The sequence below is a fragment of the Sorex fumeus genome, unplaced genomic scaffold (genome assembly GCF_029834395.1).
Source record: "Sorex fumeus unplaced genomic scaffold, SorFum_2.1 ptg000105l, whole genome shotgun sequence".
NCBI classification, from domain to species: domain Eukaryota; kingdom Metazoa; phylum Chordata; class Mammalia; order Eulipotyphla; family Soricidae; genus Sorex; species Sorex fumeus.
In genome coordinates this window covers 694,693-795,655 of record NW_026606162.1, presented here as the reverse complement: position 1 = coordinate 795,655, position 100,963 = coordinate 694,693, and the positions used below count along the sequence as shown (strand labels likewise).

General features: G+C 46.7%; 1 protein-coding gene across 1 annotated transcript; it reads right to left on the bottom strand.

The window, feature by feature from the left end:
* Nucleotides 1-5,305: 5,305 nt before the first annotated feature.
* LOC130042585 (tensin-3-like) lies at nt 5,306-69,813 on the bottom strand. The gene is made up of 5 exons (XM_056134749.1): nt 69,803-69,813; nt 13,379-13,431; nt 11,779-11,950; nt 10,350-10,400; nt 5,306-5,458 (listed from the first exon to the last, which is right to left on the bottom strand). The coding sequence occupies exons 3-5, from the start codon at nt 11,926-11,928 to the stop codon at nt 5,414-5,416; spliced, it is 246 nt and encodes an 81-aa protein (XP_055990724.1). The 5' UTR covers nt 11,929-11,950; nt 13,379-13,431; nt 69,803-69,813; the 3' UTR covers nt 5,306-5,413.
* Nucleotides 69,814-100,963: the final 31,150 nt, after the last annotated feature.

Sequence of the window (100,963 nt, the reverse complement as noted above, 5' to 3'; positions counted from 1 at the left end):
GGCAGAGCCTAGCAAGCTCCCCGTGTCATATTCAATATGCCAAACACAGTAACAACAAAGTCTCCAATGGAGACGTTACTGGGCCCGCTCGAGCAAATCGATGAACAACGGGAGGGCCTTACTTACTTTTTAAAAAATATACTATCAAGTTACACTATATGCAGAGATTCAAGATAGGAGATTTAGTCTTTTTTTAAGTGAATTTTCATAAAGTATCTTCTTTAACAGGGAAGCTGCTGGGTTACTCTGGATTCAGCATCCCACGCAGACAGCCATTCAAAGCTACAGAAAAATCTGGAATAAACTCTGAAATATATTTTTAAAATACATTTTAAAATATTTTAAAACTTCGGGGCCAGACAGATAGCACAGCAGGTTAGGCACTTGCCTTGCACACAGTTGATTAGGGTTTGATCCCTGACACCCCATATGGTCCCTAAAACCCAACAGGGGTGATCCTTGAGCACAGAGATAGGAGCAAGCCCTGAGCACAGCTGGGTGTGGCTCCAACCCTCACCCCTGCTAAATATGTATTTTTTAAAGGATCGATTCCAGAGTAACACCTGAATATCTCTGGGTGTGCTCCTACTCCCCCAAACTAAAGAAACAAGCGATAGAGAGTTTTAAAACAAAAGCCTTCTGATATTTAAAAATCAATTAAAAAACTGAATTAAAAATATTAAAATCCTAGAGCTAAGAAAATAGCTCAAATAAAAGTACATGCCTAACATGTCAGATCCTGTACCATGAATACCACTGAAAGGATCCCCAACACCACAAGATTTTGGCCTTATTTTAAAATATATACACATATAACATATATAAAAAACCAAAGCTCAAGATTGGGAGAATGCAAGCAGCAATTTAATAGTTTCTAAATCCAAAAGTTTGTAGCACTCATTTTACAAAAACACTTTCAGTTCTAGAATTACAAATTACTGATTCCATGCAACTTTTATAATTCAATTCACCATTAGGAAGGAAATGTTTTCCATGGCTAAATATTTTTTGAGATATAAATAACAAAGTATTTGTTTTAGGTGTTCAACATGACTTGATATACATATACATATATATATAAACTGTAAAATGCTAATCACAGCAAGTTAACATTCATCATCACAGTTTTCATTTTTTTCTTATAAGAATGTTTAAGATGTACAAGTTTTAGCAACTGAAAGTAAAACTTAAATAAGAATGCTTTCATATCATGATATGATAAAAAATGTAAAACCAACAGAATCTATCACTAACGTCTTAATAATGGCACCCAGTTTTTGATACAGAACTGTTAGTTAAAGGAGTAAAGGATGTACTTCAGTGGGAGAGTCCATACTTCACATGTATGTGGTCCTGGGATCAATTCCCTGCATCCCCTGCACCAGAAGACTTGAAATTTAAAATTTAAAAACTTACCCATACTGTGGTGCTCCCGTTTTAATGTTTCCGATAGTGACATGAACATCATCCTCATCATCATCACTGTCACTGTCACTATCATATTCATTTTCAGTCACTTTCTATACCAACATAAACAGTAATAAAATACATTCAATAATCCACCTTCAACGTCTAGTATCTGAAAAAGTAACCAATTTGTTTCATCTATGGCTTTAGAGTTATGAAACCAATGTTTCCATTTCTTCTTTGTAACTTTAGTGTTTTAAAACCTAAAAAAGTGAAAAAAGACGCTTTCAAGAAGTTTTTTTATGACTGCCTAATATATCTTTATATTTAAAGGTTTCTCTCTTGCAAAAAAGATCTAAGGGAATGTGCTAAGATATCCAGCGGATAGAACCATAAAAAGTAGGTATTTGAAGAACTTTTGGCAAAAGGAATGTGAAGATAAGAGTGAAAAATTAATTATGGAGCTGGAGCGATAGCATCGCAGGGAGGGCATTTGCCTTGAGCACGGCTGACCCTGGATTCGATTACCAGCATCCCATATGGTCCCCTGAGCACTGCCAGGATCAATTCCTGAGTGCAGAGCTACTGAATCACCAGGTGTGACCCGAAAAGAAAAAAAAAATCATACTGGGCACAGTGTTAGGTTGAAAAGCAACAAAATGTTACCAAAGAGTTCACCAGTCATGGCATTCATTTATAGCTAGAAGAGGTCTTGCCACATAATGACTGGGAATATATTTTATCTGAAAAACTAAAAAACATCAGCATACTTAGGAAAGTGTTATTCTGGCTCTAAACAGCTATTTTGTCCATACTATCCTATTAGTTAACTTCAAAAAAGCACCATTTAAACCAGTATTTATCAATAAGAGACAGTATGAGACCAGGATGTTCCAAGGGGCAACGGGCAGAATTCCCATGGGTGGGAGAAAGTAGGAGACTAGAGGACCATTAGCAGGAGAGGGCAGGCCACCAGGCCACATGTGGAACAAAAGGCTGGAAGGGGCCAGAGTCTGAAAAAGACGGAAAAACATGAACCTAGGAAAAACATTTTTACCAGGACAAGTTTAATCCTGCAGAGTACCAATCTCCTTGTTTCATAGAAATAAAGTAAAAAAAGTAAAGGCCCTCCCGTTGATCGTCGATTTGCTCGAGCGGGCCCAGTAACGTCTCCATTGGAGACTTTGTTGTTACTGTGTCTGGCATATCAAATACTCTCGGTAGCTTGCCAGGCTCTCCGAGAGGGGCGGAGGAATCGAACTCGGGTCGACCATGTTGGCCGCTTGTAAGGCGAACGCCCTACCCGCTGTGCTATCGCTCCATAATTGAATATATTAAAATCTCCAAAAGACCATGGTAAATTAATCCTGCAAAACATCACTTTGAAGGTGAATGAGGTCAGAGACCAACATATAAATAACATCTTGCTTAAAAACAAAACCAAAAAAACCAATTATTTTTTAAAAGAACTGTGATAATCTAACAGAACTCAAATGAAAGCAATAAACCTCCGCACACACTCTATTTCATCTGAATACCTTCCCACTATTTCTTTTCACTGTGCATCAAATAAAAATACCTGACAACCAGATTGTGCAGGATACTCCAAAGTCTAGCTAAATTTAGACTTTCTTCTTAACTAGAAATCTACAGATTTTAAATACGGAAGCGACTGAATTCCAAAGCCTTATGTTACCGGTTTAGGTACACCATTTTCAGCAGCTTCCTCTTCACTTCCAGATGGAGGACTGGCACTACAAATAAAAACAAGTATACGTGTCTGTGGTTACTTTTCAGAAGAGACAGAGTATACTACCTAGTTGTGATAGTTTCCGAAAATTCTCCACACTGAGAGGGGAAAAACAAGTAAGAGCCGCCTGTTTCTTCTTCTATTCCTATGCCTTGCTTTAAATAAACATTAAACACTGAAGGTGACATAAAATTGCCTCCAAAATGTGTTAAGTACAGCAATTTTAAAACTTGGCAGAGGTATAATTAAAGGTTTTTAACACTTTTAAAATATGCATCATAATCAATTGTACTTATTCTAAACCATTTGAATACTACCTAAGGGCTATATCAGATAGCTTTTCTTAGATAGCTAAATCTTTCACTATTCAGTGAACATACAGGCATCTATTTTTTGTTGCATCAATCTTATCAGAAGTGTTCTCAGTTGTAAAGGAAGAAAAATTTAAATTAAAAAAATCATTTTTGTTTAGGACTTCCAATTTTATATTATCAAGAAATATCAAGACAAAACTCTAATCTAAAAAATTAACTGGTGGGAACGGTAGTACAGCGGATAGGGCATATACCTTGCACACGGCGATCCTCAGCATCCCATAGAGTCCCCTGAGCACCAGGAGTAATTCTTTAATGCAGAATCAGGAGTAGCCACTGAGCATCGCTGGGTGTGACCCAAGAAAAAGCAAAATATATATAACTAAAAGAGAATGAATACCGCAATCTGTCCGCTTACAACAAAATAGAGAACAATCAAGTTCTCGTTTCCAAGTAAGGCAAGTACATAGCCAATGGACCACCCAATAAAACTGATATGACTATAGAGCATAGCTTCTTAAAACAGATCATCGTCCCATATGGTCATGACACAGTATGGGGTTGCATAACCAAATGTAAATGTAGCAAAACGAGTTTCACAATAAATTTGTAATTATTACTAAATGTTTACTGTTACTGTGTTTGGCATATTGAATACATCACGGGTAGCTTGCCAGGCTCTGCCGTGCTGGCAAGATACTCTCGGTAGCTTGCCGGGCTCTGAGAGGGGCGGAGGAATCGAACTCGGGTCGGCCATGTTGGCTGCTTGTAAGGCAAATGCCCTACCTGCGCTATTGCTCCAGCCCACGAAGTTACTATGGAGATGGAGATGTTACTGGGCCCGCTCGAAAAAACTGATGAACAACGGGAGGACCGTGACCATCACCGTGATACTAAATGTTTGATATGCCTGGATTGTGCATAAGTGCCTTGGGTGAAATGAGGTCACATGTAGAAAAAAGTGTAAGATATCCGGCTACAATATGATTTTGTTTTAAATTATAATTCTGGGACAAAGAAAAACCCCAATAGCACTTTGGGTAGGGCACTTGCCGTGCACATGGCGACCCCAGGTTGGAGCCCCATCACCCCACATGGTCCCCAACGCCCGCCAAGAGTGGTTCCACGCAGGCGGAGTGTGGCCCCAAAACTAAAATTCGTAAAGCAATTCTGGGGGGCCGGAGTGAGAGCACAGTGGGGAGGGCGTTTGCCTTGCACGTGGCTGACCCGGGTTCGATTCCCAGCATCCCACAGGGTCCCCCGAGCACCGCCGGGGTAATTCCCGAGCGCAGAGCCGGGAGGAAGCCCTGAGCGTCGCCGGGTGTGACCCCCCAAAAAGCAAAATAAACTAAGTAATTCTGATAGTGCGGATTAACCGGACCGTCCGGAAAGGAGCCGTTGGCGGGGTGGGGGCGGCGCCGTTCCGGGGGCGCTGGGCGAAGCGCTGAGGACGGGAGGGCGGTGCGGCAGCTAGGAGGCCGGGGAGGGCGTCCCGCAGCCGGGGGACAAGAGGACAGAGCGAGGCGCTGCGAGAGGAGCGCCGGGGAGCATCAGCGGCAGGTACCGGCGGCGGCAGCGGGGGCGGCGGCGGCAGCGGGGACCTGGTTCGGCGCGCGCGGCGCAGTTTCTGCGCACGCGCAGCGGCGACCCAGTGGCGCGGAGGCGGCGACCTGAGCCTGACTGCGCCTGCGCCTGCGCGCGGCCGAGGCCCCGCCCCCAAGAGATCCCGCCCCGCCTCGCAGCGAGGCTTTCTCGCCCGCGTCCCCGTCAGCTGTGCCTCCCCCCCACCCGCCCTCTGCCTCCCCCCCACCCGCCCTCTGCAAATCCCTCTTGCTTTGCCCATGGGGGCTTCCTTTTTACCTTTTCTTTCTTTTCTTTTGTTTTCCTTTCTTCTCTTTTCCTTTCTTAAGAAAGAAAAAGAAGTACATTTCCCTGGTCACATTCAGAAGGGCTTCAGAAAGGCCCTGCAGGGACAGGTGTCAGCACTCTGGGGGTGCAAGATTAGGGAAGGGGCTAGGAGTTTGCATACAGAGGACCCTTCTTCCATCAGGCTCACGCAGCCTCCCCCGTTCTGACACGGTCCAGCAGCCGCTCCACCAGAACGTTCTTCATGTACCTCCTGCTCCATGTCCCATGGAGCAATTCCACTCCTCTGTCCATTCTCACTAGTCAGGGCACCTTCTACTCCCTCTCTGGCAGAGAGTCACAGCTGCTCCCCTTTGCCTCCTTCTCCTGCTTTATCTCCTTTCCATGGAAGCAAACAACTGAATGCTTGAGAAAGGGTCCCTGGGCCTCACAGCTCCACTGCCCAGCCCTGCCTGACTGCACTACCGCCCGCAGCCACAGGGGGCGCCACACAGAGAGCAGGGGGACTCTGGGCCAGGATCTGAGCTCCAGGTATAGGGTCATGGGGTGTAAGAGACTCAAGCCCATCGCCCTGTGGACTGGGGTGTCATTGCATGTGTCTCTGAGGTGGATCCTGGAGACCCTCTGCCTCCGGGGCTCTGAGTGAGAGAGAGCCTGAGGGGTCCTCCAGAGCATTTCTGCATCGGGGACTCTGCTGTTTCCTGGGACCTGGGCACTCTCTGTTGCTTCTCTCAGGTGTGTATGAACCACAGGACTCAGGGGCATCGCACGAGTCCTTTCAGATTGGCGATGACCTCTCTCTGAGATGCAGGCTTGAGTGTGAGGCTCCAGGCGCCCGGCCTCCCCTTGCTCAGCTGCCCAGTCCCCAGGTCAGAGGCCACGAATCCTCCATTTCCGAGTGTAGTCTCTCGCTCTGTGAGGATCAGGGTTCAGATGGAACCAGCCCTTTGGCCTGTGGGGCATATAAGGATGGTGACTGACTGTCAGGAACCCTAGGGGACTCCAGGAACCCTACCCTCCAGGCCCCTGACTCCCAGCCAAATTCTTGGCCATAGTTGCTGCCAAATTCCTCTTAAAAGACGCAATCACAGTTTGGAGAAATGCAGAAGGCATGCCCAGGAAGCATCTGGGAGCAGCCAGAGGGCACGTGTCTAGAACAAACATCTTCTGGGAGAACCTTCAACACTGATCACAGCACATCACAGAGAGAATTCTGTGCTGTGCTGAAGAGCTCACAGATCTGACATGAGTCATGTGGGAGAGGAGCTCAGTGGGTCTGATGAGTCATAGCACATGTGAGGAGCTCAGTGGGTCTGATGAATCATGTGTGAGAGGGCTCACTGAGTCCGACATGAGTTCCATATAGAGGACCTCAGTGGGTCTGACATGAGTCATGTGAGAGGAGCTCAGTGGGTCTGACATGAGTCATGTGTGAGAAGACCTCAATGGCTCTGAAATGAGTCAGGTGTGACATGAGCTCTGTGGGTCTGACATGAGTCGTGTGTGTGATAGGAGCTTATTGTGTCAGATATGAGTCAGGCATGTTAGAGGATTCAGTGTGTCTGACATGAGTCATGTGTGAGCGAGCTCAGTGGGTCTGAAATGAGTCATGTGTGACTGACATGAGTCATGTGTGAGAGAAGCTCAGTGTGACTGACATAAGTCATGTGAGTGGAGCTCAGTGTGTCTGACATGAGTCACGTGTGAGAGAAGCTCAGTGTGACTGAAACAAGTCATGTGAGTGGAGCTCAGTGTGTCTGACATAAGTCACGTGTGAGAGAAGCTCAGTGTGACTGACATGAATCATGTGAGGAGTTCAGTGGGTCTGACATGAGTCATGTTAGAGAAGCTCAGTGTGACTGACATGAGTCATGTGAGAGAAGCTCAGTGTGACTGACATCGTCATGTCTGAGAGAAGCTCAATGTGTCTGACATGAGTCATGTGAGAGGAGCTCAGAGTGACTGACACAAGTCATGTGAGAGGAGCTCAGTGTGTCTGACATGAGTCGTGTGAGAGGAGCTCACTGTGACTGACACAAGTCATGTGAGAGGAGCTCAGTGTGACTGACATAGTCATGTCTGAGAGAAGCTCAATGTGTCTGACATGAGTCATGTGAGAGGAGGTCAATGTGACTGACATGAGTCATGTGAGAGGAGCTCAGTGTGACTGACATGAGTCATGTGAGAGGAGCTCAGTGTGACTGACATAGTCATGTCTGAGAGAAGCTCAATGTGTCTGACATGAGTCACGTGAGAGGAGGTCAGTGTGACTGACATGAGTCATGTGAGAGAAGCTCAGTGTGACTGACATAGTCATGTCTGAGAGAAGCTCAATGTGTCTGACATGAGTCATGTGAGAGGAGGTCAGTGTGACTGACATGAGTCATGTGAGAGGAGCTCAGTGTGACTGACATGAATCATGTGAGAGGAGCTCAGTGTGACTGACATAGTCATGTCTGAGAGAAGCTCAATGTGTCTGACATAAGTCACGTGAGAGGAGGTCAGTGTGTCTGACATGAGTCATGTGAGAGGAGCTCAGTGTGACTGACACAAGTCATGTGAGAGGAGTTCAGTGTGTCTGACATGAGTCATGTGAGAGGAGCTCAGTGTGACTGACATGAGTCATGTGAGAGGAGCTCAGTGTGACTGACATAGTCATGTCTGAGAGAAGCTCAATGTGTCTGACATGAGTCACGTGAGAGGAGGTCAGTGTGACTGACATGAGTCAGTGAGAGAAGCTCAGTGTGACTGACATAGTCATGTCTGAGAGAAGCTCAATGTGTCTGACATGAGTCATGTGAGAGGAGCTCCGTGTGACTGACACGAGTCATGTGAGAGGAGCTCAGTGTGACTGACACAAGTCATGTTAGAGAAGCTCAGTGTGACTGACATGAGTCACATGAGAGAAGCTCAGTGTGACTGACATAGTCATGTCTGAGAGAAGCTCAATGTGTCTGACATGAGTCATGTGAGAGGAGCTCAGTGTGACTGACACGAGTCATGTGAGAGGAGCTCAGTGTGTCTGGCATGAGTCGTGTGAGAGGAGCTCAGTGTGACTGACATGAGTCACATGAGAGAAGCTCAGTGTGACTGACATGAGTCATGTGAGAGAAGCTCAGTGTGACTGACATAGTCATGTCTGAGAGAAGCTCAATGTGTCTGACATGAGTCAATGGAGAGGAGCTCAGTGGGTCTGACATGAGTCATGTGAGAGGAGCTCAGTGTGACTGACATGAGTCAAGTGTGAGAGAAGCTCACTGTGGCTGACATAAGTCATGTGAGGAACTCAGTGTGACTGACATGAGTCATATGTGAGAGGAGTTCAGTGGGTCTGACATGACTCATGTGAGAAGAGCTCAGTGTGACTGACATGAGTCATGTGTGAGAGAAGCTCAGTGTACCTTCATGAGTCATATATGAGAGAAGCTCAGTGGATCTGACATGAGTCATGTGTGAGAGGAGTTCAGTGGGTCTGACATGAGTTATGTGAGAAGAGTTCAGTGGATCTGCCATGAGACTAGCAGTTCTAAGCATCCGGACCTGCACATGCAGATCCTAGGACACTTTTTGATCACTACTCCCTTTCCTGTCCCCTCTAATTAAAGGGTTCAGAGGAACCTTAACATAAAGGCAACAGAAATAGCATAAATTCACAGAAAACACAGAAAACTGCCAGAAAGCAGGAAAATTCATAACCCCCTTGCACTTCCTTGAGGTCATAGTTGTTAACATTGTTGAATCCCTTTGGACTACTTCTAAGTCAAAATTTGGCACAGTTGAAGCACATGAAGCATAAATCCTGCGTTCAGCTAGCATTAAAACAGGCCACTAACTGCTTGTTTGTTTTTGGTGAATATTGTGTTTGGGGGGCCAGAGTCTTCTCCTGGCTTGGTGCTCAGGGTCCCTCCTGGTATAGTCAGGCGACCATAATTCCAAGTGCTGGAGACCCAGCCTTAGTTGGCCACATGCAAGGCTACCCGCTGTACTCTCTCTAGCCCCTGTTTTCTTACTTGCTTTATCATAATGGTTGGAAAATATTTCAACATATGAAATATAGTTATACTATATTATTGTATTATTATAGTATTATTATTCTATACTATAAATATAATCTTGAACAACTAAGTCTTGCCAACTAAAAGCTAAAGACAAGTATTTTTGCATTGTAATACAAGATTATTGTACTCATGGAATAATGTAAGCTAGAGAAAAGAAAGCATTATCAAGAAAATCATAAAGAGGGTCCACAGTGACAGCACAACAGGTAGCACTTGCATGTGGATGACCCGGGTTTAATCCCTGGCACCCCATATTGTCCCCTAAGCCTGCCAGGAGTGAGTAGTGATCCCTGAGCACTGCTGGGTGTGTCCCCCAACCCCAAAAGAGGGAGAGAGAAATCATTAAAAAACGTACATTTGCAGTTTTGTCCTTTATTTATCAATACCTTAAGTTTATGATATCTGCTTATAAGATCCCCATAAACATAGGCCTACACAGTTCAAACACTTGAAGTACATGGGTCAACTGTGTGCGAACAGAGATACCATAGCTTGCCCAATGGTCTTCTCTCTCTCTCTCCCTCTCTCTCTCTCTCTCTCTCTCTCTCTCTCTCTCTCTCTCCCTCCTCCCCAACCCCCTACCCCCATAAAACTCCCATGGCTGAATGCAATTCGTGGCTTTTGCACTCGTACAATGGGTAGGTTGCTTGCAAACAACATAGGCTCAACTCTCTGGCACTCCAGATGTTGCTATGTTACTGTTGAACATGCAAGGTGTGACCATGGGGATACCTAGTCAAGAATATAGGGAAATCTCTATGTTCATTTTGCAAATTCCTGTGAATTTATAATTATTTCAAACCAAAAAAGCAGTATTTCATTTAAACAAGAATCCCTACCAGGACCAACCCTTAACCTACTACTGAGTCACATCACACAAAGTTTGAAGCTTTTGCAGCAGAAACAATGTCCATGGATAGTTTATGAAACAGAACAAAACTGCCACGTCCATACCTTTGGGTTAAGCTTTGTCAGGTCATACTTCTTCTCTGAAAGGTTTAATACCTGCAAAAAATTGAAACGTATAGAAATGTAATTATCGTGAAATAAACACAAAATAGAACAGGCATTTCCAGGTGGCAAGAGAAGTCTAGCTTGCCCAGGAGCAACCCGGCACAAGCAGGGGCACAGAGCACAGCCTGCTGAGTCACCAACACGCACAGCCGAGCAGGGCGCACGCGCCAAGCCCGGACGAAGCACATCCTGAGCGAGCTAAAGAGAAACTCATGGGAGCATGAGGGGGGTAGAAATCCAGCTCCAGGCCCCCGTCACTTCAGAGCCAGATGCTGATCAGAGTGGAGAGAAGCCCCAGCCATGGCGCCACTAAACAAGGGCCCCAGCTTCCCTTCTGAGCGGGCCTCATCCTCTTAGCCATGGTCTGAGGGGGATTCACTCTCACAGGCTTCGCAGCTCAGGAGATGCACAACCCAGTTTCAGCCTTTCTTTCAAAACAGACCATGATTCTCCCTCACAGGACGGTGCAAGGGCACTCTGGCCCCAAGGAGGCCCTGAATGGTCTGGAAAGAACTTTGGCCGACCCTAGCCCAGTACATGGCAGCCCTGGGCCCTGCCAGGGTCTCTGTGGACTGTGGGTGATCAGAGTTCTGTGGACTGGAGTAGGTGACTACCCAGGAAGGCATGGGGGTGGGGCAAAGTTCTAAGAAACAGACAGTGGAGACTCAGAACAGGGCCGGGTGGGCCTTCACACACGTCCTCCTCCCAGAGGAACCCAGGGCCACAGCTCTTCCAGCCGGCCATGGTCACCAGCTCAGGCCCAACAGAGGCTGCAGAAGTCTGACAGGGCCATGCAGTCCTCTGGGACGAACATGTGGACAGAGGGGGAAGACGAGCTGCGTCTCACAGGGAGGTCAGGGCGGACCGAAGGCTGACTCACCCCACAGGGATCACCACACGAGAAAGTGAGCAGGACAGTGCCACCGCCACCAGATACCAGGTCTTCCGGGGCACACGTGGCAGATCCTGGCATGAGACAGCGCCCTCCACACTGCTCCTCAGACCCATGCACTAGCCACCGGGTTCTGGGACACTCACATGACCCTCCAGTTACAGGAGGGAGGTGGCACTTTGCCTGCCAGCCAGGGGGACAGTCTGAGGCCGTGTGCTGGAGCTGGGGAAGCAAGACAGGGTGGGGGTCCCCCACATGGTGATGGTGGGGCAGCCACATTGCAGAACAGTGACGCTTCCCTGTCACGTCCAAGGGGACAGGAGTCCCTGCACAATTCTTGGTGCACGCCAAAACCCTGCAAACGCTGCTGGACTCAGAGGTCAGAGGTGGGTGGGCTGCAGTCACCCCCACACGGTGCCTGGGGCGAGGGCAGCTAATACCTGCTCAACCACCGTCTCGGCCACGGCCCCCACTCACCAGGTAGTTGTCCCCATGTTTGGACCTCAGCATGCGCGTGACCTCCTGCAGGTTATGCAGGTAGGACTCCTCCGAGCAGCCCGCAGGGAAGGACACGGCAATGATGCGCTCAGTGATGTAAGTGAGGTCCAGCTCGTGGCTGTTTTCCATGGTGCAACTCAGAGCTGGCAACCTGGAGAGAGGGACTCTGTGAGACGGGGCCAGGAGCCACACAGGACGTGCAGGTCACCATCTCTGGGCACAGGGCAGGGGACACGCATCAAGGCCTGAAATTTCCTCTCTCAACTGTTCCTCCCTCTAGAGGGAAGAAGTCTTCATTTCCTTCAAGGCTCAGCTGGGACAAGGCAAGCCAGCAGTCAGGAAAACTAAGAAGAGGCTGGCCAGCAAGCTGCGTGCGGACTCTGGGCCAGCCTGGCCAGGAGGAAGGTCAGAGCAGTAGCCACAGAGCACCTGTCCCAGCTTTGAGTGTCAGTCAACAGCTGCAAGAAGCACCTTGGGGAGAGGAAATATGCCAGCAGAGACAGACCAGCTTGTCCACCTGCAGCTTGAGGGGTGAGTGTTGAAGCAACCACAGGAAATGAGACCCCCTGAGGCAAGCGGAGCAGGCAGTGGAAGGACCCTCACTTCCCTGGGAGAGACACTTACTGACGAGCTCCGGGCCCAGAAAGGAGTAAGAGGAGGACGGATACCGCTGTCAAGAGCAGAGGAGTCCCAGGGTCTGGGAAACCATGGCTACGCCCTGCAGGGCTTCCCGTCCTGCCGCCCTCAGCACAGGGACCACAGGTTCACTACTCAGGCCCATATCTGCAATGCTCCAGGTGGTGGCAGGACAAAAGGAAAATGTCCAACCCATGACAATCACAGCCACCATTAAATCAGAGGGATGCATGAACTTTTCTCCAATGCACCCCTGCATCTGAGTTTTCTCTCCCAATGAGCCAGACATGGAAGGAAGCCGGTTCTGATGACATTAAAAATCAGATCAAGGGCCCAAGCAATAGTCCAGTAGGTAATGCACTTGCCTTGCACGTGGCCAACCTGGATTCGATTCCTGTCATCCCATTTGAGCACCATCAGGAGTAATCCCTGAGTGTAGAGTCAGAAAGAAGTTCTGACCACCATTGGGTGTGCCCCACCAAAAAAAAATTTTTTTTTAATCTGAATTTTTGCACAATGAGCTAAAAAAAAATGGATAATGTCCCTGATGGCAGCCCTTCAGGGACACATTCTTCAATTAAGAATCTAGTAGAACCTCCTCCCAGAATTTTCTTCTTCACAATCGAGCCATGGCAGTATAGCTGCTGACTGAAAGACAAGATTTACCCACTACATGGGGCATATAAGAGCAGGAGGATGCATCCGCCAGGAAAAGCAGCATGAATATAGTGTGTGATGCCTCCCAGTTACTTTTTATTTGGGGTATTTAATTCAGGGCCTTATACATGCAAAGCAAGTGCCCTACTGCTGAACTACACCCCAATTAATTTTTGAGATGAAAAGAGAACTAGATTATCAAATAGTAGTACCTAACTCTAGGGGTAAATTCAAAGTCAGAGACCGGAGAAGAAACTGGGACAAAGAAACAGACACACAGACTCACCTGAGCGGTTTGTGACAAATGAGAGTTGCAGGTGGCAGGGGAAGCCGCAGAACCTGCAAACAGCAAACACGATCATTCAGATGTCCCCATCGCCGGCCAGTCACACACAGCAGGTCCCATTGAGAGGGAACAAAGGCAGCTGCTGCCGGTTTAATCATAAATGGGAACTCAAACACTCTGGCTACTGCCGTGGTTATCACCTGCTAGTGTCCAGAGCGAATGAGGATATTCAGCCCCGAGAACCGAGGACCTCAAGTGACCCAATGCTATTAACTAGCAGCTGCAGAACAGACTTCTGTGGTGACACAGTGAGGACAGTTAGTCACTGAGCACAGGCAACTGTCTGTCAGACCCGGGAGATCTCTGTCAGTGCTGGCACCATCAGCATGGCTATCGATCGAGTTCACCTGCAAGAGGATTCTTGATTATATCTACTCATTCTGTTTCAAACCTTAACCAACAAGGAGGCTGAAATGAGAGATTACATGTCTCTTCTGCTCTCACACCGCTGTGCATGCACGTGTCTCCATGTCTAAATGGGCTACATCATGCGTAAAGTCCCATCCTGGCATTCAGATGATACCGAAGAGTGGTTCTGGTCACTGTCTCAGGAGCTGCACCAGCAACTGTGTGAGTCAGAGTCAACTCCCACATTTCAGGAGGAAGGGTGAGGGCCTGTGGAAGCAGGCAGGGCAGGAGGACCCCAGAGAACCTCCACAGGCCTTGATGCCCTTCCGCCCACCTGCCTCCTTCCTCTCCATTCTCTGGGAATTCCCTCTAGGCCACTGTGTCTGTGGACCCTGCGTCTGGACCATCCTGAGTCCACACCCAGTGAGTGATCTGAGTTAAAAGTGCAGCAGGACCTGGGGACGCTGGCTCTCCATCCCCCACCCCCATTCCAACCTGGACCTCAGGACCCTTCTCAGACATAACCTCGCAGTCCTGACTTCACTTGGAGTCCCCAGGACTTCAAGAATATGAAACAAGGGAACAAGACAGGAAACCCAATGCCGAATGGAGAGCGACGGTTTTCCTGATGCCAACACAGTCCACACTTGGCCAGACCATGTCTGAACCAGTGACCTGAGACAGTACTACACAGAAGGGCTGGCGGGAGCATCCTCCACTCACAGACTGGCTCAGCGCCTCCTCACACCATGGACACAGCCGGCCGTCTTCCACATGCCCAGCAGGACCTCCCAGGGCCTGTCACAGTGGCACTGGGGCTGTGCAGCTCAGTCCTGCGGTGTGGACCTCACCTACCACAGCTCCCTGCCCCCAGACAATAGGAGCAGGTGCTGCCCTCCAAGGGTGCGGGTCCCCCAAACTCCCATGGCCACAGTCCCTAGCAAGCCCGTAGTACTGAGGGCTGCCTCACAGATTCCGCTGACCTTCTCAGAGTTCAGCTCCAAACCTTTATGTCTCAGAGCAGAAAGACAATGAACAATGAGATCTGGCTGCAGCTACTGGAAAAGCAAAGATAAAATATAAAAAGGTTTGCTGTTGGTTGGTTTTTGGGTTTTTTTAAGAGTTTGTAAGGGCGTTCTGGCTATGACATCTGTCACCCCATCAGTCGCTAGGGTGGACTCGGCTGCTGTCTCCCTCCTCCCTGACCACTCCAGGTGCTCTTTCCCCAGCTGTGCACTCGGCCAAAGAGCTCTGAGCACCTTCTCCAAGAATGACTTGGAATAATAACCTGAGACATGCACCAATCTAATATCTTAAGGACAGCCTGACAAAACAGATGAAAAGCATTTAAAACACGGGAAGCAGGTGACTTGGCAATGCAAGCATCATTTTCTGGGAAAATCACTCACAAAATTCATCTATATTATTGGACAACTCCAACTCCTCTCCCTGGAGCTCTGGAACAATCAAGATGCCTTCTGCGACCTTGTTCAAAGAGGTAGTTTCCAGGGCCAGATACAACTGCACCAAGAAGATGCTTGCCATGCTCTTGGCCAGCCTGGGTTTGAGTCCCCATTGGCACCGCATATAGCCCTGAAGCACCGCCGGAAATGATCCCTGAGCACAGAGCCAGGAGCAAGCCCTGAGCAAAATGGGGGTGGCCAAAAAAACCCAAAATGAAACAAAAAATAAATAAAAGAAGGTGGATTTTCAAGGAGCTTCAGAATGATTTTTAATTGATTTTTAATGAGGGAACAGTAAGTCAAATAAGTTGTGAGCCTCTGGTCTATATGAACAACCCTATACACTGGACAATTGTTTATGGAACAGCCTCAGATTTCCATCACATGCCTGGATTAAATGAGTTGAAGGGATCCAACAGGAAATGTCACAGCTCTGCAGATAATGGTGGTTGTTACCAAAACCGAGTGCCAATACTAACCAAAGGCCCAATTATTTCAGAGACAAGAGTTGATAAAGAATTCAGCCAAGTGCTAGCCCTGAAGAAACCAGAGGCAGAGAACACTGGACATCGAAACTAGCCTGTCTCTGGCCCTCTGAGGGCAGCCATGGACAGCTGGCAGCAGTGGCTCAGAGGGGCCCCCGTGCTCCTCAGGGGAAGGGTCAGGGTCTTGGCCACTGCAGGGCTGCAGGCCACCCTTCTCAAAATGACTGTACTTCCTCCTTGACCAACACAGTGACCATCCAAAGCCCCGATGTGCCTGTTCATTGCACTCAGTCTAGCCCAGTGTTTCAGAACCAGTGTCTCTGGCACAGACCCAATAATGAGTTCGATTGGCCCCCTGCGCCTAGCTCCTGATTTCCATCCACACCACTGTGAATGCAAGATGCCCCAAGCACATAATCTGTAAGGAGATGAGCACACAGCATGAAACGGCACATACCACTACATTTCAAGCAGACAATGACCCCCAGAGCCACCCTTAACTATTAACTAGCTCCAAGGGACTTGATTCCATAATTGAGAATTTTCCAAATCCTCTGGCCTGTTCAAGAAGAAAATGCAGACTCAGACCCACCAAGATGTGCAAGTATTAAGTGCCAACGCCAAGCAGGAGAGAAGCCAGCCACACCTCAGAGTGTGAAGGGCCTCCAGGCCCAGACCCAGCACCAGTGATATCCAAGGGTTTCCCAGTCACTCCTGACACCGCCGCAGGTGAGCTGCAAGGAGAGAGTGGAGTCACCTCCCAAAGGCTCCTCCACGTGCCCTCTCCTCTCTCTGCCTGAAGGCTCACCCGAGCCATTTTTGTTTTCCTAGTGTCCCCATCATTATCTCACAGATACACAACTCTGCCTGCCTTCAAGACAAAGCACTGGGTAGCCTCCAGGTTCCCAGAAACGCCAGCACCCAGGAGAGCAGTGAAGAGGCTTTCTCAGGGCAGTGTCTGTCCTGCAGCTGTCCCAGAGCCCTGAATCTTCCCTGGAGATCCCTGACTGTCCCTTGCCCCAAGAAGCCTTGTTCAGTGTGCCCAGCATGGATGGACATCAGCTAGATGAACGGAGATAATGAAGCAAATCCATGCACGCAAATCCCTACCCATGCTCGCATGCACTAGACGCACTCAGAAAGCCAGGCTGAAACTCCCGCTCCCACTTCGTTTCCTCTGCAGTCACACAACTGTACCCTAGGTCAATTCCCACCATACAAACAAGCCCTGGTTCCAAATGAATGCACATGAACCATGCACAGTAGGAGTGATTCTTCAGCCCATCACACCTCTCAGCCCCATTCCCCTGCCCCAGTGACAAGAGCTGGAACTGCCAGCACCCACTGCCTGATACTCATGTTGGCAAGGCCTCACATGGTCCCTCTGTTGGGGCATGCGCCCCTATCGTGGAAGGAAGAGCAAAGGGGCTTATGTGCTGAGAGGGCATTGCAGGCAGGGTTTGTGCGAAGGCCCTAAAGTGGGACTGGCTGCTTCTCGAAAACAACCTGTGTGCAGGAGGGACCACTGTCGTCAGGACAGGCCCAGGAAGAGTAAGACTAAGGGAGTCAAAAGGGGCCAGCCCACCCACCTTCTCAGCAGGAACCCCACAGGACGGAGAGAAAAGCAGTCCTGCACCCTTTTCCTGCCCTCTGGCTCCTCATTCCATAGCAACGGGCAGATTCCTCAAGCCAAAGGGCCTAGGTCCCTCCAGCTACCCAGTTGCATACCAGGGTTCCCTCTGGACTCCCTCTGCAAGGTGATCCCCACCCCACCCCCATACTGCTGCTAATAGGTGAAGGTCAGCAAAGAGTGCCCCACCTGGTTCCACGGAACACCCTGGAGAAAAGCACCTCTGCTGAACCCCAGTTGAAGGAAGTATCCTTCAGAAAGACTAAGTTGTCTCAATCACACAGGAAAGGCACTGCGGCAACTTCTGACACCAAACTATGGACACTTTTCACACCAGCCTAGCCAGTCCTGCCTGGTCTGTGCCAGGGTCAAACCAAATTGTAACGTTAGACACCCAAACTTAAGGGGAGCAGTGCGGCCGAGTCAGGGGACGGAGCAGCCCCTGCCCCTTCGGAGTCAATTTCTGACTGAAATCCCCTCACAGGAAACAATTTTCATCAGGGGATTCATCTGGAAACCGGAACAGTGTACAGGAGCCAGAGCTGCCTGGCTGAAGCCCACAGCTGTCCAGAAAGCTCTGTATGCCCTCAAATAACAAGAGACACCGCAGGGCCAGGAGGAAGAGTGGGGCCTTTGCACAGCCCTCTGCAGAGCAGGAAGGTAACAGGGGCCTGATGTCTCTGCTCACCTTTCCAAGCACCGCCGCTCTGGGACAGCCCCTGATACACATGTTTTACTGAAACATGTGCCAACTGACTCGCAGTGATGAGAAGCTTACACCCAACTTCATGGAAGACGTCTAAGAAAGTCGCTATACTGAGAGCCCAGAGCGGCAGGTGTATAAGAAGGGCTTACGCATCCAACCCAGGGCCCACTTCTCTGCAGTGACCACCCCAACTAGAAGCACCACACTGTCCTCTCGCCTGATCTCCAGATGGGGTGCACTGCCCACGTCTGCCTAGCTGAGCCTCCCTCCCCCTGTGTTCTTTTTGGTACCTGCTTATCACACCTGTAGCCTCTGAAGGTGCCCAGAGGAAAAAAGAAAGGATAGAGGAGAGAGCAATTGCATCCAGACCTGCACCAGGGAAACCAAGATGGCACTGTGGCTCCATGCGCTTCATTCGGGCGCCAGCAGCAGTGGTCACAGCAACGACAGGCCTCCTGTGTCCTCTCAGGTCCAGCCCCAGGCACCAGCCTCCTCTGATGTAAAACATCTCTGCTCCAAGCCTCTACCTGGGAATAGTGACTAGCCCAAGGACTGACACAGCTTTGAAATCCTTTGTTCCTTTTGAGGGCTGGAGTGATAGCACAGCTGTAGGGCGTTTGCCTTGCACACAGCCAACATGGCTGACCCGAGTTCGATTCTTCCACCCCTCTCAGAGAGCACGGCAAGCTACCGAGAGTATCTTGGCCACACGGCAGAGCCTGGCAAGCTACCCGTGATGTATTCGATATGCCAAACACAGTAACAACAAAGTCTCCAATAGAGACGTTACTGGGCCCGCTCAAGCAAATCAATGAACAACGGGAGGACAGTGACAGTGACAGTTTTCCTTTTGAGGTACAAAGTGATCTTTTTGTTAGAAAAAGACCACCTAGGTTTTTAATACAATCTGCTTTCATTCACTGGTTAAGGTAGGTGAAACACACACCCTTGAATGATACAACTCTCTGTCACTGGCAAAGGTTTGCCCATCACACATACTCTGGAAAGATTCTGTGGGTGCAACACCCAAGAGGAGAGAGAGAACAAAAGGGAATGCCCTGGCTGGAGCAATAGTATAGCGGGTAGGGCGTTTGCCTTGCACGCGGCCGACCCAGGTTCGATTCCCAGCATCCCATATGGTCCCCCGAGCACCGCCAGGAGTGATTCCTGAGTGCAAAGCCAGGAGTAACCCCTGAGCATTGCTGGGTGTGACCCAAAAAGCAAAAAAAAAAAAAAAAGGAATGCCCTGCCACAGAGGCAGGGTGGGATGGGGAGGATGGGGGGTGGGAGGGATACTGGGATCCGTGGTGGTGGGAAATGGGCACTGGTGGAGGGATGGGTATTGGATCATTGTAAAATTGAAACCCAAGCACAAAAATTTGTAAGTCTACAACTGTACCGCATGGTCTCACAAAAACAAAAATGAAAAAGATTCTGTGGGTGTCCCGGGTCAAAGGACAGTTCTACAGTGATAGCCCTTCCCATAGTAGGTCTTCATTAACCCTTAGAAAGGTACATGGAAACAACACAAGGTGTAGCAGGGGCTCCTGATGAGAATCTGAGTTTCAGGGTGAACCCAAAGCCTCTGTAGGAGGTACAGCACCCTATATTCACTGAGCAACCTCTTAAAGAGCACCATGCAAAGCTCTTTAAGGAGTTGAACTCATCTTTCAGACCACCCATGTTTATCTTCCAAAACCACTCCTTCCACTTTTACCTTTCTCTCTACCAAATAACGGATCCCGAAGCATTAAAGTCAACTGACAGAGTGAGTTGAAGATCCTCTTTCCTCCCCTAATCAAGATACTTGGAATTTTGAGTGAAAGTATATGGGGAAAGGGTGATGAAGGACAGGTTTAAAATTCTCAATGTGCATTTCTCTTGATATTGGAGCGGCTTTTATACCAGAGGCAGGACCAGCATCAGAATTCTGCAGCAACAGCTGCCCCGTAATTCACAATTTTGCAGTCCTGGAACACAGGCCCTTCCAGAGCAATATTTCAAGAAAAGACTGCAACCACCAGGAGATTCTGTATGTTGACAACACACATTTCTCTTAAGAGAGCTGAGGCAGGGGGAGGGTTGTACAACAGGTAAGGCACTTTTATGCAACCAACCAAGCTTAACCCCCAGCACCACAAATGGTCCCCCAAGCACCTCTAGGCATGATCCCTGGATTCCTGAGGACCCTCAGGAGTAAGCCTTGAACACTGTTAGTTGTCCGGATTCCCACCCCCACCCCACCCCCAACAAACAAAATGCATGCTTAGCTGGGTGTAGATGAAAGACTGCCTTCGAAACGGGGATCCAGTGTCACAGGGGATCCAATTATGTATGAACATCTGGCCAATCCTGCCCAGGCCATGCTGCACAGACACAGGTCGGGAATCAGCACAGAGAGTCTCAGGCCTGGATCTACAGGTGGACTCTCACTGACATATCACTCACAGGTATCTGGGTAGATTATTTTTGTCATTTTTATTTTTTTATTTTTATTTTTTTGCTTTTTGGGTCACACCCGGCAATGCACAGGGGTTACTCCTGGCTCTTCACTCAGGAGTTACTCCTGGCAGTGCTCAGGGGACCATATGGGATGCCGGGAATCAAACCCGGGTCAGTCACGTGCAAGGCAAACGCCTTACCCACTGTGCTATCTCTCCAGCCCCTATTTTTGTCATTTTTAATGATAATTCAATTTTTTTCTTGATAGCACAGCGGTAGGGCGTTTGCCTTGCACGCAGCCAACATGGCCGACCCGAGTTCGATTCCTCAACCCCTCTCGGAGAGCCCGGCAAGCTACCGAGAGTATCTCGCCCGCACGGCAGAGCCTGGCAAGCTCCCCGTGACGTATTCGATATGCCAGGCACAGTAACAACAAAGTCTCCAATGGAGACGTTACTGGGCCCGCTCGAGCAAATCGATGATCAACGGGAGGGCCTTTACCTTTTTACCTTTTTAAATTTTATTTTAGGCGCTTCAAAGCCTGGCAAGCCACCTGTGATATATTCAATATGCCAAAAACAGTAACAACAAGTCTCACAATGGAGACGTTACTGCTGCCCGCTCAAGCGAATCGATGAACAAAAGAAGGACAGTGCTACAGTGCTATTTTAGGTGCTGAGGTTTGCCATGCTGCTAATGGGAGGGCACTTCCCCGCCCCCACCGCCCCCCACGCTTTCTCCTGCAGACCAGGTCTCTGGTTTTGCTGCCTGTGGGCAGCTGTTGCCCTACCATACTTCTCCATATCTCATGAGTCTCCTGCCCCCACGCCTGGCTGTCCTCACCGGGGCCTCTTGGAGGGGGGAGGGTTGAGTTTCTCTCCCCCCCCCCACCCCAAGCAGAGTTCCAGCAGCTGAGGACCTCTGGAGCCAGCCACGGCCATGCTGGGACCACTCTCCACATGTCCGGACAGGCCTCATGCATGAAAGAACTGGCAGAGGAACCCAGGCATGCGGGTTCCGGGGCAGAGATCTCCAAGTCTGCTCGGATTGGGACTGGGCCTTCTCCACCCAGACCCCCATCTTCCAGTAGGTAGGCATCACACCCACCAGCTGCCACCAGCGCCAGGTTGGTTCCATCAACGGCCAAGATGCAGAGACTATAAAACCCAGCTCCTGGAAGCACGTGGCCGCATCTGCGGCCGCGCGACATCTTATTATTTTATTTTTCCTTTGGAGAACCTGGCAGGCTACCAAAAGTATCCTGCCCGCACGGCAGAGTCTGGCAAACTTCCCATGTCATACTCAATATGCCAAATACCAGTAACAATGATGGGTCTCCTTCTCCTAACCCTGAAAGAGCATTGAAATGGCTCTTTTAAAATCTCAGGGCTAGGAAGAAGGAGACGTTACTGGTGCCTGCTCGAGGCAATCAAAGAACAACAGGATGATTGTGATCATGATCGTGATCTCGTGTGTGAGATCTCTGCATCTCTTCCTCTCCTTCTGACTCACTCCTCTCGGTATGATATTCTCCAGATCCATCCACACAGCGTCAAATTGCATGACTTCATCTTGTCTGCTATCTGAGTAATATTCCATCGAATAGATAGACCAGTTTCTTGGTCCACTCGTCTGTTCTTGGACACAGGGGTTGTTTCCACATTGTGGCTTCTGGGAACAGTGCTGCAGCGAAGACTGATGACTCTTGTAAGTAAAATATTTCCACAGAATTTGGCTGAGGGATGAGCTGGTAGGATGAGAGTTCCACTTTCAGCTACAGAATGTTGGATCAAGATATCCAACTTCAGTGAGGTCATCAGCATTAAACTGTCTCCACTGTAAGGTTGCGAGTAGGTCAGGGAGAGAATCCACAGGCCTACAGGGCAGCTCTCCTTCCAACGTCTGCCTGCCACAAAGTACTCACCTCTTCCCAGGGAGGTCGCCCAAGCATCAGACCCAGGGGCAGAATGGGAGACAGCACAGGCTCCATGAGCTTGGAGTGCTGAGCAATGCCCTCAGAGGCAGCAGAAAGCCAGAGAACACACAGGCCCGTGAGTCTGCTTTAGAATGACAGCAAGAGGCAGAGCAAGCTCACTGCCCGCGGAGGTCCCTCTGGGTCTCTGATAGTGGCACTTCTCCTGAGCTGGCCCACTGCCTCCTCCTGTGACAAGCAGTCCAAATGTCCTCGAGTGCTCAGACGCAGTCCCTGATGTACCTGAAACTCTGGGGCTTCTCTGTGCCATTTTCAGCCCATCCTACTTCCACCTTTCAGATCTCTGGCTTTGTCTCCTGACAGATAGCTGCTGTGTGGCCAAGAACTGATCTTGCCTTTGGTTTGGTCAGCAGGAAAGCAGAGAAGCCCTGCCAGGCAGGATCAGACTCTGAGTGCCTCTACCTCGCACGCCCGTCACCCCTTCTTGTCATCGCTGCAGTGGCAGGTTTGCCCCCCTCCCAGTGTCTGCAGACAGCTCAGGGCCATTTCCAGAGACAGACAGAAGAGACAGGCAGAGCTGGAAGAAGGCCACAATGGCTCCAACTTCTCTCCTGCAAACATCCTACATCGATAATCCAGATCCACATTGCCGTTTCCTTCACAGACAACAACTCTAACTTGTGGCCACTATATATAACCAACTTTCCAAAGAATGAGGCAGTGACAGCAAAGACCTTAGAGATGCAAAAGGTGATGGTGGCAGGAAAAGTGGTGTGGCACTCACTTTAGGAAGAGAGAAACTGCCCCTACTGCAGTCTCAGGGACCAACAGCCAGGGCTCAGCCTCAACTGACATCAGCATTTCCAGTGAGCACTGAGGGGCTGATGACTCCCTGCCTACAGGCTCCTACTAGATAACTCAGCTCCCAAGTACAGCCTGAAGGACCCCCTGGAGGTCTCAAAACTAAGTCAGGACAGGCTGGGGTGGTGATAATAGCAAACACACACACACACACACACACACACACACACACACACACAATGACTCCACAGTACCTTTCATCCCTTTATTGTTCAGCAGCAGGGAAAGCCAAAGGGAAGACAAAGCCAGGAGTAGTGGCCCTGATTATGCCACGTCACCAGGCCCTGTCCAGCTAGGTGACCTTGGACAATGAACCCACTTGCTCTGTGGCTCCTACCAAACATCGGGAGGTAAGTCCATCCTTCCCTGCACGGTTCCTGTGGAAAACACTGGCCAAGGTGTCCTGCATACCAGCCAGAATAAGGCCAACAAGAGCAGATGCTTTACTATTCACTCACTGTGACCTATGAGGGCAGTCTCTCCTGTTCTCTGGTAAACCACAAAATGGAAAGAAAGAAACGGGAGGAGGAGGGAAAAGGCGTCTGAATGAGAACCACTCAGTAAGCTGTGTTCTCGTGTCACCTGGGGAGGGAACAGGTACTCTCACACATGCAGAGTCTGGTCTGGCCTGAGGCCATTAGTCAGCTAACCGTTAGTTAGTCAGCTAACCGTTCGTCTTCCAGCCCTCCACCTCTCAGAAAGCCTCTAGCATGGGTTCCCTTCTGCCCTGCACCCAACTCACTCACCTCCTCCGTACCCTAGCACGTGTAGCTCGGATATCACCTCCCCACGCAAGTGTTCCTTCAATAGGTCCCATCTACCCCACCACTCTTGATGACTGCACAGAAATACCTAGTGTGTGAGTTCTTACCTAAGCTCTACATCTTCCTGGAAGGCATGGCAGAAATGCCAAGCTGTGAGCAGCACCCTGCAAGCAAGCCCCAGAGAGGTCAACAGCCCACCTCTCTGAAAGCCTGAGTGACGGCCCCGTCATTTTAAAAGGCACAGGGTACCATTTACTAACACTTACATTTAGTTCATTTGAAGAAAGTCTCTGTGTGTCTAAACAGACATACCATCCAGAAGAGGAGCAGGAAGCAAAGAAGCGGCTCTCTGGGTCTTGGCAAGGCCCCGTGGAAGCCATGAAACTGGCTCAGGAGAAGTCAGTCCGCTTCAGACAAGCAGGCACACTGAGGCCATGACTCGGCTCCACACGGCTGGCTGTACAAGTGGCTTTCACACCCCATGCTCTGTCTGCCCAAGCATGATCGACACCCATGTTCCTAATGCGTTCTGTTGCACCGCATGCCAAGAATTTCATGGACACCCCACGCTGCTCCCCCAACAGGGAGGGGGAACTTGGAGCAGCAGGGGTGTCCTGTGCTTCTCTCCTCTGTTCCGGGCAATCACTGAGCACTGGACACAACCCACTGTAGCCTGGCTTGCCTTTACATCTGGCCCCTGCTCTCCACCTCTCTCCCTGCCCTTTCGGGCTTTAGGATTAAGTGCAGAGAAATGAGAATTTACTTTCTTTCTTTTTTTTGGGGGGGGGGTGTGGTGGTGGTGGTACTTGGGGGGGGGGGGAGTGCCACACCAGGAATCTTGAAAGGGTTGAAATACAGAGAGAACAATCAGCTTCCCCAGTCACCAGGCCATGTCTGCTCTGGCTGTACTAACCAGACCTGACACCCATGCAGGGACTAGTTCTGCAAACAGGAACAAAAGGAATATTTGCATAAGGAGGAGGAGGAGGAGGAGGAGGAGGAGGAGGAGGAGGAGGAGGAGGAGGAGGAGAGGAGGAGGAGGGGGAAGAACAGCAACACCACCACCAACAATAATGCCTGGTGAGGGGCACAGTTCATAGCTACCAGGCGGAGGACTCCGGGACGAATCAACTAGACCAACCAAAACACCCCTGCGTGTGTGATTTTATTTCCCTAAAAAATAATCAAGAAAAAAAAAACATAAACAAACCTTTTTGAAAAGGCAGTAACCAGGGGCCAGAGAAGACAGTACAGTAATAAAGCATCTGTGGGCCACAGGTGGTCCCCACACCCGACATGGTCTCCAAACCTGCCAGGAGGGATCCCTGAATGCAGAGCCAGGAGGAACCCCTGAGCACCTTTGGTCAGTGTGAGCCAAAACCGCAACAAGAAAAAGTTCAAGTAAAATTAAGCAACAACTGGGGCTGGAGCAATAGCACAGCGGGTAGGGCATTTGCCTAGCAAGCAGCTGACCTGGGTTTGATTCCCAGCATCCCATATGGTCCCCCAAGCACCGCCAGGAGTGGTTCCTGAGTACAGAACCGGGAGTAACCCCGGAGCATCGCCGGGCGTGACCCAAAAAGCAAAAAAAAAAAAAAATTAAGCAACAATCTTGCACATTCGACTGACAAGCCGAGAGGCTTTTCTATGCTTATCCTTTCACACTTCTGCTACCTCCTGGCATGGACACAGGGTCCAGTGCGCAGGCTATGGAGCCCACAGAGCTGGGCCCTTGGAGAACTTATCCAACCACTTTGGGACTCAGTTTCCCCGTCCGGGAAGCGGAGGTATTGGGACTGAGTAGGAAAACGGATCATGAGACACGTGGGAAGTACTGAGAACAGTGAGAAGTTATCATCCACGCAGTAAATATTAGGTGCCGGGCAGAGATCAGGCCCCCAGGCACACGCTGGAACAGAGCCAGCTGGGGCTGCAGTGCTAACAGCACGTGAGAAAAGACTCAGAGAAAGCAAGCAAGTCCCCAGCTAGCAGACCGTTCCCTTCTAGAACGAGAAGGCAGACATAAATTCATTATCAGAACAGTCCACAGTGAATTTTCTAAATGTACTTAAAGGTGAGCTGTCACGTGAACTGCTAGAACAAATATGCCTGCTAGAATTGAACACGGGGCCCCCATGTTCAACTATGAGAAGCAAGGGCTCTGGAAAGAAGGAGGGAGGGAGGGAGGGAGGGAGAGAGAAAGGGAGGGAGGGAGGGAGGGAGTCAGGGAAGGAAGGAAGGAAAGCCCGCCTGTCTGCCAGAGGGGAGAAGGCTGCATGAACCATATGGGAAAAGGAGGGTGCTGAAGGCTTGCAGATCAGCAGGGTTGAAGACAGGAAGTTCCAGAAAGGCAGGATGGGAGCTTTGACAATCAAGAACCCCCTGCCCTCAGAAGAGGCTGGCAGACCTGCAGTTCCAGAAAGTCAGCAGTCCCCAGGGCAGGTGACTGAACAGGCAGCCTCCGGGCTGGAGCCGAGTCCAGCTCCTTCCTGCCGAGCCACACCAGAGCCAAGTGTGGGGCAGTCCTGGGAGCACAGCAGAGTGTTCGGGGAACTCACAGTCCAGCCCAGCGCTTTTCTGTCCAGAGGCAGCTTCCTCCGACCACGTGCTCTGTCCGGCTTCGCTCAGGCGTGCCTCTCCAGGCACCAGGGAGTGTGGCAGCAGAGCAGGAAGCCAGGCAAACTGACTCAGGGCTGTGTGTGGCACCAGAGCACGCAGCGCGGCCAGCCCGGCTAAGCAGAGGCCCCGGTGCAGCACGCATGCCTGCGCCAGGACAGGACACTGCTGGCCTCGGGCTGAGGGCAGCCCTGCCAAAGCCTGCGGGAACCCGGGGAGACCAGTTGGGGCTGCACAGAGCAGGAGACTGCTCGGGCTGTGGCCTCACAGGGAGGAAGTACCAGCACCCCCAGACGCCTGGGGACAGACGCCCACGGTGGGTTCCAGAAAGGGCAGTCTAGAACTGTGTCCCTCTTCTGCATCTGTGTACAGCGACTGCCTCCCCCTCCCCCCCAGCTCATCTGCCTATACCCCTCCTCCATCCCCCTCAGTGCCTCTCCACTTCCTTCCTTCTACCTCATTCCAAACAGAATTCGTGGAAGCTGATTTTAGGTCAAAACTAAAGAAATGCAATTACAGAGGACTCAGCCAATAAATTTAACACTTAAACTGATGCAAAACCCAGAACCAAACACAAACGCCAGCTCAAAACAGACAGAATGGGCACCTTGGAATGTCAGTGGGCGCCTAAAGATACCTGCTCTGCTGTGCCTGAGGCCCACAGCAAAAGGGGCTTGCTGGACATCCGGGGGCCCTGGGCAAGGGCGGCTTCAGCCCCAGGCCCGGTCCCCTCCCGTCTGCTGAGGCTGGACGCTCATCCCAGGAGGAAAAGGAAGAGCAGTCCATCAAGACAGGGAGGACGCACATTTGCATATATTTATTACATAAATAGAGTATTTTATTAAATACATCTGTCAGTTATGTCCCCAAATTAAGAAGAAGTTTCACGGGGGCTCATGTCATAGATGCACCTTGCACATACGTGTTTATTTGTATCACTTAATCTGTAGAACTGCAGCACTGTCCTCCCGATATTCATCGATTTGCTTGAGTGGACCCAGTAATGTCTCCATTGTGAGACTTGTTACTGTGTCTGGCATATCGAATACATCACGGGTAGCTTGCCAGGCTTTGCTGTTTGAGCAAGATACTCTCAGTAGCTTACCGGGCTCTCGGAGAGGGGTGGAGGAATCGAACTCGGGTCGGCCGCGTGGGCCACGTGCAAGGCAAATCCCTACCCGCTGTGCTATCGCTCCAACGAGCATATTTCTCCCCACGGGGACCCACAGGAGGAGATGGGGAGGCAGCTTGCCCTCAGTCCTTGCCAGCAGTCTTCTCCCAAGCAGATCTAATGGGAGACGGCAGTGTCCTGAGAGACTTCCTGGGGGAAGGGCATTCAGCAGCGGCTGTGTGCCTGCAGGTGGTTGGCCAGACAGATGTCAGCATGGCCCAGGTCCAGGCTGTTACTCCTAGGAAGCACCTGGGAGGGCTGGGGGGAAGGGGGGAAGAACAGTGGGAAAGAGGGTTCCTGGGCTCACACAGGGTGATCCTATACCTACTCCTAAGCCTACTCCATCACTTGCCTGTCTGCAAGGAGAAGGTTCTAGTTCACCTCATACACCCCACAAGATGACAGTAGGAAGACAACCACACACAGGCTGAGGGACAGACCAGACTCCTGTGCTACCCAGAAGTTCTCGCGCCCCACTGGTACACAGCATACCGAGCCTGGAGACCCAGAGCACTGGGAAATGGCACTGAATGGCCAGCAGGGCCACTGCCAGCAGGAACGAAGGAGGTGCCATCCCAGAGGACACCAGTAGCCCCACAGCAGGGCAAGCTCTTCTGAGGAAGAAGCTTCTGGATGTTGCCCGCAGAAGGCTGACCACTGAAGGTTCTCTGCAAAGAGGGCTTCGGCAGCAGGAAGGCGATTCTACTCCAGGGGTGCTTACTGCCCTGCCCTGGCGCCGAGCCCTCTCAACGACAGCCCCAGGAGAGCCGAGTGTACAGAAGGCCTCCGAGACAGCACTGGCACTGGGGACTCTGAAAGGCTTGCGGCGAGCTCCCTGAGTGCCGTTCACATCCCAGGGAAGATAGCGCTGTGCCGCTGGGACTACCTACACCTTCCTGACGATACCAAGAAGGGTAGGGCAGAGCCCAGGCTTCAAGGTAAATCACGAAGGAGCTTGGCTTGGAACCATTATGGCCCAGAGATGGCCTGAAGAGGTCCCTGCCAGCCGAGTGCCCTTGACCGCAGGACTGTCTCAGCCAACTCACCAATGTCTGTCAACAGCTGTTGTGCCCTGCACCAGAGGTTGTTCAAATCAAAACCAGGCATGCTAGACTGTGATGCTGCATTGCAGGCATCCAACTGTGCCTCGCAAGCAGTACCCAGCATCTCTGACAAGGGGAGGCCGGAGCCAACGATGTGGGGTATACACTGAAGCAAGCAGCGAGACTCCACTCCAAGCCCTGCCCCGGGGCCTGTCCCGAGGAGGGAAGAAGGCCACAGTAGGCACTGCTCAGGAAGGTACAACCAGGCCAGAGGGAAAGGCAGGGTCTCTTCCTGGAAATACACGTGCAACCGCATCTCTCCACCTCAGGGAAGTGGGGGACAAGGGACAGGCAGGTCTGCTGGGCGGAGTCTCCAGTCCCTTGTCCTATAGTCTCAAACCCATCACTGTTTTTCTCAGTTTTAATTCATCTCACAAGCCAAACAGCAAAAAGGTGTTTTTCAGAACAGAATCAGTTACCCCAGCACAATACATTGAATGCAGGTACGATGACAACTCAAATTGAATTAAACATGAACCAGTCCTAGAAATGCTGCACACACAAGGAGTTAAGATCCAATTTATTTTTTAAAAAAGCAAAATCACTGTGTGTACCTATAATGGACTCGCAGAAAGGAAACAGTTCACCTCCTGCTGCAAAATCTGGGACAGTCTGCAGGGTACACGAGGTGGGAAGCATCTGCCAGAAAAGGGGCTGCGGGGAAGAGAAGGCGCAGAACAGCAGCTCCCAAAGGGACCTGGGTAGTGTGGAGAAGGTCATGTGGAGAAGCCCAGTGTAAGCAAAGTCCAGGGTGCAAGGAAGATGCTTCCAGAACACGCACAGGGCAGCACAAAGGGAGAAGGAGATGTTCAGCCTGACCTCAAGGAGAATAAAACCCAGGAAGGTGATCAGATCACACCCTGAGGATGAAAAAGCTGCACTACGGGGAGTGGAGGATGTTTCATAGTAGTGGCAGCAAAATTTCTCGGAGGATCACAACACAGCAGACAACTTAGTGGGGCCACTCAGTGGACCAGCTGCATACCCTGGAATATGTCTGTGGGTAAGTCTGAGTCTTCCTGCAGGGAGTACACACCCCTCCCACTGCCAGCCTCCAAAGTCATGTGGGTAGGATGAGAAGAACATCCAGAAACATGACCAGTACCTGAGAGATAGTACAGGGTTAAGGATGAGCACCGAAGGAAGTGGAGAGAGTCTAGGGGTTAAGTCCACTTAACCATGTGGCCCATCCCAGTTTGATCCCCAGGATCTTATATGGTCTTCTGAGCACCAATGGAAGTGATCCCTGAGCACAAAGGTAAGAGGAAGCCCTGAGCAGCATCAGGCCTGCTTCCCTAGGAAGGAAAGAAGGAGGGAGGGAGGGAGGTAGGAAAGGAGGGAAGGAGGGGGGAAGGAAGGAAGGAAGGAAGGAAGGAAGGAAGGAAGGAAGGAAGGAAGGTAGTTTACATAACATAAACCTATCTAAGACTACAAAGAAGGGGGCCGGAGCGATAACACAGCAGGCAGGGCGTTTTGTCTTATACACGGACGACACAGGTTCAATCTCCAGCGTCCCATATGGTCCCCAGAGCACCTCCTGAGAGCAGACCCAGGAATAACCCCTGACCATCACTAGGTATGACCCAAAAAGCCAAAAGGAAAAAAGAAAAAAGAGACTATAAGAAAGGTTTCTTTCTTTTGTTTTTTTCAGAACACCTTTGTCAAATATCCAAAGGATCCTGATGAACCAAGGAGACAGTCTTCTTGGATCAACTATGCAAGCAGCCATCTACACACTGATTCTCACCCCAAAATAACGACAATCTTCCACGTACGTAATAGGATACTGTAGGATAACATAGGTTTATCCTTTCTCCTTGGCTGCAGGGAGTTTAAATTTTCTGGGTTATACCCATCACAGTGCTCCCAAGGAACTCCTATTCCTCTATGTTTATCTGTAACCTCTTCTCTGTGCTCTGCTTCCCCAACCGGTCAATGACCTTTATCCCCAAATCAGACTCTGTTGACTTGTAACGCTTCTAAGGATTCTCGGTTTTTATTTGTAAGTGAAATATTGCTTTTCTCTTTCCCTTATGTCCTTTTGCATAGTTTACTTTAGAGCAATGTCCTTCATGTATAGACACAGGAAGACAGCTAATGCTGTGTTTTTGTAACTTGGGAGTTAATTGACTCAGAATAATATTTACTCCTGGACATCTGTTTACTTGACTTAAGCCTCAGTTGCCCTCAGTTCTTAGCATGACAAAAGCAGGGTCCGAACAAGGGACTGGATGGACCCAGGGTAAGCTGTGAGCTACCCTGGCATCGAAATGGGCTTGGCCAAAGCGCCATAATACTTAAATATAAGAGCATGGTCAGGGACAAATTCTGTCATGATCCAAAGAGTAACAATTGGATTAGGACCCTGCTAGGGTTAGGAAAGACTAATCTGGCATGAGCAGCACTGTATTCTGGGATCTATAGTCAAATGTCCCCAGGAGAGCCACCCTACAAGCTTAATGTATCTCCTACTGTGTCCATACAAAATGATAAGTATTATTGCTCGAGCGGGCCCAGTAACGTCTCCATTGGAGACTTTGTTGTTACTGTGTCTGGCATATCGAATACTCTCGGTAGCTTGCCGGGCTCTCCGAGAGGGGCGGAGGAATCGAACTCGGGTCGGCCATGTTGGCTGCATGCAAGGCAAATGCCCTACCCGCTGTGCTATCGCTGTGCTATCCAGCGATAGTATTATTAAGAAGTAGAATTAGAATGAATGTTTAAATGGTTGTTGAACTAAGGAAAGGAGAAACACATCCCTAGGTGGTATTTTGCCCTTAGGCAGGTCATTTTGCTGGATGAGAATTTGTCCTAGAAGAAGTTTCTTCTGAAGGAAGGATTTTCCATCTGTTGATCATACCTATGTGTAATTGCTACCCCCACCCCTCATGATTTGGGAATATAACTTAAGGCTGTAAGAGAGGAAGAGGAGGAGGAGGAGGAGGAGGAGGAGGAGGAGGAGGAGAATCAAGGGGGACAGAGGAGGAACACAGGAGTGGGTGAGACTGGAAGGAGGCAGAGGGAGACCAGATTTGAACAAACTGCAACTGATCACAAACCAGCCTGTCCCTCGTTTCCTCCGTCTGCCCATTGCCACTGGCTATCCAGGGTGTGGGAAGCAGCCCAAGACCACCAACCACAGGCAGCGAGACAGTACCGCAGTTCCATATTCATTTTTTAATTACACAGGATATAATGGACAAAAATCACTTGTATGAGATTTCTCAAATCCTCACTCAAAGAGTTTCCTCTTCACAGGTGAAGGAAACCAACTTTATGGCACTGAACTGACCTCTCCAAGGTAGCAGTCTCCAGTCTCACCACTAGAACCCAAGTCACAGTGTACAAGGTCAGAGTCCAGGTACTCTGGCGCAAGGTCCGACTGCCCCCACACATGGGTGAAAAGATCTGAAGTCCACCTGGTGTCTATCAAAGGGCAGACCTGGAAACATTGCACACATAGAGGCATCCTTTCAAAGCTTCCGCTCAGCCTGGAGGTTACCAACAGCCATGGTGGTGGCTCCCTAGCCCACTCGTGCCAGACACACTGGCAGCTGTCCCTGCGGAGCTTAACTAATCATCGTACAAATCATAAAATGTGAGCCTGAACATAGCGGTCTCGTGTTGCTTCTATGGCATTCCCTAGACAGGGAATGGCAAAATCACCAGAGGCCTGATTTAACTGCGGTGTGGAAGGCAGTTCCAAGACCCAGGGCAACAGTACCTCAGGAGAAGCTTTAAGCTTCATTGCACTTCATGGAAACCCCAATAGGTAGTTTTAGGGAATTCATTTTAAGTTAACATCATGCAAACAAGGTGGGGAAACCACAGTCCCTTCACTCAACTTAAAAGAAAGGGCAGATCAGAACATAAAATACAGACAGCCACTTCTGTCTATTTTCAGACATGATTAAATCCAAAGAAAAATAAACAGGATTCCACGATCTGCTGCTGTTTCATTCAATAACCACCTACAAATACTGCTCACCTTAAATGACATATGGAAGTAAATAGCACGTGACTTGCAAGTGATTGTCATCATATTGACATATGAAGAAATACTAACAGTAGAACAACATCGCCCAGACTGATGAACGTCTAAATGATGCTTCTAGCTCATCAAGCTGCTTCTGTGCGTTCTCTCGGCTAGCTCTTACAGCAGCTTCCTCAGTTGGGAACTCTCAGCCCTCTGCACTGCCAATGGGAAAAAGAGCCAAGGGAACACCTGGAAAACAGAAGCTCAAAATTGAAGCTCATCACAACTAGAATGGCAGAGCTAGGCTCTACACTGAGTTCTCGCCTCATCAGCAACTTCATGATTTCTCTAGCACCCAAAAAGTCACCCCATGGATTTTTCCCATTGTGATCTCTTGAACTAATACAAGAATCGCTCAGAATAGGCTCTAAAAAGACAAAAAGCGCCCGAGTGTCTTTCTGATACGCACATCAGAAAAAGGAGGAAAGACTGGCTCACTGGGACCCTGTCAGACACATGGACACCTCAGAACATTGTATCTCTGAAACGCTATTAGAAATAACATTCACAGTGACTGAATAAGAAAACTTTCAATCATCTTCAAGACTTTTTCTAATTCAAATAATAAATCTGTCATAGTAACATTATTAAAAGCATAATGACTGTAGTCAAATCTAGCCATAGTATTCGTATGTGACTCCGTTTCTTTATATAGAATAGGGGAGAGGGGTTGTGAGCATGCACTCATGTTTGTGTGCCAGGAGTCAAAACACACGTACCAAAGATACGATCTTTAACCAAAGCTCACCCCAAGTCCAGAGAATGTCTTTTTTTCTTTTTTATTTTAGCCACTGTGGTTCACAATTTTACAATACTGACAATGGCAGGGTTTCATGCATATAACATTCCAACACCAGACCTTCTACCACATTCTCCATGCATCATGTCCCTGGTAAGCTCCATTCTGTAGACCAGTTCTCAAATTCTGTTGCTTTGGGTCATTTGTTGTTCTCTTCCTATGGGTGTTTATATTCCATATATAAGACCTGTCATTCTGTATCTGTCTCTCTTCTGGCTGACTTTTCTCAACATGATACCCTCCAGTTCCATCCACATCTGGCAAATTGCATTATCTTGTCTTTTCTTATAGCCAAGTAGTATTCCATTTTGTGTGTGTGTGTGTGTGTGTGTGTGTGTGTGTGTGTGTGTAATTTCTTTATCCAGCCTTGGATGTTAGGTTTGTTTCCAGATTTTAGCTAATGTGAGCAATGCTGCAATAAACACATGTGCACAAGTGCATTTTATAAAATACAAATCCTTAAAGAACTTTCTCCCTTCAAGTCTAAGGAAAAATAAATTCTGCAACACTCAAAAATAGTCCAGAAACACCCAAGGCTGGGGACTGTGATGAGTAAGGTACTGCTGTGACTGTGTTTAGTTCTGTCTCATTGAAAAACGGTCTGAACATTTGTCAAAAATTAAAATCATAAATTTCAGATGACCCAGCGATTTTACTCTTTGGCATGTAATTCAAGAACACAGATGCATTTTCAAAAAGATATATGCAGCCCTTGTGTTAATTTCAGTACTACATACAATAACCAAGACTGGAAACCTAAGTGCCCAACAATCCATGAGTGAGTAAAGGAATCATGGCATACATGCACAGTGGAGTGTTACTTGGCTACAAAAAGAAAAGCCATATTTCATCATAACTTTGATGAAGCTAGTGGGTATGATGTTAATAAGTTAGAGGGGAAATGCTGGATAATCTCACTGAAATGTGGAGTATATAGAAACAAAGTAAGGGAATAGGAAATGACCAAGTAAAAGAAACAGTGTAAGAGGTTTGCGGCCCCCAACAAGAATTCAGAATCACAGGGGCAGGCTGTGGCCAGAGAACATTCTTCAGCTTCTCAAGTTTTTATTGCTGATTCTGCTCCAGGATCATTCTTTGGGAAATACTGGTCTGGGCTATTAGTGTATTGCTTAGTTGATATTAAAAACTTTTCCTCCCCATAGGGGGCTGCCTTTATTCAAGAATTCCTGGTTTTCACCATCACTTAGTGTCTCACCAATCACCCTGGGAACAACCACAACAGCAAAAGTGCCAGGAAGCTCAGTATCTCATACAAATCTAAGTTCAATTTTAATTCTTAAGCATCCACAGTTCTTCATTACACACCCAAGGTCTTACCCAAGCTTTGCCTGATTTCTCTCCATTAGCAAATCACATTAAAAGGTAACCCCTTTAGGGAGTTTTCCCAGAAAAAAGAGTGAGATGCACTTTGGCTACTTTGAAACAAACCATGCACGGAATGATTGTTTAAAAGCAGATTTTTCTATGAAACTCTCCTTCAGGCAGGCACAATATCTCTCTAGATATCATCAGTCTCCAGTAAGGAAGGTCAGACAGTCTCATGCGTCTTAAGCCACCAGATAGGAAAGATGCAATCTGCTTAATAATAAAAATAATAATAATAATAATGATGATAAATTAGTAGGCAATCTGCCTAATAATAAAAACAACTACAGTCACTATTGTCACAGCCATGCCTGGTAACATCAACTGCCCCTGACACAACAGTGCCATGCTATGGGGCCTGGGAGTCCTGGTTATCAGAATCTTGTAGGCTCTTTAGCCATCATTCCCAAGAGAATGGCACCCACAGTTTTAAATAGCACCCTCACCACCCACAAGAACGTCACTGCGTGTGTGAGTGTGTGTGTGTATGTGTTCCACAAACATAATTTATGAAGCAACTTGCCCAAGTTCACATTACAGTAAGTTGCAAAGCTAAGATTCATACCATCAAGAGTCTATCTATAACACAATGAAATATAACCAAGCAAATATTACTAAATAGCTAGCCCAAATTCCCATTATGGGAAATGGCTCTAAATACTCCAACCTGCTATAGATTTATAATGCAATTATAGCACAGAAATGAATCTGTGGTCCAAAGAGCTGAAACCTTAGACGTGGGTGAGTTAGTCCAAGAAAGTCATTTAAAGTCAACCCCAGACACCACCTCACCTGGTCCATAAATACTTAAGTATGCACTTTGATAGAATGCACTTTTATTTTTTATTTATTTTTTTAATTTTTTAAATTTTAGTGTAGGAGTATTGCTATTTATTCAGCCATTGATTAGGCCGAGAGAATATATTTTTAATAGAACAAAAGACCAATACTGTTGATACTGATCCCTTGCCATCACCCAGGGAAGCCAGCAATCCCCCTCACCCACTGCTGTGCCTTCCCAGCCTGTCCACCTGCACCCTGGGCTGTCAGTGTCTCTACAGTCCCATGCCAGGGAACCCTCACTTACTTGATTTTCATCTGCGTCCCTCTGGATCATGATCCCCAACCGGAAAACACTGATCTATACATGTTCAGATGTATCTCTTGAAGGTTTTCTTTCTTTGTTTTGATATGGATCTTTTATTTTTGTCTGGTGTTTTGGATCAGAATCCACACATTACAAGTTTGTTAAAACTCGTTTTAACGTGTTAATGATACTGTATCTAGTTCTGCCTCTATGGTAAACAGTATAAATACTTGTCAAAAAATTTTAAAAAACAGAAATTTCAGATGATCCAGCAATTTTACTCTTTGGTATGTACCTCAAAAACACAAAAGATATATGTTTCTCCTTTAATGTGTGTCTACAATTTCTTTGCAATATAAGTTCTTAGTTCTACTGCAATTAATTTTAAAACTATAGTAGAGGTTCTCTGCGCTTATTAGAATTTCCATTCTGGGTTTCACTGACCCTGCTGGAATCACATTGCAGACTTTCTAGCCCTGTGTTTCCATCAAGGGCAGGTCTGAGCTTTCCATGGTTCTGGTTGGATTTCTGGCAGGGACTCAGCACAGGTGCAGTCTGTCCTTTCATTGGTGGCACATGACCGGACCAGCTTCCTCTTTAAGACCATGAAGGTTACTGAGGGTCATTGTTGTTGCCTACAGTGATTAGCTGTCTATAACCTGGCACTATTCTATCACTTTCTTAATATCTGTCAACCAGAATTCCTTGCTACATGAACTGTGCCCCCCTTTAAGCTGTGTATTTGGAAATCCTGAGATACAGGTCATGAAAGAAGAGGTTAAATGCTTGATTGCTTTTCTTTGTGAATTTTCTGTATGAGTTGGCTCCGGGCATTCCCCTAAGAAAGCTAAGCTTTACTTTCATTTTCTGAAAGGAGTTTTTAAAGTCTATGATATGTATAAGGAAAGACATCTCAGTTCGATGTCATATGATTACATGTTGCTTAAACTAGATCCAAGGTAACTTTTAAAAGCTCCCCAGCTCTTTGCAGAAACAGAACACCACATGCTCCTACCACTGGACCAGGTGGGACATATTCAACACTGCTGGAAAACAAAAGTACCAGCTAAGTGAGAGTCTTTTCACTAATGCAAAAGAAGCCCAAACAACTATGTATAATTTTCTATTTTTGGAGTCTTCAAATGAAAAATAGTTTTCAGTAAGGGCAAAATTACTATTCATTATTTTTACAGACATTATCTTCTGATTCTCTAGGGCAAGTACATACTGTCAACAAACCTGTTATTTCGTTTGAATGAGAATTAGGGGATGAGATCGTGATAAGGTCATGAACTACTGGTACTTCTGGTTTTCAGAATGAGCAGCCCTGTGGCCCACAGGCTCAGACCCTGAGAGACAAATGGGGACATTCCTAGAAGCTCATGGTATGCCCAGAAGCTGAGGGAAGAAACTGCCCTAGGCCACTGGTTCCCTGAATGACTTTTTGAGGTACAGGATGACACTGTACATACATCCCTACATTTAGGGAGGGAAAAGAAAACACTGAAAACCGAGGTCACCTAGGCACTAGCACGAACCTAAATCTAGAAACTTGGACTCCAAAACAGAAAGCAAGTGCCACTCCCACCCCACATCTTTGTTCCCAATCAGAAATTCGGCCGTTCCTGCGAGAAGGAGTTTCTAATGCATGCATTCTTTTGTGGGCATCCTCTTGAAAGTAAAATATACTCACGTGATTAAATGTTGTGCCAATACACTGCATCTGCTGATTGGAGATCTGAACTGCCACATTTTCATATAGTCTGCCCCAATTCAAGACATTAAAGAAAAATTCAGCATTTCATTTTTCCTTTTTACTAATTGTTACTATCAACACACATGATCACTGCCATGTGTTAAGTGTCTTTAACACGTGTGACTGCTAAAGAAGCAAAGAGAGAAACCTGACCCAGGTTTTTATCCTTTGGCCCTGGGGTCAGACATTCACTGAAACCATCTTTCTAAGGACCTTGGATGGAGCTACTGTGTACCAGTGTGTTCCATGTGGAATCAACGGTTATCTCCAGAACTGGTGCCATCACACCAAAGCACCCAGGCATAAGTGGGACTCCAAGACAGGGTTAGGCCACAATGAGAAGCACCCGAACCCACAATAGTTAGTAAGCAGATCCTTAGGAACTCAGCTCTGATTCCTACACTCATGGAAACCACACTCATGGTCATGGAGATGGTAGGAATGCCAGTAACCGGCAAACAATGCAAGGACAGGCATATGTTGCTGCTAAGAGCTGGGTGGGTTTGGCTCATTGGCAAGGTTCTGTGCTCATCATCAGGTGAGAAGCCAATGTATGTTCATTGCTGAGCTGTCTTCACTGTTCCTCTACCTGCAGAAAGTCTTCGACAAAAGGTTTACTATGAAGCTGAGTGGTTTTATTTTCCTTAATTTGTGAAGAGATTTCCCTCTTAAACTTAAAGAAAGCAGAACAGCCAAATTCTGGAAATAGCCCAAATTTCCAAGAATATATGACTGGATAAAGAAACTATGACACATATACACAGTGGAATATTACTCGGCTGTAAAAAAAAAAGATAAATGCATGAAATCTGCCGATACAAAGTGGAACTTAGAGAGTCTCAGGCTGAGTGAAGTTAGTCAGAGAGACTTAAAGAGAATTATCTCTCTCATATGCAGGATATAAAAAAACCATACTGGTGAATGCATCTTCCTTACAAGGCTCTCACCCAATGATTGCCAGATAGAAAGAAGTCTTGAAATATATGCTTGACAGGTAGAAGGCTTGAAATATGTTACTGCTATCTAATTATACAACAGAATTAAAAGGAATTGCATTAAAGGAGATTCCTTTTCATTCATCTCAAACTTCCAATTATTTAACTTAATAAGCATTTTTTTCTGAAATGATTTAATACCTTTGAGACAATCTGTCATAAAACATGAGTGAGAAATGCAACGTGAACAACATTTGCTCATGTGCTGTGCCCTAAAGAATCATAGCTTGGGACTGGAGAAATAATATAGCAAAGTGAGTGCATGGCTCACACAGGCAACCTGGGTTCAATCCCGGCATCCCATATGGTCACCTAAGCACCATCAGGAGTGATTCCTGAGTGCAGAGCCAGGAGTAACCCTGACACTGCTACGTGTGGTCCAAAACCAAAACAAAGTCACAACGGCCCTTGGGTTAACCTCACAAATCAATCAATTCTTCCACCTTTGTGAATTTAAGAAAAGGATATTAAAGTTGCATTCCAAGACACACATATACATATGTGCACTGTTAATGCACATATAGATATGCACATATACCATGGAGACTTGGACATGTGTGCAACCTACATATATGGAAATACACTAAGGAAAGCAGTCAAACACACACCTGACCACATTATACACACCTGTTCAAAGTGCAAATGTGCACACATAAACATACACCACAAATACTTATGACACACACAGATACAAAGGTGTAGGTCAGTGAACCCAGGGTGAAAATCCCAGCATCAGCCTGTATAATCTGACTCCAAATGTGACCTCTGGCAGGTTTCAAACCAGCCACTGCCTACACTTTTATTAAACCAGGAGAAAGGACCAGTTCAGTGACTCAGATTTCAGAAAAATATTCTTCTGCAACTTCTCCTGCACTGGCTTGGCTGAGCACAAGGCACCCATGACTGAGTGAGGACTGGAAGCCAGGTGAGGGCTTACCCTGGCACCCTGAAGACCTCCCAAGAAACAGCCCTTATCAAGGACAGTGACCAGTATGAGAAGAACAGCTGCTCCAGGCCCGCCAGGAGCAGAAACCACTGCGCTGCCACAAACCTGGCAGTCTTAATAATGTGCGATCAACAGTGACCCAGCAAAAGGCACACATGCACCTGCAAACTCCCTTGGATGGCGTCTGAAAGGCCCTACAAGGCAGAGAAAACAAATACTCTGCCTCAAATAGCAATAGAAGACCAAAGTCATAACAAAGACCCTGCAACGCACCGGCTACCAACCAGAGACGCTCAAGCTCCACTCCTCAGCCCCGACCTCCTCTATAAGGCGCTGGGCGTCCTCTGAGGTCTGGCATGGTTACCAGAATGACGATCTGGTAAGGAGCTGCTGCACAGCCCCATGGGCATGCAGCAGATGGCACAATCTGTAACCAACCAAACTGGTTCTCTCCCACCACATGTCAAAAGAACAAAGATCAAGAACAAAAAGAGCCAGCAAGGTGCAGGAACTGAAAGGCCAGTATTGTCTGCCCTCTTGGATTCAATGAACAATGCCTTCCCCATTCTGAACTATGTGCCGTGGCCAGTGCTAAGAACTTTCATGTATTTCTTTTCATCTCTACCTGGAAAGAAAAAGGGAGCACTCACACTTTACAGGAAGAGCCAAGTGCAGCCCAGAGAAAGAGGCTTTGGTTCAAGGTCACACAGCTGTCTGGTAGCCTGAATGTGACCTTGAACTCTACCTGCATGGATGCAGGAGCACTGGTGGCTGATGTCCACATGCAGGGCTACAAAAATAGTTGGAGGGGCTGGAGCGATAGCACAGCGGGTAGGGTGTTTGCCTTGCACGCAGCCAACCCGGGTTCAATTCCCAGCATCCCATATGGTTCCCCGAGCACCGCCAGGAGTAATTCCTGAGTGCATGAGCCAAGAGTAACCCCTGTGCATCGCCGGGTGTGACCCAAAAAGCAAAATAAATAAATAAATAAATAAATAAACATTTAAAAAAAAAGCAGTTGGAACATAAGCACAACTCAGTGGTAAAGAGCCTGACCACCTCACTGATCTCAAGGACCATAATTTCTAAAACAATAGTGATGCATCCAACCTATGAAATAACAAACCCTGTTCTAAGAAGAAGTGCAGGTGAGGTGCGGCTGCAACTTGTCCAGGTCACTGCCACCCAAATCTCCAGATGCCTCACATACACGGCAGCACCCACTGGTGCAGCTCACACACCGAAGTTTCGTGGGGGCCCACCCATCACAGGAACACCTGCTGGGTTGTGTGGTTCAGGACACTTCCCAGGCATACGCCGGCATAGCATCCCACAGGGCACACTCTCCACCAATTATTTTTCTCTCCTTGCTAATAAGTTCCAGCCAAAAGCTGTGGTTTCCCATCATACAGGCACTCGGGAATGGCAGAGTTTTCTTGCATGTTCCCTGAGCTAAGTTATTAATCTTCACAAAGGCAGTCTGTCTCCCCATCCCCACTACCTGCCATTTCTGTATAATTGGGCATTCAAACGAACTTCATGCCACACTTGTGAATGCCATTGCAATGAACAAGACGCACACGTCACCAGGAAAGTCATGCAAGAGCAGCTCCCAGAAATCCACCCGAAGATAAAAACAACTGCAGGACTCTCATGGGTCCCAAATACCCTGGACGGTTCGGAAGTCATCCTGCCTGGCAAAGGCCTGTGCAGAGCAGAGCACCACCAGATGCTCTGGGAACTGATCAAATCCTACGGAAGTCATGACTGGGACCTGGAAATTATACTCCACTCCTCCGAGAAACACATGCCCTGGAAGGCAGATCTGCAGTTCCCAGAAAGGTGCTGTGACAGACCTTTGCCAGAACATCCTGGAAGTCCTAGGGCAGACGAACACCACGTGCGGGAGGGGCCTCTGGTGTAGGCCAGAGCAACACACAACCAGAAGGCAGGCACAGAGGTGGCCGCCACACTGACCACAGTCTCAGGTGTAGCATGAGAAGGAAACAGGGATCTGTTCCCGAGCCTGGAAAGCGGGTGAGCTGCCCTGGACACAGAGTACACACAGGCAGGGATGGGAGGGACGGGAACAGAGCTGCTTTATGGATCCCTGTGCGTGCCCACCGACTTCACAGCCTGCTCAGTGCCCCCACCCCACCCCACCCCAACCACTGGGTATCTCCTTGGAGAAGCCACTTACCTACTCATGCTCCGATGTCTGTATCACATCCCCTTCTGAGAACACCTGAGGGACAGACACTCAGAAATACCAACGCGGGGTCTAAAAGCCCACACACTACATTGCAACAGGTTTCCTCTAGAGCTGGGAGAACGACGTTTTCCTTGACTCTAAAATGGGGCACTTTAAACTTGAAGCAGCGTCAACAAAGCTGTCTAAGGCTCCAGGAAGTATGCAGTTGTGGGCAGGTCGGTGGGGGCTGAACTGCCAGCTGCCAGCCTCTTGGTGTCTTGGGATCTTGGCACATAACCTTGAAAGCTCCTTCACTTTCTCAGCCCCAAGTTTCTCAAGTCTCAAGGAGGCGAGTTACAGTGACCTCCAAGGATTGAACAGACACATCTCAGAGGAAGACAGACAGATGGCCAGTGGGCCATGAAAAAGTGCTCAGTGTCACTTTAACCTTAGGGAAATCCAGATCACAGTGATGATGAGAGAGCCATTTCTGCACTATCTGTCACCCTGAGCTGGATCTCCTGGACCCAAGACGCCTCTCCCAGGCCCTCTGGGACCCTATGCAGTCTCCCAGAAAGCTGACGCATGTCTTTTTTGTCATCCAAGTATATCCAGGGTGCCAACCTGCATTCCAGTCCATCATTTCTGCCACGCCAGGTTAGGTCACCTGGACCTACAAGGTTCCTCCAAGAGCCCTCTGGATCCGATCAGAAAGTATAAAGTACACTGAGGAATATGAAGACAGACATTTCAAGTTTTGGATCTCAAAGTTGCCTTCAATGATCTGATACCAATGGCAAAGACAACAAAATAAAAAATAAATAATTGGAACTACATAAAGTTAAAGAGCTTCTGCATGGCAAAAATAAATAAATAAATAAATAAATAAATAAATAAAACCCAAGGGCTAAAACTAAAAGATGGGTAACTGAATAGAAAAAAAATATTTGCAGTTAACACATCAGATAAAGGTTTGTTATCCAGGATATATTAAATACTCACAAAGATCAATAAAAAGAAATTCAAGAACCCTATCAACAAATGGGGAGGGGAAACGAATAGACACTTCCCAGAGGAAGATGGGGATGGCCAGTAAGCATAAGAAAAAATGCTCAACGTCACTTATCATCAGAGAAATCCAAATCAAAACAACAACAGGACACCATCTCACACCAGTGACAACATATATGAAAAAGAGTAGGAAAAATCTGAGTGGGTGGGGATGTGGTGAAAAAGAAACTCTCATCCACTGCTGGTGGGATTGTTGTCTGGTTCATCCCCTGTAGAAAACAGTAGGGAGAGTTTTCAGTAAACAAAGAATTGAGTTGCCATATGACCAAGCAATTCCACTTTGGGACATTTCCCCATTTCCCCCAACAAAAAAAACAAAACAAAACCTTCATTCAAAAGGGCATATGCACACCATTATTCATTGCTGCACTCAGTAGATAAGACATGGAATCAACCTAAGTGTTCAATGGCAGATGAACAGATTATGAAGATGTGATATATATCCACAATGGAATACTACGCTGCTGCAAGAAAGGATGAAACCATGCACTGTGCTGCAACCTTGTTGGAACTGGAAAATATACTGAATGAAGTCAGAAGAAGAACAAACACAGGATGATCTCACTTGCCTGTGGTATGCAGAATAACTGGATGTAAAACGCAATATAGGAAAGGGGAAGGGGTACCTAAGGCAGAGAAGGAAAGAAATTAAGGGGGAGAGGAAATACCTAAGAGAGGGAAGTAATGGAAGAACAGGGGCCGAGGCATGGGGGAGACCCAGGTGATGTACAGGTGATGAGGAGAGTTGTAGAGCAGTACATCCAAAGCACAGACTCAACGACACTGAAAACATGAGATCCGAAGTATAACCACCAAATATGCTCGCCAAGGCAATGAGACTAGTTAGTGTTGAAATAGTCAACCTAACACTCAGCTATCAGTAACTGAAAGGTGCCCATCAAGAGGGCAGACTGGAAGAGAAGAGAGGATGGGAAGAAACCTGGGGACTTTGGTGGGAGGAAGTTGACACTGGTGGTGGGATCAGTGCTGCAATATTGTCATGTCTAAAACTCAATTGCATATGGTCATTAATGAAATTTTTAAAAATCTTTAAACAAAAGAATATAGTCTTCCCCCAGCAATAGCTAAGCAATTAGCTCTTTGATTCTCTAGGTAACAATAATATCTGCCAAGTCTAACACACAGAGGTTTAGAATACAACACTGACAATGTTCAATTGTAAATTTTGCTTATTTTATTATTATGCTAAGCCTCACATTCACGATCACGATCACGATCATCCTGTTGTTCATCGATTGCCTCGAGCAGGCACCAGTAACATCTCCTTCGCCTTAGCCCTGAGATTTTAAAGTGCCATATTCAAGGCTCTTTCAGGGCTAGGAGAATGAGACCCATCATTGTTACTGGTATTTGGCATATTGGGTACGCCACGGGGAGTTTGCCAGACTAAATAAGCCTCACATTTCAATAAAAATGAATTATTTAATCTCTCAAAATAAATAAAACAGTAATTTCTTTTTAATTTTAAAAGGTGATCTTCGCGTAAATGTCCAATTGAGCATCAGACAGAGATTTAGGTACTCAATTTAGGTAACCAAGAAAGAACTAGAAACAGGCTCAAATGGCCAAGACAAGACCTACAACGGCCCAAGTAATTCCCAAGGGGATGTCTGAGCTATGTTACCTAGAGGCAGGTCCAGGCCAAGCCAAAATGTTGGAACTGTATGCTGCTAGAAAGTTAACAGCCAATGCAGAGCCTGCAGAGAAAGTCTGTGCTTCCTGCTCTGGGGAGTAACAATGGTAAAAGCTCTTCATCACATCTCCCTAATTGAGACAGGACCCTTGACATCGTGCCACCCTGCCCATGGAAGCTCAAAGGAGGCAAGCTGGGCTGCCCGTACTAGCCCACGTCCCATTTCAGGAAGAAAGTCACAGGTAGGACAGCCATCAGAGCAAGCCCCTCATCCCCTGCTGCAACGGGGAAGGGCTTAGTGCTGGGCTTAGAGGCCACCGTTGCTCTGCCATCAGACACACTGGGAGAAAGAAGGCACGAAACTTCCTAGCAGAACTCTGGAACCTTTGCACAGCACCGCCACGGGCACAGTGTGCACTGTGTGTGGAGGGGATGCACACCTGCCTCCTCTCACAGGTGAGGCTGGAGAGGTGTCTGCTAGATCTCCAGGAGTCACTTTCTTAAAAATTTAGTTCTACTAAAGAACTGTGATTTACAAAGTTATTGGTAGATGAATCTTAGGCATATATCCCACCTTAGGCATACTAATCCCATCATCAGCGTCAGCTTCCCTCCACCAGGGTTCTCTTATTCCCTCCCACCCCAACCGTCACCCCATCCCGGCTTGTCAATTTGACAGTCACTTTACAAAGTTCCAGTCGTTTAAGAGCTCATGTTTTGAGTTCTGTTGAGTTTGTGTTTGGGGTATATGGTATATCCCTTACTCATATCACTGGGATAACTGAAGCCCTGAAGCCTGTTCACCCATTACTTCCCATTCTCTTCTTGACCCCGTTGATTTTTTTTTTCTTCTCTGCCCTTCTCCTCTTTAAACATTGGAGTCAACCGTGGTCGCAGTATTCTATATACCACTGATAAGTGAGGTAGACCGTCCTGTGTTGCCTTTCTTCTTCTGGCTTAGTACACTCAACATGGTATCTTCACATTCCAACCACATCACAGTCAACTGCATGATTTCATTGGTCCTTGCAGGTGCATAGTATTAAACTGTGTATATATACTACATCTTCAAAATCCATTCATCTGTCATTGGACACCTAGTTTGATTTCATATCTTAGCTATTGTACCAAGTGCAGCAATGAATCCCACAATGAGTCACTTTTGATTTGTGATAAGAAGGTCCTCTGGGCCAGAGGTCCTCTAGGCAATGCTCTGCCCTTGGGAGTCTGGCTTGATCCCTGGAGCTACACGGTCTCCCAAGCACCACCAAAAGTGAGCCCAAAGCACAGAACTGGGCAGAGCCCTCCAGCACTATCGGGTGTTCCCCACACCTGCAAGAAAAAAAAATAAGTAGAAGAAGGTACTCAGGACCCTCTTATCTTGGAAGTGCACTGAGAAGGCAGACACGTAGCAATCAGAAAGTCATCAGAATCAAAGCTGAACAACTCACCTGCAGCCTGCAATGGTGAGTGGCAGCTGGGTCACTAGGAAATTTCATTCACAAAGCAGATAGAAACTTATATTTGCAAATCAAGGTAAAGAAAACAGGCTCTCAGAGAACAAAAGGGAATGCCCTGCCACAGAGTCAGGGTGGGATGGGGGGGATGGGGGGGAGGGAGAGATACTGGGATCAGTGGTGGTGGAGAATGGGCACTGGTGGAGGGATGGGTATTCGATCATTGTATAACTGAAATCCAAGCACAAAAATTTACAAGTCTACAACTGTACTTCATGGTGTTTCACTAATAAAAAATTTTTTTAAAAAAAAAGAGAGAGAAAAAAATAAATGGTGGTTCACAGAAACAAGAAAAAAAAGAAAAAAAAAGAAAACACGCTCTCATTATGTTTACCTTTAAAGTGAAACAAAGCATTTATCTGAGTTTTTGGTACCTAGAGCCACTGCATTGTGTGTTCCAAATAGAGACCATGCCACGACCACTTTCCCACATGTTTATCACTAGAATACATGGACTTTAAAGCAAAGCAAACCTGGAGTCCAGGAAATGAATCCCTGCTGGTAGCTAATCAAAAGGAAGTTCTTACAACCTAGTGCAAGTCACTCCTGATAAGGAAAGCAGGTAAAGGACTGGCACAAAGAAGCCATGGCTCCCCCAAAGAGCTCTGTGAGTCGAAGCTACTGCTCTGACAGAGGGAGCAAACCCTCAAGGGAGCTGAAAGTATCCCAAAGAGGTCGCAGCCAAAGGAAAGAAACTGAGTACGACAGGACAGGAGAGTGGCTCCAACGAAATGCCAAGGAGTTCTGTTCTTCACAGCCATGGACACAGAGGTGAGTCACCACCTCACAAGACCTGCAATGGTGCCAGAGTGGGGAGCACAGCAGAGAGGACACTAGAACCCTGACATCCCCTATGGTCCCCTGAACCTGTCAAAAGTGATCCCTAAGCCAAGAGTCAGCCCTGAGCATGGCCAGGTGTGCCCACATTTTTATATCAAGCTGTCAGTGCAAGGGAGGATCAAACCTGCGTCATGAGCAGGCCAGTACCTTGTGTCTGCCAATGCTTAGTTCCCTTCACTTGCCTTGTGTTGTTCCTGTCTGGAAATGCAGAGAAAGGAGAAATCTCGGGACATCTGACTAATTCCCTGTAATCTGGCATGGATAGCTGGTGACCTTGGTCTCTGTCCTGGTGACCAATTATATGTCTCTCACTTCTCTTAGTAAAAAGTTCCATGATACACAGCCTTTCACTTGTCTAGGACATGTAAATCATCGGGTCTGACTCATGACCCCGTCTGGACAGGGGCCCTCTCTCCTGACACCCCATCTCTCCCACTGAGCTACCCCATCCAACACATATAATAGCCCTCTTAGCCCAGAACCACCGGTTTGATGGTTGACTGCCTCTACCCCGAAGAATCCTGGAAAGTAGAAACACAATCTTTTACCTCCTCTTGAACATAAATAGATATGTATTTATATCTATGTGGTCATATTTGATGAATGACGAAGGAATAAGTGAACAAACACATGTAAAACCAACATGCACCAATTTTGAATGAGTTAGAAATTACAATGGCGGCAACCAAAGAAATCTGTGACATTCTTGCAGACCACTGGGCACACACATGACTCCTGGGGCAGCATTAAGTTTGACACACTAATAGAAAAAGTGCCAGAAATCCAAGCTCCTGTCCTTGAAAACTATGAAGCATTACCAAGCTCATAAAGGGAAATGAGCCATCAGGCCATGAAAAGACATGGAAGAACCTACATCTTACAGATAAAAAGCACGTCCCTAAGTGGGAAAGATCACTGGATGCCAGAGCTTGCTTTGTCGTTATTGTCGTTATTGTTGGTGGTGTGTGTGTGTGTGTGTGTGTGTGTGTGTGTGTGTGTGTTGAGGGGGTAAGGAATGATGAGTTGGTGGAACACAGATGTTTAAGGCAGGGAAAAATTTTTTTTTGCTTTTTGGGTCACACCCGGCCATGCACAGGGGTTACTCTTGGCTCTGCACTCAGGAGTTACTCAGGAGTTAGTGCTCAGGGGACCATATGGAATGCTGGAAATCAAACCCCCGGGGTTGGTTGCATGTAAGGCAAACACCCTACCCACTGTGCTATCTCTCCAGTCCCAAGGCAGTGAAAATTTTGATGTGATACTGTAATGGCAGATACATGCCATTATATATTGCCATATATATCCCCAGAGTAACACTGGGAATGAATGCTGATGTACACTATGAGCCTCACTTCAATCTTATCAAATTGAGATATAATATTACATAGCTGATGTGATGTATCAAGAATGCATCGATATTCCCTTATAACTGTAGCAAAAGTACAGTACCAAACCAAGATGGTCCTAAACTCCAAAAGAAAAGACAGTGGATACAGGGAATCCTCTGTGCCGTCTGTTTAAATTCTTTGTAAACGCAGTAATGTCCTAAAACATAAAATATGTTCATGGTTTCTTAAACAAGCATTGTCTAGAAGCATGCACACTCCACGAGAGGACTAAGAAGAGGCCCCCATGACAAAGAAACACCAGCCATAGAGGGCTCTAGTCAGAAGCTAAAGACGCTCACACCTCCTGCAGCCCAGAATACAGAGAGACCACCCTACCCCACCTGGCCCAGGGGTAGGTACCTCCAGGAAAGCAGAGGACATGCCACAGACTGGACTCCCGGCAGCAAGCCCCCTTCAGAGACAGCAATACAAAGCTTACAACTTGCACTCAGGATCTTGCCTAACAGTTGGCACTCTATCCCGTCGGCACTGGGTCTATTCTCCAAAGTGATACACTTAGTAAACACAACAGATATGTCCACAGAATGGTCCTTCTCCTGAAAAAGTGAGCCGGGGTACGGTCATCTGAGCAAGACACCTCAGTCTGCAAATTCATCTCTGCTCTAGCCTGCCCTCAGAGAGTCTACTGGATTCCCACAGTCAGAGTGTTACTGAATGCAGTAAATATCTGACAAAAGATGACCTCTAATAAACCCTAGTAGAATCTGCAATGGAAAACGCACAAACACCAACTTAGAAAATCGAGAGAAAAGTCTCCCATGGGTAAGAAAAAATTCATATTTCCATTAACCCTGACTATAAAAAAAAAAAAAACACCGTCATCAAGTGGCAAGTGACTTTTCCAAGAGGCTTCCAAGAGACGCCTGTCAGATCAAAGGACAGGACAGCTTCCTCGGACATTGGGGCCCACGCAGCAGTTCCACTTCCACCTGGCTTCACACCCCATCCATCACACACCCCTGCTCTCGGCCAGCGCATCTGTGGCGCATCCCCGCTCTGCAGGTGGCTATCCAGGGATTCAGTCAGTCAGTAACAATAGGGCATGCTCACCTGCTTTGTCCCATCTCCAGGGCCACGTGGACACTCATGGCCATCTGCTTCTCCCACTACTTTCATTTGACAGGAGGAAATGCGAGGCTCCTGGTCATTCCCTGGGGCGCCCGGCTTTCCTAACCAGGAAGAAGCTGACACAGCCTTCGTTTCCCAGTTCTCTAGGCCCCAGTCCTGCCCTCCGATGAAACTGAAAATCACAGGCACACGAACTACAGTGTGGGCTGTGGGCGGGTCCCGTGCTTCTCCTGCCCAACACAGCCCTGACTCAGAACCTTCAAGAACCCGACCAGGTATGAGAGAGAAGCAGTGTCCTGTGGTCTGGGCAGCCACCACTCTCAACAAAAATCTTCTTCGCTCCAGGAAGTGGCCCAAGAATGTTCAGAAATGATGCCCAGCTCATAGCCATCCAAGTCACAGCAGAGTCAAGCACTGTTTCCCTAAATCTGGCCCCGGAAAACTAGTGGGAAGCCCATGGCTACATGAAGCTCTGTGTTTCGGAATCCCAGAAATGTGGAGATTCCTACAGAGAAAGGCACACTTTCTCCAAAAGAAGCTCTCTCTCTCACTTGGGAGCACTGGGAAGGTTGAAGCACAAAGAACAGGGAAAGGAGTTAGTGCCCACTCGTGGCCAACAAAAGCTCCAAGAGGCCCAAAGAAGCACAATCCAGAAATACTTTCTGGCTTTGTCATGGCTCACAGCCAAATCACTGTTACCAGGACAACCACAAACAAACAGTGCTGCACCCAGTCATACCTGGCTACGTGGCACTGCAGCGGGCTGGTTCTAACAACTTGTTTGAGCCAACAGGTGGACAGATGAATAGACAGAGGGAGAACGGAAGTGGGGCAGAGGTCAACTCCACCTGAGGTGATCACACCCCAGAAGAGTGAGTGTGACTACGAATGTTGTCCTGGGTAAGCGGATGAGAACATGAGTATGTGACACTGACACTGGGGAGTGTGAGGGTGCGAGAGTGATTGTGTTGGGGTGGGCATGAGTACATATGAATGTGTAAAAACAGGTAAATGTGACATGTGACAACTGTGTGAGTGGTGAGAGCATATGTGCATGAGTGAGTGCACAAGTGTGCGTATGTGAGTGTAGCGTGCATGTGGATAAGAGCAGGTATGCGTGAGTGGGTTGTACAAATATAAGAGTGTGGCATGAGTCTAAGAGTGTGTCCGTGTTTTACGTTATGTGACTGCCGAGCATGTCTGTGTCTGGCTGTGTAACTGAACTGTGAATATCCAAGAGTCTGTGCAGGTAGGCACAGGACTGTGAATTCATGTGTAAGTGGTTGTGAGAAAAAATATGAGTAAATACACAAGCATGTGTACAAACATGAGTTGTGTGTCTGTGTCTGTGTGTGTGTGTGTGCGCACGCACGAGAATGAGTGAGGGGAGGTGGATCTGAACAAGTGGCTGCAACTTAATGCACAAGTGTGTCTGAGTTAGTGGGAGCAGGAGTGAGTACGTGTACGTATATGCAAGTACAAACACACACACACACACACACACACACAATAAGCCCACCCTAAAGCTTTATGCACTAATGTAAACTAGGGTGTTTCACTTCCATCTGGAAAGGTATTTGCACCAACTGTCAAGACCCCAGACGGCAACACCCCAGTACTGAATAGGGCTTTTTCTCCAGGAAGAAAAGTGATTTCTTTAGAAGTGTCTAAAGCTGAGGGTCCTCTTTTACTGGAGATGGAAGCTTGATTAAAAGTGACTACAAATGAAAGCACAACTCTAACTTAGTTCTCCAGTAGTACTACATAGCCTGTTTCACACTGTTCCCCCAACAATAAACTCGTTTCTTACGAAGTTTTACTTTGAACAAAGCACATTTTCCCACAGTTCCCACAATCATCTCGTAAAAATAGTGTAAAACTGTCTGAACATGACTGCCATCTTACAGTGAAAATTAAGTTCTGGTTTGGACATTTCTTAGTAGCCACAAATCCTCACCATGAATGAACTCCAAGGAATCCCACAGAAATCACCCCTGGCAGACATGGCATGTTCAGACACAATGACAACTGGGAGCTCCATCCCTGTACCTGCCCTTTCTTTTTTTCTTATTATTTCCCAGGTGTACACAAGTGAATCCTCCCATTTTGGCATCAAGACTCTTGTTCATTGAATCACCGTGAGAGCAGTTACAAAGCTTTTGGGGTTAAGTCTCGGTCATACAATAAAAAAAAAAATAAGATGGAGCTCATGCCCAATTCAACCAGCCTAATCAGTGGCTGAATAATTAGCAATACTCCTACATTTAAAAAAAAAAGACTCTTGTTCACAGCAGAATCTTGGAAGGGTGGTTTACCTCATCAGTGCCAATCACCAGTGATTAAAACACATTAAAAAAGTATACACAAGCCAGAAATAAGCCCACCCACCATCACACAGATGCAAAATAAGCACAAACATGGGAGAGAAGAAAGGTGAGTCACACAACTACACAGTGAGGTCAAAAGAGAATTTGCTGAGTTAAGTCCAATAAACAGATCGCTTTATACGCACTAAGGAAACTGATAACAGAGTCAAGATTCTAGCACTCATTTTCCCAAATAATAACCACAATCACAACTATGATGCTCTCCCTCTCATGCTTAGATCAGGGTACTGAAGAAGCAGATAAACTGTAAAGCACCCAGGCTTTGGGCTGTATAAGGAGGGAGGGTGTGGGTAACTGGGCCATTGTCTGCTAGGAGCAGCAATTCACTGCAGGGAATTTCTCCAGGGCACTCTTCTGATGCACACCGAACTTACAGCACTGTCAACATTAATGACAGGGTTTCAAGTACACCACATTCTGATACCAGTCCTCTGAAGAGTGTGGGCTTCCCCGCCCCATTATCTCGGAGTGCTTAAGGCGCACTTCCGTCATTTCAGAGCTTTCACTTCTTTTACATTACTGAACAATAAAATGGGAAGATATCTGGGATGTTTTTTTGGGGGGGGATCATTTTTGTTTGGCTGGTTGGTTGTGACATACCCAGTGATGCTCAGGGAGGGCATACTCCTGGCTCTGCACTTAGAATACATTCCTGGTGGTGCTCACAGAATACGGGATGCTGGGATTGAACCCAAGTTGGCTGCATGCCAGGCAAGTGCCCTACCCTCAGTACTATCACCCCAGCCCGGAAGATGTCTGCATCTGCCCTTTATTGAGAAAGATAACCTGTCCAACTATCTATATTGCCATTATTATAATTTATTATAATTATGAGAAAAATGTCCCTGAGTGCAGAGTGAAAAGTCTACCATGAACACTTCCAGGTTCAGCCCCAAAACAAAATGCCACAGACCTTGCCAAACTCAACAAGAATATACTTTCTCAGTGTTACAGATATAGCACAGCAGGTAGGGCGTTCGCCTTACAAGCAGCCAACATGGCCGACCCGAGTTCGATTCCTCCGCCCCTCTCGGAGAGCCCGGCAAGCTACCGAGAGTATTCGATATGCCAGACACAGTAACAACAAAGTCTCCAATGGAAACGTTACTGGGCCTGCTCGAGCAAATCGATGATCAATGGGAGGGCCTTTACCTTTACCTTACCTTTACAGATATCAAGTCCCAGATAAAGAACATTAGCTGCAGGCATGCAGATTTTGTAACTGAATCTCCAGGATCTCACAAAAAGATGGGTGACCTCCCCCGTCTCCCTATTCTTCCGGGTGCCTGGCATCAAGCCCATGAACTGCCTCTGGTGCTAAATAAACTCAATAAACTAACCATGATACAGAGACTCATAAATAAATCTCAAAAGAGATCAGCAAGCTGCAGAGATGCCTCCAGACCCTAAAGCCACTGACCCAGCAATACCACTATACAAAATGCAGACATTGAAGACTTCACTTGATCACTTGATCACTTGACATTCCGTTACTCATTGATTTGCTCAAGCGGGCACCAATAACATCTCCATTCATCCCTGTTGCGTGCTAGTGTACTCCAATGGCATCTGCTCGTTCTAGGAACACGAAGATCCTCAAACCAATCGTTTAGGGTCTTGACAAAGAAGTCTGATCATCTTGTAGGTGGGCGGCCACGTGATCTTTTGACATCCCGTGGAATCCAGTCGGTAATGGCTCTAGTCCAGTAGTCGTCTCCAAATCTCATTACGTATCCAGCCCATCTGATTTTCAACGCCTTGGCAAATGAGACAGCATCCCTGAGTCTTGACCATGGACGGAGGTTGGAACTCCAGATTCTTTCTCTCATTTGAATGAAGCGTGATACTCCAAGCATAGTTCTTTCGATTCCACTTTGGGAGACCCAAATAGCATTCTCATCCTGTTTTCGTAGGGCCCAGGTCTTTGAGGCCCCGGTCATCAACATTCTATGTTAATGCAAGAAGAACAGTGGAATCAAAGAAATGTGCCCGGAGCAGGAAGTTCTTCATCCTCTTAGCTATTTCTTCGACACTCTTGAAGGCGATCCAAACAGCTCTCTTCCTCCTGGGCAACTCAGATGCCAGGTCATTCGTCATGTGGACTTCTTGACCTAGGTACACATTACACATAACTGTTGCATTCGGAGATGGTCATTCCATTGAGAGTGAATGGAGCATCAGGAGCGAGACCGTTTCTCATAAACACTGTCTTCATGAGATTCAGCTGTAGTCCGACCTTTCCACACTCACGGTCGAAGTTGACCAGTATTTGTGCTGCTTGGCTAATGTTTGGTGTTATTAGAATGATATCATCAGCAAAGCAGAGGTGGTGTAGTTGCCAACCGTCTATCTTCACTACCATTCTTCCCATTCCAGTTGTCGCAGGATGTTCTCGAGGGTGGCACTGAAGAGTTTCAGTGAAATGGTATCACCCTGTCGTACCCCTCTCTTGACATGGATGATCACTTCTTTGTAGAATGGTGAGATCCTGGTAGTGAATCCATAATACAGCTCACAAAGGATCTTGATATATTGAGTTTGAATGCTCTGTTCGGCTAGAGCTTCGATGACCACTACCGTCTCAACAGAAACAAAGGCCTTCTTTAAATCAATGAACATTAGGCAGAGCAGCATCTTGAACTCCCGAAAAACCTCAATGAGCTTGGTTATCGTGGTGGATATGGTCAATCGTGCTGAATCCTTTTCGGAACCTGTCTTGCTTGCATGGTTGTCCTTCATCTAGTGTTCTGCCAATCCTATTCAGGATGACTCGAGTGAACAGCTTGTAGATGACAGACAAAGGCAGCTCAATAGTTGCCAAAGTCGTGGATGTCTCCCTTCTTGTACAGTAGAACAGTCCAGCTGGTTTTCCATTGGGACGGAACCTTACATTCAGACAGGTAACATGTGAAGAGCCAAGCCAGTGTATTGATGAGTACTGATGGCAGGTTCTTCAGGTGTTCGGGTCTGACCTTGTCTGGGTCGGGTGCTGTTCGATTCTTTACCGATGAAATGGCATGTTGGATTTTGGAAGGGAGAACATTGAGAATGACATATCCATCATGCGGAATTTGGTATGTGGGCAGGTGGACGTGGCTATCAAAGAGATCTGAGTAGAAGTCGTGGATAATCTTCTTCATTGCCCTTCTGGAAGATGTGATAGATCCATCAGGACATTGGAGGGCAGTCATCTTGGTCTTGTAGTTGGTGAAGGACAGGCAGGGGTTGCGAATGCTTTTCCCAGCTTCTGCCACATCTGCCAGCACTGCTGCTCTTCTCTCTTTGAGGTCTTCCTTTATCGCATCTCAGCACTGCTTTGTGAGCTCAGACGTTCGCTTGCGGGTGCCTGAGACTTGCGCCAAGCCACGTTGGCAAATAAACTCAAGAATTTTCGAAGACAGGGTTTTTTTTGTGGCTATCTCTCTGTTGGTGTTCCTCGCATAATCATGGAGGTGCTGAACCAGTCGGTCATATTTCTCGTCAATGTTGTCAACAAAATTTAATTAATTGAAGACTTAATTAAATAATTTTCTTCCTGCCAGAGTTTTACTTTAATATTTCTTCTGAGTGCTCTATATCAGGCTTGACCCTGGAATCCCAAATTAGGTTCACATTCTCCAGGAAATTCCATTCTCTCACTGAACTCTGAAAACAATTAAGTCTCTCTGATTACCCGGAGAAAATACAGTACTCTGCAAAGCCTGGCAAGCTACCCATGACGTATTCGATATGCCAAATACAGTAACAACAAGTCTCACAATTTGTTGTGAGACGTTACTAGTCCCACTCAAGCAACTTGATGAACAACTGGATGACAGTGCTACAGTGCTACAAAGAAATCACACTTTCTGGCTCCAGCCTGCCGTGATTAATGTAAGGAAGGGGAGAGAGAAAGAGGGAGAGAGACAGAGACAGAAACACAGAGAGAGACGTAATAGCCAACAGCAAGAGGAACAATCTCCAAATCATAAAAATTCCAAGAGAGTAAAGAGAAAACAGAATAATGTCTTCCTGAGAGAGTAATAGCTAAGAACTGCTCCAGTCTGAGGAATATTCTTCCAATGATCTAGGAGAACCAGAATGCCAACAAAATCAACTCTAACAGAATACCACCAAGACACACTGTAATCAAAATGACAAGAAGCAAAGAGAAATACAGATTACTCAAAGTGACAATAGAGGCAAAGCCTTTAACATAAAATTCACATTAGGTCTATCAAATGAAAGTTTATAAGCAAGAAGGAAATGGAATAACAGATTCAAAGTAGAGAAACTTTTCAACCAAAAGTTCCTCTACTCTGCAAAGCTGTCACTCAGATTAAAGGGCCATATAAAACGTTACCTGGTAATTAACAGATGATGGCATTTGTTAGATCCAAGGCAGCTCTGCAAAGAGAATACTGAGTGGCTTCCTATTCAAGAAACAAAACATTCAATGCAAACAGCAAAATGCTAAATCCTCTTAGAAAAATGACAGCAAATTCCTTCATATCAATAATCTAAGTGTCAGTGAGCTAAATTCCTCTATCAAGAGGCACAGAGTAACTGGATAGATCAGAAAACAAAATCCACCTTTCTGCTGTTTCCAATAGATAACCTTAAACAAGCCACAAAATAACACAGGCTCAGAATGAAAGGATGGAAAATACACAAGCCAGTAGTAAATTGAAAAAAGACAGGGCCACCCATAATTTGTATCAGACCGATAATATTCAACCTAAAGAGAGTAATAAGAGATAGGGGTGGGCATTGGTTAAGGGGCCAACAGATCAACAGGATTCAACTTTGATTAACATATATGTACAAAATGCAGGGAAGAAAGTGTATCAAAGCATACAGGGCAACTCAATAGAGGAGGACATTAACGTCACATGGGGTCACTGGGTAAATTAACCAGACACAACATTGGTAAAGAAACAAGAGCCCTACATGAGGAACTAGATGAACTGGAATTGATAGACAGGTATAGGGCCCTCCACACTCACCAGCTGAACCCTCATTCCTCTCCATGCACATGGAATATTCTCAAGATCGACCACATGGAAGAGAACTAAAATCAGGAAACTAAATATCATAGCAGTTATCAAAGCAGTTATCAAATATCATAGCAGTTATCAAAGTCAGGAAACTAAATATCATGGCAGTTATCTTTTCATAACAGGATGAAGATAGGCATTAACCATATAAAGCAAAACTAGGGAAAGTTCAAACACTTGCAAACTGTAACAACGTACTGTTAAACATTTGGCCAAAAAGTGAGAAGAAATAAAAAAGATTCCTCTGAAGAAGGAAGATACAAAGTATCAGAACCTATGAGACACAGCAAGCACTGTGAAGGGAAAAGTGTACAGCCTTCACCAGGAAATAGGAAGATGTTCAAATGCTCAAAACCTCACTCTTTTAGAAACTAGAAGAATAAGAAAGACTGAATACAAATCAAGTAGAAGGAAGAAATAGTACAAGGTTAACATTAATCAATGACAAAGAAGAAAATGCAAAAGTCAAACCAGGATCTGATATTTTTTGAAGACTGACAGGCCCTTAGCTAGACTCATAAGAAAAATGATAAAATTCAAATAAATCAGATTGAAGATGAAAAAGCAGGAATTACAGGAAATACATCAAAAATATAAAGCATCATAGGTTATTATGAATAACTCTATTCAGAATAACTCAGGAACCTCGAAGAAATGGATGAATTTTTACAATCATATGATCTCCAAATCAAATGATCTCCAAAGATTGAAATCAGGATGGGTTAGAAAACCTAAAGAAACCAATCACAAGTAAGGAAACTGGAAAAGTAATTTAAAATCTCCCCAAGAACAAAGGCCTAGATCCACACAGTTCATTAGCGAGTTCTACTAATCCTTCTTCTCCCAAGAAAGATTTTACTGTCTATATTCGAGCTTTCCCAAACGTTTTATAATGAAAACCCTTCCTAAAAGCAGAAAGGATTAACAACTTAAAATGAAAATTACAGAAAGGTATCTCTGATAAACATCAATACAACCATTCTTAGTAAGATCTTAGCAAAACAAATCCAAGAATATAAAAAATGATGACATAGCAAGGTAGAGAGAATCATTCCTGACATGCAAAGATGGTTCAATATATGAAAATCAGTAAATGTAATACACCACATCAACAAAAGGAAAGACAAAACTCACAGGGATGATTCAGACAGACAGAGACACTATGCTCATGAGCCAGAAACACTACACGTGTTATAGGCCTTTGCTTGCATATGGTCTACCTTCAATCAATTTCCAGCACTGCATAATGTCCTCTGAACACAGACCAGAACGATCCCTGAGAACAAAACCAGGAGGAAGCCCTAGACACAGCTAGAATACCACAAACCAGGGAGAAATATTATATAATCATGCCAACTGATACAGAACACTTTTGCTTTGTTCCACGGCTGTACATTTCTTCACCACTCCAAAACTCATCATAAACAAAGACATTCTACCATAGGCTCCTAAACACACAAGCACCAACTCCATGCTGCAAAGGTCACTATGGTAAAGCAATGGAGAAACTCATGAGGCTCAGTTAGAGAAGAAGCTTGCCCAGTTGACCCAACCAGTAATAACAAATAGCCATCAATAATGGGCTATAAAGACATTATTAATGAGAAAAATTCTCAAAATAGTAATAAAAGGATCATGCCTCAAAGTAGCAATGACCATTTACAACAAACTCTCAATGGCAGAGAGAGAGAGAGAGAGAGAGAGAGAGAGAGAGAGAGAGAGAGAGATCTTTCCTCTTAGATCACATACCAAGCAAGAATGTCCACTTCAAACTTAAGATAGTTTTGGAAATTATTGCCATAATAATTGGGCAAGAAAAAAATTGTAGATGCCATAACAATTGGGCAAGAAAAAAATTTGTAGATGCCATAATTTTACATACAGTAGGCCTCAGAACTCCACTGAAAATCTCATAGAAAATAAACTAGTACAGCAAAGTAACAAGCTACAAAATCATCGTCACTGGACCCCTAGGTTGATCTTAGCTACTGTACTAGGTACTTCAGTGAATAATGACAGGCATATGTCCCTTGGAATGACTGTTTTTTTCTTGGGGGAAATGCCCAAAAGTGGAATTGCTGCCAGGGGTATGGTGCTGCCAGCAGGCCAATCTGTACCTGTAAGGCGAGTGCATCAGCAGCCTGATGGTGCCTTCAGACTTCTAGATACCCCAAAATTGACACTGTGCCTTTGGCCAGACCCCAACAATTTGGTGCCAAGTGTACCAAGAAAGTAAATGGCCAAAAGTTAGGTATATGGGAGACACACCCACAAACCACCTCCGGCTCTGCTATATAATTGGAAAGCCTTTCTGGTTCCTGATCAAACTGCTTAATGGCAATGATCCTAGAGACTCAGAACCCAGCAGCTTTTGGCAGAAATATATCTGGTCCCCGCAGTAGGTTAATGGTGCCAGGCCATCCCAGGTGGGAATAGATTTTGTGCCCTGGGCTATTGCCCATGGCGGCTCGGTGTCAACCATCCTCCAGAGGCCATCGAACAGTCAAGTTTGGGCCCACAGTGATGAGACACACTGGGACTCACAGGATGGGGGTGGAGCCAGCCCTTTCCTCCCCGCCCTAATGAGACCCTGAGATGCTGCCCACAAACGGCCTCTCTGGCTCCTGATCAAGCTGCTTAACAGTCATGATCCAAGAGACTCAGAAACAAATCTCGGAACCCAGTGGCTTTTGGCAGAAATGTGTCTGGTCCTCGCAGTAGGTTACCGGCTCTGGGCCACCTCATGTGGGAATAGGTTTTGTGCTTCAGCCTGTTCCCCCTGGCAGCTCAGTGGCCGCCATCCTCCAGAGGCCATTGGACAGTCAGGTTTGGGCCCACAGTGACGAGACATGCGGGGCCTCATGGGATAGGGGTGGAACCAGTCCTTTCCTCCCTGCCCCAATGAGACCCCGAGTTACCACCCACAAACGGCCTCTCTGGCTCCTGATCAAGCTGCTTAATGGCCATGATCTCAGAGACTCAGGAACAAATCTCGGAACCCAGCAGGTTTTAGCAGAAATCCCTCCAGATTTAATTGTTAAAATTTCGGAATTCCAAAATCATGTGGCCACTACTGCGGCTGTGTGACATCATATGTTATTCATAATCAGCAATTGAAAACAAATTGTCTACTGTTGCCTTTTCGGCAGATCTGAGTTTGGGGTAAAATCTCAAATAACAATAGTGGGTCTGGTGTTGAAATACTGAATGTAATCAAAGTAGAGAGAGCGTAATGTGGAAATCATCTGCCCCACAGGTAGGGGGAGGGTGCGGGATGGGGGGTATACTGGGGTTTATGGTGGTGGAAAATGGGCACTGGTGAAGGGACAGGCGTTTCATCATTGTATGACTGAGACTTAAACCCGAAAGCTTTGTAACTGCTCTCATGGTGATTCAATAAATAAATTTATAAAAGTAAGGTGGAGTTCATGTCCAATTCAATCAGCCTAACCAATGGCTGAATAAAAAGCAATACTCCTAAGTTTAAAAAAAAAGTGTAATTGATGGGTCATATGGCAACTCAATTCTACTCCATCCTGTTTTCCACAGAAGCTAAGTCAGACAGCATTTCCACCAGCAGTGGATGAGAGCTCCTTTTTCACCACATCCCCACCAACACAGACTGTCCCCACTAATTCTGACACATGCTATTCTCAGTGTGTGAGATGGGATCTTATTGTCATCTCAATCTAGATTTCCCAAAGGATACAGTGACACTGAGTACTTTCTCACGACCCAAGTGGCCACCTGCCTGTCTTCCTCTGAGACATGTCTGTTCACTTCTTAGAGGTCACATTAACTCGCCTCCTTGATACACGAGAAGCACAGCTTTGCTCCACAGTTGCACATTTCTTCATCGCCCCATAACTTAGCATAAACATACATACATAAACAAACATAAACATTAGAACATAATCACACAAAAACATGCAAGAAACAACAACAAACTACAAAGGTCATAAAGGTCACAGAAACCCATAAGGTTTAGTTAGTGAAGAGCTTGCCCTGTTGACCAGAGCAGTAATATTGACCGTCTCAGACAACGAATTTAGAAAGGAACCGATAAGGATGCATAAGGAGCTCAAAGAAACAATGGAATATACCACCAGTGAAAGTGAAGGAGCTCCCAAGGTCATGTGCCAAGATCCCAAGACACCAAGTGGCTGGCAGCTGGCAGTTCTGCCCCCACCGGTCTGCCAACAAGCTGCACACTTCCTAGAGCCTTAGACAGCTTCCTTCTCACACTGCACCTGAGGCTGGGGTCAGTGTGGCAGCCACCTCTGTGTCTGCCATCTGGTTGTGTGTTGCTCTGGCCTACACCAGAGGCCCCTCCCGCATGTGGTGTTCGTCTGCCCTGCAACTTCCAGGATGTTCTGGCAAAGGTCTGTCACAGCATCTCTCTGGGAACTGCAGATCTGCCTTCCTTCCAGGGCATGTGTCTCTCGGAGGAGTGGAGTATAACCATTCCTCCAGTCCCATGTTCTATGAATGTGGGAACATGGAGCATCTGCCACGTAAGCCTCTCAGAATATGGTCAAGCAACACCAGCTATTCTTAAAGAATAATGCACACATTTAAGTAACTGAAACACTTCAAAAGTGTTACTTTATAGTGTCAAAGAGATAGCACAATGGGTAAGGGACTTGCCTCCCAAGCAGCTGACTAAATTCAAGCCCCCACACTACATAGGTTCCCTTCAGCCCCACAAGGATGATTCCTGAGCAAAGAATCAGGAGTAAGCCCTGAGCACAGACAGATGTGAACTCCCCAAAACATCATTTTATAATACTAAGAAGCACACACGCCAATTATTTTTGCCACTAATGAAAACAAAATCATTTTGAGCTGTTGTCGGTTCTGATTCAGCCTGGCGAAGAGACCATGCTGTAAACCAGGCACTGCATGCATGGCCGAGATGATCCTTGCCACTCACAAACCCGAGAAATCTCCAAGAACCACAACCAATGCCCTCATTCACAGTCAAGACCATTGGGGCATTTCCTGTTCAAGGAAAGCACCAGGCTTACATCAAACAGTCACTGCCACTGTCATCCCACTGTTCATCAATTTCCTTGAGCAGTCACCAATAACGTCTCCATTCGTCTTAGCCCTGATATTTTGGCAAGCGCCACACTGGAGGCTCTTTCAGGGTCATGGGAATGAGACCCATCATTGTTAATGGGTTTTGGCACATCTAATACACCACAGGGAGCTTGCCAAACTCTGCCATGCAGGCAGGATACTCTCGGTAGCCTGCCGGGTTCTCCGAGAGCAAAAACTAGACAATAAGGTCAGGAGCTTGATTTTATAGTCTTTGGGTCTTGGCCGTTGATGGGATTACATGGCGCGGGGGGGGGGGGGGGGGAGGGAGGGGAGGGGCAGGTGGTGGGTGTAACTGCCTAGCTACTGGAAGATGGGGGATCTGGGTGGAGGAAGCCCAGTCCTGATCCAAGCAGGCTTGGAGATCTCAGCCCCAGGTCCCACACACCTGGGTTCCTCTGCCGGTTCCTTCATGCGTGAGGCGCATCCGAGCATGTGGAGAGTGGTCTTAAGCATGGCTGTGGTTGGGTTTCGAAGGTCTTCAGCTGCCAGATGCCCATGTAATCCCAACAGCCAAGACCCAGAGACTATAAAACCAAGCACCCAAAAGAGAACAACGCAAAGTCTCCTACCCCCGTGCCTGGCTGTCCCCCCTCCCGGGGCTCCTTGGAGGGGGGGGCGGGTTGAGTTTCCCTCCTCGCCCCAAGCAGAGCCCCGGCAGCTGAAGACCTCCGAAACCCAGTCACATCCAATAGTAATACCTTTAATAGCACTCCAGAACAATGCTTGCTGACAAGAGCACCCCCAGAGCCAGACAGGGCTTCCCTATATGAGGCTTATCCCCAAATTCTGGCCACAGTAGCTCCCAGAAAGTAAAAACCATGACGGGGTGGGAGGGCCACATCCGGCAGTGCCTGGGGTTACTCCTGGCTCTGCACTTAGGAGTCACTTCTGGACCTGAGTCAGCCACATGCAAGGTAAGTTCTTTACCCTCTGTTTTCTCTCTCCAACCCTAAAACAGACCTTAAAGTAAGAAGGGTGGAAAGTGGCTTTTCTTCTGATTGCAATGAGTCTGAAAGATATTGGTAAGGACAGTCTACCAGGAAAGGAACTTTAGGGAAACAGGGATTGGAAGAATGCCCCCAAAAAACTGAACTGCAAAATGCCTACTAGTTTTTTTCAATTCATGAAAAGCATGGAAACCCCCCAGTTGCTCTTTAGTTAGCAGACAACCAAGCTTCTCTGTCAAGACAGTTGAATTATATCATCACTAAAAGGCTTTTGGGTCATGAAAAGACAGAGATTCCTATTACTAAGTAAAACAAATGAATCTAAAGGTCTATCCAGCATAGGATTCTAATTCTCTCTCATTCTAGAAAATCAAATCTATGGAGACAGAGATTGCCAGGTGGGGCTGGAGTGGGATGGTGTCCACAATGGGATAGAGAGGTGGAATTGAGAATTTTCAGGGCAGAAACACACTCTGTATGATAGTGTAACAGTAGCCACAATTCAAATCCACAGGATGTACGTGAAAGTGAGCCATCATGTATCCTATGGACTTTAGCCAGTATCTATCAGTACTGGTTCAACTGTAGCAAATGCAGCATCTTTGCAGATGCAGAGAGTTGATGTTAAAAGGGGTTCTCTATATCTGTACCTGCGAATTTTCTCAATTTTGCTATGACCTAAGACTGCTCTACTGGGTTTTAAAAACAAACAAGCAGCAGTCAACACTATGGCACAAGCAAGCATCTGGCAGGAGAGCAAACAGATCCCCAGGAAGACTTAACTCTCTGCTGGTCCCTGAGAAGCCGCACTCTAGACAGAAGGGAATTACACTCAGGGAGTTATATACCTGGGCCCCACGATTCAGTGCTACGCTAGATAAACTAAGATATGTTTCAACCTAAAATGTAATTGGTTCCTCAGTGCAAGGAGGCATAAGGTGCCTCCCCTGCCACTGTCTGGGGTGGAGAAGATCTCACCCCTTCCACCCACAGGCCCCCTGCAGGCACCGCCCCTCAGAATAGAAGCCAGCAAAGGGCGTCTGCAGCATCAGGAACACAAGGTTGGAAACTGCATCTGTTCTTTCACCAGAGCCGTTCCCCAGGGGGCTGGAACAACAGGGTGCTGCACCCCACAGAGGAACACCAGCCACAATGCTCCTAGGAGTGTAAATCTGGGGACCTTGGGGAATAGTAAAAGAAAGACACGAAGAAAAGCCAGCACAGAATTCTCATATTGTTCAGGCTGGGGGGCACCCAGCCACCTCCATTTCACAACACTGTAGCTAGAGTCTGGGGGTGAAGCCAGTACTCATGACTAAACCTGCACAGGAGACAGCTCATGCTCATAAGGGGAAAGGACTCAGGGGAGAAGTGTCCCTGCCCACGAGAAGGGCTGGGGTCTCAGAGGAGATGTGCCTGCTTCACACACAGCCTATAGGAGTTTCATCCCCATACCTGACATGGTCCCGAAGCAACGCCACAACTGATCTCCAAGTGCAGAACCAGGAGTCAGCTCTGAGCATTGCTGAGTGTTCCCGCCCCCAAAAATATCAGAGACATGAGCAACAAACAAAGAGTGCACTCTGGGTGTGAATAGGACCTGAACAAAGCTTGGGGGGACTGGTGGACAGTGAACTTGTGGGGAGACATGGAGCAGGGTGGGGGCCCTAGAAGCAGACGTTTTTGTGAGGGCACCCTCTTCATGTCCTTGTACCAGATGCACTATCAGGGCTAGAGGTCACCGGAGGGTCCACGGACAGTGGCACCAAGGCGGCACAACCAGGGGCCCCAGAAATAAGAACCCACACAAAGAACACTGAGAACAGCAAAAATTTGACCGCGGCACGGAGCAACCCTCGACCGGTGGCACGTGGGAGCTCTGTGACAAGAGACATTCATTTCTCACCCCCTGAAAACAGCCGGGGCACAGCAGCCTCCAACAGCAAGTTATGGCTTGGAGTTGGAGAAAGAAACAGTCTGGAGATGAACGCCCATGGCCAGACTTCAGTTAATGATTAAGTCAACAGGGCGACCTGCAGAAGCCGGGCAGCTGCATCTGCCCCCAGCACCAAGGAAGTTCAGCTCTGGACTCTGAACTTCATGGCAGAGTTAAGATCTAGAGCTGTGCCCACACAAGACACGGCAGGGAGACTGGCCCGTGAAGCCACTGCGGCTCTGGACAAATCACAAGCCTCACTTGAGTTCTGAGAGCAGGGTCCAGCAAACTGAGGCCAGAGCAGCCCCACAGCCTGGTCCGCATGGCTCCCCAGAATGCTCACCCAGACAGCCCTGGGTCCTGCGGTGGGGTGGGCACACAGTGGTCAAGACACCTGAGCTGTTACCCAGGGAGGGCAGGTATGGAAGGGCCATGACTAGGGCGTCAGTAGCAAAGCTGGAATTTCTGTCACCAGGAGTGACAGGGACTGCATGCTTCTGGGAACAGAGGGGGGCCTATCTCCCTCCCCCACCGTGCGCAGCTCACCATTGTCTGCTTCTGAATCAGCTTTATTTCTGAAACTTCCTTTTTCCCCCTGCCAGTGAGTCAACCAGCAGTCGGGAATAATCCAAATCACAGCACCCAGACATTGCGTCTCCCTGAGCATACACAGTCCCACAATCTGGAATCCCAAACGTTCAGTAATTATACATTATTTGGCTTTCCTAAGACCTAGATAATATTATCAAATTAACAGCAAAGAAGTGTCACGGTCATGGGAATATTCACCCACTGTCCACATAAAGAAACGGAGGCTCTGGGGACTGACCTCGCTTCAGCAGACTACACTGGGATCCGAGGCAGGTCTGTGCTCTACCTGACCTCACCTGCAGAGCCTCATGCTGCCCAACACCCAGAGAGCACGACCCTGGAGCATCAGGGCCAGGCTGACGTCTCCCTTTCACTGTCCACCTTCTCCACGAAGGTTCAGCCCCCATTCTGCAGACAGTTTCACCACAGCTTCTGGTCTATCCAAGAGGTACCTGAGGCCCGGTGAGGAGCCTCTGACAGAGCCACTGTGATGATCGTGAGTCCACCACTAGCTGCAACATTTCTCGCAGAGTCCTAAAGCCTTGCAAACACTCCTCAACTGTCTGTACACGAGGTCTGTGGGTCCCACTCAGAGGGCACCTGCTGAACATGGTTCACCCCATCAGCAGGTCAGGCCACCTATCCAGCAAGAACATTAGATTTGTCTGCAATACTCACACTTCCTAGTTCCAGGAAAACCAGTCAAACCTGCATTTAGGACCCCCACGCTGTGGTAACCAAAGACCCTACCACCTGAGAGCCACATCTCAGCTCATCTTGGGGGGCAAGGGGACTGCCACTGTTGCTTCAGAGTAAAAAGGGGCATGGTCATCCTTGCTCCTGGCCTTCCTGCCACTGAGCCATAGGGCTGCAACCAGTGCCCTCCTGCCAGTGTCTAATGAAAATAAAACTTCTTCTAGCTACCAGCAAATCACCAGTTATTAAAGACAAATGTCAGAGTCAGTAAAAGTAAAGTCTCTGGGAATAACCTTTAAACCAAGAAATTCAACGCCATGAGTAACTGGGGCTGGGACCCCTTGACAAATTAGTAACTTTTTAAAAGCATGAGGTCAGAAATAACTGAGCCAGCCATACAGTCACAGCAAGAGGCTCTGTCACATACACAAGGTGCAAATACACACACACATTCATAGACGCAGGTGCACACACAGGCACACATGTACACACGAGGTGCTTACACACAGACACTCATGCAGACACACACACACTCAGAGAAACAAGGTTCACACACGCACACTCATGTACACAAGGTGCACACACACCAATGTACATAAGGTGCACACATGTACACTCAAGTACACAGGTGCACACACTCATGTACACAGGGTGCACACACAAGCACATTTACGCACACAAGGTACATACATGCACACTCGTGTACACAAAGTGCACACACATGCATACACATGTACACAAGGTGCACACACTCATATATACAAGGTGCACATACATGTACACTCTTATACACAAGGAGCATACAATGCACACCCACATACACAAGATGCACACATGCACACTCATGTAAACACAGGCTTAGACGCAGGCACACTCACACACAAAGTGCTTACACACATTCACGCACTCAAGGTGCTTGCACAAATGCACAACTGATGTGTACAAGGTGCATATATACATGCATACTCACATACACTCACATGTACACATTTTATCTACATGCACACACTCTGCATATAGGTGTGTGTGCATACACACGCATATGTGCAGAAATGGCACATGACATCCAGATGTTGAGATGCTTCTCCTTTTTCTGCCCACTGTGGGGATGAGACACCAGCTATGCAGAAAATGCCACATTGTTCATGTGTCTAAGCACCTTGTGTGCATGGGAAGGCCATGCTCAGGACTGGAGGGACATTTCTAAAAGCTCAGAGAGTATGAAAAACTACTGTAACCTGAAACATTCCCTCAGATGTGGGAACTACAAAGGGCTCTTACTCCAACAAAATCACGGTGATCACGCTCCTCCCGTTGTTCATCGATTGCTCGAGCGGGCCCAGTAACGTCTCCAACGTGAGACTTGTTGTTACTGTGTTTGGCATATTGAATACGTCACAGGTAGCTTGCCAGGCTCTGCCGTGCGGGCGAGATACTCTCGGTAGCTTGCCAAGCTCTCCAAGAGGGACGGAGGAATCGAACTCGGGTCGGCCATGTTGGCCGCTTATAAGGCAAACGCCCTACCGCTGTGCTATCGCTCCAGCCCCCAACAAAATCACTTAGACTAAAAGTACACAGCATACCTGAGAGCAGAGTGTGTCTGAGGACAAGACAGAACTAAAGAATGGTCTAGAAATAAGCCATATCCGAGAGTGCAGGAGAGCAAGAAGACTGTGATGTCACTAAGGAAATGGGAGCCAGGAGATACCTCAAAGGTGTGAGCACTCACACTGCATGTGGGAGGCTTGGGTCAATTCCCGTCCAGGCAAGATCATCCACTCACACACTCTGGTTAACTAGAGAAATCCATCAGCCAACCAACGACTACAGAACCACACCATCTCCCATGCAACATCAATAAGCAAGGACCAAACACAAATGCGACAGAAAGGGTTGGGAGAAGGCCTGGAGGCTGGCTGCAGGGTAACACTAGTAACTCCATGCCAGACATGACGTCTGCATGTTCCATGTTCTTCATAATAAAATTCTGAATTCATTCTATCTTTACTATAAAAAGAAAACAGAATCAGGCCTGGAGAGCCTGCAGTTTTCCGGTGAATGCATGTGTGAATGGCTGTATGCACACGTGAGTATGTATGTCTCCAACTGTGACTTATGCACATGCACAAGTATGAATGTATGTGAAGTGCATGCATCTGCATGAATGTGCGTACGTCTGCATGCATGTCTGCATGTGTCTCCGGGGGTGGTGGGATGGTGGAGAAAGCAGACCCCAGCTCCCAGGTCCAGAATGTGCCACATGAAGCCAGCTCACAGCCACAGGGGTCTGTCTGCCCAGCTCCCTTTATCTGATACCCAGAGAACCTGCTGGGAACTTTCCACACATCAAACCCAGGAGACTCACCTCCACACAATTCTAAGGATGACAAGTTCACACTCAGTGCCCAGGCCAGTGATTTAAGAACCACTGCTCTAAAACTCCATCTTCCTGAAGCTCCAGTCATGAAGAAATCACTCAGGACCACTGACAGGCTCCCAGCTAGCACTCAGGATGGTGCACTCTGGCTCCACTGGGCATTGAAGGAGACTTCATGCATAGAAAGTGTGGGAGATGGGGCTGGAGCGATAGTACAGTGGGTAGGGCATTTGCCTTGCACATGGCTGACCCAGGTTCAATTCCCAGCATCCCATATAGTTCCCGAGCACTTCCAGAAGTAATTCCTGACTGCATGAGCAACCCCTGTGCATCGTCAGGTGTGACCCAAAAAGAAAAAACAAGTTAGAAAGTGTGAGAGACGCAGACCCAGGGCTCAACCCCGGTAAGCCTGCACTTCCTCCCCACTTAACACGTGCAGGGTGTTTGCAGGCCTCCTCAGCAGAAACCTATGTGCAGCCACGCCCAGCAGGCCCCACTGCTTCCAAAGGGAAGAGAACTTCGCAGGAGAATTTGCAAGCAGAAAAACCAAACCCTGAGTCTGGGTCCCCAGATGCTTACCACAGGCTGAAATCCAACCAATCCACAAACACCTTCTGAAAGAAACTAGAGTCTCAGGGCCAGATTCATGGCCTGAACCTCTATTTCGACCCCTCACTCCCGAAGGCACCCAAGAAGCAGCCTGTCGAGTAATTGGAAACAAAGGGTCATCTCTCACAGAGAGAACACAGAGACGCGGCCAAACGAAATTGTTCTTTCTCATCTGAAACCAAATTCTTAAGAGTTATTTTCTGTAATGAAAAACATGGATTTTTAAGCCCCTCCACTCATTCCCTAGATGAAACATATACGTCCTAAGGGAAAGAATTTAGTAGCCATTTCTCAAGAAGTTTCATTTCTGGGGTTGTGGCTAGACTGTCCCTCTTCTGTGTGTATCACTCATCAAAGACCAATTCAACTATAAAAAGCCCCATGGGAAAGTAACTTGACCCTTACCTTAGCTTCACATTTCTTGTGGCAGGAATACTTGCAGGCTGGAAAAGAGGAGAAAACAAGAGAGAATGTGAAAGTTGGCCTGTCTCCACAACAAGAGTTTCTGCGTCATCAAACTCTCTCAATCCCTGCATAAGTCCGGACTTGGGCAGGGGTCGGGGGTTATTTATTTATAACACAATGCTAAGTTATGACAGACTGTAGCATGGACACGGTGACAGGAATCCAGCTACCCCCATTCCACACCTATCCCACTATGGGGCAGGGGGTTGTTCCAGAAAGCAGACTCACAAAGATCAATTTCTCCAGGGTACATACAGCCAACTGACTAAACCATAAATGTGATGGTCTTGAACAGCAAAAAGCATCAGCATGTGCCTGAAATTATAGTTTTTCCTGAAAGAAAAGAAGCTAGACAATGTCCCCATGAGAATCAGAATCGATGTCTCTAAATTGTGTGTTGTCCTTCTTCCGTTTCCGGACAATCTGAATGGCTGTCAAGATAAATCTACGTCTAAATTCCTATGGGGGATCTTCCAACTGGGCGCACTGTGTAACTGCAAGAAGCATGTGCAGGTCCCCTGCCCTGACAATGCCTACTGAGTGCCAGAACCAATGCGATTTCACAGGACTGTCACACCCGAGGCTGCAGCTGTGCTTCTTCCCACAATGGTGACAGGAGGCAATGCAGGAAGATGTTGGAAAATGAAGCAAAGGCACCAAACCCCCATGGTGGGCTCCCCTGAGTCTTCAACAGGGCATCCGATATGCTTTCCCAAGATGAACCTAGGGGTCAGCTGTGTCATGAGGGGAAAAGCTTGGGCTTGGGGACAAGTGGCATGAAGGCGGCCTGGGTCTGTCCCCAGCTGGGCTTCCCTGGTACACATGCCAAAACGGCTCCCAGTCTCCTGTCTCTCCTGGGGGTTAGTGCAGTGCCAAGAGGACGCCCTTGGATGGACAACCAGCCTGTGGCTCATCTGTGGCTACAGACTGGCAAGTAGCAGGCAGAGTCACTGCAACTCAAAAAGAGAACAGCTAGTACTGCTATCTTTTTCAAGATTTGTTTTCTGAGTTTTCTCTCTATGCCTCTGAGGTTTGTGAGGTTCCTCGCAAAGACAAATATGTACTCTAAAGACAGCCTGTGGGTTGGTGAGCAAGAGGGGCCTGCCTTTGGAATAAAAATAGAAGGCAAAACAAAGGCTTCTTGAGTCAGCGACAAGACAGCAAGACAGCAAGGAGCACTTGCCTGGCAAACAGCCCACCCAGGTTCTATCTCCAGCACCCATATGATCCCTCTAAGCACTGTCAGTAGAGCCCCTGGATCACAGAGCCAGGAGTAAGTCCTGTGGACTGCCAGATGTGGCCCAAAAACTGAAAAAGGAAAAAATATAAAGGTTTTGTATGCCAATTTAAGAACACACAGAAAAACAGTCTGGGCCAGAGGCCAGCCAGAAGGACTGCGATAGGAGAAGGCAGGGGAGAAACGCCCTTCGGGTGAAGGAGCATTACACTGAACCCTCTTAATTGGGCAAGCCAGACTGCAAAGTGAAGTACGTCATCATTAATCCTCCTGGCACTTTTGCCCACAGAGCTGCTCAGAGCGGCTCAGTTTGACAACACAGAGTGGCGAGGGCAAGGTGTGGATTTCTGCCCTGATGTCTCGGATCCCCTCTGAGGAGCTAGGGGAAGAGACTGCCACCAGCCAGCACCAACTTGCAGCCACATAAAGCTGCCACTTCACAGACAAGCCTTCAGTTCTGAGACAGAAGTGCCCAGTGTCCCTTAACACCTCAATTCCCAACACAACAACCATGAGAAATAATAGAAGCTATTGTTCTTGTTGAGCCTCTAATTTGAGGAATCATTTATTATACAACACAGATAATTACTATCATAGTCAACTCATCCTAAAAAGTACTCCGGTCCATGAAAGTACTCTGTGAGTAATGCACAGTAGAAGGCCAGCCGTGGTCTGGAACTGACAGACAGTCTGGGTAAGCTGGTTCATTAGACATATTATGATTAACTACGAATTCACATAAGCCACCTGGCCACTGTGGCAAGATCCTGGTCAAATGTGTGTTCTGCATTTGATCCTTGTAAAAACCCCAAGAAGAAGAAACTGTGAAGGTGAGTGGGTCAAGTCATAGTCCCTGTGGCTGGGCTTTCACTGCCTACAACTCAGGCCCTGATTTCACTCTGCTGCATGCTTCTGACACAACATCAACGCTACAGTTGGCAAACAGTGTCCAGACACGGATCCCAATCCTAACACATGCAGCAGGAAGTCTGGACTCTTTGTCATGGACCTGACATCCTTCATGGCCTGGGCCAGCAGCTCCAAATCCCTGAATCTGAACCCACTTCAGTCATGCTCTGTCTGACCCTTGAAAGTTCTACCCACACTTCTGTGTCAGGCTGCCTTTTTCCTTTAAGATTTAAGACAGGAGTCACCTCCTCCACCAGGAAGCTCCCTAGCCTGCTCTTCCACACAGGTCAGTGTAGTCAAACACATTCTGGAAACAGCCTGACTACTCATCTCAAAGTAATATGTGTGTTCACTCTCTTAAATAAGCCAGGCTCATCGACAGATGGTATCCCAGCTACTATAACATGACACTAACAGAAAAGAAAACAGCTAAAGACCAAAGCACCCACATGCAGACACCTGCTGGAGGATCCAAGTTTTCATGGTCCCCACTCTCAGCCGCTACTGCGCCCATAAAGGGCTCCAGATCTTCTCCCTCAGAGGAGCCATCTGACGGGTCACTGTGCACTGACAGTTCCCTTCAGAGCGTGGGTCCAGTGAGATAGATACAGAGGACCTTCCGTATCTCATCACCACTCTGGGTGGTGAAGCTGCCAAGAAAAAGGGAGGCCACAGAAGGTTCCAGAACTTGCCCAACACAACACAGCTCCAAATTACAAGGTCCCAAAAGGACAAATCTGCATGCTGATTTAACCATCAGCCTCTCTAACCCACTGCTCTTCTTGGAAGCCAAAACACTGACTTTGCATTCTTCCAGCTTCATTGGGATATAACTGACAAATCTGTATGATTTAAAACATACAATGCAATGATTTGACTGTGTGACTACAAGCAAATAAATTAAGATATTCAGCATCTAAGATCTGCTTCCTAAAACTACCATATTAATGACAGTTCCAGTTCTGTCCATTCTACCTTAAGGGCATATGCATCATATAAACTATGTATCTCTGACCAATCAATCTGCCCATTTACCCCATTTACCCAACAATTCTCCTTTGCAACCACTCTTGTGCTGTGTTCATCAATAATTTTCTATCTTTTTTTCATTTGTAGGGTGGTGGTGGTACGCAGGGCGCAGCCAGGGCTGCCTGGGGGTCACTCTTGGCTCTGGACTCAGGGAATCACGTGGTACCAGAGACCCAATGAAAAGCCTCCTGCATGCAAAGCACACACTTACCCTATTGAGTGATGCCTCAGTCTGTTTCCCTTTGTGCACGTGGGCATATGAGTGTGTGTGTGTGTGTGTGTGTGTGTGTGTGTGTGTGTGTGTGTGTTGGGGGGAGGTGGGATCCTGGAATGGAACCCAGGGCCTTATGCATACAAGGCAAATGCTCCACCATTGGCCCACCTGCCATTGCTCCCCTATTTTTTAATTTTTTCAAGAGTGGGGAAAAGGGAGAATAATGAGGATTCCTTCACGCTGATTCTTTCCTTGTTATCTGCTGTCACTGTCACTGTCACTGTCCTCCTGTTGTTCATCGATTTGCTCGAGCGGGCCCAGTAATGTCTCCATTGTGAGACTTGTTGTTACTGTGTTTGGCATATCAAATACATCATGGGTAGCTTGCCAGGCTTTGCCATGCAGGCAAGATACTCTTGATAACTTGCTGGGCTCTCCGAGAGGAATGGAAGAATCGAACCCGGGTAGGTTCTGTCGACCGCGTGCAAGGCAGTTATCACTTCAGCTCCTTGTTATCTGCATTATGTTAAATTTTAAAAAGCTTAAATTTCAAATAGTACATATTTCCACTCCAAAATTTATATTTAGTTTTTCTGTAAAAATGTATTTGTTACAGTCATATGTTTACAGTAGTGTTCATGTTAATGGATTTGATATAGTACTAAAGACACGTCACCAATGTCCTTTTGTTACTTCTAGTCTAGTTTTTCATTTCCTTCTGTATTTAGTTCACCTAAAATAAATCTTATTTTTCTGGGACTGGAGAGATGGTACAGCAGGTAATGTACTTGTCTTACACGTAGATGACTCAGTTCAATTTACACCACCACAAATGGTCCCCTGAGCCCACAGGAGTGATTCCTGAACATAGCCAGGAGTAAGCCCTGAGTACTGATGGGTGTGGCCACAGTAAATAAGATTTTATTTTCTGTTAAAAAGTTTAGGACTCTTCAGTTACCTCTTTTATTTGGGCTATGTTTTAATAGCTTTTCATTTTCAAGGATAAGGTTCATTTCACTCAGATTTTTAAATTTATAGAAGTTTCTTATGACCTTCTTCAGGAGAGAGGTTAATAGTGAGATCTTCCATTTCAATTCTGTAGACTGATAACTTGTCTCATATCTTTTAATCCTTTTTTTATTCTTGTTAAGAGCTTCAGCAACCGTGCTGGTATTTCAAACAATGGTTTGAGTTCATTAACTTTCTCTATAGCTTTTTTTTTCGATTTTGATTTCTATTAAGTTTCTAATTTCATTTTTCTGAAGTATATTATGCTCTTTGTTTTCTAGATATTTTTACTATTTTTAACGAGACAATCATGATTTACAACAATTCACAGCCATGTTCTAGATTTACAAAGATAATGCACCACACCCATCACTAGTTAATATCCCTTTTCGTGCCTGTCCCTGCCTTTGTCACTTCTGGTCCAGAGACAGTTTCAGAGTCTGATCTCACTGGTCACTGCAACTCTCTCACTTCTTCTACATACTCCATATAGAAGTGACATCATCTGTTATTCCTTGCTCTCCTGCTAACTCCATTCACTGAGCATGACACCCTCTACTTTAATCAAGTTGCGGCAAAATGAATGGTCTCATTTTTTCTTAAAGTTGAATAGTGTTCCAAAGTGTAAATATATGCAATGTCTTTATCCACTTATCTGTCATAGGGCATCTGAGTTGTTTGCAGACCTTGGCTGTTATAGATAGAGCTTCAATGAACTAGGTATGCTGTGTCTTCACAGATTAATGCTTTTGTGTACTTGGGATAAATGCCAATAAGCCTATCATATGAAAGTTCTACTTTAAAATTCTCACCACATGTTCCTTTTTCACCACATTCCTACCAGCACTTGTTCTTAATTAGCATTTTTGAAATAGGGCATTCTCCCCATGTGCAATAGTGCCCTATTGCCTAGATTTGCACTGCCATGATAATCAAGGACAATGAACATGTTTACGTTTGTACTCATTTTTGAGGGAATGTCTATTCATCTCCCCTTCCCATTTTGTTGCTGCTGAGGTTCTGTGCTTTACATAGCTTGGATTGTTTTATAAATGTTATTTTTATAAAGTTGTTCACAATAATTCATAACATTCAATATTCTAATACCATCCCACCACCATTACACCTCCCCACCACCATTATTTCCAATTTCCACAACCACCACCCAAGCCGGCCCTCAATAGCAGAGCCCTAAATAATTTATTTTCTTGTTATGAAATATTTGCTAAAAATCATAAAAGAAAAAGTTTCCTTAAAAGAAAGTGTGTGAAGCAATGGAGTACTATGTAGCTCTTAGAAAAGATGAAGTCATGAAATTTACATACAAGTGGTACAACATGGAAAGTATCATGCTAAGCGAAATGAGTCAGAAAGAGAGGGATAGACATAGAAAGATTGCATTCATCTGGGGGATATAAAGCAACAAAATATGAGATTAATACCCAAGAATAGCTGAGATCAAGAATAGCTTGCCAGGCTCTCCGAGATATATATATAAAATTTCTAGAAATCAAGAATTCTGTAATTTTCAGATTACAGAAATAAATGCCAAAGATATCACTTTTGGGATTTCTTAGATGCACCACGTCCATGCTAACCAATGAATGAAAACGGTAATAAAGGCATAGATGCCACTTTGATCCACCAACTTACAAAAATGAACACTGGCAAAGTGTCAAATAGAAAAGTCAACAGTGCATTGCTCTGAGCTGACTCCGCTGGAGACTCCTGCCAGGAGCCTGTCTGTCCCCGGCCCAGACCTGACCCAGCACCCAGTTACTGCGCTTCTGCATTTCTCCAGATTCAGCACCACAGACCCTCCTGCCTGTGCAGTGTCTCCACGTGAGCATCTGCATTCCTTACATCAGCTCTTCTTGTCACTAGGGGATTTCCAAAATCAATGCTAAGAACTTTCCTGCCACAGAAGAAATTACCTAGTGTCTGGCTCTGAAACCCTGACATTATTAGAGTAGTCAGAGAACTGCTATTCTTCCAAAAGTCTCCGGGAGTCTCAGAATTCAGGTCACCATTTTCTTGCTTGTCAGATGGAACCTTTTCTTTAACGTTCTACACTCACTACCAAGTCAGAGATGGGCTCCAAGGATCTCGTCCGCTTCTCCCTACTCTTTCCTCAGAGCGCCCGCCCCTACATATCCCTATTAACCAGCGACCCAATACAGGAGCCAGAGGTCAAGCAGAGGTCTTCCCAAAGCCATACTCACTGCTTTGTGTCCCGTACTTCCTGGGGTTCACACAGAGCACGAGGCATGAAGCACTAGAAAACATAAGATCTGACAGGCCCATCTACTCTAAATCTTCAACTTGTGGAGTGTGATGGTCAGAAAGACAGAGTGCTTCCCTCCAGCACAGGAGTGGCCAGTCAGTACCCACAACTCAGAGTTCTCACAGGAAAGCCTGTAATGCTGCAGAAACAGGATTCATCTCGCACATCTTTTTCTTCCAACTAGCGCTTACCTTGCATTTGGGTAACTGAATCAATAAAACCATTGTCAAATATTTCTTACCGAAAAAAAATCCTCCATTCCATTTTCTATCTTGCCACCTTTATGTTCCTTTTCTCAGCTCTGATTTCCCTTGTCTTCTCTCTTACAGTTTCACCTTTGCACATTCTATGACGCTGTTTCGATCATTTCCTTTCCAGTCATTTCTTCTGACACATCTCCCATTTCTTCTGACACCTGATCTGACTCTGAATCTTTGACCTTGGGGCCAAATCCCCCCGTACCTCACAATTCTCAACACCAACTGAGTGCCACACGCTCCTGTCCAGGCCATCCATTAGCTCATCTACGCATGAACTGGGTAGGATCTGTGAAAGGATTTTCGATGGAAACTAGACTAGTGAGTGATCGGAAGAAACTGAAAGAAGCAGTCAAGTCAAGCTTCACTTATAGAAAAGACAAGGAAAGATGACTCTTCCAACAAAATTATTATGCATCGCAACCCTTTGTCAGCCTTGGGGACAAAGCTGTCGTCCAAGCAGTCCTTCCACTGGATGACAGCTAAGCCATCGTGGCCAATACCCATGACCTGCTTATGTGTGGAGCAGCCAGTTCAGGGCATGGATCTAACCCCATGAGAATGGCCCATGCATCAGAAAGAGTAACCATCACAGCAGCCTGACAAGGGAGAGTTCTAACAGGTGACGATGCATAAATTACCAGGAGTTCAGGAATCAAACAGTGAAGCTTTTGACTGGTTACTAGCAGAGGTGGTGCCCAACTAGAGACGTAGGGGCATGAACACTTCGAGCACTAATTGTGAAAGAGGTAAAGAATTCTCTCCTGCAAACTGGAAAGAGGTCAGAACGAAAGAGTGAACCACCTGTGTTCACCACAGTGCCGACAACGAGGTAAGTCATAAACTGGCACTTGCTCTCCCGTGTAATTGAGTAACTGCTCTTTCTGGAACAAATTCCTCAGGGTCACATTCTGTGTAAATACAGTCGTGTCTGCCCAGTGAGCCCAGTAAGGGATAAACACAGCCTGAGGAGGGGAATTCCGTGATTTTTTTAATTTTGGTTTCTGTTTGTTAGCTTGCTTGCTTCTACTTCAATGAGGTAAGAAATGATCAAAATGGACTCATCTGGACATGAAATCCCTTGACCATCAATAATTTGCTTGCAAATCCCACAAACTTTGGATTTTTTAGAAGTCTTATTCTTAAAGCTGTGCACACTTGAAGTAAATTCTTCTGACTGAAAAACATAAAATAAAAAAAATCATTAGCACTTTAATTCAGTAGTTGTTTCTTCCTTTTCTCTTTCAAGAGATAAGAAACCTAGCAGAGTTGTGAAGACCTACAATAGGAAGTAGGTCACACAAACCTAGGAGAAGCCAGGAGCACTGGGACTGCAGAAGAGTCCAGGGCACCCTTTTGGTGTTCTCCATGCCACAGCCTACACAGGAACTGAGACTGGCCCAGGGTCACATGGCCAGGGTGGCAGCAGCAGGAGCCTCACAGGATGATGGATTCATTCCAGATTGGAAACCAATAGGCACCACTTCTGTCCATGACCAAAGTACCCCCACCACTCCCAGGAGTCTAGTGCTTTTCCTCTGAACGAAATGACTAAGTGAACAGAATTACTGTAATTCTGATGCTCCTGGCTCCTCAGTCCCCTGAGCCATGAGTACTCTGAACAGAGGGGTAGTTCACTGTAGACCCCAGGATAAGATGTATGGTCCTTAAGTCTGGAATAGCATCAAATTATACATTAGGCCAGAGCGATAGCACAGCGGTAGGGCGTTTGCCTTGCACGCAGCCAACATGGCCAACCCGAGTTCGATTCCTCCGCCCCTCTCGGAGACCCCGGCAAGCTACCGAGAGTATCTCGCCCGCACGGCAGAGCCTGGCAAGCTCCCCGTGACGTATTCGATATGCCAAACACAGTAACAACAAAGTCTCCAATGGAGACGTTACTGGGCCCGCTCAAGCAAATCGATGATCAACGGGAGGGCCTTTACTTTACGTTCCTATACACATTATAACTCGGAAATGAGCCATTCATCTACCCGACTAATGTTTGTAGAGTTAAGACTCAATCATATGTGACAATCTTGTAAAATTTCAGATTGCCTTAGAAAGGAAATAAATATCCCATCAATATACCTATTTGCAAATATGTGACAGTGAATAACAGATTTCTATAACATACCCATATAGATTCAGTGAGCCCATAACATACCAACAAAAGAGTTAAATTCAGAAGGTGAAATGTTACCAAGAATGTGAAACAAATGGTAAAACTGTCACTGTATCATTGTCATCCCATCATGGATTGAGCGGGCACCAGTAATGTCTCCATTCATCCCAGCCCTGAGATTTTAGCAGCCTCTCCTTACTCTTCCTTCCCAACGGTGTTGTATTGAACGCTCTTTCAGAGTTATAGAAATGAGACCCTTTATTGTCACTGTTTTTGGCATATCAAATATGCCATGGGGAGCTTGCCAGGCTCTACCAGGAAATGGTAAAACTACACTGAAAAATGGTTTGACAATTTCTTATATTTTGTCTATGACCAAACATATATATGAAATACATGCATACACATGCACATAAAATCAGCATTTACATCCCTAAAGATAAAGTCCACGAAGGACTTGTATAACGATAGTCACAACCACCTCATGCAGAGCATTCCAAACAGGAAAGAACCCTCCATCAGAAGACCGAGTGACCGACCCATGGCATTCATACAATGGAATACTGTTAAGGGGTACAGAGAGCGAGCTACTGGTAATGATAAGGGTGAACATCAAACGCATCGTCACGCTGAGCGAAGAAGTCAGACTCCAGAGCACACAGTGAATGATTTCCTTCACAGCACAGGGCTGAGTGAGCTGACAGCTCTGTGTTTCAGGGTAAATAAGAGTTACCTCTCGAGACTAACTGGCTGGCTGAAAGGGCATGAGAAAACTTTCTGGGATGAAGGCAATTTGCTGAATGGAGTTACCCAGGAGGTATACCTATTTAAAATCATTAATCTGTGTGCTTCATATTTTACATTTTTCTGTCCGAAGGCCTATATTAAAGACAAGACATATCTAGTAATAATGAAATAACCGTGGAAAGATATTGGTAATATAGCACTTAAAATAAATAAAACAATGTTAAACTATGGAATAGACTTTTATCTTTAGGAACTTCCACTTCTGAACAAGATGGAGGGAAAAGAATTATCTTCATATCTGAAATCTAAAAAACACATAAAATGTATGAAACATTTTTTAAAACATTATATATTAAAAATGAAGAATAATGATATCAAAGCAGCGGGGGGAGGGGGATAAGAATACCTCTATGATTCCTTACTTCTAATTTTTTCCATATTCCTTATTTTTTCTAAAAACCTCAAAGAGAAAGAGAATAAGACTTCTTCAGCTAGATAAACATCCATGTAAATTTTACAGCAAAATCTTACATGCTTAATAAAACTAACTACTTTCTTGTTAACTTCAGCAACAGGACAAGGATATATCTAAAACAACATTTCTGCTTAACATTGTCATTTTAATAAGAAAATAGCATAAAAAGCATCCAATTGGGAAAGGAGGAAGTAAAACTGACTTGTTAGTAATGACATGATTTTCTATGTGGAGAAGTGTAATATAAATAGTTTACATACATCTATTTTATATGCAAAAGATAAAATAGAAGAACGATATCAAAAATACAATCCCATCCACAACTTGGCCTCCGAACATCAAGTACCTAGGAATCTTCTTAACTAAAGAGGTGAAACTGCTCGTGGGGAGGTCGAATGGTCCAGCCTCTTTGGGAAACAATATGGACCATCCTCAAAAAAATAGCAATTGAGATTCCATATGACCCAGCAATTTCGCTCCTTGGAATATATCTCGAGGGCACAAAAACACAATGCAGGAAAGACATCTGCGCTACTATGATCATGCAGCACTATTCACAATAGCCATATTCTGGAAATAACCCAAGCGCCCCAGAACAGATGACTGGGTTAAGAAGCTGTAATACATATGCACAATGGAATCCTACAGTTACTAGAAAAGATGAAATCGTGAAATCTGCTCCTATGTGGATGGGCCTGAAGAGTATCATGCTAAGTGAAATGAGTCAGAGGAAGGGCACAGAATGATCTAACTTATTTGCAAGAAATAAAGAAACACAATAGGAGATTAATGTTCAAAGACAATAGAAATGAAGGGCTAGAGAATTGGTCGTTAGTAAGAAACATGCCATAGCGGGGTAAGGGGCTTAGGATAGGACCACTGTGACAATGATGGGGAAAGTGGTCACTCTTGTCAAGAACTGGTACCAAACGAAGGCATGCATGATTCCCTTTCAGCAAAACACAAAACCTAAAAGGAAAAAGTGCCTGCCATAGAGGCACACTCTGAAGGCGGAAGCAAACTGGAGACATGGAAGTAGACACGGGGAAGGAAATCATGCTTGAACACTGTATGCCTGAAATTCAATCATAAATAACTTTAATTTTGTTTAGTTTGGTTTTGGGGCCACACCCAGTGATAACTCAGGGGTAACTCCTGGCTCTGCACTCAGGAATTACTCCTAGGGGTGCTTTGGGGACCATAAGGGATGACAAGGATAGAACCTGGGTGGGCCAACTGCAAGGCAAATGCCCTCTCTGCTGTACTATCAACCCAACATAATGAATAACTTTGTAATTCACACTGACCCAATAAATTTCAAAAGACTATTTTGAATGCACCTAGAATAAATAAGCTTTGCGAAGTGGGCACAAGATCAATATGAAAACTTCATTTTTACATAAGCATTTACAAGTTAAAATCCTATAGGATTGCCATTTACAATAGCACACAAAATGCTATGTTAAAAAAAAAATCTAGCAAGACCTAAAAACATTGTGTGAAGAGATTAAGATCTAATAGAGAGATAGATCATGTCCATGTATTGGTAGATTTAATATAATTAAGATGCAATTCTTCCCTATACAATCTCAACAATATCTTTTTTTAATTTGCGGGCTTTTTTTTAATTTGCAAAATTTAGATATTTAGGATTACCAAAACAACTGGCAATGTCTGCATATGCTTAACTGTGAAATTTAATACTTGTTCATTATATACGCCTTTAGTGTAAAGACACCAAACTAGTTGCAACCAGATCCTTTTAACAAGCACAGGGTTTTGAAAATACACATTAAGCTCTAATTTTCAACAAAGCCAATTTTTCCCTGAGATCTATCAAAGACAGCATATATGTATGCTCCTTATTCCCTCACCTACAATAGCTATAAAGAATCAGTCATGGCTTTCATCCCCAGGCGGCCTTTACAAGTCTCTCCAGAAGGAACTACTGATAGGCAGGAATTAGCAGACCTGATTCTGAAAAAGAACCTGTTATGACATTCCCACTTTGAAAGCTTTACACAAACTAATCGTTCTGGGATGCTAGCAACTTGTAGTTTTCTATTAAAATGATCATGTCCTTCCTGCCCATTTCAAGTGCCTCAGCAGACCTACAATTGTCTTGTCTCTTAGTCACATGTCTCCTGTCAATCAGATGAAGAAAGCATTCTGCAGTGGATCAAAGCCCACCAACCTGAAGGAGCTCTGTATGTGCTATTGAGAAAATCAGTCACTCTCCAAAGAAATTTAAAACAATAAAACAAAAACTTTACCCCTCCAGCCTATTAAAGGAGCTATTACATGGAACAGGAGAGAACCCACAGTGGGTAAGGTGGGTCCAGTGGGTAAGGTTGCCTTTCTTGCAGCCAACCTGGGTTCAATCCCCAGCATATGGGAGTAGGGTCCCTCAAGCATTGCCTGGAATGATTCCTGAGTGCAGGGGCAAGCCCTGAGTAGTGCCAGCTGTCGCCCCAAAACAAAGCAAACCAAAAAAGGAGCTATTATAAATCAACCAATGTTCTACCACATACCAGCTGCAAACACTGGTAATCTATGAGAATCATTTGAGCAGAATTTTTAAAACAGTTCTATCCAAAACGTATTGAATCAGATTATCTGGAGGTGGAGCCAGACATTTTTTTCTCAAAGTACCCCCAATGACTTGAATATGCAGCTGGGCCACCACTACATAATAAATGATTTTATATGCATGAAAGGCACTGTTGTTATATGCTTTATTCATTCATTCGTGTTTGGTATCTTGCAGAGCAACTGCACGTATTTTGATAGTGGGGATTCTATATTCAATGCCTGCAAAAAGAGGAGTGTGCGACTACAGTGAAGCTCACAATATTAGCAGGGTCCTCCACACCACAAGCAGGACCACTCCATCAAAAAATGAGGAGGGGGCTGGAGCAATAGCACAGCAGGTAGGGCATTTGCCTTGCACACGGCCGACCTGAGTTCGATTCCCAGCATCCCATATGGTCCCCCAAGCACCTCCAGGAGTGATTCCTGAGTGCAAAACCAGGAGTAACCCCTGAGCATCGCCGGGTGTGACTCAAAAAGAAAAAAAATGGGGGGGAGGAGAAAAAATGAATAGAAGTTTCCTCAAAAAAAGAAATACAAATGGCCAATAGGCACATGAAAAAATGCTCCATGTCGCTAGCCATCAGGAAGATGCAAATCAAAACTTGAGAAAGTTTCTGTTCATTTTGTCACTCCATTTTTGATGGGATGGGGGAATGGGGGATGGGAGGGATACTGGGATTAGTGGTGGTGGAGAATGGGCACTGGTGGAGGGATGGGTACTCGATCATTGTATAACTGAAACCCAAGCACAAAAATTTGTAAGTCTACAACTGTACCTCATGGTGTTTCACTAATAAAACTTTAAAAAAAAATGAGATATCTCACACCAGAGACTGGCACACATTCAAAAGAACAAAAGCAAGCAGTGCTGGTGTGGATGTGGGGAAAAAGGGACACTCTTTCACTGTTGATGGGAATGACCACTAGTCCAGCCTTTCTGGAAAACAATATGGACATTTCTTCAACAGCTAGAAATTGAACTTCCATAGACCCCCCACAATACCACTTCTAGGAATATACCCCGAGGATGCAAAAAAGCACAGTGGAAATGACATCTGTACCTATATGTTCATTGCAGCACTCTTCACAATAGCTAAAATCTGGAAACAACCCAAGTGCCCTACAACAGATGACTGGTTAAAGAAACTTTGGTACATCTACACAATGGAATACTATGCAGCTGTCAGGAGAGATGAAGTTATAAACTTTGCGCATAAATGGATAGACATGGAGAGTATCATGCTAAGTGAAATGAGTCAGAGAGGGACAGACATAGAAGGACTGCATTCATTTGTGGAGTATAAAACAACAAAACATGAGGCTGACATCTAAGGATAGTAGATACATGGGACAGGAAGATTGCTCCATAGCTGGAAGCCTGCCTCATGAGCAAAGGGTAGAAGGCAGCTGGAACAGAGAAGAGATCACGAAGAAAATGATGGCTTGAGGAACCGGTCGGGATGGGAGATGTGTGCAGAAAGTAGATAAAGGACCAAACCTCTCAGTGTCTGTATTGCAAACCATAATACCCAAAAGTAGAGAGTATGGGGAATATTGTCTGCCATGGAGGCAGGGGGAGGGTTTGAAAGGGTGGGGGGGGTATACGGGGGATATTGGAGGTGGGGAATGTGCACTGGTGGAGGAATGGGTGTTTGATCATTGTGAGATTGTAACCCAAACATGAAAGCTTGTAACTATCTCACAGTGATTCAATAAAATTTTAAAAAAAAATCAGGACCACCACTGTTCCAAACAGGGTCACACAGTGAGTAGATCCGGAGTAAGCGTTCAGATCCAGTCTCTGCCCACTTCAGACTTTCAGACTTTTAGACAGAGGATTGTGTGTGTGCCTGACACACACAATCCTCTGCCTAACCCCCAGCTGACAGAGACCTCGCTCACCCTCTTTTGTAGTTATTTGTCTATAAGCTTTCTCTCCCATGTTCGACTGCAATTTTCCACAGGGAAAGACATAAGCGTCTTTCCCTGGGGCCCTCGGCATCCCTGCAAAGCGCCTGGAGTAGAGCAAACAGTGAACTCTCAATATCTGAACAAACGGCTGCGATCTGTGAATCCAGGGTACTGGGGCCTGGTATCTCTTACAAATATCTCGATTCCAGCCAGGAGAAAGAGGCGCTGTGTTCTGTGTTTTGTCTTGCCCATAGCCACAGCTAGACTGGCGGGAGGAAAGAGCAGAGGGGTGGTGGAGAGGTTGCTGCAGTCCAGAGGAATTCATTTCAGATAGTGTAATAACATCTGCTCGCACTGCATCTGTACATAACGTCTCCACTGTGAACTGAGGAAGGATTAGCCCGCCTTCCTTTCCACCTGGGTCTGCGCTTTCAGTTCTCCCTGAGAGGTGGCCCAGGCGTGGGGGAGGGGAGCCGAGCGGCTGCAGTGTTCCTCAGGCTCAGCCAGGAATCTAAATTGCATTTAATTGTTAGCAGCAGAGAACAGAGCTGCTGGTTCCACAAGGACTCCCTGAGGGGTGCACGGTCATTAGCACCGGTCTTGACTGTGAGGGTTCTTTCAGAGAGAAAGAAAAAATCTATGAGCAAGGAAGGGCTCCCCAAGAGAGCCAAAGGGCAGCCTTGGGCTCAGCTCTGTGGAAATGCAACTGCACAGACCTCTCTCTAAGTTCTCTAGGCTGTTTGCTGCAGTAGCAAAAACACTTGCCCACACAAAGGCAGCAGCTACATCAGCACAATCCAGGCTCTGTGCTCCTCTGGGGGAGAAAATCCAGGCAAGTGTATACTACCCACCAGAGGGAACCTTCAGCAGCCTTCGAAGAGGCAGTCTGAGCAAACAAACGAGCCTTTGGAGTTAAATAGCCCCATTCCCCTGTGATACCACAAGATTCTCCTGCCCAAAACAAGCCCAGTCGTGAGGCCATCCCTGACACAACAGTTCAGAGCTTTCCAGAAACCACGTTAGGCTGTGAGACTAAATAGCAGAACACACTGCAACTCAAAATGAGTAAAGCAGCTAATATTTCTCTCTCCTCAGACCTGAAAAATATCCCCAGAAAGGAACGGGATAAATGCCTGATGATTAGACTCAAATAAAGGGAAACAACCGACCTCTAGATTCTGCTGAGTTTCATTCAAACTCGGAAAGGCACTCCCAGGGGCACAGTCTGTACTGTGACCTGTGAACTTGTGCTGTTCACATCCTGGGTGAGGATGTCAGCACATCCTCACCCTGCACACCTTCTCACAGCACACCCTCCCACAGCAAACCCTCACATAGCACACCCTCACACAGCACACCCTCTCACAGCAACCCTCTCACAGCATACCCTCTCATAGTAGTCCTCTCACAGCAACCCTCTCACAACACACCCTCTCACAACACACCTTCTCACAGAAACCCTCTCACAGCATACCCTCTCATAGTAGTCCTCTCACAGCAACCCTCTCACAACACACCCTCTCACAACACACCTTCTCACAGAAACTCTCTCACAGCATACCCGCACAGCTCACCCTCTCACAGTAGCCCTCTCAACAGCAACCCTTTCACAGCAACACTCTCACAACAACATCCTCTCAGAGCAACCCTCTCACAGCACACCCTCTCACAGCACACCCTCTCACAGCACACCCTCTCACAGCACACCCTCTCCTCACAGCACACCCTCACACAGCACACCCTCTCACAACACACCCTCACCCCGCATCCCTCTCACAGCACCCCTCTCACAGCACCCCTCTCACAACACACCCTCTCACAGTAGCCCTCTCACAAACCTCTCACAGCAACCCTCTCACAGCAACCTTCACCCAGCACGCCCTCTCACAGCACACCCTCTCACAGCACACCCTCACACAGCACGCCCTCTCACAGCACAGCACGCCCTCTCACAGCACACCTTCACCCAGAACACCCTCTCACAACACAGCACACCCTCGCGCAGCATGGCTTCGCCCAACATGCCCTCTCACAGCACCCGCTAACTCTGTTCCTCTGAATGAAGTGAATTTCTCAGCAAGCCTGTGGAAGGACAATGTGCTCCTTCCATGCGGGGAACATGCCCAGCTCATGCAGGAGATAGCTCCACTAGAAGCCAAGCCTGAGCCATGGCCTCCCCTTGGCCCACCCCCCCCCCCCCACTCACACACACACACTTGCCCCTACCCTCCACAGCGAGCACACATGGTGCAAAGAGCAGGCACTAGGATCCTCAGGCAAACAGTGTACAAATAGTGCCCGAGATAGAGCGGTGGGCGGGGCACTAGCCTGGCATGGGCCAAGCCGGGCATCCCACTGGGTCCCCCAAGCACCTCTGGGTCTGGCACAAAACAAAAATAAACTGCCCGAAACAAAGAAAGCGCACATCCAGACGCAAGGGCCTGTGTGAACAAGAGCGAGCGCAGGGACCCTGGGGCACAAGCAGGGAGCAGGGAGCACACACACGTGTAGGGAGCACGAGCATGGGGCACACACATGTAGGGAGCAAGGAGCCCACACATGTGTAGGGAGCACAAGCACAGGGCACACACGTGTCGGGAGCAGGGAGCACACATGTGTAGGGAGCACTAGCGAGCTCAGACCCGGGCGCCCCTGCACACAGACACCCTGTGCTGCCCTAGCACCCACCCTGGGCTCGGAATCCAGCACCCACTTACCTGTGGGCGGTGGCGGAGTGCGGAAGCCCCGAGCGTGCACCCTCCAGGCGGCCGCATGGCCACCGGCAGCAAGGGCAGAGACGTGGGCGCAGCCTCCTCTGCCTGACCCTGGGCAAGGATGCCCAGGCCCTTGCGTCCACCCGGGAGGACCAAAGGACGTGCACTCTGCCCTCAGAAGTCCATGCAAGAACAAAAGCCAAGCAGCAGCCCAGGGCACCCCTGGTCCCCCCATCTGACATGCATTAGCCCTTCCTCCCCGCCCCATACCACAGGGAAGCGGAGAACCGCCTCCTTGGGCAGGGGGAGGGGTGCAGGGGGGTGGGGGCAGACCTCCTGCCGCCTTCAGCCAACTGGCTTACCCAGACCTGTGGCTGAGACTGCTGCAAAATACAGACAGAGGCTGGAAATCAAAAGCAGCCAGACTGGCCAATACCCCAGGTATCTACCTGGCCTGGCGCAGATGGGTTCCACAGGAAAGAACAGTGAAAGCTCTCCTTCCATTTGCCTCTAAAACAGAGGGAGATGGGGATGAAGAGGTTCCAAGACAAATTGTAGCTGAGAACCTTTCACACCTGCCAGTGAGGACCTGCATACCCATTTCCATCAGGGGCGTCCTGTTCCCTCCACAGGACATCACATACTGTTTTGGAGTCCCGGTTCCCTCCAAGAGTCTGCAATTCTAGGAGGAACCGGGAAGCCTCCGTGTAGGAGGCGAAACTGACCAACCTAGGGGAAGCCTCCGTGTAGGAGGTGAAACTGACCAACCTAGGGGAAGCCTGCCTGTAGGAGGTGAAACTGACCAACCTAGGGGAAGCCTGCTAGGAGGTGAAACTGACCAACCTAGGGGAAGCCTGCGTGTAGGAGGTGAAACTGACCAACCTAGGGGAAGCCTGCGTGTAGGAGGTGAAACTGACCAACCTAGGGGAAGCCTGCGTGTAGGAGGTGAAACTGACCAACCTAGGGGAAGCCTGCGTGTAGGAGGTGAAACTGACCAACCTAGGGGAAGCCTGCGAGTAGGAGGTGAAACTGACCAACCTAGGGGAAGCCTGCGTGTAGGAGGTGAAACTGACCAACCTAGGGGAAGCCTGCGTGTAGGAGGTGAAACTGACCAACCTAGGGGAAGCCTGCGTGTAGGAGGTGAAACTGACCAACCTAGGGGAAGCCTGCGTGTAGGAGGTGAAACTGACCAACCTAGGGGAAGCCGAACAAGAAGAAAAAGCTCCAGGCAGGAGAGGCGAAGGGTCACAGGATGCTGATAGCTGGGGCTTGCAGAGAGGGAAGTCTGAAGAACCCTTTGCCCCTGCTGCCAAAGGCACAAACCTGAGTGGCCGCAGCTACCCTCTCGGGGCAGCAGCCTGACCTTCTCCACCAGGAGGCATACTTGCCGCTCTAACTAGAGACAGGAAGGAAAGGCAGCCTTGATCATGTTGGGCTAGGCACCTCTTCCTTCTGTGGGGTGCTACAAAGGGAACCCCTGAAGGGAACTGAGAGTATCAGGAGCCTCCACCGTTGGGCTGGCTCATTGAGCACTCTTAGCGGCCTGACCTCCTGGGTGCCCAGTCCAAGGGTGATCTAAAAGCCCTGTAACCCACCCCACACCCAGAGCTATTCAACACTGACTTCAGATCTGCAACTCCACATGCAACTAAAATGTCTTAGGCCAGGAAGCTCCGGGGAGCAGTCTGGGTGGGCTGGGGCAGAGCCTTTATGGCTAACACATGTGCAGATTCCAGTCACTGACTCCACATCAGCATTAACCTCTCACTGGCACTCAACAGACAACTTGCCGTTTCTACAGTGAAACAAGAAAGCTGTTCTTCAACTTTCAGCCACAAAGAAGCCAGGAAAACGCCATGTGGGCAGATCTTGTTTCCTCTGCTCCCAAAATTAGATCATTATTCATTCTCATCATTACTCACTTTTTCTGTAGTCTATTCAAATTTTAATTGTTTTTTTCCCAAAATATGTGCTTATTTCTACATACTCATATGCAAGCGCACACTACTTAACTACCCCATGTTATGGTGTGATTGATCACTGAGGAAAAATATCTATCACATTCATTTCTGGTTCCCTGGCATGTAACGACTCAGCACTAGCAGTGTCTTCATGAAGACATGTGAGCCCCCTCAAAGGCACCCGAAACCCAAGGGAGAATACGGAAGCCCCAAAGTTCACTCCCTGAACTTTAGAACCAGGTTCTGCATTCTGATGGGGATTGCCCAAAACAACAGTTATGAGTACAGGCTAAATCCCAATGGCTCCCAGACAGGAAGACAGTTTTATCTCTTCTTCTTAGAAGTCATATCACATGGAAAATTCCCACACTATATGTCTAATAATAGGTCACATGGCACTATATACTTCTCAGATAATAACAAGCCAGATCACCATTAGTGGCCACAGTCTCAAAGTGACTGAAACCAAAGTCCAGAATACCAGACTGTGGGCTAAACCATGAAAACCAAGCTTTCCAGGCACTCGAGAGATAGTGGGTAAGGTGCTTGCCTTGAACGCAGCCAATCTGGATTTGATCCCTGGCACCCCAAATAGTCCCGAGTGCAACCATGAGTACTTCCTGATCTCAAAACCAGGAATAGCCCCTGAGCATCACAGGGTGCTCCGCACACACACACACACACACACACACACACACACAAGAAAAACAAAAAAAGAAAACTCACTTTTCCAGAGTGCCCTGCTTACAGTTCACACACCATGTGTGTCCTCTGGCCATTGCACAGGACTTCACCAAGGGTTTCTCCACAGGACTGGGAGATGCCTCACACACTGTAGCCTTTCTGGGCTCTGCTGAAGACTCTTCCAGTCTGTTACTCACTCCACACCAGGAGGGACCTCGTGAGCGTGGAATTGACTCTGTAGTGTGCTCACCAATACTTGCAAGGCCTGAACCCCCGAAGCATCAACACATGCTAAGATGGACATGAAAGCACTCTCCTCTAAAGCCATGCTGTCAATTTACAGTCACTCTTACCCTCTCAGAACCAAGCTACAGCATGAATGCGAGTGCAGGACCCTGAAGAATCCAGAACTGAGGGCAGAAATGAGTCGAGGAAGTGCTTCAGTGCAGAAAGTCCCCTTTGCTGGACTTGCCCTGGAACTACACTGTCAGCCTGACCTGTACCTCATCAGGCAGCAAACCTCCTGCTCCTCACTGACCTCTGGCTGCCTGGGGTGTCCAAGACTAAGTCCAGGCTCCTCCTGTGGAGGATGGATTTGACGGGCACCAGAGTTCGGACTGGTAGGGAAAGTTCTAAGACCACTCTTGGAGGCTCTGTCCCTAGGCTGGGGCAGACCTAACACTGAACTACGGTCAAGTGCAGCACAGTGCTGCATGCTTTAACAGCAAGATCCAAGGGCTCGGGAGGGATTGGGGGGCCTTACAGCTCTTCCACAGGAAGCTGCTCCCCCAATGTTCATGGCTCTGATGCTCAGTCATCTCTGCAGAAATAGTGATAAACGTCTATGGACCGGCTCTACAAGGAGTCAAGTGAGAAACAATCACCCTTTACTCCTGACGGTGGAAATATCCACACAGGGCACTGCAAGGGAATGCCAGAGAATGAAGGTGATGGGCCGTAACCTGGAACAGAGGTAGATGCTTCTAAGATAGGAATATAGCTACAAGCCCGAAGCAAGGTGCAAGGTGCTTCAGTGTAGGACAAAGTGTGTCATTGTTACATGGGAGGCAGTTAATTGAGGGCCATGGCCTGAAATACAGGGGGAATGATCCTGGGAAGTCGAGTCTGCAAGGAGAAGGTTCTAGTTCACCTCATACACCCCACAAGATGACAGCAGGAAGACAACCACACACAGGCTGAGGGACAGACCAGACTCCTGTGCTACCTAGAAGTTCTCACTCCCCACTGGTACACAGCATACCGAGCCTGGAGACCCAGAGCACTGGGAAATGGCACTGAATGGCCAGCAGGGCCACTGCCAGCAGGAACGAAGGAGGTGCCATCCCAGAGGACACCAGTAGCCCCACAGCAGGGCAAGCTCTTCTGAGGAAGAAGCTTCTGGATGTTGCCCGCAGAAGGCTGACCACTGAAGGTTCTCGGCAAAGAGGGCTTCGGCAGCAGGAAGGCGATTCTACTCCAGGGGTGCTCACTGCCCTGCCCTGGCGCCGAGTCCTCCCAATGACAGCTCCAGGAGAGTCAAGTGTACAGACAGGGCCTCCGAGACAGCACTGGCACTGGGGACTCTGAAAGGCTTGCGGCGAGCTCCCTGAGTGCGGGTCACATCCCAGGGAAGATAGCGCTGTGCCGCTGGGACTACCTACACCTTCCCGACGATACCAAGAAGGGTAGGGCAGAGCCGAGGCTTCAAGGTAAATCACGAAGGAGCTTGGCTTGGAACCATTATGGCCCAGAGATGGCCTGAAGAGGTCCCTGCCAGCCGAGTGCCCTTGACCGCAGGACTGTCTCAGCCAACTCACCAATGTCTGTCAACAGCTGTTGTGCCCTGCACCAGAGGGTGTTCAAATCAAAACCAGGCATGCTAGACTGTGATGCTGCATTGCAAGCATCCAACTGTGCCTCGCAAGCAGTACCCAGCATCTCTGACAAGGGGAGGTCGGAGCCAACGATGTGGGGTATACACTGAAGCAAGCAGCGAGACTCCACTCCAAGCCCTGCCCCGGGGCCTGTCCCGAGGAGGGAAGAAGGCCACAGTAGGCACTGCTCAGGAAGGTACAACCAGGCCAGAGGGAAAGGCAGGGTCTCTTCCTGGAAATACACGTGCAACCGCATCTCTCCACCTCAGGGAAGTGGGGGACAAGGGACAGGCAGGTCTGCTGGGCGGAGTCTCCAGTCCCTTGTCCTATAGTCTCAAACCCATCACAGTTTTTCTCAGTTTTAATTCATTTCACAAGCCAAACAGCAAAAAGGTGTTTTTCAGAACGGAATCAGTTACCCCAGCACAATACATTGAATGCAGGTACGATGACAACTCAAATTGAATTAAACATGAACCAGTCCTAGAGATGCTGCATACACAAGGAGTTAAGATCCAATTTATTTTTTAAAAAAGCAAAATCACTGTGTGTATCTATAATGGACTGGCAGAAAGGAAACAGTTCACCTCCTGCTGCAAAATCTGGGACAGTCTGCAGGGTACACGAGATGGGAAGCATCTGCCAGAAAAGGGGCCGCGGGGAAGAAAAGGCACAGAACAGCAGCTCCCAAAGGGACCTGGGTAGAGTGGAGAAGGTCATGTGGAGAAGCCCAGTGTAAGCAAAGTCCAGGGTGCAAGGAAGATGCTTCCAGAACACGCACAGGGCAGCAAAAAGAGAGAAGGAGATGTTCAGCCTGACCTCAAGGAGAATAAAACCCAGGAAGGTGGTCAGATCACACCCTGAGGGTGAAAAAGCTGCACTAAGGGGAGTGGAGGATGTTTCATAGTAGTGGCAGCAAAATTTCTCGGAGGATCACAACACAGCAGACAACTTAGTGGGGCCACTCAGTGGACCAGGTACATACCCTGGAATATGTCTGTGGGTAAGTCTGAGTCTTGCTGCAGGGAGTATACACCCCTCCCACTGCCAGCCTCCAAAGTCATGTGGGTAGGATGAGAAGAACATCCAGAAACATGACCAGTGCCTGAGAGATAGTACAGGGTTAAGGATGAGCACCGAAGGAAGTGGAGAGAGTCCAGGGGTTAAGTCCACTTAACCATGTGGCCCATCCCAGTTTGATCCCCAGGATCTTATATGGTCTTCTGAGCACCAACGGAAGTGATCCCTGAGCACAAAGGTAAGAGGAAGCCCTGAGCAGCATCAGGCCTGCTTCCCTAGGAAGGAAAGAAGGAGGGAGGGAGGGAGGTAGGAAGGAGGAAAGGAGGGAGGGAGGGGGGAAGGAAGGAAGGAAGGAAGGAAGGAAGGAAGGAAGGAAGGAAGGAAGGAAGGTAGTTTACATAACATAAACCTATCTAAGACTACAAAGAAGGGGGCCGGAGCGATAATACAGCAGGCAGGGCGTTTTGTCTTATACACGGACGACACAGGTTCAATCTCCAGCGTCCCATATGGTCCCCAGAGCACCTCCTGAGAGCAGACCCAGGAATAACCCCTGACCATCACTAGGTATGACCCAAAAAGCCAAAAGGAAAAAAGAAAAAAGAGACTACAAGAAAGGTTTCTTTCTTTTGTTTTTTTCAGAACACCTTTGTCAAATATCCAAAGGACCCTGATGAACCAAGGAGACAGTCTTCTTGGATCAACTATGCAAGCAGCCATCTACACACTGATTCTCACCCCAAAATAACGACAATCTTCCACATATGTAATAGGATACTGTAGGATAACAAAGGTTTATCCTTTCTCCTTGGCTGCAGGGAGTTTAAATTTTCTGGGTTATACCCATCACAGTGCTCCCGAGGAACTCCTATTCCTCTATGTTTATCTGTAACTTCTTCTCTGTGCTCTGCTTCCCCAACCGGTCAATCACCTTTATCCCCAAATCAGACTCTGTTGACTTGTAACGCTTCTAAGGATTCTCGGTTTTTATTTGTAAGTGAAATATTGCTTTTCTCTTTCCCTTATGTCCTTTTGCATAGTTTACTTTAGAGCAATGTCCTTCATGTATAGACACAGGAAGACAGCTAATGCTGTGTTTTTGTAACTTGGGAGTTAATTGACTCAGAATAATATTTACTCCTGGACATCTGTTTACTTGACTTAAGCCTCAGTTGCCCTCAGTTCTTAGCATGACAAAAGCAGGGTCCGAACAAGGGACTGGATGGACCCAGGGTAAGCTGTGAGCTACCCTGGCATCGAAATGGGCTTGGCCAAAGCGCCATAATACTTAAATATAAGAGCATGGTCAGGAACAAATTCTGTCATGATCCAAAGAGTAACAATTGGATTAGGACCCTGCTAGGGTTAGGAAAGACTAATCTGGCATGAGCAGCACTGTATTCTGGGATCTATAGTCAAATGTCCCCAGGAGAGCCGCCCTACAAGCTTAATGTATCTCCTACTGTGTCTATACAAAATGATAAGTATTATTGCTCGAGCGGGCCCAGTAACGTCTCCATTGGAGACTTTGTTGTTACTGTGTCTGGCATATCGAATACTCTCAGTAGCTTGCCGGGCTCTCCGAGAGGGGCGGAGGAATCGAACTCGGGTCGGCCATGTTGGCTGCGTGCAAGGCAAACGCCCTACCCGCTGTGCTATCGCTCCAGCGATAGTATTATTAAGAAGTAGAATTAGAATGAATGTTTAAATGGTTGTTGAACTAAGGAAAGGAGAAACACATCCCTAGGTGGTATTTTGCCCTTAGGCAGGTAATCTTGCTGGATGAGAATTTGTCCTAGAAGAAGTTTCTTCTGAAGGAAGGATTTTCCATCTGTTGACCATACCTATGTGTAATTGCTACCCCCACCCCTCATAATTTGGGAATATAACTTAAGGCTGTAAGAGAGGAGGAGGAGGAGGAGGAAGAGGAGGAGGAGGAGGAGAATCAAGGGGGACAGAGGAGGAACACAGGAGTGGGTGAGACTGGAAGGAGGCAGAGGGAGACCAGATTTGAACAAACTGCAACTGATCACAAACCAGCCTGTCCCTCGTTTCCTCCGTCTGCCCATTGCCATTGGCTATCCAGGGTGTGGGAAGCAGCCTGAGACCACCAACCACAGGCAGCAAGACAGTACCGCAGTTCCATATTCATTTTTTAATTACACAGGATACAATGGACAAAAATCACTTGTATGAGATTTCTCAAATCCTCACTCAAAGAGTTTCCTCTTCACAGGTGAAGGAAACCAACTTTATGGCACTGAACTGACCTCTCCAAGGTAGCAGTCTCACCACTAGAACCCAAGTCACAGTGTACAAGGTCAGAGTCCAGGTGCTCTGGCGCAAGGTCCGACTGCCCCCGCACATGGGTGAAAAGATCCGAAGTCCACCTGGTGTCTATCAAAGGGCAGACCTGGAAACATTGCACACATAGAGGCATCCTTTCAAAGCTTCCTCTCAGCCTGGAGGTTACCAACAGCCATGGTGGTGGCTCCCTAACCCACTCGTGCCAGACACACTGGCAGCTGTCCCTGCGGAGCTTAACTAATCATCGTACAAATCATAAAATGTGAGCCTGAACATAGCGGTCTCGTGTTGCTTCTATGGCATTCCCTAGACAGGGAATGGCAAAATCACCAGAGGCCTGATTTAACTGCGGTATGGAAGACAGTTTCAAGACCCAGGGCAACAGTACCTCAGGAGAAGCTTTAAGCTTCATTGCACTTCATGGAAACCCCAATAGGTAGTTTTAGGGAATTCATTTTAAGTTAACATCATGCAAACCTACAAGCTGGGGAAACCACAGTCCCTTCACTCAACTTAAAAGAAAGGGCAGATCAGAACATAAAATACAGACAGCCACTTCTGTCTATTTTCAGACATGATTAAATCCAAAGAAAAATAAACAGGATTCCACGATCTGCTGCTGTTTCATTCAATAACCACCTACAAATACTGCTCACCTTAAATGACATATGGAAGTAAATAGCACGTGACTTGCAAGTGATTGTCATCATATTGACATATGAAGAAATACTAACAGTAGAACAACATCGCCCAGACTGATGAACGTCTAAATGATGCTTCTAGCTCATCAAGCTGCTTCTGTGCGTTCTCTCGGCTAGCTCTTACAGCAGCTTCCTCAGTTGGGAACTCTCAGCCCTCTGCACTGCCAATGGGAAAAAGAGCCAAGGGAACACCTGGAAAACAGAAGCTCAAAATTGAAGCTCATCACAACTAGAATGGCAGAGCTAGGCTCTACACTGAGTTCTCGCCTCATCAGCAACTTCATGATTTCTCTAGCACCCAAAAAGTCACCCCATGGATTTTTCCCATTGTGATCTCTTGAACTAATACAAGAATCGCTCAGAATAGGCTCTAAAAAGACAAAAAGCGCCCGAGTGTCTTTCTGATACGCACATCAGAAAAAGGAGGAAAGACTGGCTCACTGGGACCCTGTCAGACACATGGACACCTCAGAACATTGTATCTCTGAAACGCTATTAGAAATAACATTCACAGTGACTGAATAAGAAAACTTTCAATCATCTTCAAGACTTTTTTCTAATTCAAATAATAAATCTGTCATAGTAACATTGTTAAAAGCATAATGACTGTAGTCAAATCTAGCCATAGTATTCGTATGTGACTCCGTTTCTTTATATAGAATAGGGGAGAGGGGTTGTGAGCATGCACTCATGTTTGTGTGCCAGGAGTCAAAATACACGTACCAAAGATATGATCTTTAACCAAAGCTCACCCCAAGTCCAGAGAATGTCTTTTTTTCTCTTTTATTTTAGCCACTGTGGTTCACAATTTTACAATACTGACAATGGCAGGGTTTCATGCATATAACATTCCAACACCAGACTTCTACCACATTCTCCATGCATCATGTCCCTGGTAAGCTCCATTCTGTAGACCAGTTCTCAAATTCTGTTGCTTTGGGTCATTTGTTGTTCTCTTCCTATGGGTGTTTATATTCCATATATAAGACCTGTCATTCTGTATCTGTCTCTCTTCTGGCTGACTTTTCTCAACATGATACCCTCCAGTTCCATCCACATCTGGCAAATTGCATTATCTTGTCTTTTCTTATAGCCAAGTAGTATTCCATTTTGTGTGTGTGTGTGTGTGTGTGTGTGTGTGTGTGTGTGTGTGTAATTTCTTTATCCAGCCTTGGATGTTAGGTTTGTTTCCAGATTTTAGCTAATGTGAGCAATGCTGCAATAAACACATGTGCACAAGTGCATTTTATAAAATACAAATCCTTAAAGAACTTTCTCCCTTCAAGTCTAAGGAAAAATAAATTCTGCAACACTCAAAAATAGTCCAGAAACACCCAAGGCTGGGGACTGTGATGAGTAAGGTACTGCTGTGACTGTGTTTAGTTCTGTCTCATTGAAAAACGGTCTGAACATTTGTCAAAAATTAAAATCATAAATTTCAGATGACCCAGCGATTTTACTCTTTGGCATGTAATTCAAGAACACAGATGCATTTTCAAAAAGATATATGCAGCCCTTGTGTTAATTTCAGTACTACATACAATAACCAAGACTGGAAACCTAAGTGCCCAACAATCCATGAGTGAGTAAAGGAATCATGGCATACATGCACAGTGGAGTGTTACTTGGCTACAAAAAGAAAAGCCATATTTCATCATAACTTTGATGAAGCTAGTGGGTATGATGTTAATAAGTTAGAGGGGAAATGCTGGATAATCTCACTGAAATGTGGAGTATATAGAAACAAAGTAAGGGAATAGGAAATGACCAAGTAAAAGAAACAGTGTAAGAGGTTTGCGGCCCCCAACAAGAATTCAGAATCACAGGGGCAGGCTGTGGCCAGAGAACATTCTTCAGCTTCTCAGGTTTTTATTGCTGATCTTGCTCCAGGATCGTTCTTTGGGAAATGCTGGTCTGGGCTATTAGTGTATTGCTTAGTTGATATTAAAAACTTTTCCTCCCCATAGGGGGCTGCCTTTATTCAAGAATTCCTGGTTTTCACCATCACTTAGTGTCTCACCAATCAACCCTGGGAACAACCAGAACAGCAAAAATGCCAGGAAGCTCACTATCTCATACAATTTTAATAAGTTTTTTAATAAGTCAATTTTATCTAAGTTCAATTTTAATTCTTAAGCATCCACAGTTCTTCATTACACACCCAAGGTCTTACCCAAGCTTTGCCTGATTTCTCTCCATTAGCAAATCACATTAAAAGGTAACCCCTTTAGGGAGTTTTCCCAGAAAAAAGAGTGAGATGCACTTTGGCTACTTTGAAACAAACCATGCACGGAATGATTGTTTAAAAGCAGATTTTTCTATGAAACTCTCCTTCAGGCAGGCACAATATCTCTCTAGATATCATCAGTCTCCAGTAAGGAAGGTCAGACAGTCTCATGCGTCTTAAGCCACCAGATAGGAAAGATGCAATCTGCTTAATAATAAAAATAATAATAATAATAATGATGATAAATTAGTAGGCAATCTGCCTAATAATAAAAACAACTACAGTCACTATTGTCACAGCCATGCCTGGTAACATCAACTGCCCCTGACACAACAGTGCCATGCTATGGGGCCTGGGAGTCCTGGTTATCAGAATCTTGTAGGCTCTTTAGCCATCATTCCCAAGAGAATGGCACCCACAGTTTTAAATAGCACCCTCACCACCCACAAGAACGTCACTGCGTGTGTGAGTGTGTGTGTGTATGTGTTCCACAAACATAATTTATGAAGCAACTTGCCCAAGTTCACATTACAGTAAGTTGCAAAGCTAAGATTCATACCATCAAGAGTCTATCTATAACACAATGAAATATAACCAAGCAAATATTACTAAATAGCTAGCCCAAATTCCCATTATGGGAAATGGCTCTAAATACTCCAACCTGCTATAGATTTATAATGCAATTATAGCACAGAAATGAATCTGTGGTCCAAAGAGCTGAAACCTTAGACGTGGGTGAGTTAGTCCAAGAAAGTCATTTAAAGTCAACCCCAGACACCACCTCACCTGGTCCATAAATACTTAAGTATGCACTTTGATAGAATGCACTTTTATTTTTTATTTATTTTTTTAATTTTTTTAATTTTAGTGTAGGAGTATTGCTATTTATTCAGCCATTGATTAGGCCGAGAGAATATATTTTTAATAGAACAAAAGACCAATACTGTTGATACTGATCCCTTGCCATCACCCAGGGAAGCCAGCAATCCCCCTCACCCACTGCTGTGCCTTCCCAGCCTGTCCACCTGCACCCTGGGCTGTCAGTGTCTCTACAGTCCCATGCCAGGGAACCCTCACTTACTTGATTTTCATCTGTGTCCTTCTGGATCATGATCCCCAACCGGAAAACACTGATCTATACATGTTCAGATGTATCTCTTGAAGGTTTTCTTTCTTTGTTTTGATATGGATCTTTTATTTTTGTCTGGTGTTTTGGATCAGAATCCACACATTACAAGTTTGTTAAAACTCGTTTTAACGTGTTCATGATACTGTATCTAGTTCTGCCTCTATGGTAAACAGTATAAATACTTGTCAAAAAATTTTAAAAAACAGAAATTTCAGATGATCCAGCAATTTTACTCTTTGGTATGTACCTCAAAAACACAAAAGATATATGTTTCTCCTTTAATGTGTGTCTACAATTTCTTTGCAATATAAGTTCTTAGTTCTACTGCAATTAATTTTAAAACTATAGTAGAGGTTCTCTGCGCTTATTAGAATTTCCATTCTGGGTTTCACTGACCCTGCTGGAATCACATTGCAGACTTTCTAGCCCTGTGTTTCCATCAAGGGCAGGTCTGAGCTTTCCATGGTTCTGGTTGGATTTCTGGCAGGGACTCAGCACAGGTGCAGTCTGTCCTTTCATTGGTGGCACATGACCGGACCAGCTTCCTCTTTAAGACCATGAAGGTTACTGAGGGTCATTGTTGTTGCCTACAGTGATTAGCTGTCTATAACCTGGCACTATTCTATCACTTTCTTAATATCTGTCAACCAGAATTCCTTGCTACATGAACTGTGCCCCCCTTTAAGCTGTGTATTTGGAAATCCTGAGATACAGGTCATGAAAGAAGAGGTTAAATGCTTGATTGCTTTTCTTTGTGAATTTTCTGTATGAGTTGGCTCCGGGCATTCCCCTAAGAAAGCTAAGCTTTACTTTCATTTTCTGAAAGGAGTTTTTAAAGTCTATGATATGTATAAGGAAAGACATCTCAGTTCGATGTCATATGATTACATGTTGCTTAAACTAGATCCAAGGTAACTTTTAAAAGCTCCCCAGCTCTTTGCAGAAACAGAACACCACATGCTCCTACCACTGGACCAGGTGGGACATATTCAACACTGCTGGAAAACAAAAGTACCAGCTAAGTGAGAGTCTTTTCACTAATGCAAAAGAAGCCCAAACAACTATGTATAATTTTCTATTTTTGGAGTCTTCAAATGAAAAATAGTTTTCAGTAAGGGCAAAATTACTATTCATTATTTTTACAGACATTATCTTCTGATTCTCTAGGGCAAGTACATACTGTCAACAAACCTGTTATTTCGTTTGAATGAGAATTAGGGGATGAGATCGTGATAAGGTCATGAACTACTGGTACTTCTGGTTTTCAGAATGAGCAGCCCTGTGGCCCACAGGCTCAGACCCTGAGAGACAAATGGGGACATTCCTAGAAGCTCATGGTACGCCCAGAAGCTGAGGGAAGAAACTGCCCTAGGCCACTGGTTCCCTGAATGACTTTTTGAGGTACAGGATGACACTGTACATACATCCCTACATTTAGGGAGGGAAAAGAAAACACTGAAAACCGAGGTCACCTAGACACTAGCACGAACCTAAATCTAGAAACTTGGACTCCAAAACAGAAAGCAAGTGCCACTCCCACCCCACATCTTTGTTCCCAATCAGAAATTCGGCCGTTCCTGCGAGGAGGAGTTTCTAATGCATGCATTCTTTTGTGGGCATCCTCTTGAAAGTAAAATATATTCACGTGATTAAATGTTGTGCCAATACACTGCATCTGCTGATTGGAGATCTGAAC

Coding starts and splice junctions, on each gene's coding strand:
- LOC130042585 (XM_056134749.1), bottom strand. CDS start 11,928: ATGGAAAACAGCCACGAGCTGGACCTCACTTACATCACTGAGCGCATC. Junction 10,401..11,778: donor AACATGGGGACAACTACCTG/GTGAGTGGGGGC, acceptor AATTTTTTGCAG/GTATTAAACCTTTCAGAGAA. Junction 5,459..10,349: donor TGACAAAGCTTAACCCAAAG/GTATGGACGTGG, acceptor TTGCACCCCCAG/AGTGCTGACACCTGTCCCTG.